The sequence below is a fragment of the Anolis sagrei genome, chromosome 1, assembly GCF_037176765.1.
Source record: "Anolis sagrei isolate rAnoSag1 chromosome 1, rAnoSag1.mat, whole genome shotgun sequence".
In the NCBI taxonomy this organism is placed as follows: domain Eukaryota; kingdom Metazoa; phylum Chordata; class Lepidosauria; order Squamata; family Dactyloidae; genus Anolis; species Anolis sagrei.
The window spans coordinates 79,620,033-79,751,638 of record NC_090021.1 but is presented as its reverse complement, the minus strand read 5'-3'; the positions used below and the strand labels follow the sequence as shown (position 1 = coordinate 79,751,638).

General features: G+C 40.2%; 2 protein-coding genes across 2 annotated transcripts; both read left to right on the top strand.

The window, feature by feature from the left end:
• Nucleotides 1–14,308: 14,308 nt before the first annotated feature.
• On the top strand, nt 14,309–89,074 carry PEX7 (peroxisomal biogenesis factor 7). Its single transcript, XM_060753436.2, has 10 exons — nt 14,309–14,599; nt 17,717–17,774; nt 20,992–21,142; nt 26,423–26,500; nt 27,572–27,680; nt 38,679–38,785; nt 44,051–44,164; nt 46,285–46,340; nt 74,942–75,041; nt 88,382–89,074. Exons 1-10 carry the CDS (start codon nt 14,458–14,460, stop codon nt 88,448–88,450), a joined length of 984 nt encoding a protein of 327 aa, XP_060609419.1. The 5' UTR covers nt 14,309–14,457; the 3' UTR covers nt 88,451–89,074.
• Nucleotides 89,075–104,777: 15,703 nt separating this feature from the next.
• On the top strand, nt 104,778–116,966 carry SLC35D3 (solute carrier family 35 member D3). The gene is made up of 2 exons (XM_060753438.2): nt 104,778–105,577; nt 115,476–116,966. The coding sequence occupies exons 1-2, from the start codon at nt 105,136–105,138 to the stop codon at nt 116,300–116,302; spliced, it is 1,269 nt and encodes a 422-aa protein (XP_060609421.1). The 5' UTR covers nt 104,778–105,135; the 3' UTR covers nt 116,303–116,966.
• Nucleotides 116,967–131,606: the final 14,640 nt, after the last annotated feature.

Below are 131,606 nucleotides of genomic sequence, written 5' to 3'. Positions count from 1 at the left end.
AGCCCACGTAGCTGCTTTGCAAATCTGATCCAAGGGAATTCCCTTGAGGAATGCTTGAGATGTAGACACAGAGCGGGTTGAATGTCCCACGAGGTGGGATGGAGGTTCTTTCCCTGCGAGCTGGTAGGCTAGACGGATGGTTGCAACAATCCAGGAGGCCAGTCCTTGGGAGGACACAGGCTGGCCAAGTACGTCTTTCCTGTATTTCAAAAACAATCTGGGAGACTTCCTATAAACGGAAGTTCTATGTAAGTAAAAGGAGAGTGCTCTTTTAACATCAAGGGAGTGCAGAACTACCTCCAACTGGGTTGGGGAAAAAATTTGGTAGAACAATGTCTTGTGACATATGAAAATGAGAGACCACCTTAGGAAGGAACGTGACATCGGTGCGGAGGACAACCTTGTCAGGGTGGAATCTCACATAAGGAGGGTCTGAACGGAGGGCCGCGAGTTCGCTGGCTCTCCTAGCTGAAGTAATGGCCACAAGAAAGGCCGTCTTCCACGACAGGTGGGAGATATCATTAGAGGCCATAGGTTCAAATGGTGGTTTGGATAATTGGGATAGCACTAGCTCCAGGCTCCACTGGGGGGGAGGGGGGGAGACAGGAGGGTGGATATTTTTGTAGCCCTTAAGAAACAACTGTACCAGATGGTCCTGAAAAAGGGACGGCAGCCCGGACTTCCTTCGGAAAAATGAAATGGCTGACAGGTAGCATTTCACCGAAGAAAGGGAGAAACCTTTGTCGGAAAGGTGGACAAGGAAGTCTAAAACAAAGGGAACTGGGGCAGAGATAGGGTTGTGTCCCAGTGAGTGAGCAAAGGATTTGAAAGAGGCCCATTTATAGTCATATGACTTCTTGGTGGCAGGTTTATGGGCCGCCAAAAGTATACGGGAGACTTCATCAGAAAGGTCTAGTGTGGTTTGATTCTCCACGCCGTTAGGCGTAGAGATTGCAGGTCGGGGTGTAGGACCAGGCCGTTCTCTACTGTGAGAAGGTCCGGGGTTTGGCTGAGGTGGAGGTATTGTTTGTTGGAAATTTGGAGAAGGGGGGCAAACCAATGTTGTCGTGGCCACCAGGGTGTGATTAGAATGCAGTCCGTGTTGTCCTGAATTATTTTGGCTATGACTGGGGATAGGAGGGGGAGCGGTGGGAAGAGGTAGAGGAGGCCGGGCGACCATTGGAATAGGAAGGCGTCCCCGAGACAACCTTGGGATGCGCGAGGGTGGAGCCGTGCGCAGTAGAGTGGGCAGTGGTTGTTTATTGGAGATGCAAATAGGTCTATTCTGGGTTCGCCCCACTTGCGTGTGAGGGCTTTGAACTGTCTGGGGTGGAGATGCCACTCGTGGTTGTTTTTTGAGGATCTGCTTAGAGAGTCCGCCAGGATGTTGTCCTGGCCTGGTAAGTGGATGGCTGTGAGGAGGACATTCTTCAGAATGCACCACTCCCAAATTTGTTGTGAGATGTGGAGGAGTGTGCGTGAGCGTGTTCCTCCCTGTTTGTTGATGTAGTATTTGACAGAGGTGTTGTCTGTTATTATTTGTATGACATGATTGGACACAATGCGTGTGAAGGCCCGAAGAGCCTTCTCCACTGCCATCATTTCTAAGGCATTGATGTGGAGCTTCTGCTCTTGTGGGGACCAGTGGCCACTGATCTGGAATCCCTTGAGATGTGCTCCCCAACCTGAGTTGGAGGCGTCGGTTGTGAGGGACATGGAGGGACGGGGATGGTTGAATGGCATCCCCGAGAGAACATTGTATTGCTTTGTCCACCATGAGAGTGACTGGAGGACAGGGGGTGGTGGTTTTAGGACCCGTGACTGGGGTTCGTGAAGGGGGTCGAACGCTTTGAGAAACCAACTTTGGAGGGGTCTCATTCTTAGACGGGCAAAGGGTGTTACACTTGTGGTAGAAGCCATATGGCCAAGGATAGATTGGATAGCCCAAGCTGATGTTTGGCGGGATTGTTGTAGGGTTAGGATAGCCTGACACAGATTTAGGAAGCGATCTTCTGGGAGGAAGGCCTTCTGAAGTGTGGAGTCTATTATGGCTCCTATAAATTGGATACGTTGTGTTGGGGTCAGGTGAGATTTTTCGTGATTCACAACCAGACCCAGATCCTGTAAAAGAGATAAAGTATAATCAGTATCCTTGCACAGTTGTGATCGAGAGGATGAGCAAAACATCCAGTCATCCAGGTAAGGAAAAACTGTGATGCCTTGCTGGCGGAGGTGTGCGGCTATAACAGACATGCATTTGGTGAATACCCTTGGAGATGTGGAAAGTCCGAACGGGAGAGAATTAAAAGAGAATAGTTTGTTTTGGACCGCAAAGGTAAGGAACCTGCGGTGGGAGTGTCTAATTGAAATATGGAAGTAGGCGTCTCGAAGGTCAATCGTGGCTAACCATGAGTCCTTGGGAATGAAGGGAAGGATTTTGGGGAGTGTCACCATATGAAATTTACGTGGTGTAATGAAAGTGTTGAGTTTACGTAGATCAAGGATGGGGCGTAGACCACCATCTTTCTTGTCCACCAGGAAGTAACGGGAGAAAAAACAGATGTCTGAATCTTGTGAGGGAGTAGGCGAGATGGCGCCCTTTTGGAGGAGAGAGTGAATCTCTTCCCAAATGATTTGGGAAGGTGGTGTTAGCAGTACATTACCCACTGGGGGATAATTGTCAAATTCTATGGCATAACCCCTTTCAACGATGTCCAAGACCCAGGTGTCTGTGGTTATGGACTGCCATGTCGGAAGGAAGGTATGTAGTCTGTCAAGGTATGTAAGCGGTTGGGTGTGGGGTGGTGAGGGAGTGTCGGTAAGTGTAGGTGTGCTAAAAACGGCGTTTGTTGGTATTGGGGGGCCTGGTACCACGGTACTGACCTCTGGAAGGTAGGGGCGGTCGTCTTGATGATGTGGAGGGGTTGTAAGGTCTTTGTCGTCCCCTGTAGAATGAGGTGTTGTAGGGCCTATTGTAGTATTGAGGACGGTAATAATAGGAGCCCCATCGTTGGCGTTGGTAGGAGTATGGTTGATGGTCATACTTGTATACTGTTTGTTTCATTTCATGGGAGTGTTTTAACTGAGAGTCTGTTTCAGGATTGAAAAGGCCTGCCTCATCCATGGGGAGATTTTCAATCAGGGTGCGTTGTGATTGAGAAAGGATAGCTGCTCTTAGCCAGGCGTGGCGACGAAGGGCCACTGATCCTGCAATAAGTTTGCCTGCGGTGTCAGCAATATTTTTGGAGAGGTCTTTTTGTAGGGAGGCCAAAAGGAGAGCTTCTTGTTTAAAAGCTGTGGCTAGAGGTTGTTCAGTTGGTGGTAACAGGTCTAGATAGGGAGCAATTTTGTTCCACAAGGCAGTCTGGTATACACTCATGTATACTCCATAGTGAGCCATGCGTGCAAAGAGGCATGCTGAGGAGTAGAACTTTTTGGCCATAGCATCCAACTTTCTTCCTTCCTTATCAGAAGGAGAGGTTTGGTTAATTTGAGTTGGTTTAGGTTGAGCATCAGTCACAACAGAATTTGCTTTAGGCATTTTAGCAAGCCATGAAGCTGAGGAAAGGTCAATACGGTACAAGTTTTCAGGCCTCTTAGGAGTTGCCGGGACAGAAGCCGGGGCAACTCCATTATTTTTGAGAATTTTTAATAAGTAAGGTAGAGTGGGCAACACAGTGGATGATGGTTGTTGTTGTTCAGTGGAAGTAAAACACGGGTCAGCTACCGTATCGGTAGGTTCCGGAGTGGCTAAGTTTAAGGTTCTAGTTAGTCTTATTAAAAGAGCTGAGAATTTTTTGAATTCCTCCACATTTTTAGGGGAGGGGTCAGCGTCAGGTTGGGTATCCAGGATGGCAGGTGTGTCATCATTGGATTCAAGGTCGATGGTTTCTGAGTCTGGCAGGGGTGGATTGTTGGGATCTTGCTCGGGTGGGTGGGTTTGGGCCTCAGTTTGGTCTTCCTGAGGGCGAGAGAGTGTGGCCGTGGGAGGCGCACAGGGGGGCTGAGGGTATCTAGGGTCCTCCAGATGGGAGGCATCAAAGCCCCTATAGTGATCAGGGTGGGGAGGATAATAGAAAGGGTATGGAGGGAAGGGAGGAGGAGGGGGATAGAGGTGGTAAGGGTACTCTGGGTACCCATATGGTTGAAAGTGCTCAGAGGAGCGAGGACGGGGCCTTTTGAGAGGAGGAGAGGAGGGCGCTGTCGGTTCCGCCTCAGGAGAAGGGGATCGGCGGCGGCGGCGGCGGGAAGATTGCGCAATCGGCGCAGCCGGAACGGGGGAGGGAGTTTCTCTCGGGGCCGGGGCTTGAGGAAGAGGGGATGGGAGGGGGGAGGCTTGGGAGAGAGGAAGCGGAGGAGGAGAAGCCGATCGGCCTGCAGAGGGCTGGGCTTCCAACTCCAGCTGAGGGGCCAGGAGTTCGAGCGGAGGGAGGTGGGAGGGGTCATCCAGTTGGAGCATGGTGGGGAGTGGCTCCTGGAGGTGCAGCACGGATCCGGAGGAATGGGGCATCGGTTCCAGTCTGGGAGGACTCAAGGACTGTGTGTCAGTGAGTTGCCGTCCCTTTTTCTGTTTATTTGCTTTCTCTTTTGTTTTCCCCAGCCTCGTGGGCTGTTTGGGGAGTTTTTGTTTCTTTGCAGGCGGTTCCACAGGGGAAACAGTTGCCTGATCCAACTCATGCCTTTCCCCAATGCGTGGGGAGGGAGGCTGAGGGGGCTCTATCAATGGGGAAGAAAGGGAGGGAGTGGGGAGGGATTGTGGAGCCAGAGCGCGCTCATACAACAGAGCTTTCAAACGGGCATCCCTTCCTTTACGAGCCCTTGTAGTAAAGCTTAAACAAATCTCACAAGATTGGAGATTATGGGATTCTCCCAAACAAAGGAGGCATCTTGAGTGCCTATCAGCTTCGGGGAGGGTGGCCCCGCAAGCTGAGCAATTTTTGAAATAAAGGGAAGACATCTAGCCTGAGGGTGAAGGAAAAGAGTTGTCAGCCGGTCCGAGTCGAGGGTGGAGAAAAGAGGCAACCAAAGTCCAGAAATCAGTCCAAGTCAGTCCAGTTAGTCAGAGGAAATCGAGGAGGAGTTGTTCCGAGATGCTGCTAGTTTAGCGCGGAAAAGGAAACTAGATAATGGCGGCGCCGCTCGGCGCTTATATCCAGGGGGGCGGGGGAATGGGCGGGGCCTAGGTGGCTCAAATAATCATTTTTAATTCTTTAAACTTAGAAATGTTCCGAGTTTCTGCGCATGCGCAAAGAAGAACCCATAGGTGCGCATTTCACGGACGACACGAAGAATAAACCAAAGTGCTCTTCCAGCAGTCACCAGCCAATCTCTCTCCAATGCCAGAAATATTATTATTATTATTATTATTATTTAAAACACTTATATTCCGCGCTTCTCACCCCGAAGGGGACTCAGAGCGCAGCACAACATATACGTAGCAAACATTCAATGCCCGGGTACAATACATAAACATTAAAAACATTTACGGTATCTAAATATTAAAATACACCATTTAAAATAACACAATTTAAAACCATCCTAGCCATCCACATCAAATCCAACTGACCCTGTCATCTTTCCCATTGTCGCTTCATTGCCCTGTGCCGAAAGCTTGGCCCCACAGCCAAGTTTTTACCATCATTCTAAAGAAATACAGCTTAATGGTGCAACATTAGAAAATGTTGACCATTTCCACTACCTTGGCAGCCATCTCTCCACAAAAGTTAACATTGACACTGAAATACAACATCGCCTGAGCTCTGCGAGTGCAGCTTTTTCCCCGAATGAAGCAAAGAGTGTTTGAGGACTGGGACATCCGTAGGGATACCAAGGTGCCTGTTTATAAAACTATTGTCTTCCCAACCCTGCTATATGCCTGCAAAACATGGACTGTCTACAGACATCACATGCAACTCCTAGAACAATTCCAACAATTCCAACAATGCTGCCTCCGAAACAATCCTGTAAGTCTCTAGGGAAGACAAGCGAACAAATGTCAGCATGCTAGAAAAAACAAAGACCACCAGCATTGAAGCGATGGTCCTCCGCCATCAACTCCGCTGGACCAGCCACGTTATCCGGATGCCCGACCACCATCTCCCAAAGCTGTTGCTCTATTCCAAACTCAAGAACGGAAAACAGAATGTTGGAGGACAGGAAAAGAGATTTAAATATGGGCTCAAAGCCAACTTAAAAACTCTTTCATAGACACTGAGACCTGGGAAACCCTGGCCCTGGAGCGCTCCAGCTGGAGGTCAGCTGGGACCAGCAGTGCTGTAGAATTTGAAGAGGCATGAATGGAGGGCGAAAGAAAGAAACGTGCCAAGAGGAAGGCGCGTCAAGCCAACCCTGACCGGGACCGCCTCGTGATAATGCGGCATTAAGAGCCACATCCACCGTTTTAGCGTGGTGAGATGTGTTCCACACTGGGCATGCATACTCAGCAGTAGGGTAGCAAAGCGCAAAGGCAGATGTCTTCACATTATCTGGTTGTGATCCCCAGGTTATGCCAGTCAGCTTTCATATGATATTGTTTCTAGCGCCCACTTTTTGCTTGATATTCGGGCAGTGCTTCTTGTAGGCCAGAGAGTAGTCCAGGGTAACTCCTAGGTATTTGGGTGTGCTGCAGTGCTCCAGTGGGATTCTTTTCCAGAAATGACCAGAAGAAGCGAAATAGCCAAATGCCTTAAATCACTACTGAACGAGAGGTCATGAGTTAGAAGCCAGCCCGGGTCAAAGTGAGCTCCGGACCATTAATAGTCTAGCTTGCTGTTGACCTATGCAGTTTAAATAATGCACCAGTAAGTCCTTCTCGTGGACCACCATGAGAATTTGGGGGGGGGGGTGAAGCCCCTCAAGCCCCCCCCCCCTTGCTACATGCCTGCTGCCTGGGGTCAATGCTATGCAATTATGAGAGCTGGAGTTTCACAGTTTTTATAGCCTTCTCTGCCCAAGAGTGCTGGTCCCTTCCCAAACTGCAAATCCCAGGATTCTGTAACATTGAGCCATAGTAGTTAAAGTGGACTCAAACTGCATTAACACTATGGTGCATCGTGGATGCACCCCAGTCATCCTTTCTCCTTGGCATTTGCTATATACTTCAGCCTATAACAAGAAACACATGAAGGAGAGCCATAGGCCCCTGGGTTCAGGAACTTAAGATATAAGTAGAGATGCTCTTTTTATCTATAATACCAGACGTGCAATAATTAATACATTATTGGATACTGTTTTACCAGAAACTTCTGCATATTATCTTTTTTTGAGCATCTCCTCTCTGAAAAAATATTTCAAAATATTCATAGATGGAACATGTTAGTTATTTTAATAATAACTTAAAACTGCTTCATTGCACCTGGGATCTTTCTCGCATGCTAGAAATAGGGCAGCCAGTGAAGATGGCGGAGCTCTGGAATCATAATATGAGTGTCAATCAACACTGGAGTCCAGGTTGGGAAGTTTCAACACCATTTTCAAAGGAGACTCTATGTTTAATTCATCGTGATACATCTAACAGATGATTACCAGAGCATACATAACTGCTAAAATGTTTTCTCCATGCAAGTGGGATTGTAATTGGTATATTAACCTCAACTGAAAAAGGCACTCGGAGGCACCAACACTAGCAGCTCTGCCTTAGAAACAATTATGTATCTTAGAAAAGCTGTTATCTATCCTGCTCCTTTAGAGGGACTCCCAGGCACAAGGTGGGCATATCTGGATACACAAACCACACTCAGCAACTCAGGGTAATGGTGTATCTATGCAGTAGAATTATAGCTGTTTGATATTATTTTACATGGTATGGCTCCATTCTGTGGATTCCTGGGAAGTGTGTGTATGTGTGCTTTTGTAGATTGTTAGCTTTCTTCCTAGAGAATTTTGGTGTCCTAGCAATCCGCAGAGCATTCTAAATTCCTCAACAAATTACAAATGCTGGATTTTGTAGGTTGGAGCTACAATAATCTGCAAGGTAACATACTGCTATAATCATGCCATGTGGGTACAGGTGGAATATCACTTTATGGTCTTTTCTGCAGTCTACTGTTCTGCTCAAAGACTAATTCTGCATATTGTCATCATACATAGATGTTGCTCTTTGGACAGACCTGATTGTAGAGACCGATTTTGAATTCTGTCTAGAATAGATGCATAAGGAAGACCAAGAAGATTATCAGGTCAATGAAGAAAAGTTTTTTCTTAAAATAAATTGAGTCTAATTCATGCCTGCTATCCCGGGGAATCCTTAATAAGTATGGTTATCCTGAAGAAATTGATCCTCAATTTCTCTTCAGAACTCTCTACAAACATAATCCTGATAGAGAAACTTCCATTTATTAATGGTTCTTAAAATTAAAAGACCCCAGGTTCCTTTTTTAACCTTCTGCTTAATTATGAGGGTTTTCCTAAGTATTGAAGGATAATGTCTTTCTATATTGAACCACATCTTGGAGCAGATGGCAATTTTGGTTGCTTTGGACTTCTAAGTACTATTGATGCTGCTTATTTGCTTGCTTCCCTCTCTTCAAGCCCAGTCCATTCTGCCATACAAAAGGATATGAGAAGATGAATAGAAGCTGATGGTTCTCTTACAATCAACATAGAGGAAACTGGTGAATTTACAATAACAGCAAGCAGAAGAACCAGTGGGTTACAGGGTTCAATGAGCTTCCTGGTGCATTGCTGACCTTGGCATTGCCCAGAAATGCTGAACCACAGCACCTATTTTCATAGGCAAAACATTATGTCCTGTCAAGACTGCATACAGCAGAGTGGGCTAATGACCCCATACGTTCAGCTATCATACTCCCTGACCATTGGCTATGCCAGTCATAATGGTGTCATTATTTCATGCTGTTTGAACCCATGGTTCACTAAATGTAATACAACGTGCACAAACTGTGTTATTCTTATTCCATTGAGGATGTTGTGTATTTTTTCCTTTTTTCATCTATGTAGTCCTATTATTTTCTGTGTGTATGTGTTTTCTGCAAAAATGTTAACAATGCTTCAATTGTTGTCCTTTAAGTTCTTTCAAGTTTTAAAGCGACAGGGAAAAAATTCAGATTTTGAAGGTATTTTGTTTCAATTTATTTTTCTAGCAAAGTCTCTGCCAGTCATTTTCTGTAATAAAATAAAAACTGTTGTTGACAACTCATAAAATATGGTCTCCTGGGATAGCCTTAAAAGATTATGTACGCGAACTGTTAAACTGGTGATAAACAGCTACAGGTGGTACTGGAGATTTTGAGACTGGTTTTATATTTTTACAAACACAAGACTTCTGATGGCAAATCAGTTTGACTCAAAGGTGATTGTGCAAATGTCTCTAGGCATGCCAGCTTTATAACTTGGGCCCAGGAATGTATGTTTACTACAGTTCTACTTAAGATACAAATTGGCAAGATAACATACATTGTAGAAGGGATCTAGAATTAGTAGCTATTAGTGGCTACAGTGTTAATGGGTTCAATATCCTGGTCAAACATGATTATATTGATATGTCTTCACCTAGGTATATGAGAACAAGCATCAAAATAATCTTAAAGAGGACAATAATCACAATCAGCTAAAAGGCTTTTTGGATCCCCCAGATTTATCTGGCAATTCCTTCCCAGCATTGACTTCTGTTGAACAGTACTGCATTTTAAAGCACAAAGTTGCTTTTTAATAGGACAGGCATCATGTGAAAGTGAAAAACAGAAAAAAACTATTTTGTTTTGGCCCCATTCTTTGCCCTTGGCCCAATCTAAGGATAGAGTGTGACCTGCCAGGACCTTTAAAATTGAAACTGGCCCCTTAAGATGAAAAATATTAATTTTTGAGCAACTCCCTCAGTCATTGCTACTAAATGAATTATTTTATTAGAACTGTTCCTTTGGCGGTATCACAGACATAGCTGTCATACAGACAGAGAGATGAATAGAATGTTAGATGTTAGAGAATGTTGGCTCTAGAAAGAAAACATATCAAAAATTAGCCTGTGAAAAACAGTTGTTAAACTTGGATTTGAGAAATTTTTGCTACCACCTACAAATCACTTACTGATTTGAATTAACTTGGAGTAAAAGTGTGTGTGAAAAGGCTTGGGATCGTAGATTTTTTTCCAAGAAAAAAAATATTTACATACAAACCCAACAGCACCCTGATGCTTGTGTAATTTGTTATGCCATTAACTTTTAAAAAATTATGGTGCAATGGATCTTTAAGATTTGATAGAACTTTATTTTTGTATAGAAATACCATAATAAAGACATTTCTTTTGAAGTTTTACATTTTATAAAGCAGATCTTGGCTGCCACCTACTGTTTTCTTCAATAAATATACATTTTCCTTTTATAAATGTATAAAGACCACTTTCTCTACTACCTGTTTGAAACTGCAGTAAATAGTAGGTAGATGGAGAGATGAGTGTCAGTTTGTTGATACCTAAAGATGGTCACATTCTCTCGCAACTTTGTTGTAATGAGGGCCATTTGCCCGATTATGGAGATGGACTATCTCATGGTTCAAGAGCTGTACCATGATGTTGCCTTTTGCTCTTTTATGGATATTGAGATGGCAAGATGGATGTGACAAGTGTGAGTTTGGTACCAACAAGCCATCAACTGGTAGGATTGAATTTTTAAAAAAAGAAACAACCTAATTGATGGGAAAGCAAAGTATTACTTTTTAAAACTGTACCAATCCTGCTCACTACTTCTGGAAGTCAGAAGGTTTGAATTATAGCTATAATCAACTCCTCTTTAAAAAGTAACGTTCCAAGTTCTGATTAGAACTCCTGATCAAGTTTTACAACGTGTGACTCTCCTTTTCCGGCATCAAGGTCGCAAACTGGTTTCCTGATATAGTCTCTTCTCTGGTTTGTGTCTTTTCCTTGATAAAAGGGGGGCGGGGGAGAGACATTGGTACTTCCTTGCTCTTTTGTGTTCATAATTTATTTTATTTATTTTTTATTTATTTCTTGCATTTATTAACCGCCGCTCTCAGCCCTAGGGCGACTCGTGGCGGTGTACAATACAAAAAAGACACTTTACAAAGCAATCAGGACAACAAACTAACATCACTAATACACAACATTTAAATTACACTAAAAATCCGCTGCGTCATATTATGGAATCATAATCAATCTCGTAGTCGTAAATTCATTCCGGTTGTCATTTCCAGTAACATAGCACTCAGTTGAAAGCCTGCTCGAAGAGCCACGTCTTCAGGCCCTTACGAAAGGCCATGAGGTACATTTGATAAAACGGATGCAAAAAAACTGAGTATGTCTAGCTGGAAATTATTGTACTTTTTATACAAATGGCTTATTGGTTATGTAACTCTTTGTCAATATCTCATTATCCACACTTCTTATCTTTCAGCTGCCTACACACTACCGTGAGAAGCTGATTGAACCATTCAGGCTTTCTGATAATATCAGTGATCATTCATTTATGAGGAAAATGCTATAAATATAGCCATGGCCCTTATATGGATACACTTTTAATTCAGGATGCAATGTTGCAAAAGCATATACTGTACAATAAAACAGGGCTTCTGAAGTTGGGACTTCAGAGGATCCATGTGCCAAGAAGAAAGAAACAAATATTTTTCTTTCCTTTATTTTAAGTAATTTTTTTCTGGAGGAGTGGGACAGTCTATAAGCGCTTAGCAGATTTTTAAAGCAGCCCAAAAGCAATCACTTCCTTATAACATTTTAGCTATGTCTGTGATTGGTCCAGACAAATGACTGATAAAGACTGAGTCATCTGATTTATAACATAGACAAATATTCACATGGTAGGACTGTGCAAAAACCAATTTAATAAAGGAAACATAAAAGCTTTTTATTAAAATATGGTTGTGTGCTATGAAGTCTCGTGTTACTTTTGGGCAGTAATTCAGCCATCCACAGTTTGAAAATATTCCCCCTCTCAAAAAAATTAAAATATCAAACCCTGATTTGACCATTTTATATAATGAATAAATGTTACTACATATATAATGGGCCTTGAGCATCTACAGATGAACAAACAAACCCTAGCAGATACCAGGAGCCTACTGTAGAGAAAACAATTTGTGATTTCGTATTCTTTTAATCTTTGATGAGAGCAAGTGAACATAATTATTTCAAAATGAAGTCACTGTCGCACCTCTTGTTGCTGTTATTCATGGTGTGTAATTCTTATGTACTTCTCTACCTACTGAGATATCTGTATCACTAGGAACGGAAAGACTTGAAACAACCACAGATACTATAAATTACAGGTTGGATATTCCTCATCCAGGAATCCAGAATTCCTCTGAAATTGTTCACATGGGTGGCTGAGAGTGACAGCTTCACTTTCAATTGGTACACAAACTTTGTCCCATCCATACACATTATTTAAAATATTGTGTATAGAATTAACTTCAGGTTATGTGTTTAAGATGTGTAGGAAATATAAATGAATTCCAAGTTTAGACTTGAGCCCCATCCCTTAAGATATCTCATTACTCTTTTTTTCTTGTCAGGAGTGACTTGAAAAACTGCAAGCAGCTTCTGGCGTGAGAGAGTATTGGCCACCTGCAAGGACCTTGCCTGGGGAATGCCCAAATGTTTTGATGTTTTACCCTCCTTGTAGGAGGCTTCTCTCATGTCCCCCTCATGGAGAGCTGGACCTGACAGAGGGGGCTCAACCCTCTGCCTCCAGATTTGAACTGCTGATCTGTCAGTCAATAGTCCTGCCGGCACAAGGATTTAACCCATTGCGCCACCAGGAACTCCTATTATATGACCTGATGAGACACCATTATAATTTAGATGGTTTTTAAACGTTTGTTTATGTTTGTTTATGGTTTTTAAATGTTTATTTATGTTTTGGTTATATTTGATTAATGTTTCATATGTTATATTTGTGTTAATTGCCATTGATTTTATACTGTTTCTGATACGTTGGAAGCCACTTTGGGTTCCTTTTTTGGGAGCAAAGTGGGATATAAATAAAGATTTATTATTATTATTATTATATGTATAAACAAATATTCCAAAATAAGAAAAAAAAACGTTGAAGTCCCAAATATGTTGGCTGTCTCTACACTGCTATATAATGCAGTTAAATGGCATCATTGATTTATTATATGAGTTTATTTATTTTATTATATTTATTATATTTATTTATTTAAGCGTTGCTGTGACCCAGTATGTGTATATGTGTTTTGTGTGCATATATATTTGTGTATATGTGTATATATGTGGTTTTGCGCATGCGTTATAATGTATTTTTTTGTTTTTTGGTCTTTTTTAGTCTCTTCTGCTGTGTTTTTCAGTGTTTGTATGAGTAATGGTCACGCGTTGGCCTGATTGGTGTATTGTGTCTAAATTTGATATCAATTCATCCAGTGGTTTTTGAGTTAGGTTAATCCCACAAATGAACATTAAATTTTTATTTATATAGACTAGCCCATCCCCTGCCATGCGTTGCTGTGGCCCACATGGGGGTTCTGTGTGGGAGGCTTGCCCCAATTCTATCGTTGGTGTGGTTCAGAATGCTCTGTGATTGTAGGTGAACTATAAATCCCAGCAACTACAACTCCCGAATGTCAAGATTCTATTTTCCCCAAACTCTACCAGTGTTCACATTTGGGCATATGAGTATTTGTGTAGAGTTTGGTCCAGTTCTGTCATTGTTTGAGTCCACAGTGATCTCTGGATGTAGGTGAACTACAACTCCAAAACCAAAGGACACTGCCCACCAAACCCTTCCAGTATTTTCTGTTGGTCATGGGAGAACTGTGTGCCAAGTTTGGTTCAATTCCATTGTCGGTGGGGTTCAGAATGCTCTTTGATTATAGGTGAACTATAAATCCCAGCAACTACAACTCCCAAATGAGAAAATCATTTTTTTGAGTGAAAGACATACATTAGGTTGTTAGGTGTCTTGTGTCCAAATTTGGTGTCAATTCGTCCAGTGGTTTTTGAGTTATGTTAATCCCACAAACGAACATTACATTTTTATTTATATGGAAGATAGATTATATGAGTCTACCTTTATTTATTTATTATATTCATTACATTTATTTATTTATTTATTATGAGTCTACACTGACCATATAATGCAGTTCTAATCAGCATTATATAGCAGTCAGTATAGCTGGGGCCATCCAAAAAGGGCACTCAACCTATAGCACTTCTCCACCCGCCAGACGGGGTGCCTGTCTGATTTTGCCCAAACTAATGATGGCGGCGGTGGTAACACTTTCCCTCCGCACTTCCCAGTCTGCCAGAGGCGGATCTTCTGCCAGAATCAATGATGGCGGCCGTGGCAACACTTTCCCGTATCAGTCCGCCCTTTGGCCCAAATCAAAGATGGTGGCCGTGGAACCACTTTTCACAGTCCCGTCCTTTCCACAAGGGGCGTGGAGGAACGAGCGGAGGTGGTGGTGAGCGCGCCTCCCCGCCATTAGGTAGAACAGGCGGCGGCCGGCGAGGCCATGAAGCGAGGCGGCGTGCCCGGCGTGCCCCCGAGAGCGCAGGCCTTCCGCCTCCCCGGCCGCCATGGCTACGCGGTGGAGTTCTCGCCCTACCTTCCCGGGCGCCTGGCCTGCGCCGCCTCGCAGTACTACGGCATTGCAGGTGAAGCGGCGGCAGCGGCAGGGGGCGCATGCGCAGTAGAGGCGGAGTCTGCCCCCCCCCCCCCCCCATCTTTCCTTGCTGTCTTTCAGTCGTGGTCGGCTGCTGTGCCAGGGAGGAAAAGAAAGCAATTCTTGCTGTTATTACTGATTTTAACACACTTTAAAATCCCACTTTTATATTATTTATACCAGGTCCTGCTTCCACTTATCCTTAACCATTCTTTAGAAACTAGGCCCACCTGTTTCAAAGGCCTAGGGCTGCATCTACACCAGGCATGGGCCAACTTCGGCCCTCCCTCCAGACCAACCCTTTTGGGATCCCTCCAGGTGCTTTGGACTTCAACTCACAAACAAGGAGGGGAATAGGAAAGGACCCGAGGCTGTTGACCTGTCAGTCAATAGAAATGGGGTTGAAATCCAGAACACCTGTAGGACCCAAGTTTGCTTGTACTTGATCTACACTGTGGAGTTTATACAGTTTGCCACCACTTTAACTCCCAAGGCTCGATGCTATGGAATCCTGGGATTTGTAGTTTGATGAAGCCCCAGCTCTCTTCCATGGGGAAGGCTAAATATCTGCTATCAAGCCAGAGCAGGTAAAGTGGTCTCAAACTGCATTAGTTCTACAGTGTGGACACACCCTTTGCTTCCTATTGTTGCAGGGAATTGCAGGTTTCATTTGCATTTCGTGGTTTGAACAGAAAACTTGTGTTTGGAAATGAGACATGCACTTTGGTCTGTCAGGAAAATTGAATAATATATTCAATGTAACACTTTGTTATTGAACCACCTAGGTCCATTCCTATACATTTGAATAGCTGCCTGTGCTGATCTGGCATGTTTGTTTAATCACCTCTCAACAAAAGTTTGCTCCAGGCACTGTCAGGCCATTATACAGGGTTAGTCAAAATGCATAGGCCAATAAGCCATTCAATTGAATGGCTTATTGGCCTATGCATTTTGACTAACCCTGTATGATAATCAAGGTGATCAGTTGAAACATTCACACCTAGCTCCAGCAGACAAGAGTCCTTTGTCTCACCCTGGTCATTCCACAGATATATAAACCCTTTTTCCTAGTTCCAACAGACCTCACTACCTCTGAGGATGCTTGCCATAGATGCAGGCGAAACTTCAGGCGAGAATGCCTCTAGACCATGGCCATATAGCCCAAAAAAACCTACAACAACCCAGTGATTCCGGGCATGAAAGCCTTCGACAATACTTTGTTTAGGATGCTTTTGATGGTACATGTTCAGGATCCCTTATCTGGAATTTCAAAAACCAGGACACCCCAAAATAGTTCACATAGATATCCGGAGAGTGACACCTTTGCTTGCACATGGTTCAGTGGCCGCAAACTTTGTTTCCGGAACAAAATTGTTTAAAAAAATATTGAGGGTGGAGTTGGGAATTATTCTTTCATTCCCCTGTTGCGGAAAGGAGTAAACTTTGATGAGCTTCCGAGCTCAATTGCTGAATGTAATTCAAGGTTGCCAGCATGGGACCTTGGCCTTAAATTGTGTAGGAAAAGTAGAGAGCACCTTTTAAATAGCAATTGCTTATTTTTAAGACTGCTCTCAAACAGCCTTATACTTGCATTAAATCTGGCAAGGAATCCAAACAATTATCGGAATTTTGAGACGAATTGAACATTCAGCCAAAAAGACTACAACCTAAAACTTCTGCACAAGGATAAGGAGAGTGTAATTACTGTATTTTCTTGAACTTATACCATACAGCAGTCCAATACTGAAATAATAATTTATTGGTATTGCATTTTGCATCTAACAGACCTGAAATTGTGCAGGATAGCGAATGCTATATTTTTACTATACTTTGTCAGGAAGCATACCATGAAACAGCACTGGAGGATCTAGAGAGGCTCACAAACAGTTCCAGGGAGAATGGTTTTTGAAATGTGGATAAGTGAAACCATGAATATTGAACCTATGGACAAGAAGGTCATACTACGATATAATATAACATAAATGTATACACATTACTCAGATGTACAATAAATTATATTAAGAAATTATTATTACTCAAATAAACATGGGTGTCTAGAAAGGTAAAGGTTTCTCCTTGACATTAGGTCTAGTCATATCCAACTCTGGGAGGTGGTGCTCATCTCCATTTCTAAGCTGAAGAACAAGCATTGTCCGTAGACATCTCATGGGTCATGTGGTCAGCATGATTGCATGGATTTCTGTTACCTTCCCATAGAAGCGGTACCAATTGATCTACTCACACTTGCCTGTTAGGTTGGCAGAAGCTGAACCGCCGATCTTTTGGTCAGCAAGATCAGCAGCTCAGCAGTTTAACCCACTGCACCACTGGGGGCTCCAAGTATAAAGCTAAACAAATTAATGTAATCGGAGTATTTAACCTCTAAATCTGCTGGGTTGTTATTTTTTGTTTCTGTTGATTTTCTATATCACTTCCAAAATCTTGATCCACTTTGGCCTCATAATTGTACTCTTGCGCTTCCAGCGATCTAATTTCTAATCCTGAATATGGAATTTGGCATTATTGGGTTAGATTTATTTAGTCATACTCAGAACTGACGTATGGAAATAATAGGGCTTAACATTATCTATGACTTCAGATATAGTTCAGTCCAGATCCACCATCAGGCATTTCAAACTGACTGCTATTGTAATCGTTGTCTGCCAGGTATGAGCTACTGGTGGCCTTCCAGGTGTTGTTGGACTACAATTCAATTTTTTCACAGTATTCTCAATGGCAGGGGTGTTATAAAATTCCATATTTTCTGATCAACTCTGATGCATTCTTTTGTGAGACTGTGCAAATTTTATCTTTGAGATAAATAACTTTTAAGTACGGTATGTTTTTTTAACCTGTGACTTCCTCTTATATACCTGTGTTGTGATTTTATTGTTGTATGCCAATAAAGGCTGTGTGTGGATGTGGACTGCAACTCCCTTGATCTTTCTCCATTGGTTGAGCTGGAGATTTGATGTTCAGTCATACCTGGAGGGCCACAAGTAGACACCAGATCACAGGCAATGAAACGTCTATGATGAATCTCCAAGGAACTATGCCTATATGATAATATGACTTAAAATCATACTAGTTTTATTCTCTCCCATTTTAGGTTGTGGCACTCTGGTAGTACTGGAGCAAAATGAAGTGGGTGTTCATCTCTTCAGGAGGTAGTTTTGCACTATAATTGATTAATTTTAAAAGTTTTTACTGAGAGTGTGGAGTATAATATTTTGATATGAATGTGCCCTGTAAGAGTGGCATGCCTTCAATAGGAGTTACAGTGGAAGGGTATCAAATAATGAGGACAGATGACAGGCAACTATATTATCTATATAAGATTGTAGAATAATGAAAGGGTTCCCACTTTGTTATTTAAAATGACAATAAATGTTACTGAATGAATATGACCTATTCATAATGCTGTGTTCACAGTATACTATAATACTCTAAAATATGAGGTGGTATATAGTAGATGTTGGCTGACTTGTATAGCTATCTTTCTATATCCATGGATTCTATATCCACACGGATTTGGTTTGAAAATATTCCTACTCTTCTCCTCCCGCCCCCAAACCTCTGGTGCCAAAATGCAAACCTTAATTTTGTCATTTTCTATAAGGACACTAAGTTACTACATCACTATGTGTAATGGGACTTGGGCATCCATGAATTTAGGGTTTCATGGTGGGTCCTGGAAGCAAACCCAATGGATTCCAAGGGCTCAATGTATTTATGGTTTGATAGCTCTTAATCTGAAATGAATTACCATCTACTACACTTATTGCTAGAGGTTTTTAAGAATTTTTTTTTAAATTGAGATATCAAAAATACTATTTTACAGTGATGCAATTGCTTTATAATAAGAATAGCATATGCTCTATTTATCATTATTGTTATTATTCTCATAGCATTAATGCTTTAAAATGTTTAATCATTTAATCCTTCTGGCACCAACGACTGCTCTGGCCAGAGGGAAGTCAGAGGGGAGCAGAAGACACTGCCATCTTGTCTTCTGCCTATACCATCACTTCAGAGGCCCCTCCCCCTTCTGGCACCAACGACTGCTCTGGCCAGAGGGAAGACAGAAGGGAGCAGAAGACACTGCCATCTTGTCTTTACTAATAATATAATATAGTATATTGTATATACGTATAATATTTATAATATTATAATGTAATACAATATAATACTAGTAATAATAATTCAATATTATAATTATAATTATATATTTAATTACATGTAATATTACTAATAATATTACAATATAATGGTATAGTGCAATATAGTAATATATACTGATATTGTACTTTGCTAATAATATAATATATTGTATGAAAATATATATTGTAAGCCGCTCTGAGTCCCCTTCGGGGTGAGAAGGGCGGCATATAAGCGCCGTAAATAAATAATAATAAATAAATAAATAATCAAATATTATGTTACATGCAATCAGATCACCAAGCCCTTTTTAATTATTTAAATCTGTGGCACTAGATTGACTGTAGGTAAATGTTTCACGATACAACTTATTTTTCAGTGAAATCACTCTGATGTACATACTGATATCTGTCTTTTTTTGATGTTGTTACTTATTCTCAAGTCTAAAATAAACCCTATTAATCTCACTGAAATTTACTTCCAACCAAACATGTAGGAAATCTGTTTGAGAGGTATGTGTGATAGTTACATTCAAGATCATATATTTTTAATAAGGTAACAATAGCAGAAGCAATTTATTGCAGAAATTGCACATTTACCAACAATAGCTGTGTCACCCAATCCGGTTAAACCCCTGTGCCGGCAGGACTGAAGACCGACAGGTCACAGGTTCGAATCTGGGGAGAGGCGGATGAGCTCCCTCTATTAGCTCCTCATGCGGGGACATGAGAGAAGGCTCCCACAAGGATGATAAAACATCAAATCATCCGGGCGTCCCCTGGGCAACGTCCTTGCAGACGGCCAATTCTCTCACACCAGAAGCAACTTGCAGTTTCTCAAGTCACTCCTGCCACAACAAAACAAAACAAAACAAAACAAAACAAAACAAAAAGGAACAACCAATCCGGTTTGCAAATGCCTGTAATGATCAATATCAGAACAATGAAATAACTGGAGCTGTAATCAACCTCTTGCCTTCAGTTCTCCTGTTTTACTTCCATATCCAAACCAAAATAGGAATTTGAGGAAACAAAAAATCAGAATCTGGTCCCTGAAATATCAGTTTTGAGATATGTGCAGAAGTTTACCATATATATTTACCTTGGCCTTTGTAGTCAAGCCAAATGTGATCGCCACATACAGGATGACATAAGTGCATTTTGAGAGGATTGCTGAGCTAAGCTTGTTATACTTTTCATAGAAGAATACAAGTGTGATAGGCAGATGTGCACATGCAATGAGGTGCTCTTTAAGAAGATAATAAGAATATGATTGTCAAGGTGGATATATCACCCCCTGGGGTTGAATACTCATATCCATCTTGCATTGCCAGTGAACACTTCTACTGACAGTTTTGGGAAACTAAATATATTCAGTGCTTAGTGTGACTATCTCTGGGCTGAGAACATTTAGGTTTGAGAACAACATCAGTTTAAGGCAGCTTAGAATGTGAATTTATAAATCTAAATTTGAATAGGATGACTTGGAGAATCTACTTGTTTTTTAACTGGCCTCTCAAGATCTTCTAGTCTTGAGTCAGATGCAAAATAGTGGCTCTGATGGACAGATGGCAATATCGCTCAAGACTACAGGAAATAAGAACAGTGTCCAGAGCACCCTTAGGCTTGGGAAAGGATATTCTTTACAGCAGAGCTTTCCAAACATTTAACGTTGTTTACATGCTTTTTAGACATGTATCATTTTGTGATATAGTAATTTAGTTTTTTGAGCAAACCTTATAAGAGATACACACACACACATACATTGTAATAACAAAATGTATGGGGACAAACAAATCTCATGAAAACCTTTTATTTATATGTTTTAAAAATATTTGATTTTTACAATAATAACATACATTTCCAAGATTTTTGTCATTTCTCCATACATTCATATGACACAACTACATACTGCATCCAGTTCTGGTTTAGGATATTCTAGGTTGTTTGGTTTTTTTAATTTAGGAGTTTTAGGTGGCATCTCCAGGAGTTTCCACATCTTTTCTTCATGCTCTCTGTGCTAGATTGTTTCTGATAAGGATAGTATAAAGTGATAAGTGACATCTCAAGGCTGATCCGAAATTCAAATCTTGATCTTTTCCCTAGCTGACATTTTTTCTTCTTGGTATTCAAACATTCTGTCTGAAATCTGGTATTACTAAATATGTTGAATGAATGTATTTGCTCCAGTTTTTCATTGATTAACATGTTGTTGCCTTTGGTTTAGTTTTGACTGGAACGACGGACTGTTCGATGTGACATGGAGTGAGAACAACGAACATGTGCTGGTCACTTCCAGTGGAGATGGATCATTACAAATCTGGGACACAGAAAATCCCTCAGGTCCTCTTCAGGTTTATAAAGAGCATAGTCAGGAGGTATAACAAAACATTTTATTGCACATTTTAATGAAGTGAGGCATTTTCCAAAGAGGAACCAAAATTTAGGTTTACTGGCCCATGCTGATTAAAATAGTTATTGATTTTACTCAGAAACTTCCATTAGCTTCATGAACTGAAAGTTTGGTCTGAATTCCTTTAACCTTGTCTGTGCTGTTTTCTTCCCATGGGACGTGTTCTAGTTCCTCCTTCAGAAATTGAAGGAGAAACATTATTAATAGTTCATAATTACTTACTAAAGAATGAACGGACCTCTTACTGAAATATGTAGGCCTTCTTTTGTGGTGACATTGCTCCCATGGCTATTGAGGGGAATGAGGGGCATTGTTTGATTAATTTCTTTGAGTAGTTTTTTTAGTGGAGGGTGTCTGAGTCACAATTTTTCCAACTCTGATTTGAACATTGTAATATGTAATATAATACAGTAATTCTGTTAGTCCACTGGGAAAGAAATAGGAAAGTTCACCCCCGAATCAGTTTATCATTCAAAGTGTTAAAGTAACTATTAAAAGTTCCTGTTTGTAGAATCTATAAACTAAACTCAAAAGTTTTTTTCTGGAATGCAGCAGTCATTAGACTGTCGTTCTATATCATATGGACTTCTACCTTATAAAATGCCTTCTTACTTCTTGGCACTCATTAAGATGGGTCACTTCATTTTTCTGCAGACTTTGCAGCTCTGTGGGTTTCATAGAAGTGCACTGACTCATAATGTTCTGAGAGTCCCCTAATGTCTGGAAAAGTCTCCCAAGAATTATAGCTAATAGTACTGTGGCTGCTGTCGACCATGGCTAGTATTGATCATATAATTTATTTACCCAGTGAAAAAGAATTACTAACTGTTAACTGTTGGAGGTTAGATAGAATAATGTGCATCTTTGTGAAGACTTGTTAAAGTCTTTAAAGTGTAGCAGTGTTATGAGGAAATTGTATTTTTTAAATGTGTCCCACATAGGTCTTCCGCTAAGGGATGTAGTTGTGTTCTTGCCAAGAATTGGATACCACTTTAGTTGTTGCAGAATGGTTGAAGCAGCAGTGTAAATTCAAGCTGCTGAAAAAGCCCTTTCTAATCCTAAGGGTGTAGTGAGCCAATGTTTCATAGTGGTTTTAAGTGTTGGACTACAATCCTTGCTCAGCCATAATGACATTCTCAACCTCAAAAATTTGTCTGATCACTTTCCCTTAAGTCATCAAGATATCTTGATGATGATGTCTTAGATCACCTTAAGTCGGAAATGACTTGAAGGCACACAACAACAACAGCAACAACAATGCTAAAATTTACTCTTTATAATAGAAAGTAGGAAGACAATTGACTACCAACCAGTTCATCCATGTGAATCTGTAGTGAAAGAGCATTAAAGTATTGTCCCTCCCTTCATCAACATATGCTACCCTACATTTTATATCTATCCACAAAGTTCATTCATACCCATCCACTTTAATATACATTAAATATATACTTTATTCTAGAACTCAATAACAGCAAATAAAAAGGGAGATGAAGAATGGTGAGAGGAGTAGTCAAATGGGTGGAAGAATGAGTGCTGGGTTGAAATGCTCCATTGAGACAAAACATGGGGAACCTTTCCTGGGAAGTAATCCAGCAGCTGTGATGGTGGTTCTCCATGTCATCTTGTTCAGGTGGCTAATGACTTCTTGCATGATCCTATGTTGTGCTGTATTGAGACACAATACTGGTTAATGTAAAAATAATGCAAACAAGTACTGCCTGTGAAGCTTATTTATATCAGAGGAGACTACATGGCCATAGTGGAAAAATGTTTATATGCATTTTGCTTGCATGCAATTAGATTCACAATGCATGATAATATAAGAAGTGTTCAGTTTGTCTCCTTAGAGAACTATAGTTCCATCGAAAAAAGATAGATGATTACATAATTTAAGTCTCTAGTGTAAAATAAATAAATTTGGAGTCTGCTGAACCTTTAGTTCTTTAGGCAGAGATATATAGATTTTGGCTTGGTCCATTTGCCAGTCATAATTTTGGTCAACGTTGAGCTCTCTCCATTCCTGTGCTATTTTTGTGTCAGGATAGGGATGTCTCTTCTTTTGTTTTGAGTTCTTGACAAGACAGAAGCCAGTGAACTCCTTTCACCACTCCAGTGCTCACCGAGATGAAAAATATTTGAAGCAAGCCGATGTTTCAAACCTCAGCATAATATCCCCCTTCCCTCCCAGCCATTAAAATGACAAACTATCATTATACAAAATGATCTAGCTTTGGAGCAAGCTTTAAGTCTTTCATGTCCCAAACTCACAGCACATAAACCCTGGCTTCTACATTTTGATTTTTTGTTTTGAGTTTTTTCTTCTCATAATTCATAGATGTCTGTCGGTAGTCATATGAGACATGGTCCTTGTACTAAAGTCCAGTTGTTTTATTTTATAATCTATAATGATCTTGTGGCCACAGTGTCATTTGGCTTAAGCAGCCAAAATGTTGACAGGAGAAAGGTACCACCAGACTTTGGGGGAAAGGTGAAGTTTGCAGAAGTGTAGGAAATCAAGGGAAAAGGAAATTGAAGATGAAGAAGGAAGCTTTTCAAAGCATTAATAACCAAGTGTGTATAGTGTTAGAAGAGGAATACTAAATGGACAAAGAAACAGAAAATCAGATAGGAGAGAAATAGAAATGAGATTCTGAAAAAACAGACAGAGAACGCTATTTAGAGATATAAGAAATTGAATCCTATTAGTACCAAGATAGCTTCTTTCCTAGCTCACACTCCAAAGATAGGTTTAAATCTCTCAAAGGCTAGACCTAAGAGCTGCCTATGAAATCAAAGAAAGCATTCAGGATTTTAGTATATCTGGACAGAGTTCACACACATGCATCCAAAAAATCAAAGCTGTGAAGTTAATTCACAAAATTGCCCAATAAGGGATTGGAAATGCCTCATGGAGATGGCATGTGGAGTGACATTCGTTGTGGTGAAGTTGGGATAGAGTGATTGGAATTCTGAAAAGAAATACTTAACTCCACAACTTTTTATTTCAAGGACTCTCTTGTTAATTTGTTCTCTGTGCTGGTCATGGACCGTAATAAAGTCTTGTATTGTTAATTTGTTGTTTAATCAGAGTTTAGAGGTATTTGTCCCTTTTGTCTCCAGAAAATAAAAGGGCAGAAGGCATCAGCCATGGTTTGGAGGCCTTTGTAGCAGAATCTGTAGCAGAAGATAACAGAAAAGAGTCTTTCAGTTCATCTAAAACATTGTAACAATGATTCCAGACTGCCTCAGAGATGTAACAGCCTTTTTGTAAAAGCTATCAGGCAATGCTTATGGATAATGTCTTTAATGTTTAATCATTTTCTGATTACTTTCGCATTGATGTTTATAATATATCCATAATAACTGCAAAAGACTTAATATGGTTTTGCTTTGAGGGTAAATCCTAATCCTACTAACACCAACAGTGTATACAATCATAATAAAAATACCCTATTTTTATTATCAGAGGAATGGTTAGTTAGCCAGCCTTAGTAAATTGTTCTTTGAGCAGTATGCAGATATAAACAGTTATTTTAAAAAAATGAGGCCACAAATGTCATTTTATTTCTAGAGTATCTTTCTCTTTGTGATTGACACATTTTTGCTAAACATAGAAACATCCAAATTAAAGTCAGACTTATAAGTAAGTAGTCACTTGCCTGGTTACTTCTGAGAAGTAAGAATTGTCTCCAGAAAAAATGTTGGTCTTTTCTTTGGTTATGAGTAGTTAGTGTGTGTGTGGGCAACTGATTGGGAAATGTTCTGCAAACTGGGAATTTCTCTAGGCTTATTTGCAAGGTTAATTTTAAAAAGCAGTAGTCAGCTCATATAGAACCAGTGAGATAGAATGGTTAAAATGTTTGATTGGAACGTCAGAGATCACTCTCCTTGTGGTCCTGAATCTCAGTGAGTGACCTTGGACCTATTACATTTTCTTTGACTTTCTCCATAACACTACTGTGGGGTTGGGGAGCTGTGTCTGTCATTTCAAATTCACTAAAGGAAAGGTGTGATACAACAAGAATAGGAAATGCCTAAATCCAGTTGCTAATCACAACTAGAGTAAACATACTGAGCCACCTGCTCAATGGTAAATCAATCCTTGTGTAAATCCTAGTGATTCATTGTGTTTAGATGGGATTAGAAATTGGATTCGGATCTATGATTTTAAGAAATGGTAATGATAAATTCTGGAATTTAATAATAGTAGCCCCAGGTGTTCATTGAATAAAAAAGTGAAAATGTGGCTTTTTGAGCAAGCCTTTGGAAACCTAGTGCCATAGACAAACACGGAATTATGTGAAATTGAATATTGGAATGGCTCAGAAAATGACTTTGAACAACAAGTCTAACAGTAAAGGTATTGTTTTATATGTTTTTAAAAAGTCTTAAGGTATTTATTTTATATTTCTGTTTTAAATGTGGTTTTAGTTGTATATTGTTAAGGCACTGAATAGCTGCTTAGCTGTAAGCCACCTTGAGTCACCTTCAGGTTTGAGAAAGGCTGGGTAGAAATATCATAAATATATAAATAAATACTGAACAACAATATATTTAAAAAAGAAATAGGTAACATCAATAAAAACTTAAAATTAAATAATTAACCAAAATAATTAAAATTGCTAAAATCTCATTATACACATTTACATAGTAAATATCTACAGTAAATAATTAAAATGTGATGAAAAGTATAAAATGATGATGAATGATGTAATGTAAAACATACCATGATAATGATATGTGACAGCCAAACAGTGCCAAAATGCATTTCTAGTGTCCAACGGAATTATATATTAAGAATTATATAATAATTATATATTATCTCCATAAGATAAGGTGCAAAGGTGGATCTTTAAAAGCTTTTTAAAAAAGAGGAGAGTAGGGCCTTGAATACACTGTGAAGAGCAGGCCTCAGCTTTCTGCTTTAGATGAGAAAGTATATTACTGGTGTGTGCCCTCAAGCAATTTTGATTTATGGTGACCCTAAAGCAAACCTATCATGGCAAGGTATATTTGGGAGGGAGGTTCCCTTGTTTTTCTCTGAGGCTGAGAGAGTGTGACACTCTCAAAGTCACCCAGTGGGTCTCCATGGCCAAGCAGGGATTTGAACCTTCATCTCTCCAAATCGCAACACCAAGCTGTCTGCTATATATCCTGGAAGATACTCGTTATGTAAATATTTTATAAAGTTTGCTAAGTAATGTCTTACCAAACTTATAAACTAATGTTCATTCAACATTTATAGGTTTACAGTGTTGATTGGAGCCAGACTCGAGGAGAGCAGCTAATTGTGTCTGGCTCATGGGATCAGACAGTGAAGTTGGTATGTTTGTATTTACCATTATTTAATTTGTAAATGTAAGTTTCAGTAGTAGGATCTTCTTTTAAGTTTGACCCATTCTTTATAAGAAGATGAGATAGAATTTTCAATTCATTTGTGAGTTGTCTATTTCCTTTTCCTCTTCCGAAGGGAATAGATTAAGTGAACATGCTGTGATATATCCCATTGAAACAGCATGCAACACCTAAAATCAGCCATTTTAGGTGTTGGCAAGGTTTCTGGTTTTTTTTTTGGTTTTTTTGCAACACAAATACACTAAATTGGCAACAAGTTTGGCATTGTATGTGAGGAGCTAGGAATATTCATGGCCTCGTTTTTATAGCATTCTTTACCCAGAAAGTTAGAAAAAAAACCTAATTTTCAGATAGCCCTGTTTTATTGGTGCACATTTTTAGCAAGTTTTATTTGCACACTCCTACACCTCAAAGGTGTTCCAATGGAAGATGACACCTTTTGATTATGTTTTATTTTCAGGGAGAAACATGACAACAACTTTCTATACTTACTTTTTTTTGCAGTGCCATTTGACCCCTATTTTAAAAAGAGGCATTACTTAGGTTGTGTTTGTTTTCTAACAGCCAATCTGTTTCATATAAAACTTGACACTTTGAAACTCAAAAGTAAGTTTCAAATAAAACTTGACACTTTGAGACTTGAAACAAAGTTTCAGTTATCCCAACATAAATTATTCCCAAGTAAACACATCAGTTACTCTAGGTTTTAAAGATCTGGGGATGTCAGAACTTTGTTTACAATAAATGTTGAACTGCAGTCAAGCTCAGATAGTGAAATACTTTTCTTCTAATTAACACCGTTAGTGCGATACTCAAAATGTTTTGAGTATAATACTCAGAAGTACCCTATAATGCTCAAAAATATTTTGCCCTGTCTAAACATACCTGGTTACTAACTTGCTGTAATAGCTGTAGCGTGTATTGTTCAGTGCACATATCTCCCAGAGCACATCTTTTTTTAATACGAGTAAATAAAATTCAGTCTATTGCCTTCAGCTGTTACAGTATACAAACAGCTGTCTGTTTACGTTTTATCTAGTGGGATCCTGCAGCAGCACAGTCACTGTGTACTTTTAAAGGTCACGAAGGTGTAATTTATAGCACAATATGGTCTCCACACATCCCGAGCTGCTTTGCATCTGCCTCAGGTAAATATTACAGCATTGTGGGGAAACCCTTCCATGGCATTTTATCGCTTTACAGTTGTGTCCAGCAGGTGGCGGTATACATGTATACAAAGGGAGGAAGAAATGATAAATGTATAGCTATAATTGAAGTGGAGGTTCAGTTATCTTTTATAACTCCACTGACTTGGTCTCTGTCTATGGATCAGCAGTTGTCTCCCCTGAGTGCGCTGGTAGCAGTTTTTCATATTGGCATTTCATCACTCGACATTCACCTCCCTCTTGCAAACCCCTTTTCCTTTCTGGCCTCTATTGCAGTGCAAGTGTTTAGCTATAAATTCTTGCTTTATATTGTTTCCCCATGCATCTTTGTAAGCCAAATCTGAATGACACCCTATACAGCATAAACTGTGAACAGTATAATTTCAAATGTAGCAGCAAGTGATTCTTCTGCACAGTAATCAACAATTATGCACAGCTTGGAAAGGTTACTTGATTGAACTGTATCACCTAGAATAACTATGGCCTCTAAAAGTACCCCTTCCATGTTCTTCATTTGGGTATTTTATATTGAATATTCTGCTGATTGCACAGGTTTGTTTTCAATGTATGGCTTTCTTTGGTAAAATGAAAAAGTTTGAATCATTGGGAAGGGATTTGGGTCCACAGTGTCAGGTTGAAGAGGAGGAAACAGCAGCTGCAGCAAACCTATTTGTCCTTAAAGTGGGGTGATTACCAGCCCCTCCTTCCTACTTTTTATTTATTTAAAGCTTTTAAGGAAGAATAGTTTGTACTGGAAAAGAACACCAACCATTACACCCAGCCCATTAGTATTGCCATGGCATATAGGGTTACGGAACAACAGTAGGTTTTACAGAGTAGAGCGGGGCTAATTGAGAAAGCAGTTCAAAATATCCCTTATAGATAGCTGTGCAGACTAAACCTTATGAGAGTTGGCCTCCTACAATATCTGGAGTTGCCTACCCCTGATTTAGAGCTTTGAATGTTCAAAGACCTCATTTGTTTTCTCTTCTCACACTCTGCAATATCTCTAAAAGATAATATAATATTATTTGCTTGAAGGCCCCTATAAGCCAGAATGCCTAAACTTGAGGTTATCATGTTTGAACTTACTCAACCACTGGACAAGGTAATAATCTGGAATAAATGGTAGACAGCAGAGAAAAGAGGATGACTACATTTTAGATAGATTGACTTGATAAAAGAAGCCACAGCCCTGAGTTTGCAATACATAAGCAGAACTGTTAATGGCGGGGCCTTTTGAGGTTGTCATTCATAAGGCTGCCATAAGTTAGAACATAATTGTATTCTAGTTACTTCTTTGCAGGCAGTGGAGAAGAAGAGAAAGCCCATTGCCCCAAGATTGAACTGAGTTGAATTGCTTCTTGCAATTCAGGATATCTAGGGTTTAGCTTTAAAGTAGATCAATGATAGAATAATATTTACAAGAAGATACCAATGTGTATGTATATGTTTTGCTTTATTTTTAAAGTTCAATATGTTATGTCACTTCTTTACTGGCTGAAGCAGAACAGCGAATCTGTCTGTTTGATTAGTAGCAGCATTTCTCTTCTTTGGACCAAACAGATAGGTCAGCTGGGTTTTTCCTTTCAAGGGAAATGCCATTTGCCCCTTTGGAAGAATAAATCTTCCTTTCTCCTCCTGAGCATACTTATTGGGAAGGAAGTGTCACTGACAATTTTCAGTGAAAAGGCTACTAATCATGCTTTGAGCCAGAGCTCTATGCAGCTACTTAATTTTTTGTATGTAAATGTATTTTGAAGTGCAATATTATTGCAGTTCACTACATTCTGTAGTATCCACCCTCATATAGTACAGTCAGGAGTCTTCAGAGACAAGGTCCTTGCAAATGTAAAATAGATGCTGAACCAGAGCCTATTCTTTCTCCCAGCATTATGTAGCTAGGTGCTTTCTAGACATGTTGGACTACATCTACCATCTTTCCCGGCCTGCATAATAGGAACTATAATCCAACACATCAGTTCTGGTAACACTTCAATGAAGCCTAGGCTAGACAGTAGTGCTGGATTTAAAAGACTGGGGTAAATGTTATACTATGATCAGTGAGTTGTGTGTGGCGTTGCCTCCCTCCTATGTGCTTAGATCCCCTTTATCTGTCTCTCCCTCTTTGCCCTGATTATTGGATCATTGAAAGATGATAGAGTGATGCATTGCTTCCTTCAATTCCCTCTCCAAGCACCAGTCTGCCCCCATTCTGAAAACTGAAACCGGAGGTGGCTTCCGGAAATCAGGTAGTTTCCAATTAATTTGAGGGGGACTACAACTTGCTGGAAGGGCACACAGTGGTCAAACTGTTACCCATTCCGTTTAGATCAGTCCAAATTTTGATTGAATTAAACTTTTCATTCTTTTCAATGGTCCTGTGAAGGAATACTTAACAAGGGATTTTCTATTTGATTAATGAAACACATTAAGAAAGAACAAGATTCAGCACATAAAGGCAGAACGTTGGCATATCATGCATAGTGCTTTTAAAGGGTTTTGTCCTCTTCTGACCTTGGTAGTCCAGGCCAGCATTTGCTGCAGTTACTGTAGAAGGAAGTGCTTTTAAGTTTTGCTAAGATGCAAGGGCTCTTAGCTTTTGCTATACTATTACAGTATGGGCTGGGATGGCAGCTGAACTATGATCACTACAAACCATCCTTTGAAAAATGCTATCTTCTGCCTTGACGCATAGGCCTGCAATGGGGGGAAATTCCCAGAAGATTTATGATGCTGCAGTAGGAAAAGAAATTCAACCAATAAATAATCATTTAACCTTATGCTGTGACCCATCTGTATGATTAATTTCCTGGATGTATAAAACAGACCAGAAAGAAGTTTGGAATAACTTCTTCAGAACACTGTGCTATTGAGTAGTGATTATTGAAAAAACACAAAACATATTTTATGTGTGTTATCTTCTCTTTTAAGAACATAATTCCTAGGTCAGAACATCAGGATATCAAACTCAAATCATACATGGTTACTGATATTGATAGTGGTTGGTAACTAACCAAAGTACTTCTTAGGGCATGTCATGTATTAATTTATCCGTCAAAGAAACATACTGTAGTACTTTTTCTATATCTTAAACAGTTTATTAAATTCTGTTCAGTTTCCAGAGGATTGTACTATGTGGCATGGGACATCGCTGATTGCAGTTCATAAACTTAGTTTGGGATCATAGCCCAGTGGTTCAAAACAGTATTCATTTCCTTTAAAAATATTACAATATATACACATTATGCAATTTTGGCATATTTATGTATATTCCTAAAAGTATATAAATTATTCCACTTTGCTAGTCATTGTTAAGCATAATTTGCGTTTCATGTCTCAAACATGTTCTCAGAGTTGTTCACAATTGTAATAAAATCTAAATTGTCAAATTAAATGTTTAAATTAAAAAAGTAAAAAACCAGTACAAACAATGTTGTATCAATGACTAAAGCACACTGGGATGAATCTGGCTATTAATTACAACTGTGTAAACCCATTGATTGATCAAAACTTAGTTAACCTTTAGGTTGAGTTCCACTAATTCAACGACTTTAAAGCTAGAGCAAATATGCTGCAGTAAAACAGTCAAGTTAACACTTTAAACATTTTAACAAATAATTCAATAATCTCTGTTGAGTGAAGACACCAACACATTAGAAGTCTTAGAAATTACACATTTTTGCCTGCTGGGAAAAGGTTTATTTACTTATTTATTTACTTACTGCATCTCTGTGCTGCCTTTCTTAGCCCGAAGGCGACTCAAGGCGGCTTACACTGGCACGATTCGATCCCACAATGAACATAAACAAAATCAAAACAATATTAAAAACAATTAACACACATTATAAAAACTCTGTGAAAAGCATTAAAAGCATAAAACACCAGTAACTTTCTATTCGCTCATTTTCAAAAGACATTGTCAGGCTGTTCCATGTTCCTTCTTTCCTGGGTTCCATATTCATCCATTACACTGCGTTTTCAAAGGCTTGTTCAAAAAGCCAGTTTTTAATTTTTTTCGGATTGTTGGTAGGGAGGGGGCTGATCTAATATCCCTAGGGAGGGAGTAATTCATAAATATTAAGTGTGTCTTGTGGAATATTCATTAATGGTGGCCTTAAGGCCAACTCTTCCAAAGACACCCACAGCATTTCTAACTGAAGGGTCACTTGGAAAGAAAACCTTGTTTATAATCTTAAGGCACAGGACTATGTGATCATTCTGGAATTAGTATCCTGTGTTGTGCATAGCTTGACAGGTCAAAATCAATACCTTGGATTGGGTCCAGAAACAGATCAGAAGCTAATGTAGGCTCGTTCAAAGTTCTGTACTATATGTCCAAAATGTCTGATCCCAACCAGTGCTCTTGTTGCCGTAGTCTATATCAGCAGTTCTCAAAGCGTTTTCCGTGGAGCCCTTGGGGCTCCATGAAGCATGCTGAGGGGCTCTGTGGTTCCCTCCTTCCCCTCCAAGCTTTCTCTCCTCTTTCCTGTTCCTCCCTCTCCCTCACCCCCAAAAACCATTTATCTTCCCCTCCCTCGCTGTCCAGATCTTTTCCTCTTGACTTCCTTGCTTCCTGAAATCTATTTCCCTCCCATTACTCAATGGGTTCTGTAATTGTGCTTTTCCTACATGGTAGAAGGGAATTGAACTAGATAGACCCTGGGGTTTCTGTCGTTGTTGTTGTTAAGTCTGGATGGCCATCTTTTCCTGCATGGCAGAAGGGGGTTGGACTGGATGACCCCTAGATTGCTTCTATTACTACTATTGAAAAGGCTGGATGGCCATCTGTTGGGGGTGCTTTGATTGTGTTTTTCATGCATGGCAAAGGAGGTTGGACAGGATGGCCCCTGAGGTTTTCCACTGAAATACTATTAAGTTTATTCTAGTTAAAATTGTTCTTCATTTAAAAATTGTATTGTTCTCCCCCCCCCCCCTCTTTTTTTTGCACTACAAAAGAGATACATGCAGTATGCATAGGAATTTGTTCATTTTTTTCAATTAGTTCACACAAGCACTCTCCATCCATCTTCCACTGGCCCAGCCTGTCATTCAAATTTTAAAATACAATTCATCAAACAGTTTGCCCATATCTGATATATTTACATTAGATACAATGTAATATATAATATATACACATTTATTGGGATTCCACAAGAAGCATCTGCTTCAAAAAGAGCTCCACAGCTGAAAAAAGTTTGAGAATCCCTTGCCGATATTAACTGAAGTTTCAGTTGGAATCTCACATATATCATATCTGGAATGAGCATCAGTTTTTTTAGTCATTCTTCAGTCCATATTGCAGCCAGTTTTTTTCTCTAGCATACTCTCTGCTTTGCCTGGTTTAGATGGAAAGGAGAAATAGCCTGTCATCCGCATGTCTCTAAATGAGCTTATTTGTGGACTTAATGTAAATGAAGCATGGAAAATAAAATGGATTGCACAGTGTAAATGCCACAGGATGCCTCTAGGTTGTTATACCAAACGTATTGATATAAAACAGTTAGGTATTTTATTTGTTGGCATATTTGCCTGTTTTAAGTATAAAAAAAATGAAGACATATGTCTAGCCTGTAATTATAACTACAGCTATTAAAGAAGGCTCAATTAACACTGCCATATAAAATCCAGATTATCTGCTTTGAACTTTGTAGACTCATCTAATCCAGTACAAAGCAGAGAATGTGGATTAAGCAGATAATGTGGATTATCTGTGTTGACAATCTGGATTATATGGCAGTGTAGATCCAGTTTAACTGTGATTATATTGTATCTTTCTATCTCTTGCTTTCCAAAGCTTTAACATATATGCTTGTGTGTATGTGTGTTTACAAGTACTTCAATAAAATGTGAATTGACAATTTTATGTAGTTTGCAGAACAGAACCTAGTTTGTGCAGCTCAAACATGAATGAAATCTGAGCTCTGTAATGGCTGTTTGATATTAAAAAATGTGCGGCAATAGCTTTATTTTTTCTTTTAGTTGTATATGATGCTTAATCAAATTGTGAATAAATGTGTGTGTGTATCTATGATCTCTGTATTTATGATCTTAAAGAAAGAGGAATGAATAAAATGATTAAAACTTTAAGGATCTGCAATTGTGCAAATTATACTCATAAGCACTGATGTGAAGCAAAAATAGATTACAGTGCAGAAAACAAATGGCTTTGCCCAAATGGCGTTTCAATTAATGCGTATTCAGCATGAAATACATTTCCCATTTGGAAAGGTGCAAAGCACTTTGCAAAACGGTTAATATGCCATTCAATCATTTATTCTCCAGTGAGTCCTTGCCCAGCTACTTCAGCCCTTGTGGAGAGTTGTTTAGAGATCAGGATAGCAACTCGAGGTGTTAAGTCTGTATAGTCTATTCTGTTCTGTCATGATATTGATATCCTTTTTTGTGCTGATAAAATGGACTGAGAGATCAGGTGGAAGGGATTGCTCTGGCTCAGGGGCCTGATAAATGTCTGGCTGACAACAAAAGGCTAGCCATGTGGAAAATGTGATTAAAGAATTGATATAAATAACAAAACTGCCTGATGGCTAAAAGCGCTTAATGAGTCATTGTGCCATTTGTCCAGAAGGTTTCCTCCCTCTCTTTCTCGTTTTCTCTGCCTGGGAAACAAAATTGAAAACAGGTAAAGAAGGGTCAAACTATGGAAAAGCCAAGCTCACCACTAGCCAAGCTGGCTAAAAGGATCTGAGAGCTGTAGTTCCCCAAAGTTCTCTGGGAAGTTTTAAATGTGCCCAATATTCATAGGAATCAAATTATGATCAGCATTGCAGAGCTGAAATTCATGTTTAGGTCTTCCATTTTCCTATGACAGCATCCTATATTTATTGCGTCTTACATTTACTAGCAAGAAGCTATTAACAAATCAGATCCTTACTAGTAAGAAGCACTCTGACAACTAACTATACAGTGTACCTGACTTTCTTTTATGATGGCAAAGATCTGTGAAGCTTAATATGACAGGCTGCTATTACCTGAACTACCGAGGCTTTGTTTGTATTGCTGTAGTCGCTTATCTCTTTAATCAGGTTGTTACAATTATTTATTAGTGTAAATACAAACTGGATTTGTTCCAACATTGTTCCAATATTTTCAAGCATTGTTGTGGAATTTAGTCAAACTGATATTTTCTATAATTAACCTTGGTTTCTTTTTCAACACAGCAATTTTTGTACACTTTTCCCACAACTGCAGTGCCCCCCCCCCCTTTTGACTTTGTTCTTGGGGATATCAGCACAGCGAGAAAGAAGTTGTAGGCTATCGAGCTCTTGAATAAATTAAATTCATTTCCCACATTCAGCACTTAGCATTTTATGTTTAAAGGTTTGACAGCAATGTTAATGACCTCAGTGCATTATGGGAAAATAATTTACACTTAAGAAATCTGGAGCCACAGATAATACGAGACACCGGCTGTTTTGCAAACATCCTGGGAACTGAATTTGTTAGAAAAATGTCAGCATAGTTTTCCTTGAACTTCTTGGGGAATGGTTCTCAGGTGCTATCTGTGTGTCAGTTTTAGGTTAGCACTGAATATGCATTTTTATTTTTGGACAAAAATGCCAACCTTTGAAAATGGGAAGTGTTGAGAATGCCAAGTTTGAGCATTGAGAATTAAATATCTATAGAAATGTTGTTCTCTCTTTATATAAGTAGGCCTCCAAAGCGCCAAGAATGAATGTATGTTTTAATATAGCTAATGTAAGATTTGCAGCAGTTAAGTTGGGGCACGCTGTTTTGCCAGCACATCATAAAATGTGGCACAATGCCATCATTGCAGTTTTTGAATTCTGAGTTGCAGGTGGGTGCATCATTATATTCATTTAAGGACTGATTCTTCAGATTTTCATGTGACCCTTGGATTTAAGAATTGACTTAAAGGCCACATAGATATTTCATGGTTTTCCTAATAAAAAGAACTCGAAGAGGATGACTGTTCTAGAAAACTTATCCCAGAGTAATGACTGCAGTTTATCATCTATGTGGCATGCCGAGAAAGCTTCAGGAAAAAATACGGTTAACTGGAACAGGTGTGACAGGAAGAGAGCCCACTGTATACCTGTTGAATTTCCATTTATGCATCAACTTCCCATTCTGAAATATAGTGCTTTAATTGTTATATCTGGGTAGGAACAGAAGAAATGAACACAGTATTAAAAAAAAAAAAAACCTTTACTGTGTCATAGCTATGAAAGTAGTTTTGTCTGTCAGGCAGCCACAATGTGTAGATGGGATGAAGACCTATTGATTGGCTAAGACTCTGAGAAACACAAATTTTCTTGGGGACATTAAATTAGTTGTATAGGCTTTGGGTCTTAGCTAATCAATAGGGCTGCTGTAATAATTTCTCTGATTTGTTAAGCATTGGTTATGCCTGGACCCATGCCATGATACAAGGTATTGTTATATCCTTCCCACATTTACAAGCACTTTCTGGAAGCAGGGATAGACTTTAGTATCGAACTGAAAAACAAGTATTCTTGACTGGAAAACCCACAAGTAGAAATCCTGGAAGCAGCAGTGATTTTCTTCAGAAGCACATACGCAAATCCTAAGACACAGGATCTGAAGCATCCCAGAGCAAGGAGTTGCATCTGTGCCTCTTTATCAAGACTCTTTCTCCAAGGAATAAAGAACTGCTGGCCCAAGTTGCCTCCTGGCTCTAAATAATCAGTACAAATGTTGCTTCTGCACCAATCTTCTTTGCCATCATTAACTGCAGATTTTTTTTAGTTCAATCTATTGGGACAGGTCTTGGTTTAGGGATGTTCTGAGCAAGATATATCTCGAAATACTCCTATTCTTCTTCTACAGTATATTAAATGAGAGGGGGCAGAGCAAAGGGGAGGGGTGAGCAGTGAAAAGTGGGCTGTCCAGTTTGGGGATAGTGAACATTGGTATAAAACTGTTATCTGATATAAAATAATGTTTGCACGGTATTGAGGTTAGTGCTGCTTGTAGACTTCAAAAGACCATCTTGCTAAGAGGAAACAAATAAGGGTATTTTTATATGTATCTCACTTGTTTTGATTTGTTTTATAAGCTCTCTATTTTCTAACTTTGTTTCTCACATTGTCAGTCCAGATATGCTCAGCAGTGATTGTTGCCTTCTTTCAGTTTCCATCTCTTGCCTGTCAGGCTTTGGCTGTGCTACTCCTTATGCCTGAAACATCCTCCCACTTCCATCTGCCAGCCTCACTTCTCTGAACCTTTCCGAACCCTCATCTGCAAAGTCTTTTCTCTGCCTTTTTCTAACTGTTCTGCTTCCAGTTTAATTATCATCTTAACCCGCCCCTCCCCTTTTTCTCATTGTTGCATGCTTTTAATGTCATACCTGATGTATATAATGTAGCTGTAACTGATATGAACACCAATCCAAAGGAATCTAGTAATAAATGGAATAAACAAGTTATTAAAAAAAAAAAAACCATGATGGATACCAATCTGGAGAATACTGGGATTACATCACTGGTTTCAGGTGAATGTACAAGAAAATACAAATCATTTTTGGATAAAGACTAGCAGGAACCCAAAGGCTGCCATGGAGCCTAAAGTAGAGTGGGGCCACTTCTACAACGTGATGTGAAATCCAGATCACCAGCTGATTGAGAAAAATGTTGACCATCTAAGTAGGTATTTGCTTTGTATTGTTCACCAAGATGCAACAGTAAAGTTAATAGGTGGAAGTTAGAATCGTAAGAGTTGGAAGAGACCACATGGGCCACCCAGTCCAACTCTCCATCATGCAGGAAAAGCACAATCAAAGTACCTCTGACAAATGGACACCCTCCCTCTGTTTAAAAGTCTTCAAAGAAGAAGTCTCCATCACACTCCAAGGCAGAGACTTCCACTGTTGAATAGCTCATTAGGTCAGGAAGTTCTTTCTAATGTTCAGGTGGAATCTCTTTTCCTGTAATTTGAACCCATTGCTCCGAGTTCTAGTCTCCAGGGCAGCAGAAACAACCTGTTCCTCTTTCTTATTAGCACCCCAATCTTTCATATGTGATCCTGTGTGTATATATAAAGTAGTGGAAAAACCTTTTCCAAGCTTCTTCAAAGTCTTCTAATTTTGGCAGATAGGAAAAAGCTTTGTGCTCATGAGTCTGCATGCATATTAAGGCAGCATCTGATGGTGAACAGAACTGAAATGGGTGATCCCACCTCTCACTTAGTTTAATCCAACTCTATGTGACCTATAAATGGCTCAGGGGGATGTTGGGAAACATTTTGAGTTGGTTTTATGATGGGAAAGAGGATTATGTTAGGAAAGCAGAAAAATAAACTTCTGATGCAGCCCTCAGTGCAGTGTTGACTTGTAGCTGAGATAGATTTAGATCAGGTTGGTCATTGTTAAATGGTGATAGATTTAAAAAAAAAAACCCTCAAACATTTGTAAAGCCTTTTGAGTAGCCCAGTTTTATTTTAATGCCAATTAATCCATGAGTTGCTGATTACTGACGTCTGTTTAAAATTGGCTTGTGTGTTGTTATCTTTATTTTGCTGATTTTGTGGTATCTTACTATTTATTATATATCATTTTGAGGTTAATGGTTGGTCCAGATGAAATTAGACTTGTTTTTTAGAAACTATATAGACGAACCTCAGCATATTAGGCAGGTGGTCAGTATTTACTAAATCAAATAGTCTTTACAATGTGCATGCATGCACAGGTACATAGATAAAACAGTAAGAACAGGAAGATAAAAAAGGAGAAAGGGAATGGAATCTTTGCATGTGGGGTTTCTGTACTGAGAATCACAGTCAATAGTTCTTATCTTTCAACTTTCCTATGATTTTATTTTACTTTTTATTATGCTTGTACTATTTGAATGATAAAATTTCCCAGACATGAACCTGTTAGCTTTTTCTCTCTATATAGAGAATGTACAAGCATATATATTCTCTACATAAAATAAGACTAGATTCTTGTAAAGCTTGAGTTAATTAGTACCTCTGTTTCAGGTGATCAAACTTTAAGAATTTGGGATGCAAAGTCACCAAGACTCCCAGTGATAATTCCTGCTCACCAGGCTGAGATTTTGACTTGTGACTGGTGCAAGTACGATCAGGTACAGTGGACTGAAATAGTTTATTCTCCAACACTGGAAAATTTACCCAATAAAAAGTAGTGGTATTTTATTATGAAATTAAATATGTGCAGATAATAACGTAGAACCTGATCAGCCAAAATTAAGTTTTTAGACATATTTCAGGAGAGGGAGAGGGGCAGATGTGTCTATTTCACATACTTTGCTTTAGCTGAATTATTTTCATTGTTGTTTCTTATGGCATTTAAACATTTTCGTGTTCTTTACAAAACTACTTAGTTTATTTTCCATTTTTTTCGCTTATTACATGCTTAACAGTTTTATGTACCATTGTCTAACATTATGATCCTTTCAGTGGATAAGGAGAAGTGTGTTCATTTGGATTTTCAAATTGATATATTTGCTAACCTTTTTATCAGAATGGTAGTGTCAATGCATGCAATTAACATTTTTATTACTTTTAACTATATTCTAATGTTACTTGTCATGAAGATTGTCATTTATGTGACTGTGAGCTTACCCTATCCTTAGTATTTAAGGGATGATTCTTTTCTTTAAATACCCAAATACAAAATGTCGTCATTGGACTTCTGGGAGAAGGTGAGGTTTCTAGGTAAGGAAGAAGCAGCAGTTTTTTACCAGTTGGAGATAAACTCCAGCTGGGCAATATCTTCCTAGATTAAAGGAAACATCTAAGGAGCAAGCAGAATTAGGTATCGTGGGATTATATAACCTCGACACTGGATCAAATGTTCAACAAGCAGATGAATGGAGGCCAGATTCTGAAGATGTGATAGATTAGGGAAAATATTGACAAGTTACTAGTAAAGGAAGGAAGATTAAGAAGAGAGGAGATTGTGAAAAAACATTATTAAAGTATGAGCTGTGCCCACTTCAATCTATATTTTGTTAATATTTGGAGAAAAAACTGCATGTTAAGATTAGAATAAATTAGGTTAAAGAGGATTTAAAGGCTTTAACTGAAAGGTTTTGGTGTAGGATGGTTTCTTTTTTTTTTTAACCTGAGCTTTGAGGATGATTATTAAACATAATTTATTACTAGAATTAGAAGGAGAAATTAACTTTGAAATAGATGAAGTATATAATTTTTTATGTTGACGATATATAACGGGGAAGACTGGAATGATATAATAGATAGAAAAATATAATTGTTATAGAAAAATTATTAAGGCAGTAGAATTAGAATAATAGATAATAGGTGTGTGGAATTGTTAAGTCTAATGCCTAAACACTGAATTTTAGGTAGATAAGAATAACAGAATCATATAGTTGGAAGAGACCTCGTGGGCTATCCAACTCCCCTGCCAAGAAGCAGGAAAATCACATTCAAAGCACCCCAAACAGAATGGCCATCCAGCCTCTGTTTAAAAGCCTCCAAAGAAGGAGTCTCCACCACACTCCTGGGCAGAAAGTTCTACTTCTGAACAGCTCTCACAGTTAGGAAGTTCTTCCTAATGCTCAGATGGAATCTCCTATAGTTTGAAGCCATTGTTCTGCATCCTGGTCTCCAGGGCAGCAGTAAACAAACCTGCTCCCTCCTCCATATGACTTCCTCTTACATACTTATACATGGCTATCATGTCTCTTCTCAGCCTTCTCTTCTGCAGGCTCAACATGTCCAGCTCTTTAAGCCACCCCTCATAGGGCTTGTTCTCCAGACCCTTAATTATTTTAGTCACCCTCCTGTATTAGATGTATTAGAGTGGAAGATAGGTACTGGTCAAATCAAAATAATTTATTGTTAATTAATGTTATTTGATGTTATTGGAACTAAACATGTATTAACTTTCTCCAGAACAAGTAGTTAATATGGTACGTTATAGTTTATAAGTGTATTCACAGCATGTATAGATTATAGAAAGAAGTATATTTTTACAAGTTAATTTTATTGGTGTATAAACAGTTTTGATGAATGTTTAAAAATGCTGGAGAGGGCTTGATTAGGATTTAGCATAGTGGTTCTCAGCCTGTGGATCCACAGATGTTTTGGCCTTCAACTCCCAGAAATACTAACACTTGGTAAACTGGCTGGGATTTCTGGGAGTTTTAGGCCAAAACACCTGGGGATCCACAGGTTGAGAACCACTGTAGTTGTGGAAAAGACTGGAATTTGCTTTTCCTTCAGTTTGTTGTTCCCCCCCCCTCTCTTTCTCTCGCCCTCAATCTTTGTTGTTGTTCATTCGTTCAGTCGTCTCCGACTCTTCGTGACCTCGTGGACCAGCCCACGCCAGAGCTCCCTGTCGGCCGTCACCACCCCCAGCTCCTTCAAGGTCAGTTCAGTCACTTCAAGGATGCCATCCATCCATCTTGCCCTAGGTCGGCCCCTCTTCCTTTTGCCTTCCACTTTCCCCAGCATAATTGTTTTCTCTAGGCTTTGCTGTCTCCTCATGATGTGGCCAAAGTACTTCAACTTTGTCTCTAGTATCCTTCCTTCCAGTGAGCAGACGGGTTTTATTTCCTGGAGGATGGACTGGTTGGATCTTCTCGCAGTCCAAGGCACTCTCAGCACTTTCCTCCAGCACCACAGCTCAAAAGCATCGATCTTCCTTCGCTCAGCCTTCCCTATGGTCCAGCTCTCACATCCGTAGGTTACTACAGGGAATACCATGGCTTTGACTAGGCGGATCTTTGTTGCCAGTCTGATGTCTCTACTCTTTACTATTTTATCGAGACTGGACATTGCTCTCCTCCCAAGAAGTAAGCGTCTTCTGATTTCCTGGCCACAGTCTGCATCTGCTGTAATCTTTGCACCTAGAAATACAAAGTCTGTCACGGCCTCCACATTTTCTCCCTCTATTTTCCAGTTGTCAATCATTCTTGTTGCCATAATCTTGGTTTTTTTGACGTTCAGCTGCAACCCGGCTTTTGCGCTTTCTTCTTTCACCTTGATTAGAAGGCTCCTCGGCTCCTCCTCGCTTTCGGCCATCAGAGTGGTGTCATCTGCATATCTGAGGTTGTTAATGTTTCTTCCAGCAATTTTCACCCCAGCTTTGCATTCATCAAGCCCCGCACATCGCATGATGTGTTCTGCATACAAGTTAAAAAGGTTGGGTGAGAGTATGCAGCCTTGCCGTACGCCTTTCCCAATCTTGAACCAGTCTGTTGTTCCGTGGTCAGTTCTTACTGTTGCGACTTGCTCCTTGTACAGATTCCTCAGGAGAGAGACAAGGTGGCTTGGTATGCCCATCCCACCAAGAACTTGCCACAATTTATTATGATCCACACAGTCAAAGACTTTAGAATAGTCAATGAAGCAGAAGTAGATGTTTTTCTGAAACTCCCTGCCTTTCTCCATTATCCAGCGGATATTGGCAATCTGGTCTCTCGTTCCTCTGCCTTTTCTAAACCCAGCTTGAACATCTGGCAACTCTCGCTCCATGTATTGCTGGAGTCTTCCTTGCAGGATCTTGAGCATTACCTTACTGGCATGAGAAATAAGGGCCACTGTACGGAAGTTGGAGCAGTCTTTCGCATTTCCCTTTTTTGGTATGGGGATGTAAGTTGATTTTTTCCAGTCTGATGGCCATTCTTGTGTTTTCCATATTTGCTGGCATATGGCATGCATCACCTTGACAGCATCATCTTTTAAGATTTTAAACAGTTCAGCTGGGATCCCGTCGTCTCCTGCTGCCTTGTTGTTAGCAATGCTTCTTAAGGCCCATTCAACCTCACTCCTCAGGATGTCTGGTTCTAATTCATTCACCACACCGTCAAAGCTGTCCTCGATATTGTTATCCTTCCTATACAGATCTTCTGTATAATCTCGCCACCTTCTCTTGATCTCTTCAGCTTCTGTTAGGTCCCTGCCATCTATGTTTCTTATCATACCAATTTTTGCCTGAAATTTACCTCCAATGTTTCTAATTTTCTGGAAGAGGTCTCTTGTCCTTCCTATTCTGTTGTCTTCTTCCACTTCCATGCATTGCTTGTTTAAAAATAGTTCCTTGTCTCTTCTGGCTAACCTCTGGAATTGCGCATTTAACTGGGCATATCTCCCCTTATCCCTGTTTCCTTTTGCTTTTCTCCTTTCTTGGGCTACTTCCAGTGTCTCAGCAGACAACCATTTTGCCTTCTTGGTTTTCTTTTTCTTTGGGACGTACTTTGTTGCCGCCTCCTGAACAATGTCGTGGACTTCTGTCCATAGTTCTTCTGGGACTCTGTTTACTAAATCTAGCCCTTCAAATCTGTTCTTCACTTCCACTGTATATTCACTAGGAATGTTAGTGAGATCATATCTAACTGGTCTGTGTATTTTCCCTGATCTCTTGAGTTTTATTCTAAATTGAGCAATAAGAAGTTCGTGATCTGAGCTACAGTCAGCCCCAGGTCTTGTTTTCACCGACTGGATGGATGTCCGCCACCTTTGGCTGCAAAGGATGTAGTCAATCTGATTTCGGTGCTGACCATCTGATGAAGTCCATGTATAAAGCCGTCTTTTAGGTTGTTGGAAGAGAGTGTTTGTTATACACAGCGAGTTTTCCTGGCAAAATTCTATCAGCCTGCGTCCCGCTTCATTTTGTTCTCCCAGGCCATGCTTGCCTGTGATCCCAGTTGTCATTTGACTTCCCACCTTGGCATTCCAGTCTCCTGTAATGAAAATAATGTCTCTTTTTGGTGTATTATCCAGTAAGTCCTGCAGATCCTCATAGAACTGATCTACTTCTGCTTCTTCAGCAGCTGTGGTTGGGGCATATATTTGGATCACTGTAATGTTGAAAGGCTTTCCTTGCACTCGAATTGAGATCATTCTGTCATTTTTTGGGTTGTATCCAAGCACCGCTTTAGCGAATTTCTTATTAATTATGAAGGCTACTCCATTTCTTCTATGTTCCTCTTGTCCACAGTAGTAGATCTGGTGGTCATCTGATGTGAAGTGGCCCATTCCAGTCCATTTCAGTTCGCTGACCCCCAGAATGTCTATCTTTAGTCTTGACATCTCACCAATAACAACATCCAATTTGCCCTGGCTCATAGATCTTACATTCCAGGCTCCTATGGTGTGTTGATCTTTAGAGCATCGGATTCGTCGTTCACCTCCAGTACCGTCGGCCGCTAGCCTTCCTTTCGGCTTTGAGCTAGCTGCGTCATCACATCTGGGGCTAGTTGAACTTATCCTCTGCTCCTCCTAAAGTTTAAACTTTAGTTCTGGCTGTCTAGTATTGTTTGTTTTATTCTTCCAATCTGTTCTGTAACTCCAGAGTGTTAGTGATCTTTCTCTTATCTACTATACTTCAAATAACTTTGTACTTTTTATTGCATTATCAGAACTTGCTTGTAACGGGTGCTGTTGACTGCAGTTTGAAAGGCTGGGATTTGAGAAACATCCGACAGCCTGTTTTCAACCTTTCTGGACATACTTATGCTATAAGGAGAGTAAAAGTAAGTGTAATTTTTTTTCATATTTGATTTTTAAATTCGATTTGTAGTTGCTGTTGTGTGCCTTCAAGTCATTTTTTACTTACAGCAAGTTTTTTTTTTTGGCAAGCTTTGTTCATAAATGGTTCTATGAGGTTGAGAGAACTAGGATTTGCTCAAGATAACCCAATGGGTTTCATGGCTGAATAGGGATTCAAATCCTGGTCTCTAGAGGCATGGCCCATTGCTCATGCCAATGCTGGCTCCCATAATTTTTAAAGAACTTAATAATATGGACAACCTACTTGCTCCACACTAAATTCTATGGATTCTATGGATTTTGGTGGGACCGAGGCCCTTCTGCACAGCTGTATAAAACTCACATTGAACTGGATTATAAAGCAATGTGGACTCAGATAATCCAGTTCAAAGCAGTTATTGTGGATTATCTACCTTGATATTCTGGGGGCCCTTCCACACAGACCTTTATCCCAGAATATCAAGGCAGAAAATCCCACAGTATCAGCTTTGAACTGGGTTATCTGAGTCCACACTCAGGTAATGTGTGATTTTCTGCCTTGATATTCTGGGATATAGGGCTGTAAAGGGCCCTGGGTTATAGGGCTGTGTGGAAGGGTCCTGATTTTGCATCTAGCTTCTGATATCTAAAAAGAAATAATGTTGACAGAGGTGGGCTTCAGTGAGGCAGGACAACCCTTAGGTAGAACACCTTAGCCAGAAAGACATTTCTTTGACTCTGTTGTACAAAAAGGAGATGTGATTAGGTTTTACTTTAAGACAGAAATTGATACAAACAACTAAACATCAGAAATAGTTCACATGTATTGATATAATTTCAGCAGTCCCAATAATAATCGATGAAACATTTAAAAAATCTAACCTAGTATGCTCATATATATTAAAATAAATTATAGCAAAATGCCATCTAGAGTAGTCCCATGAACAATTACCATGTGGTATTTGACAACCAATATATTTCTCATCCTATGACAACCAGAATGGCAACCTTGTGTGATCCCATAACTGCTTTTACATTACTTCTAGGTGGAATCCTGCATGACCAAGCATTAGTAGATTCCTAAGTAACACCAAGGAGTTCCTTAGCAGATAGCATATAGGCCAGCTGTCAAAAAAAGTAGATTGGGATTAACATCTATTTTTAAACATGCTTATTTTAAAAAAGCACTAGATGGCTTGTTTTCATTCTTTCATCAAATCCAATGGCAGAAATAGACCCACTGAGTCAGTGGGATATAACTAAATATTGGTTTGCAATTCAGCAATTGATTCATGGATTAGACTTTAGTTGGGACTTGAAATTGGATTTTTCCCTGTAGCCATTTTCTTAATTTTTACAGATGATGAAATGAAATGAAATGGCCACCATGATAAAAAAAATCAGGACAGTTCATTTATATATTGTAAGTCCATCTGCTTTAAAGGGGTTATTCAGGACTGTGATTTCTTTTGTAGAAGAGAGTTGTTGTTTTTCAGTACTGAGCTGCTTGGAAGTGAGTTATAGTGTAATTTTGCTGGTGGCAAAAATGAAGTTGGGAAAGTTTGGCACAGGGTTCCTATCTTTGCTGCAGCCTTTGTTCATCATTATACTGTATGCCAAGGAGTACAGCAATATATCTACTCTCTGTTATGGGTGACATTTTAAGAAATTGTGCTGTTGCCAGCTTTTAGGCTTGGAGCTGGTTACCTCAATAATCGTAATTAAAAGAGACTCTTTGGAAAAAGGATGGCCTTGTTGTTAGCAGTGTAGCATCTCTGTCTCTTTTTCTTAAACTTTTTGTCAAATGCTACAGATTCAGGGGACGTGTTCCTGCAGATGAATTGAGTCAGAGCTTTAATACTTCATCAAGAGGGTTTTTTAAAAAGTACAAATTTCTTTATAGATTGAAATTCATGTTCTGTCTGCAAGCCAAAGACAAATGTAATAACTATTGTCATGTAAGGAACTGAATTGAAAAGTTAGAGCAGAACTGCCAGATGCTGCTTTTAATGAAAAGAAAATGGAACCATTATGTACTGTAGTATTTCCTTCTGGATGCTTTCTAATGTTACTTACCAAAATCCAACTCTTAATTTTGTTTGTATTTTCTTCTATTTCTTTGCAGTTTTCACCGTTTCATGGCACTATATTGGCTTCTTGTTCCTACGATTTTACTGTGAGGTACAGTAATTATTTTTACTGCATGCATATCACTTAAAACCTCATCACACTAGAGAATGAATCCACTGTAAATCCGGATGCTGCCTGCGGCAGAATTCTGGGGTTTGCACTTTAGTGAGGCTGTTAAAGGCTTCTCCCTAAATTACAAACTCCAGAATTCTGCAAGGGGCAGAAACCATATTTAAAGTGGATTTATTCTCTAGTGTGACGAGGTCGTTCGTCCTGCACTTTATGAAGCATATGCCAATTTTTGCTCTCAGTCTGTGGAAAAAGTATTTCCAAGGGCTGGTGTTTTGTGGTAGAAGGTGATTTCTGTTGGCAAACACAACCTTTTCAAGCCTTCTCTATTTGATGTTTGTCTGTTTTAAAATTTGTCAGTTTATAACTTGAAGTGTATGTCTATTGTAGTTTGCAGTTACCTTGTCTCTTTATACTAAAGCAGTGGGAGGGGCTGTGATCATGTGACCGACTCAGTGATGGTTTAGAATGATTAGTTTTAACAACTGACAGAGAGGTCAGTTGAGCTTTGAGTCAGTTTGAGTGTAGAAGTCTTTTTGTGTTCAGAAGCTAATGTTAAAAAGCTAGTAAATTGTTGAGGCTTGTGTTTTCTTTTAAAGTGAACTCTTATTGAGGAGAGCTGTGTGAATCAACATAGTTCATGAAGAAACAATTAAAGTTTATAAGTTTAAGATACAAACTCTCCAAACGTTTTTGAAGTTTTTAAGCCTCAAAAGAAATGTGCCTGTATCATTGAATACATGAAATGATAAGTAAACAAACATTATTATTCTAAAAGAAGTCTGCTTGAGCCTTTGCCTGCCTAAAGCATCAAATAAACCCAAGGAATACTCCTCTCAAACTCCACTACCCCTGATGAGTTGTGATCCTAACACGTTGTGATCCATCCATTATCCTCAATAATTTGAACCTGTTACAAGGCTTGGAGAGGGATCTAGGTTTTGTCCCAGAGAAACAGTATTGCGTATGTGAAAAGATCTGCTTGTCTTGTAGAAACTAGAAATTGGATTTTAAATCTGGTTACTTTAGGGCACCCTGATGGCACAGCGGCTTAAACCGCTGAACTCCTGACCTAGCTGAACGAAAGGTTTGTGGTTCAAATTTGGGGAGCAAGGTGAGCTTCTGCTGTTAGGCCCAGTTTCTGCCAATCTAGCAGTTTGAAAACATGCAAAATGTGAGTAGATCAATAGGTCTGGCCTTGGCGGGAAGCAAACAGTGCTTCATGCAGTCATGCCGGCCACATGTCCTTTGAGGTGTTTACAGACAACACTGGCTTTTTGGCTTAGAAATGTAGATGAGCACCACCCCCGAGAGTCGGACACAACTAGACTTAATGTCAGGGGAAACCTTTACTTGTACCTTACCTTATGGCCCTTTCACGCAGCCATATAACCCAAAATATTAAGGCACATAATCCACAATAGCTGCTTTGAATTGGATTATTTGAGTCCACACTGCCATATAATCTAGTTCAATGTGAATTGAACTGGATTATATCACAGTGTGGACTCAAATAACCCAGTTCAAAGCAGGTGCCTTAGTGGCACAATGGTGTAGCTAGTGCAGTGATCTCAGATTCTTCCTTAACTCCCTTGAATCAGCTTGATACCTTTTGGCTTGACAGATTGTTTTCTAGATCTTGGTATCTTTATGCCTTTGTATTTGAAAGTTTGCAAAGAGCATATGTTATGTGCAAATAATGGAACAGTAAAGGGTATATACAAATGCAAATATTGGGAATCAATAGGCTTATGTACAGAAGAGTATGGGGAGTATGAGATGAACCTACTGTTGCAGATATTATTTATACAGGGTGCTTCTGAGGGGAGGCTTTTGTGACAGCCATGTTGAATCAGTGCACCTGGCACTTAGACTTCACCCAGGAACTATGCCAATGACCCTGCTGTTGCTTTCAGCTCAAGATGGTTAATGTAAATTGATACGAAACCCAGCCACAGTAGTTTTAAATCAGTGAAAATGTTGGCGCCTTTTCTTCACAGAATATTTACTCACTTATTTTGTATCCCTCCTTCTGAGACTTACAGTGGCTTTCCAAATTAAAAGAAATGTTATATACATGAAATCATACAAAATATAATGACTAAGTTGTAATTAAACTGGATATGATGTTTTTTTAAAAAATTGAATATATTCATTAAAAAGTTGGAGAATTGTTTTATTTAGAAGTTTCTAGAACAGATATTACCTTTTAAATAGATTGCAGTCACTCCCTACTCCATTATTAAGATTAAAAAATAAACGTTTTTCAAAACCAGAAGTGGACTTTCTTATGCTCATTTCTTGGTATTTTTGGAAGCCTGTGAAGCTCTCAAAAGGATCCTAGGGCAGAAAACTGGCCATATATATGCTTTTAAATACCCAACACACATTCTTAAAAGCATTTTCTTTAAACCAAGGTCTCACACACACCCTATGACTATGGGAGTTAGGGGCCCTGGATCCTATGAAAGCGGAAACACAAATATTGTAAGCACCCCAAATGTGTATGCTGTTGGTGCCAATACCAGCAACAACTCCAACCCATCACTCATACCTTTCTAACATGAAGCCTCAGGCAGATTTTATACCCCTTTCTCATTAATCCACTTCCTTGCCTCACCCTTTCTCCTGTCCCTCTATTTCAGTCGTTCTCAACCTGTCTCCAGGCATTTTGGCCTTCAACTCCCAGAAATCTTACCAGATGATAAACTGGCTGGAATTCTGGGAGTTGTAGGCCAAAACACTTGGGGCCCACAGGTTGAGAATCACTGCTCTACTTCCATGTCCAGCAACAGCACCAGCCGCTCACTCCATTTACCAACTTCCATCATAAAGACTCACCCAAATTTTAAATCCCTTTCCCAATGATCAATTTACTTGTCTCCTTCTTTCTGCGGCTAGATTTCAAATCCCTTTCCCAATGATCCATGCCTCACCTTTCTCCTTTTTCTGTCTCTCTACCTGTCCTTCCACAATGTGTGAACAGCACCAGTTCCTCACTCCATTTACTTCCTTCCCACCATGAAAGTTTTAAACCTCTTTCCCAATTATTCCATTCCTCACATCATTCCACCTTCTGTGCCTCATCCTATTCTTTGATCTTCTGCAGACAGCACTAGCTCCTCACGTCACTTACTAACTTCCCATCATGAAGACTGAGTCAGAATTAAAATCATATTCCCAGTGATGCACCTCCTTCCTTCTTCTGCTGAAAATTGCAGAAAATGTATTTAAAATTGTGCAAGAGTTGATGAGGTAGATCATTGGGAAAGAGGCTTAAAATCTCTCTGCAGAAGGAAAGGCAGAAGGAAGTGGCTTGTTGGAAAGTGGTTCAAAATCAGGTTGTGTTCTTCTGATGGGAGGTGATAAATGGTGTGACGGGCTGGCACTTTTGGCAGGGCAAGTGGCAGGGTAGCAGAAGCTTTAGCTAAACAGCAGCTACATGCTAGTTCATGTTAGCCCAGTTACCATCAGTGGCCACACAACCAATCCCACATAACTTTGTGAATGATAGTTGGCTTCTGTAAATCAATGTGGATATTTTAAGTTCAGATTTTATGTCATTATATAATTTTTGTTTGATTATTTTTGGTTTAATTTATTGATGTTAGGTTCTAATGTTGTTTTCATATGTGGGGTTTTTTTTTGGTATTATTATGTCGGTACTTGTTTGTTCTATTGAGGCATTGAATGTTTGCTGTTGTATGTTGGAATCGACCCTGAGTTCCCCTGGGGAGATAGGGTAGAATATACATAAAGTATTATTATTATTATTATTATTATTATTATTATTATTATTGTCGAAGGCTTTCATGGCTGAAATCACTCGGTTCTTGTGGGTTTTTTCAGGCTATAGCTCCTGCTGGAGCTAGGTGTGAATGTTTCAACTGACCACCTTCATTAGCATTTGAAGGCCTGGCTGAGCCTGGGAAAATCTCAACAAAAGATTTTCCTAGGCTCAGCCAGGCCTTCAAATGCTAATGAAGGTGGTCAGTTGAAACATTCACACTTAGCTCCAGCAGAGAAGAGCTCTTTGCCCCACCCCAGCCATTCCACAGATATATAAACCCATTGTCCTAATTCCAACAGACCTCACTACCTCTGAGGATGCTTGCCATAGATGCAGGCGAAACGTCAGGAGAAATGCCTCTAGAACATGGCCCTATAGCCCGAAAAAAACCCACAAGAACCGGATTATTATTATTATTATTATTATTATTATTATTATTATTTTACTGACACAAAACCACAGTATGTCACAGCAAACATACTAGATTCTGTATCACAAAATCACAAGTTGAACACTTCCCAAGCTGTGTGATGTATTTTCGAATGATGCGTGCAGATCCAAGTAAGGTGGCCTTTTGCAGTTGACAGACTGTGATATTGTCAATGTTTATTGTTTCCAAATACTGGCTGAAATCTTTTGGCATGGCACCCAGTGTGCCGATGACCTCTGGGACCACCTGTACTGGTTTATGCCAGAGCCTTTGCAGTTTCATTATTATTATTATTATTATTATTATTATTATTATTATTAACACATTGATAATTAAATCCACAGAAGTGAAACCTGCAAATGTGTGGGGGGAGGGGAGGGGTGGGAGCTGTAGTTCCTATTCAAATAAAAGTCTTTTCCTTCCTCTGTAGAGTCAACAAGGGGGTTAGTCTACCCTTTCTGTGAAGGTAGTTTCAGAGCTTGAGTGAAGCCTCTGCGAAGGCTCACTCTTACATCCCCATTAGCCATGTGGATGGAGGTTTTAGGATGTAACTCCTTTGAAAATCTTGGAATCAAGACAGAGTTGTAATGAAGAATATACTCTTGCAGATAGACTGGATCTAAAGCATATAGGAGTTTGTAAGTTACAACCAGCCTTTCTCCAAGGTTGCTGATTTAAAAAAAACAAAACAAAAAAAGAAAAAGAAAGGCAGAACAAGTGTAACTTTTATAACTATGCAGAAGAGGGAATTTCAGCAGGAATATCTTGCTGCGCAAACATAAATTCTCATTTCTCCACAACTGTTGAGGGTACAAGAGTCCTGTTTTCTTCAGCTTGTGGCCACCTTGACCTCTTCCCTCTCTCCTTCCTTCTGAATGCTATTTCTCCATCTGAAAATATCTCAGGCCTGTTTCACAATATTTCACAAATAACAAGTAAGCTGATAAGCATGCTTTTTCCAGAGTGAACTCAACTTACCTTTACTACATAGCTAGTTCTTTTCTTCCTTAAAAGTAAATTTGAAGAACTGATATAGAGCAAGACTCTAGGGGAAGGGGTCCTCAAACTAAGGCCCGGGGGCTGGATACGGCCCTCCAAGGTCATTTACCCAGCCCTCGCTTAGGGTCAATCTAAGTCTGAAATGACTTGAACGCACACAATAACAACAACAATCCTATCTCATCAGCCAAAAGCAGGTCCACACTTCCCATTGAAATACTAATAAGTTTATATTTGTTAAAATTGTTCTTCATTTCAATTAATGTATTGTTTTGAAGTGGTTTTTTGCACTACAAATAGTATATGTGCAGTATGCATATGAATGCACTCATTTTTTTTCCAAATTATAATCCGGCCCTCCAACAGTTTGGGGGACTGTGACCCGGCCCTCTGTTTAAAAAGTTTGTGGACCCCTGCTCTAGGGTACAGTGTAAGGGAGTTTTAACTCAATGTCTTCAACTGTGGACACTACTTACACAACTCCATTTTCAAATTGTATATCAATCTTCCTTTGAAGCCAATGTGGGCATTTGCAGGCATGGTGGATCTGATCTGTATTTGGACCACAAAAAAAAGGGGGGGGGCAGGTTTATAGTCCTAAGTGGTTCATGTCCTCTGTACTTACTTTTGAGTAAGGAGTGGTATGAAGAGGCAGACAGATATGGTATGGGGAAGCAATCTTTTGTTCTGACACACCTCTCCCAATATACTGTATTCCACTGTGTAATAGTCACACACTCCCATGGTATTTCAGCTATGGGGCTTCATTCAGTTGCCAGCCGAGTGAATATCCATAGCTGGATTTTCCCTCCACTACGTAATAGTCACCCCACTCTTTTTTTGGCTCAAAAAAATGATAAAAATACTGTGTGTTTCACACACACACACAAATGAAATGAAATGAAATGAAGAGGGGTCAGAGATTCACTTTTGAGTTTAAATTGTATTTCTTTGATAGTGGAAAGGTGTGTATGTCATATTTAAATGGTGAGTAGCTGAAAATTCACCCATTTTCAGCCAGAAAATAGGTACTGGGGTGGGTGGATTGGTAGCTATAGATCCAGGGCCACACTCCGCCGTTGCCTAGCTTTGCAGGGCAAAAAAACCCAAAAACAAACAAACAAAAAAAACAAAAACAAAACCCCAGTGCTATAGTTGCATACATGTTAAAAATAACAAAAAACAGTTGGCCTTGTATTAATTTAACTTGCCAGGGGTTATAGTGAAGGGTTTTAGGCTTGCCTCATTCCTGACTAATAAGCCTTTGGAATACATATATTTTGCAGAGATGCCATTACCATTATCTGGTATAGCTGAGACATTGATTCACCACCTTTGGTCCATTAATGACTGCAAGGCCTAAAGAGGAGAGATACATTTGTTATACTTGTATAAAGTGTTTTCTAATTGAGAAACACAAGGGCTTTATTCCTGCAAATTTGCTTTTTCAAGTACCAACTAAAAATATGTGGCTCCTTGCTGTTAAAAGACTAATTGGGAGGTGGATATTGGCCATCTGCCATGACAGATGCTCCTGATATAATAGCTGCTCAGTTAACCAGTATCCTGCAGTCAATATGAGAGCTTTTTTCATAAGTGGAATCTACCAGAAATAACTTTGTTAGAACTTCTTAAATGATATCAAACCATTTATTGTTTAATGGTTTGGGAGAAAGAACTTTAATCTATTTCTTCTCATTTTGGAAGGTCAGCCTCGTGAGTATTGTGTGTTTCTGTGTACTAATAATATCAAGTCATTGTTTCTTTGTAGTTGGCATCCAATATATTTCAGACCTAAAATATTTCTTTGCTTCTAGATTATTATTAGTAATAGAATTGCTATAATGATAATGAAAAATCTGTTCCATATGAAATCCAAGCTGGGAACCATGTGGCCTTCCAAAAGTTGTCCAATTACAATTCTCAACAAGCCTGACCTTTTTGCTTTGCTGACTACGGCTGCTGGGACTTACAGTCGCACAATGCAAGGAATTATTTATTTAGGGTACAGCTTTGAGGGAAAATTTCAGGCAGAGTGCTGGCTGGAAGATTCAGAAATTGTAATGTAAACTAATTTATCAAGCTATATCGTTTTCCCATTTCCCTTTCTTGGTTGTCCTTTCTCTTATGTGGCCTGATTTGCTTTTAAAAGATGTTTCATGTGTAGAAATTAAGTGGGTAAGACTTGCCCCATAACTTGCCTTTCTTTCTACATGCCAGGATAGTAAGGGAACAGAGAAAAGCCAATACAGAAAACTGTAAATAGTAAGAATTGTAGTATATGTATTCCTTATATAAATCTGTCTTTTGTTTACCTATATATATTTAAACAACAAAACATCTTGTTCCACTTTGAAGGAGCAATAGATTTTATTTTTCCAACATTTTCATTGGTTATGGGCCACTTCATCAAAGTGTTACCGCAGTTTAGGTTGCTATGCATTTGCGTGGGTCCATGGCTAAGAGGTATTATAATAATCAGGAGCTCCCAGTGGCGCAATGGGTTAAACCTTTGTGCCGGCAGGACTGAAGGCTGACAGGTTTGAGATTCGAATCCAGGGAGAACACAGATGAGCTCCCTCTGTCAATTCCAGCTCCCCATGCAGGGACATGAGAGAAGCCCCCCACAAGGATGGTAAAACATCAAAACATCTGGGTGTCCCCTGGGCAATGCCCTTGCAGATGGCGAATTCTCTCACACCAGAAGTGACTTGCAGTTTCTCAAGTCACTCCTGACACAAAAAAAATAATATAATAAACAGTGAAGCAGAAGAAATTGAAATGCAAAGTATACTTCTTGCATTTTAATTCCTTCTGATCAGAGGGATAGCACCCCCCCCCCCCCGCTTTTCCATATTTCTATGAAAACTTGCCGACTTACATAGTACTCCATGCATCTTATGAAAACAAATTTCTGTCTTCTTATATCTGTTCATTAGTACAACATGTGGAAACAGTTTGAGCATTTTCATTATTTGTGCACGAGATACTTTGGAGAGATTAATATATAAGCAAAATTCACTCAAAGGGAGGCCGGGGACCTCACAATTACATTTCAGTTCATGAAATATACAGTGGTAAATCATTTAAAAAATAGGAAGAGTTGAATTTAAATAAATCACCTTCCTGAGAGCTTTTGAGCAAACCATAGGAATGGTATTATCAGTATGTCCGTTCGTTACTGTATCACATATCATTAGTAGAATGGAGTTTCCCAAAACTTGGAGGGGATGCTTGGGATGGTCTGACTATCTACTCTACGTGGCAGAAAACAATTACTTAGGGAATGCTTGATAGACATCCATATTATTTGTTTTGAATCATACAGAGTAGTATGTTTGGTCACTAACCAGGAAAGACATACTGTTTCGAGGGCAGATGAAACTGATATGCAATGTAAGAAATATTTGAACACCTAAAGAGAGAGGCATTCATCCTGAAAGATCATTTATGATGGTTAATGACTTCTCCCAAGCTACACTGGGTATTACAGCTAGTGTCAAATAAAATTTGTTTGCCTTTAAAGTAGCACAGAGATTTATTGCAATAAATCAGATCCACCCCCAGAAGTCAAATCATTTGAGAATCTTGTTGTTTAGAGGAGAAAATATGAATATCAAGGAAGAAAAGATGGTATCTTGGTATCACCAATTCTGCATATTTATAGCAACAAAAATGTTGCTATTTTGTGTGTTAATGTTTGGTCAGATAAGTCGGACAATAGGCAATTCCTTCTGTGACGTGTGTGTTTGCCTCAGAAAACACTCTTGCCAGACTTAGAAGGGAAGACTGTGCATCATTTGTTTCCTTGGTCCATGGGCCTTTATTCAGCTCTGCATTTGCCAACTCATTCTAGCAGCATTTTTTTGCATGTTTGTCAAGAATTAACTCCTCCAAGAGCATAGTTAGCCAAGTGAGCAAATATAAAATCAGATAGTTAAGGCCATTGACTGAAATGAGTTAGTGATGTTTGCCTAATGGACACATACTCATCTCAGTTGAAACCAGATAGCACGTCAAGTTTCTTTAAAAAGGAGTGGTTAAACACTTAGTTCAAAAAATTGCAGAATAGGTGCTGGGATATCATCAAGAGATATGGATGCATATCACACCCATACTATGACTTCCTTGCCATTTTGCAATCTTCCTTTCAGCTTAATGACGCTGCTGCTTTTCCTTTTTTTTGTACTCTAGAGTTTACTGACTTCTACTATAGTAGCTCTTATGCTGAACAGTTTTACTTTCAGATTGTTTTGTGATTTCCAAAATACCCTACAGACACTCAATACAAGGTTCTGTAATACATGCAATTTAGAATAAAATAAATGTTACACAATAGAAGGAAAATGCCAGATTGCAGCTCTTGTAGAATCTGGCAGATGGCAGAACCTGCAATAATGTAATTGCTATGCAGAGAATCTTGAAGACATTTGGTGCATCAAGCAGATCATTTAACACAATATCATTTAATACATGATAATCAAACAATATATACTCTCCACAAACTCACAACTTGATTAGGAAAAATTAGCAGAAAGAAGTTTGTTTTTAAGGCTTCATTACAGAATTTTGCTAAAGCTTGGATGATTCCATAAGATGTTTTCTTGAAAGATGTGAGGCAGCGAGTTTGTAGGAATCTTAAAACATCCTAATCTCTGTTCACAATCTGAAAGAGCCTTCCACAGTTGAGCACTCTCTAGAACAGTGGTTCTTAACCTGTGGACTGCGGACCACCAGTTGGATGCGAGGACAAAACTCTGGTCCACAAGCCTCCTTCCTCTTTATGTTATTTTATTTTATTTTATTTCCGCTACTTTTGCACCACCTGCCACACCTTCCCTGTCTCTGTCCATGGCATATGTTTTGTATCAGAAACTAGAGCTGATGTGGTCTATCCAGTGCAATTTTCTATTAAAAGAGGCCAGATGTGATAGCATGGCGGAGAGAGTAGAGGGGGCATTATGTTTTTTTAAGTTCTACTGGGATGGACTAAGTACTTGCCTTTGCCAGTCTACTGTATTTACCTTGATCCATAAATAAGTCAACCCAGATTTTGGGGGTTCATTTTTTGACTAAAATGTTTAGACTTATATTTGAGTACATATAGTAAAGTGTATCTCAACACAGCTAGCATTTGTGTAAAATAAAACCTGAGTCTAACACTGCATCCTTATGTCTTCAGACAAATGTAATGCCAACCAACATAGGTTTAATTTCTGTGTCCTGATCTACCCTTCCACTGAACAGGAGCATCTCCACCATGTCCAAATTAAAATTCAATTTATTCACCCTCGTTCATAACCAATGCCAAATTGTGATTTAGAAACAGCTTACTTGGAGTTTGGTAAAAAGGTGTACTGGAGTCAGGGGTCATTGGTATACTGGTAGCATTGAACCCAACTCTGGAGAATCTAGAATCATGGACTCATTTGAGCTAGAAGAGACCACATGGGCCATCCAGTCCAACCCCTGTCGTGCAGGAAAAGCACAATAACAGCATCCCCAACAGATGGCATTCCAGTCTCTGTTTAAAAGCCTACAAAGAAAGAGCCTCCATCACACTCTAAGGCAAAGAGTCCCACTGTTGAACAGTTCTTATGGTCAATATGTTCTTCCTAATGTTCAGAGGGAATCTCCTTTCCTGTATTTTGAACCCACTGCTCTGAGTTCTAGTCTCCAGGGCAGTAGAAAACAAGCCTGCTCCATGTTCCTTATGGCATCCTTTCAAATATTTAAACATGACGATGAGGTCTCCTGCCAATCTTCTCTAATGCAGGCTAGACATGCCCAGCTCTTTAATTCGCATCTCATAGGGAGTGGTTTCCATATCTTTGGTCATTTTAGTCGCCTTCCTCTGGATACATTCCACCATGTCAATATCCTTCTTGAATTGTGGTGCCCAGAATCTGACACAGTATCCAGTCGAGGTCTGACCAAAGAATGATTTCCCTTGATAGTCCTTTTGATGCAGCTCAAAATCCCATTAGCGTTTTAAGCTGCTGCACCACATTGTTGGCTCGGGCTCAACCTGTGGTCTACTATGAATCCAAGATCATACTCACATGTACTATTGTTGAGCCAGGTGTCATCCATCCTTTATCTTTGGATTTAATTTTTTCCTGCCTAAGTGTAGTATCCTACATTTATCCTTGTTGAAGTCAGTTTTGTTAGTTTTGACCCAACTCTCTAATTGTTATGGCCGTTTTGAATTCTGATCCTGTATTCTGAGAATTAGTTATCCCTCCCAATTTAGTGTCATCTGCAAACTTGATACCATAAGCATGCCCTCAAAACTGTCATCCAAATCATTAATAAAGATGTTGAACAGCCCTGGGCCCAGGACAGAATTTTGTGACACCCTACTAGTCATTTATTTCCACTAGTTACTTCTTTTCACCTCTCCTAGTAGTTTCATGTAGAGGTTGAGGGGCAGTGAGACACACAAAGTCTTAAATTGCTCCACAGGCCAGAAGCCAAGATATTACAGGAATTCCCTTGAACCACCATCTGCTTTCCTCCAGGAAGGAACAGAGCTACTGTGAAACAGTATCCCACTGACTTGAAAGCAAATCTTGATTGATGGCATCTAAGCTGCTAACAAGTTCAACAGAACAAGCCATCCTTGTCCAGTTCCCAGTGAAGGTCATAATCCAAGACAAGCAAAGCCATCTAACCAAGCTGAAATCAAATTGAAATTGATCTAGATAATCCAAGAACCTGCAGAGCCAAGAGCTACCCTACATTCATACTCATGCTTCAAAGGTGTAATATTTATGCCTTATTACATAAATGTAACTTTTCTTCACTCAATAGAGATATGCAAACTATAGACGTAAATTGTTTTTGTTATTCCCAGTTATAGTAGATTCGTTGAATTAGTGGGACTTGCACAAGTGGTTCTTTTCTAGTTTACTAGCAATTCAGTTTAATCCTGGAGTCTTACCTTACTTTTTGGAGCAAAGATCCTTACAGCAACTTATGATAAAACAGAAATATATGACATCAATAGATGAAATAAGAAAAACAATATATTAAAACCATTTCCAAGTAATACAATCCATGATTCCATAATTTGATTTAATAATTATACATTTTATTTTAAAATTATAAATGCTTATAACTATGTCTTGCAAAGAAATTAGAAACAAACCACTTTTGAAAATAAAGTTTCAGGTGAGAAATGTTATCTTTTGCCTCTATCTTTCAAATGCAGAAGGAGCACACCAATGCTTTGTCTAATTCTTATGAGCTTCCATTCTTTTGTTTTGGTATGCCTTCTAGCTGAACACTTGAGTGTGTATTTAGTTTGGCCTCAACATTAAAGCCTTTGAGGATATTCTTCTTTGCTGAGTTATGAATTTTATCCAACAACTATAGCCAAGGATAATTGATTGTAATCAGTTAATTAAAACAGTTTATAGACAATAGAAGGTAGATTTATTTCTAATACAGTGATAAGATTTGTAAGATTTTTACACGAGAGACTGATTTGGCATGATGAAAGTTCATCCACTTTGGATGATTGAAAACCTGTACTGCTGATAGTGAACTTGCACAACACACTTTTAGGTCATGACTTTCAGAAGAAGTATGGTATATTGTTAACTTTTGCCATCAAGAGCCACTGATTCATTCTGAATAGTATTTGTAATTACTGCATCTTTTAGCTCACAAACTTCTTCAGTTCCATTGTAACTATAACTTTATAGGTAACTTTTCTATTTAGAAGTAAGTGGAGTAGATGCTTCAAGACGGGTGCAGAAAACGTTACTGCAGAGACGTTATTTGGGCTGTGACGCCTTATGCTTCACAATGCACCCCTACAATCAATCTGATGACAGGAGGTTCTTGGCCGGCGTTCAACTGCAGTTTCACAGCTGGAGAAAAAAAAGGAAACAGGCCTCATTATTCTCCACACTGAGTGGAGAAACACATTCACTGACATGGTGACCCCTGCTTCCTCCAGCTATTGATTGGCTGTGGAAACGTGCTCCAGCGCCTTCATGCAGCATTGTACGGCTAGCACTGTAGAAACCTTGCATTAGTACATTGAGGGAGATTTACACTCTGCTAGCACTCAAACAAGGCATTAGCCAGAGAGTGCTAATTTAGAAGTAGGAGTCCCAAATTGTGTCTGGGCAGTTATTATCACATTCTTAAAACCTGTTCATGGGTTAATATTTACATTTGCTCCTTTGCCTCTTCTTTGTAAAATTCATCCTACTTAGTCCTTATCAAATCAACCAGAGAATTTTGTCAATGTTTTTATAAGTAGACCTTCAGCAGTGTTTGATTTGATGAAGCTGTACGGTTAACTCCTGAAGTGCTTAACTTTTCCCATGTTCTCTACCTAGCTGAAATTCCTTTGCTTTGATACACTCAGAGAAGTAAATTGCTGCCAGTAATCTGTCTCTTTGATATGTGTGCCAAGAATGAAGGGGGCATGTAAGACTGACACTCTGCTGTTTAAGTATGCAGAGTCAAGTGCCTGCTTCATATGCACTATTTGATTTTTACTGGATCTTAAATATGTTTCTTACATAATGTTGCTCAGAACGTAAGGAATTTTATGTATTCCTATTTAGAGTATAATACCAGTTAATAATACTCAGACCTTGGATATTTAGCTTTTCTTAATGCATGTAGAAATTTATTCCTGCATCCAGAAATTGTCCAATGAGTAGCATTTCGTGACTGGAGAGAAAAAAAGAATAAGTAATTCTTTCAATTTCACTTATCCCCATGTTCATTTTTTAAAAACTTGAATTCTTTCTATCCCATTTAAAAAGAGTTAATTTAGGTAATTAAATATTTTAAAAAACAGAAGTAAATTATAACTCATTTGTCCTGATAAAATTTACTATATATTGTGATTTTCATTATAGAGAAAATAATGTTGCACCTGCAAACCATAGAGCTGTTAAAAATAGAAGTGTTTATAACGGACAAGAGAAGGCATCTTTCCATCCACTCCTTTATTTATGCCTCAGTCTTTCCCCAAACTGGAACTCAGAGCAGTTTATAAAACAGAGTTACAATAAATTCAGTTATGGTTAAAATATAAATACAGTTGTGATTGAAAATGTATTAAACTATTATTTTATTTATTCCCTGCTTTTAGCTCTTGATTGAGACCAGTTAAACTACTAATGATTTAAAACTAATATTGAACGATAAAGGCCCCTTTATTTCAAAACAATCCATTCCAAAAAGACCTTTACCTGCTGCCCAAAGAATAGCAGAGCCATCCCAGCCCTACTTGCAAGAGAGTTCTGGAGTCTGGCAGCAGGCTCTCCTGTATTTCTCCCAAGTTTGCTTATGTAGATGGATGGAGAAAAGTGCCTTCTCCCACAATCTTAGTACTTGGGCAGGCTCATGTGGGAAGAGATGGGCCTTCAAGAGTCTAGACAGGAGCCATCCTGGGCTTTATAGGTCATAACCAGAATTTTAAATTGCGTTTGGAAACAAACTGGTGACCAGTAGAGCCTGAAACCAGCCACAGTTAACAATCCCTAAAGCAGCATTACGAACAGGAATTCAAATCAAGAAGTGCTCAAGATCTTTTGGCTATATGGATGAAACTGATAGTTTTGCCTTCTCCTACATTCACATTTTGATCTCAGTTTCTTTCTATCCAATTTATGAAAAATGTATACATCCTGGAAAAGTGTAATAAAAAACTAAACAAAGTGAAAATGCACACAACAGTTCATTTTATACATGTTTATGCAGAACTAAGTCCCATTGGGTTTATTGGAATTTATTCCAAGGTGAACAAGTGTGAGGTTGATGCTTCAGTTGTTTTAAAATGTAATTTAATTATGTCATTAATATTCATCTTTATTTTTTAAAGTTAACAGTACTTTTTCAGTTCCCTTTGTATTCATAGGACAGAACAAACATTGGTAGGTTGGAATCATTTTGCTGAGAAATTAAATAAAATACTGCACACTTTCCTTTTTATTTGCACAAATAAAGGGATAGGAACTTTTTAATGAAAGCTGAAATTGCAGAGAGTAAGCCTAGATATCCCTGAGGGGATATATCCTCACATATCCCTGGTAGCTACAGTCTGAGGAAGTATGACTGGTTGGGTCAAATGGAATTAGCAGAACAATAAGATAAATCTTGGCAACAACTCTAGTGTAGTTGTTAAAAATATTCTCCTGATGATTTCTTTGTTTTGATACTGACTTGATTTTCAGTCTGGGTCAACTTTATTGTATTTTGCTTCCTAGATGCTCTGTGTATTTTCTCCTGACATTTTATTGTTGAACCTATCCTGCTGTTAAATATGAGGAGAATCATATGCCACCTACCTGGGAATAAGACCTTTGCATTGAATTCTGTGTTTTGCCATAAGCACTTTATGTCAGACAAAAGTCTTGCCAAGGCTAATACATGAGGACTGAAGGGGTGAATCCTAGTGTAATCGCATAGAGGTAACTTAAAAAAAAATTGGAACAGGTGACTTCAGCATTTATGTTAAAAATAAATCAAAGTAGGATCAAAGAGCTTTATGATTCATATTTCTGCATGTAGGCTTTTGAGAAGGAAATGTTTTTGTAGATTGTAAAGCTTCTAAATAGAACATATTCAACCCGATCTTATTCGTAGGGAAGCATTCACATCCCAAGATATTTCATGAATGGGCAATTCAAGTATAGTTATGAAGTTCTGTTCTCAGGAACATTTATTTAAATAGATAGAGGAGATCTGAGAAAATATTTGCATATCCCCAACTGCAATGCATACAGTTTCTTAATCTATGAGTACAACTAACACAGGCTTGCTTTCAAATAGGGTGGGACCTCCCTTGCAGTGCCAATTTTCTGGGTTTCTTCATAGGCCCGTTCTTGTAGCTTTTGGTTGAGTTGCATAGCCTTCTCCATTTGAAATGAACCCTAATAATGGAAAGCCATGGTCACATCCATCTCCTTTTACCCTTCATTTCAAATTCCTACTTCTTCTTACAGGTTTCTCTGTAGAAGGGGAAATCTCTAATAAAATGTGAAGAAATAGGAACCATAGTCTCAAGATGTAAGGGAGAAAGGGGGTGGGGATAAAAAAATAATACTTGCAATGATTATGGAGGAAAGCTGAAGAAGAAAGAGCCAAAGTAAATTTTTCAGATGAATACTGAGAAAACAGAAACAATTATCATAGGTGGTTTACAGAACTTTAAAGTACATGATGAAACACCAAAATAGTTAAACTTTTCCTATATTTTGGTTCTCCAATCTAACTGATACAGTAATCAAGAATCAGAACACTAAGACATGAAAGAGCAGCTATGAAAGGACTAAATTCTTCAAGTGTAAATTAATTAATTACTAAAGTAGTAATCATCTAGGCCACAACATTTCTGATTTATGTTGTGGATGTCTCATTGTGAAAGCTAGGCTGTGAGAAAGCTGATGGGGTGGTTGGGGGGATTCAACAGGTTCTTAAAATTAGCCCTCATAAATATAATTAAAAATGTCAGAAGAGATGAACAATTCTGACAGCTATATGAAAGAGTAAAAATGTTAAGAAAATACTGAATTTCTCTCGCTCTTTTGCATTGGGATATTTGTGCAGAGCCAGATATATCAAAATTATTCAGTATATCCTAACCTCCTAGACAAATACTCTCTCTCACAAGATACCATAAGCCATAAGGAGGTAAAGTCGCAAGGCCGAACAGGGTATAGGGTTACAGCCTGTGTTGGATGGGGTCGCACTCCCCCTGAAGACGCAGGTTCGCAGTTTGGGTGTGATCCTGGACTCATCGCTGAGCCTGGAACCCCAGGTTTCGGCGGTGACCAGGGGAGCATTCGCACAGTTAAAACTCGTGCGCCAACGGCGCCCGTACCTTGGGAAGTCTGACTTGGCCACAGTAGTCCACGCTCTGGTTACATCCCGTTTAGACTACTGCAACGCTCTCTACGTGGGGTTGCCTTTGAAGACGGCCCGGAAGCTCCAATTAGTCCAACGCTCGGCAGCCATGATACTAACAGGAGCGGAGCGCAGAGAGCATACAACTCCTCTGCTGCACCAGCTCCACTGGCTGCCGATCTGCTACCGGGCTCAATTCAAAGTGCTGGCGTTGGCCTTTAAAGCCCTAAACGGTTCTGGCCCAACTTACCTATCCGAACGTATCTTGGCCTATCAGCCCACCAGGACCCTAAGATCTTCTGGGGGGGCCCTGCTCTCTATCCCGCCTGCTTCACAGGTGCGGCTGGCGGGGACGAGAGACAGGGCCTTTTCTGTGGTGGCCCCGCGGCTTTGGAACGCCCTTCCCATGGAGGTAAGATCAGCCCCCTCATTGATGGTATTCCGGAAAAGACTAAAAACCTGGATGTTCGAGCAGGCGTTCGGTTAACCCAGTGCAATAAGTGTAATGATTGAAGGACTGGCAATTTGGACGACGAAACTGGATCACGTTTTTAGTCAAGAGATGTATTGGATTGTTTATTGATATATGTATTGTGGATTATGTTTTTATGCTTTTTAAACTGTATACTGTTGTTTGTTATAAGTTGTTGTAAACCGCGTTGAGTCGCCGGCTAGGCTGAGAAACGGCGGTATACAAGTATAGCAAATAAATAAATAAACAAATAAATAAAGGCTAATATGCACATTTTAATTTATGTTCCTGAGGCTGACTCAGGGTGGGTTGAGAGAGAACTTCCATGATTCATACTGAGCTATATTTGATGGTAGTGTTTTCCTCTTTTGGAAAAAGAAATATTTTGTTGTTCTGCATATTCTGATACCTCCTTATTATTTCTCAGTGGCAACATTTTGACTCCAGCCTTGTCAGAACTTACCTGAACTTGCTTTTCAAAAGAAATGAGAATAGATTGATTGTGATGGTTGTGAGAATTTATTTCCTGAGGATTTTGAGGAAGGGGGGGGGGGGACTTGCCATAATAATTTAATCATCTGCTCATGCAAATATCAAATATGCAGATCTTTTAATATACTGAGGAATGCAACTAGAACTTGTAGACTTTTTAATTAGCTGGAAATACTGATGTATTCTGGGGGGATAGTGCATGCAACAAAAGCAATAATTTGTTTATATTAATTTAAAAATATGACATAAGCATACATCCATAAATAATGAATTTATTGCTGACTGAATACTAGCTTGATAGTTTTCTTTCATTTATCTATCTATCCACAAGGTTAGCCTACTAATATGTCCTTTGTTGTCAGCTGCTGTTGTATGTCAGCCTGTTCAGCCTGTGATTTGTCTAAATGTCAGCCTATGATTGTGTCTAATGATCAGGTTGCTTTGGATGATGGGAATGACAGTGTTGTTCATGTTCAAGTTGATTCCTCTCATGTGAATGGGAATGCTGTCCATGAAGATGTTCCTGAAGGGAATGGAGATGATTGTCTGTTTCCTGGGCCTGGTTTTAGAGATGTGGGGCCTGAATGCAGTTTGGTTGATGGGTCAGAGAGGCCTGTGTTGCTGCAAGACGATTCTCAAGGTCTTGAGCCTGGGAAAGGCTCTGTGCCACAGTCCTGGTCAGTTATTGCCAGGTGCAGATTTGAACAGAAGCCTTGAACAGAAGTGTTTTTAGCCAGCAAAGACAAACAAACCAGCAATTACAAATGTTGTACACCGCCGTGAGTCGCCCTAGGGCTGAGAACGGCGGTCTACAAGTGCAGTAAATAAAATAAATAAATAAATAAATAAATAAATAAATAAATAAATTACAGTGCTCAGCCAGATTACAGCAGATGTTAGAAGTGAAACCAAAGTTAAGGAAAAATCTGTTCTTAGGTGTTTGGGAAATAGGATAGTGATATAAGTGCCAAGTTATCTAGCTTCAGACGAAGCAACATTGGATTCACGTTAAGTTCTTCATGCCAAGTTCCTGGACTCTTGTCTTTGTTTGATTCCTGTTTTAAGTGCCTTTGCTGTTATTTGCCTTTGAAATCAAGCATCTAGTTTCATTGACTTCTTTGGACTATTTCTCTTTGGACTAATTGCTCCTTTTCCTTCCTAATCAATTGGATTTACCTTTTACTGTGGGTTACTTTTTATTGCTTTGGCTTTTATTACCTTCAATACACTGCTTGCTATTTTAACTCAACCATTTGGTGTTTAAAGTCAGATGGGATCCTGCTTTGGAGTGCAACAACTGCCTTCAGTTATACCTCCACTTGTGGCTCATACTTGAATAGGAATCCTCCAAGTTTTCCTTTTTCCAACAGCTCTCTCAGGTCTTCAGGGTCAGGCCATGGCTTCCCTGGTTAAATCTATCAATCTGGAATGCAGTTTTACTCCTTTCCTATTGCCCTCTACCTTACCCATGCTTTTTCAAATGAATCATCTATTCTGACATGGCCAAAGTGCAACAGCTTCACTTTAGCCATTCTGGCTTCTAGGGAGACTGATTTCCTCTAGAATCCATTTATTTCTCTCTTTAGTTGTCTATGGGCCCTTCCACACAGCCAAATAATTCAAAATATCAAGGCAGATAATCCACAATATCTGCTTTGACCTGGATTATCTGAGTCCACACTGTGATATAATCCAGTTCAATGTGGATTTTATACAACTGTGTGGAAGGGACCTAAGTTATCTGCAAAACTCTTCTAAAGCATCACATCTCAGATGGGTTAATTTTCATCCTATTAGCTTTTTTCACTGTACAGCTTTCACGCTCATACATACAAATGGGAAACATGATGGCTTGAACCATCCCAACTTTATAGTCAGTGATACATTTCATAATCTTACCTTCATAGCTATCTTTTCAAGTCCCAGTCTTCTTCTGATTTCATGACTACAATCTCCTATTGAGTTCTTTCTTAAATTTAAGCCATGTCAAACTCCACATGATTGTATTTCCGGTTAAAACTGTAGTTTCAATGTTTTACAAGAATCCAGATTGAAACAAGAATTAATATTATCATGTTGATTCTTATAAAATGCTTTCCCTTTTATGCACAAAGCTTTCTTCTCTGCACACATTGCATCTGCAGATTCACATCCGCATGAGCTGTTCAGAGGTGTGAGAAGATTTATACAGGTGCCCTCCCCTCTGAACCCATTGCTAGAACCTTCAGTAGCTTGCTGTGATGTTTTTAACAACTATTTTATAGATAAAATCTCTCACATAAGACCTGACTTAGATGCTGTAATTCGAGCAGAGGCCAACAATGAGGTGTCCAGCAACTCTATAAACAGGATCCTAACCTGGGAATGGAGGTGTGTCAACCAGTTATGGATGGGGTTATACCCCCCCCCCCCCGAAAGACTGTGTTCAGAGCTTGGGAGTACTCCTGGATCCGCCTATCCAAATATCAGCCCAGGTATATGCGACGGCCAGGAGTGCTTCCAATCAGCTTTGGCTTTGGTATATACGCCAGCTGCGCCCTTTCCTTGATTTTGAGGATTTTAAGATGGTAGTGCATGCACTGGAAACCTCAAGGTTGGATTTCTGCAGTGCGCTTTACATTGGACTACCTTTGTACCAAGTTCAGAAACTCCGGTTGGTTCAAAATATGGCAGCCGGACTGGTTACAGGAACATATAGGAGTGAGTGTATTACACCTATCCTAAAGTCAATCCACTGGCTGCCAATTAGTTTCTGGGCAAAGTACAAGGTTCTGGTTTTGACCTTTAAAGCCCTACATGATTTGGGTCCGGGTTACCTTCAGGATCACCTTCTCCCATACAGTCTGCCTCAAACACTTAGGTCCTCTGGGGAGTGTCTGCTCTAGCCTCCCAGAACCCGACTGGCAACCACCACCCAGAAGACCTTTTCATTGACCACCTCACAACTGTGGAATGACCTGCCAGAAGAGCTCTGACAGCTAAATGAGCTGTCGGAATTTAAAAACCATCTAAAGACCTATTTATTCTGGCAGGCCTACTTAGACAGTTTTTAAACATGTGATTACTTCTATGTTTTGTGTATTTTAATATGTATTTTATAGAAATACATTTTAATATGTGTAGTTGTGGTATTTTTACAATATTTATGTGTTTTAATTGTTCTATAATCCACCTTGAGCCACAAGGAAAGGCGGGTAAGAAATATTATTATTATTATTATTATTATTATTATTATTATTGATCTGTAAATATCAGACTTGAAATTTCCATAGGTTTGTCTTTTATAATAACTCTGTAGTCTCTTTATCAGAAGTGCTGTAGGGTATAATGTGCTACAGTTGTTTGTCTGACTAAATCCCTCGAATGAAATCTAGATAACATCAGGGGTTGCTATTGATTTGGCATATCACTGTGCCCTTGCTTTCTTGAGAACACAAATATGGAATTATACTGATATGCTGTCCTCTTTTTTACCACAGTTGTCAGGCACTGTACTTCCCACATATAGCACACAAAAAACAATATTTACAATATGTATTTAAAACTTACTACATATCTTAGTTATGCAGAGGTGGTAAATCAGGTTCAGCTTCTTGTTAAGCATTGATTAATCCTGAAACTGGATTAGCTTTATCCTTGGGTTGATATACTAATCTGATATCAGTGTTGAATATATCTCAAGAAAGCTATGCCAATGAAATAGTTCATTGAAGTTTTTAAAGCATAATACAATTTAAAGATTAAAATAATAATCATTGTGGCTTTAGTGAGATCATCCCATTTCTAGTAAAGTGGATTCTGCCTTTCTCAGCAAAACAGTGTACTTGCACATTAGTCACTGAGGTAAATAATCCCCCACAATATAAGCTCCAAAATATTACATTATGACAGTCCAGCTGAACTCACCCCCAGCCTGACCTATGCCAACAGATTGTTATGAGATTAAAGTAAGAGGAGGAGAACCATTTGTCCCATGCAGTGTAAATTGAAGGAAAGGTAGGCTGCAAATGTAATAAAACAGCATATGATATAGTAATGGCTAAACAAGTGTAACATTGCAGCAGTAGTTTTTTATAACAATAAAAAGAAATCTCAGAAACCCTATCAGTAGTACTTCCCTTGATCTAGAAAATATACTCCCATCGATGCAGTTTAGAATTGCATTGGCTTTTTAAGCTGCCACATCACATTGTTGACTTACATTCAGCTTGTGGTCTACTAAAACTCCAAGACTCCTTTCTCATGTACTGTTTTCACACTATTTGCAACCCATCCTATATCTCTGCATTTAATATTTTCTACTTAAGTGTAATATGTTATATTTTCCCTGCTGAAATTAATTTTGTTATTTTTGACTCAGCTCTCTAATCTGTCATTTTCATTTTGAGTTCTGATCCTCTCATCTTGGATATTAGCTACCCTTCCTAATTTGATGTCATCTGAAAAATGGATAAGTATGTCCTCTAGTCCAATTCATTTATAAAGATATTTAAAGTACAGGGCCCAGTGGAAAACCTGTGGTATCTTACTAGTTATTTCTCCCCTTTGGGTTCATTCTGACAATGAATTCTAAATCTACCTAACTGTAGCATTGTCTAGCCCATGTTTTATTAGCTTGTTTGTGAGAATATCACGGGAGACATTGTTGAAGGTCTTACTGAAATCAAGATATGCTACTCCATAGCATCCCTATCATCTACCAAGCTTGCAACTCTAAAATAAAAAAGACATGAGATTAGTCTGGCAATGATGTGTTTTTGAGAAACCCATGTTGGCTTGTAGTGATCTTGATATTTTCTAAGTGCTTACAGACTGTGTTTAATGATCTGCTCTATAATCTTTCTTGGTATTGATGTCAGTCTGATTGGATGATAATTGTTTGGCTCCTCTCCACCTCACTTGATAACATAAACGTTTGAAGATGGGTGACAATATTTACCTTTTTCCAGTCTGCTGGGACTCCTCCTGTTCTCCAAGAATTCTCAAAAAATATTGTCACTGTATTGTTGAAGGCTTTCACAGCCGAAATCATCCCATTATTGCTACTGCTTCTGAGATTACTTCTGCAAGTTCTCTTAATGCACTTGGATGTATTTCATCTGCTCATAGAGACTTGCATTCATTTAGAGTAGCCATGTAGCCACTACTTCTTTACCTATTCTGTATTTGATCTGTATATTCTTCTGTGCTTTGGAAACAAGCTTGTTCCTGTATTAGTAGGAGAATCTAAAGACGGCTGTTGCCATAGCACACCCATTGTGTAGCCACCATTCTGGTCAGGTAATTTGCTGAGTAATTAATGAAGACAGCTTAAACAAACACATTCTGTAGCTTCTAGTGTTTACTGTGTGCCTGAACTGTTCCTGAATTGAATTTTGCATAGATCAGTGTCTCTCTGAACCCAATGTCTTTTGCTCACCACTCCAGTGGGAAAACCAGCTGTGTACATTATGTACAGAGTGCTCAGGGAGGAGAGAAAATGCATAATAATATAAATCTGTTGGGTGTGAACCTGGTGTATCAAATATAGTATGTAATTGGATATTCACAAGTGAAAGATTTTATTTCAGTTAAAATAGCAGAGTATTATATTCATTGCATGGCCTTTTTTTAAGGAGTCTGGTATGTGTGTGTTTCCATTATATGCACTAAGGTATAGAATGAGGTGATTTGTTCTTTTAAGTAAAAACTCTTGCAGTGGTGGAGCAGCCACATAAGGAGGATATAAAACCGCATTGAGTCGCCTGTTAAGGGCTGAAAAATGCGGTATAAAAGTGAAGCAAATAAATAATAAATATAAGTGGTAACTGGCAAAAGGTGAGCGAGTAGACAGATCTTACCATTAGAAAAAGCCCCTTTAGATGATGACAGAACCAGTAGTAGCAGCTCATTTATTTATTTTATTATTTACTGTATTTGTGTTCCGCCTTTCTCAGCCCATAGGCAACTCAAGGTGGTTAACGGGGTAAAATTCAATGTTTACAGTATCATAAATATAATTAAAAACATAACATATAATAAAAACTAAACAAATCAATAAATAAAAATTCATAGTGTCACCTTGTTAAAAATGTTGTCCGGTCTCATTGTCGTCATTCCATTTTTCTATGTCAGTTACTCTGCATTTGGAAACACTTGTTCAAAAAGCCACATCTTGACTTTTTTCCGGAATGTGAAAAGGGAGGTGGCCGATCTAATATCTATAGGGAGGGCATTCCATAGCTTAGGGGCCACCGCCGAGAAGACTCTGTCTCTTGTCTCCACCAAACATACTTGTGACGAAGGCGGTAACAAGAACAGGGCCCTCCCAGATGATCTTAAGGTCCTAGATGGTTCATAAGGGGAAATGCGTTTGGTCATTTAAATTGGGGCAGAACTGTTTGGGGCTTTATAGACTAAAGCCAGCACTTTGAATTGTGCCTGGTAGCAAACTGGCAGCCAGTGGAGTTGGCGCAACAGAGGAGTTGTACACTCCCTGAGCGCTGCTCATGTTAGCAATCTGGCTGCCATTCGTTGGACCATTTGTAGCTTCTGGACAGTCTTCAAAGGCAACCCCACATATAGCGTGTTGCAGTAGTCTATATGGGATGTAACCAGAGCATTCCCCCTACCACAGCATTCCCCCTTAAAGTTAAAATATATTAGAAGACATTGTGTACCACTGAGGTCTGGATTACACTCATAGGCTAGTCTGATGCCCTTAGATGTGCTGAATGAGTCTGTCCCAATTTCCATGGTGAGGTATAATTTAATTACCAGATCACTTGACTACTGTATGTGGAGTGGGGAAGGGCTGTTCCAGCAGTGAAGTATCTAGGAGTTCCTGAACGAACACTCTGATCATTGAAAAGGGAATTGTGCTTCAGTTTATTTATGTATAACCTTTTAATCTTGCTTTTCATCCGAAAAAAGCCTTCCATTGTGATTTCCTTAAGACATTAAGAGATAGACAATTTTTCCTTGCAGCCTTGCAATCTAGCCACTGGTTGTCCATTCATTCATCTAAGGTAGTGATCACCTTCACTATATTTTGTGGCAGTGAATGAGATAAGTTAGGGTACATCTGCACTGTAGAATTAAGGCAGTTTGATACCAGTTTTACTACCATGATTCAGTGTTATGGAATCATGGGAACTTGTATGCTAATGTACGATCACTCTTTGGCAGAGAACACTAAAAACCTTGTAAAACCACAGCTCCCATGATTCCATAGCATTGAACAAAAGCAGTAGTGTCAAACTGCATTGTATTGTCAAAGGCTTTCATGACCGGAATCACTGGGTTGTTGTAGATTTTTTCAGGCTATATGGCCATGTTCTAGAGGCATTCTCTCCTGATGTTTTGACTGCATCTATGGCAAGCATCCTCAGAGGTAGTGAGGTCTTTTGGAACTAGGAAAATGGGTTTATATATCTGTGGAATGACCAGGGTGGGACAAAGAACTCTTGTCTGTTGGAGCTAGGTGTGAATGCTTCAACTGACCACCTTGATTAGCATTTGATGGCCTGGCAGTGCCTGGGGCAATCTTTTGTTGAGAGGTGATTAGATGTCCTTGATTGTTTCCTCTCTGTTGTTTTGCTGTTGTAATTTTAGAGTTTTGTAATACTGGTAGCCAGATTTTGTTCATTTTCATGATTTCCTCTTTTATGTTGAAATTGTCCACATGCTTATGGATTTCAGTGGCTTCTTTGTGTAGTCTGACATGGTGGTTGTTGGAGTGGTCCAGCATTTCTGTGTTCTCAAATAAAATGCTGTGTCCAGATTGGTTCATCAGGTGCTCTGCTATGGCTGACTTCTCTGGCTGAAGTAGTCTGCAGTGCCTTTCATGTTCCTTGTTTCGTGTTTGGGCGCTACATTTGGTGGTCGCTATGTAGACTTGTCCACAGCTGCATGGTATACAGTAGACTCCTGCAGAAGTGAGAGGATCCCTCTTGTCCTTTGCTGGAGTAGCATTTGTTCAGCAGAAAAGCTGCAAGACCAAGAACAAGCCACGAGAGTCAAGACAAAGATCCACCCAGAGGAAAATGTTCTTGTCATACATCAAGGGAATCACTGACTGCATAGGGAAGCTGATGAGGAAACACAACATATAAACTATCTACAGACCCACCAAGAAAATCCAACAAGGGCCATTAGTCTAACACAGAAGTTCCTAAGCTCTACTCCTCCACGGGTTTGGGACTTTAATTCCCAGAAGCCTTGGTTGCTTTGGTCAATAATCAGAGATTGAAGTTTAAAACACCTGGAAGACCAGAGTTTGGGAAATGCTGGTCTAACACAATCAAAACCCTCCTGATAGATGGCCACCCAGCCTCTGCATAAAGAGCTCTAGGGTAGGAGGTAGATACCAAAGGATGCATATTCCATTATTGAACAGCTCTTGCTATCAGGAAATTCTTCCTGATGTTTAGGTAGAATCTCTTTTCCTGCAATTTGAATCTATATCTTTGTCTCTGGAGCAGCAGAAAACAAGCTTTTGCCTTTGCAAAGTTGGCTAAAAAGGCAGTCTGATCTTCTGCTCCCGACCAGCCAAAGGATGTCTGTAGGTCCAGAAGGTACTTTTGTCATGGAGGAGGGGAGGGTGGCGCCCAACTGAAACTTTGTACACACCTCATGGAGATCTGGGCTCATTACTTGGTCAGGGTCAAGAGAGAGAGATGGGGCTGGAAGACAAGGCCCCCTTGGCTGGCTGGCTGTCTAGCTTCTTGGGCTTTGTTTGCCTATATCTGGGTCTCCTTCATAGAAGGAAAAGGGGCAGCAGTGGGGATAAATGACAGGGTGGAGGGCGGGAGGCACCGACCACAACCCCCCCCCCCCCGATTTATTTACAGGACCCCAAATGGGGTTGTGAGCCCAGGTTTAAAAAGCTTTGCTCTGTAGTTCATAGAAACTTGATGAAATAAAAGCAAAGCAACAGCTTACAATCAGCTGCGTTTCTAATTCATGCACTGATTTCTGTTTTCCCAATCAGAGATAATGTTCAGGTTGCAATATCCAAAGTGCATCCAGCAAATTGGGAAATTGTTGACAATTGGCTTTATCATTGTGCAAAATCTTATCTGGAGGTAACTTCTTTTCTCCCAGGAATGATGATATCCGGTCCTCAGAATCTGAATGGTTTCTCAATTGGATCATCCTAAGAATCCTTGAAAACATCCTTTTTCTAGAAGAAAGTCCACAATTCGGGTTGTCTAAAACCTCAGTTAAAATATATATCGAGGCTAGTATGATCAAGTGGTAAAACACCTCAAATGAAACTTTGAAGAAGATCCAGTTGTTAGGAAGTCCAACCTCAATCCTGAAGTTTCATTTATGGGAATCAACCGTTGGAATAAGGAGTTGCAGTGCAATTACACCTGGAATGCCATATGGCCCTATTTTTTGCTATAGAACAGTGTTTCCCCACCTGGGGGTCAGGATCCCTGGGGGGGTTGCAAGGGGATTTTATGGGTCACCAAAGACCATAAGAAAACACAGTATTTTCTCTTGATTATGGGGGCTCCATGTGCGAAGTTTGGCCCAATTCTATCATTGGTGGGGTTCAGCATGTTCTTTGATTGTAGGTGAATAAGCCCTAGCAACTACAATTACCAAAGGTCAAAGTCTATTTTCCCCAAACTCCACCAGTGTTCACATTTGGGCATATTAAGTATTCATGCCAAGTTTGGTCCAGATCCATCATTGCTTGAGTCCACAGTGCTTTCTGGATGTGGTGAACTACAACAATGTCCACAGCTCAATGCCCACAAATCCTTCCAGTATTTTCTGTTGGTCACGGGAGTTCTGCGTGCCAAGTGTGGCTCAATTCCATCGTTGGTGGGGTTCAGAATGCTCTTTGATTGTACTATACAATCAAAGTGAACTATAAATCCCAGAAACTACAACTCCCAAATGACAAAATCAATCCCCCCAACCCCACTAGTATTCAATTTCGAGTATCGAATATTTGTGTCAACTTTCATCCAATGAATGAAAATACATCCTCTAAAACATTCACTTTGATACCATAATTGAAGCAAGAGAAGTAAAGATATAAAAGCCCCTGAGTTGAATCATTGGCATCTCTACTTTAAAAAGTTCTTGAGTTGTTCAGTGACCAGCCTTTATCTCTGAGCAATTGGGACATTGCTTTCAATTGGAACAGGCTGTGCTAGTCTAGGTGAACCAGCGTTCTGACAGTAGAAGGCAGTTTTTTACAGGTTCATGTACTGTAAAGCTGCACTTATTTAATAAAGAAGCTCCAGATTACTGTTTTGCAGACTGTCCCAATGGGAGATCATCATGCCAGCTCTTTTGATCAAAATTTCCATACTGGGCTGAAGGAGAAATTTTCTTAATGAAGTACTTATTTATGCAGATGAGCCAAGAGACTGGTGGCAATAGGATTAATTGCATTTCTAAAGTGGATGAGTTTGGTTTTTTAAAAGCGTCTGGCAGCTTCAAGCATATCAGCAGTCCAGCATTACATTTTTTTAAAAATGGCCTTTCAATTACCATAATTGTATTCTCGTTTCCATCTATAGATTCTGGGATTTCTCCAAGCCTGATCCTCTGCTAGAGACTGTGGAGCATCACACAGAGTTTACTTGTGGTTTGGATTTAAGCTTACATCATTTGGGTCAGGTAAGAGAAAAGAAAACACTTTTTTTTTCTTTTGTTGATATATAAATGACTAGATTTTGATTATATCATTCATAGTACTCTTGAGCTGGAAATCTTGACAAGGAGAAAAAGAGTTCTGAAATCTTCTGATTTCTATAGTTTGATTATTTGTTTTAGAAAATGAATACATCTGTAGAATCAAGTGTTGCTAGATGTGACTTTCTCAAAAACAATCAGAATCTGAAGTTTTATTACAATTAATTTTATATATTAAATATGGTTTTTAAAAATTAATTGAGGCAATGAAAAACAAACAATAAACTAATGCAAAAGGCTCAAATACAACAATCAGTTAAATCACAACCTTTAAAAAATATTAACCAGCAGAAATAAACTTACATTTGTGGAGAGCAACCCAGTCTATTGTATACAGCCATATCATCATTCTAAATGCTTGTCTGAAAGGAAAGAACTTTCTCATTCAAGGCAAAGGTTGCTAGTGATGGCTTCCCCTCTTATAACTTTCAGGTGGGATATAATTATTTCAGTGTATTTAAAAGGGTTGTGTTTGTGACAGATGCCTTCTTTTCCCAGTGGTCTGTTGCAGTGTACCTTCAAGTCATTTCCAACTTTTGGCGACCTTGTCATGGGGTTTCTGGGGTTGGCAATATGTGATTTGCCAAAGCTCTCCCAGTGCGTTTACTTGGGGGGGGGGGGGGGGGAGAGAAGCTTTGCAAAAGCCAGAAATGTCAGCAGTTAGGCCGTGAAACCTTTTTGAAAAACAGGCATGTCCATAGTCCATTGTGAAATTAATGGTCTGCATTGAATATGTTTATAGTTAAATAAATACACCTCACTATGAGCGCTTTTTAAACATATATAAATATAAAATGATTCCTGTTCCATCACACATTTCTGCAAATACATATGTCACTGTATTTAGGATTGAGAGCTTGTAGTTACTTTCTTGAGAGCTATAACACTAAGCTTTAGAAATGTTTAGTTTCAAGCAGTGAACTCCTTGTACCAAGGCTAGTAGAATCTTGTTTGTCTGCCATCTCTTATGTAAATAGCCTGGTATGGTACTGGGGTCAGATTGTCTTGCCAATGGTGTGGAAGAATCCCAATATATTGAGCAGTATTGACCTCCATGGGCAGAGACCATTCACTATAACTCTACACCATCTACACAACTCTTGGAGAAGACTTTTGGGTGCCCACCAGGAATGGGAAGTAGCATCAAGACAAGCTTCTACTATGGCTGTTCTAAGTATGTTTATCTGAATCTAATCCAGTGTTAAATATTTCTAACACTCATTTCTGTGTAAATAAGATGGCACAAGCTAGCAGTGCTACTCAACGCGGTGGTCTGTGAATTGGTTCTGGCCCATAAGCCAATAGCTTCTGGTTTGCAGGGAATTTGTGGGAAAGAAAACAACAATTGTAGCTAGTGGGCACAAATAAAGTGGCAGGTCTTGCTACAACGTACAACATTCAGTAAAAAATCAACCAAGTAAAAACATTATTTCTATTGAATTAACGTTTTAAGGAATTGCAGTTCTGTTCGCTATTTTTTTGTGAGCATTGGAGACATCATTTTCAGTTTTGTATAGCATAAATAGTTCCCATTTAAATTTGATGGTTGAACAGTCCAGCTCTTGCTTCAGCGGCCAAATTCATCTTTTCTTGGCTAAATATGTTACTCTGAAGATATAAAGAAATGAGGGGCTGTTTCTTTTCTTATCTTGAAGAGTTTGAGATGATGGCATTTCAGGACGGCTCTAGTAAAAAAAAACCTGCACAGCTTTCAATACAAATATAAGGAAAGGAAAATGTCTTGGGAACCCTTTCTATAATTCTTTGTACTTTGTTATCATCAAACCTGCTCTTATGCTACAGAGAGCACTGGCTACCATATGTAAATGAGCAAAGGTTGTTTTTTCCTCTATAGCTGTTGTCATCTTGAAAGTGGGATTAGGTGCTTTGAATAAAGGGGAGTGAGAAATTTCTGTTGTGGAAGTTCTGTGAAGTATGAGCCATGAATCAACTTTCTCAATGGCAATTTTTGAATTTCTTTGAAATGAAGTTCTAGCAAGAAGGTAAATTGGTTTCAAAGCACGGAAGAATATGAAAACATGCAAGTGTTCAAATTTTCAAAGTATATTGTTAAAAACATTTCTAAGATTAAAACTGAAATCCAGGTTAGATGCCCTAAAATGTAATTTCATTTTGTGTCAATTGCTGGTTTTAATGGTGCAGGTTCATAGCCCTAGCTGGGAGGTAATTCCAGATCTTTCTCAATATCTGGGCCTTGCCTACATGATCATTTGAGATGTAAATGAAGAGGAGGAGAAGGTTCTCAATGCTTGCCCCATAAAGTAGCTTATCACCACAGCCAGGTCTTCTCCAGCAACTGCATTGGATTCCTTAGAAGATCAGCTAGACAGCTATGAAGTTATGGCAAACAATGATTATTGAATATAATGATGTATCTGAAACAGATGGATGAATTTAGCCTTTGTCTCTGAGAATTGTAACTGAGATAACTGTTATGCAAAATATACAACTATAAATTTTGTATATTATGCTATAACCTGCTGATGAAAATAAAAGCAAAATACCTTTAAGTGAACTATTGTCACTAATCTTGACAGCCACTGTGGATGTGTTTTGAACTCAAAACTTCCCAATTTTCCCCCAAAATCATAGCATGTGTTACTTAATGGTAAAGCATAACAGATTTTTTCCATTGTATTTTTTATCTTCAAGATAACTTAAAATATCTTTTTATTTTTTTAAATGTTCATCTTCTTTTCCACAACACCCCTGTGAAAGAAAAGGAATTGTATTATATCAACAGTTCCTTAAAAGACATTCGCATTAATATTAGACAAAATAGAGAGTAGAAGTAACTAATTTGTTGTTGTTAATTACTGTTAAATTGGCTTTGACTTATGGCCACCCTGTGAATGAGAGACCTCCAGGCCACTCTGTCATCAACAACCTTGCTCAGCCTCAAGGTTATGTCTTCTTTGATTGAGTCTATCCATTTGAAGTGCAGTCTTCCTATTTTCTTCCTTCCTTCTACAGTACGTTACCAAGCAATTTCATTTTTTTCTAGTGAGTCATGTCTTCTCAAGATATGTCCCAAGTATAACAGCCTCAGTGTCGACACCCTGGCTTCAAGAAAGGGTTCGAGCTTGATTTGCTTTAGCATTCATTTATTTGTCTTTTTTATCAATCCATAGTATCAACAGAACTCTTAAATAATTATAATATAATGTAATATAGAATATCCATAGAAGTCTTCTGCAGTACTACATTTTGAATTCTTCCTATCAACTTGCTTCACTATTCAACTTTCACATCTATACATAGAAATAGAAAACATAACAGCATGGACAATCCTAACATTACTATTCAATGTTATATCTTTGTACTTCAGGATCTTGTTTAGTTGCGTCATGTATGTCCTTCAAGTTTGGTTCTGGTTCTTGATATTTGAATCTCTTGCCAAAAGTCTCTCTCTCCCCCCCCCCCCCCTTACCGGGGTTATTTCTTTTCCCTTTTAGCCGGGAGACTACCACCCCCTTTCCAATACCCCTTTTCTGTTACTTACTTTCTTCATTTCTTTTTCTTTTGATCGAAAAAGGTGCGTCTAGTCGGAGATTATAGGATCAGGTCCTATAGGCTTTGCCGCAGCCTGCTGTACCTTGGGGTCATTGCCAGATCCTTTTGGGAATCTCCTCTTGAGTAGGGTACCCTTTTTGGACCATCAGCTGGCTCCTTGGTTTTTATGGTTTCCTTGCCTCAGTCTAGAGGTGGGAAGGGAACTCTCACTCTACCCAGCTGCTTGGCAATGCTGGCACTCTTTAGGAGCTTCTGAAGTGCCTGTCTCTCCGCCATGTTGTGCACCCGGAAGTCCCTTCTTTTGATTTCTTGAACCATTTCAATGTCTTCACCAACTACTTTAAAGTTATGTTAAACCACTATGGTAATTCTTTTTGTTTTCTCAATGTTCTCTGGATCGTGTTCAGAAAAGAACAACCTATCCAAAATGATTTTAAAAAGCCAAGACTTATGAGGAGCTGCTTACGGAACTAGGTATGTTTAGCTTGGAAAAAGGAAGGCTAAGTGGGGACGTAATATTTGAAAGCATGTCTTGTTGAGGAGGGGGCAAGCTTGCTCTAGAGAGTAGTACACAGAGAAATGGATTCAAAATGCAGGAAAATTTATTCTATCTAAACATTGTGAAGGAATTCCCGATGGTAAGAGCTATTTGATAGTGGAATATGCTGCCTCAGAGCATGGTGGGGTGGTCTCTGTAGTTCATTCCAGCTTCATGGTTTTGATAGTCATGTATGACAAAATTCATAGTTCCATTCTATACTATTACTTCTTCTCCCACCATCTCACCTTACTGCCTTGTTACCTTGCTTCCATTTCATGCTGCCATTCCTTCAGTTTGTCTCATTGTGTAGATGGAATATTTCATATTCCAAAATACCTTTAGTCCAAATATTTTGAATAAGACATGCCCAAGTATTTCTTTGTTCATTTGAATTGGACTGCAAAACAAATACCATTAAATCAGAGAACCAGATTAATTAAAACAAAAGACCAATTTGGAAAACAACTACATTTATCAATAAAGGCGATAAACATCACACCCATCCAATTAAAATGTTCTTTTGCAGCATCCTAGCTTACTTCCTAAAGGCCTGGAAGACATCCCCCCCCCCCCCCCCCGCCTTTACCTTGAACGTTCAGAAGGTAATATGTCATTCAGGTAATTTTCAAAGACTGAACAGATTACCCTCGGGTATTATGAAAGGTCTGGACAGTAAAACAAGACTGTAATGATAAACAGCTAATTTGGGCCTGTCAGAAAAATAAATCAGCTGTCAGATCAGTAAAAACAAGTCTTAATTAATGACTGGCTCTTTGCTTTAATTCTATTAGTGGGAAATAACATTATAAATATAGAAAAATAGAAATGTTTTAATAGCAAAAGTGGGATTTCCCCTTTAATGAAAACTAATGAAATTTCATTTGAATTATTAGCTGTGCAAGTCTACATACTTCCAGAAGATATCTATTTTACCTTTGGGGAATCCCTGAAGCTGATTTGCTGCTACATTCTCAAGCATTGTGTGCCAAACTAGAAAACTGAAAAATAATAAGAAATTGTGTGTCATGGTAGAATCCAGAAAAGACATCTTTAATAAAAGATTTATAATACCCCTTCCCTTAATGCTATGTGGAAAGTTGAGGAAAGGAGTATGGAATGAAGTAATAGAGAAGATACCAGCTGGCTCAAGCAAAGCTTAAACTATGGGTCATGGCCCCATATAGAGTCGCTATAAGGGAATGTGGGGGGAATGAAAAATTTGCCAACAGTGAAATGTTTCTGAATGTTACCTAGTGGCTATTTTAGACATTTACATGAATCTTTGAGCAACAGTGTGCAGTGTTTACAGTGGACTCTGCAGCAGAAATACTTCAGCTGTACTTCATAAAAAAGGGAAAATCAGCCTGCCTTGTTCAACAAGCCATGAAAATGCTGGGTTTGCTTGATGGCTATCTTTTCAGTTTCAGAAATACTTTCCTTCAAATATTGATTCTAAAAAACTAAGTTGCATTCATAACCCATACTCAATTGAAATTGAACACATCAGTCATCTGCCATTAAAAGTTCAAGAATTTGCAAAGTTATCAATTGACACAGGTTTAAAACTTGAGTTTTCATTAAAAATCCAGAAGGACAGAATTTCCAACAATTCTGGACAGAATTTCCAGAATTTCCAACAATTTCTTAAGTGGCCCTAAACATACTAATGTCGTTTTGTACTACACATTTATGCAAAGTAGTGGTTCCAGCCTGACAATTTAAAAAATAGTGATCAAAATAGTGATCAACTCTAAAAAACGTTGAAGATACTCTATATTCTGCAGTATCAAATATTCCACCAAGATTTAATTCTTATTGTGAAAATAAACAAGCAGCCATCTCAATTGTGTGAATTTACAAATGACCACTTGAAGAAACAGTTACAGGTGAGCAACCTGTCTGCATCCATCTCATTAGTATGAAAACTTGCTTTCATCCTTAATAAATGATAAATTATATGTATACCAAATAATTGTTTTAAATACATTTATTTATGATTTATTATCAATAAATAATGTATTTACTTATTTTATATATATTTAGGGTCTTGAAAGGGGTCACACATGGAAAAAGTATCAGAAGCCCTGCACTAAAGAACCTGGAGAGAAAAAACCCAGATTGCAAATTCTGTTGCAGGTCCCAAATATTCATTTCTTGGCCTGGTACATAAAAGCATCCACCCAGAAAAGACTCAACCTCAAGTGTTATACATGACAACCCCATTATCCACAGATTCACTTACCCACACTCCCAAATATATTTCTCCCTGGAGGTTTTTGTCAGTCTCTAGGTCCTCCAGTACAATTCTATGGTATGTTTCTAACCCAGGTATAATTCAAATACAGCTCTCACTATCATCCATTTTTCAGGTATCCACTGGAGGTTTTGGAACATACCCCCCAGAGACATGGGTATTACTGTATTTTCTAGCAATCTCGATCATCTCAGTGCCATTCACAGTTGACGTGAAAAGTATGGTTTTATTACTTCCATATGAGTGCAGAAACTTTTAAGAAGTACTCCTGAAAGAAAGCGAAATATAAATGGGTTATGTAGCAGCCTTTCTTCATGTTTGTCTCAGAGGAATAGTAACAAACAAGGATATAAGGACTCACAGCCTAAAAGAGGATTTCTGGATAAAGGTTCTGAAGAAGTCAACTTAGTGTGCAGTCTAATTTCTTTCTGTTGTATTTTCTAGTGCTTAAAAAGTCTTAATCCAGATTTAAAAAATTAATTATACAAAAAATAGATATGCTACAATTACCCTGTTTATAGTATTGTAATCAGTTTAGAAATTCTTTAATAAGTCTATAACAAGACGTTAGCTAATTTATGATAATAAATTAAGCAAACAAAGAGCAATTAATAATGAAAATAATTTCCCATGTCATTCATTCTAATCCTCAAGTAATTTGTACCTTTACTATTGCATTTATAATTATAAGCATTTAATACTGTGGCATTTATGAGGTTATAACTATAAATACAGTATAAATTTAAAATTATAATAGAAATATAACATTTATAAAATATTTGTAAACTGATAATATTAACAGTGTATTAATTATAATCGAGTCCTAGACTTTTCCCTGGAAATCTTCCTCCTTATTCCAGTTGTAATAGTAATAATAATAATAATAATGACTTTATTTGTATTCTGTCCTATCTTCCCAAGGGGACTTGGGCGGATTCAACAGCAAACATTCAATCCCTTCGTAAAACAAACAAACACTGATATAAAATCCCAGAAAAACCCCACATATGAAAAGAACATTAAAACCTAACATCAAATTAAAACCTAACAACAGTAAATTAAACCTAACATTAATGAATTAAACTACATGTAATCAGACAAAATTCTATAATAGCATAAACTCTAAACAAAACATCAACATTAATTTACAACACTCTTTAATCAGTTCCTTTATACATCTCATGAAGGTATTCCTCCATTCTCTCATTCTCAGATAAAACTGTTTTGAGGAATTTAACCAAATCCAGTTAAATAAAGCTGGTGATGTGGAAGAATAATTGGAACTAATTCATTTAAAGTCTGTTGCGTTTAGCAGGACTTAAATCAAATTGAGGAATGTTAATCTTATTTATTTAATTCTTGTACATGAGACCGTAAATGAATGGATAGATAGGTAAGAGTTCTTCTTACTAGACAAGGCTATGAGAGAGCAGATATAGTTCTCATTTCAATACTGTTGTGAAAATTTCATTTGTGCAAAAAACAAAACAAAACATGACTACATTACCTCAGAAGTCTGAATACTGGTGATAAGTTATCTTCTAAACTATCTTGACCTATATATCTAAAAATGCAAATACTGATAAAAATGCAATGAATTGTATTCATACTCCTTCTTGGAAAATTTCAGATGTATACATAGGTCTTTCTGGAAATTCCTAATGACGCATGACATTCGGTGTTCTGAGGATTGGTTATAGTCTCTCAGGCTTCACAAATATTCCTCAGAATGATTTCCTAATGATGTTTATTCTTTGCTGTGTTTGCTGTGATACACGTTGGTTTTTCCATATACTATCAGAAACAGAAACAAAGGTGGATTGAATTATGCAAACTAGTTCTCAAAAGTCTACACTTTGTAGAAACCTTGTTTGCTTTCCCTTTGATTTTGTGAAATGCTTATATTTGTGTTCAAAAGCTTCTGCGTGGCGCTAATTAAATTGATCACAGGTGGGAATTCCCCAGGGATTTTGCAGATGGTGTCTTACGTGTCGTTTCCTCTTGATATCCGAGTGTCCTAGAAGAGAGGTAGTTGCCTTTGCACTCCTGAATATGATAGGTAAAATAGAAAAAGACCCAGGGAAAAAAATAAGCCATACATGGCAGAGTGAATGTGTTGCCAGGGGTCTTGTGTTTCACTATACAGAGAAAAAAAATTGTTCAGCAGAATAATTCACCAAACAGTTATAAACCTTAATCACAATATCTATCTATATCTATATCTATCTATGTATATAATCAAAGTCAAAACTTGTATGTGGAGGACAAAAGTGTGGCGGGAGGAGTATGTGCCAGTGTTCTGATTGGCTGCCGCTGTGGTGCTATTTGCATATGGTCTCTGATTGGCCAGCTTCAATAGGAGCCCTTGGTGGAGAAAAGAGTTCATGACAGAAACGGGGACATGAGAAGGAAATTTGCATATGGTCTCTGATTGGCCAGCCTCAATTCCAAGATTCCGAGATGACAAAGAGATGAAAGGAAAAGGCCAGAGGGGGCTGGGACAGAAAATTACCAATACAGACCAGACTTGGCACACAGAGCCCCCATCACCCACTCTACATCCTATTGCAGTTTGGAGGATGAACCATGGATGTTGGGACTTGCAGTACCATCACTCACATTCTGAGACCACTGTTAATTAACCTTATCTAATGACTGATCAGGACCAAACTTCGCACATAGACCTCTCATGACCCACTTTACGTCCTGGTGTGGTTTGGCCGGGGATGGACCGTGGATTATGGGACTTGCAGTGCCATTGCTCAGTTCTTCAGACCACTGCAACCCTCATCCAATTTCCAATAAATACCAAACTTGGCACACTGAGACACCATGACGCACTCTACATCCAGGTGCAGTTTGAAGGAGGATGCACCATGGACAATGGGACTTGCAATACCTGCACTCCCTTCCTAAGACCATTACAACTGCCAACAATGATGGATCAGGACCACAATTTACACAGAGACCCAGCATGACCCACTCTACATCCTGGTGCGGTTTGGAAGAATTTGACAATGGATGATGGGACTTGCAGTCACTTCACTCACTTCCTGAGACCACTGAGACCCTCGCCAATGACCAATCAAGACTGAACTTGGCACATGGAGCTCCAGTGACCCACTCTTCATCCTGGTGCACTTTGGAGAAGGACTGATCATGGATGATGGGACTTCAAGTACCTCCACTCCCCAAGACTGTTGCAATCTCATCTAATGACCAATCAAGACCAAAGTTGGCACACAGAGCCCCCATGACCCACTCTACATCCTGCTGCAGTTTTGGAGGAGGGTTGACCATGGAAGATGGAACTTCCAGTACCTTCACTCACATTCTGAGACCTCTGCAAACCTCATCCAATGACAGATCAAGACCAAACTTGGCACATAGACCTATCATGACCCACTTTACGTCCTGGTGTTGTTTGGAAAAATTTGGAGATGGATGATGGGACTTGAAGTACCTTTGCTCACTTCCTGAGACCACTGAGACCCTCGCCAATGACTAATCAAGACTAAACTTGGCACATGGAACTCCAATGACCCACTCTACATCCTGGTGCAGTTTGAAAGAGGATAGACTTTGGATGATGGGACTTGCAGTACCTTCACTCACTTACTGACACCACTGACACCCTCATGTAATGACTGATAAAGACCAAACTTGGCACACAGAGCCCCCATGACCAACTCTATATCCTGCTGCTGTTTGGAGGAGGGTGGACCATAGATGATGGGACTTCAAGTACCTTCACTCACTTCCTGAAAACAATGCAGCCGTTATCCAATGACCAACAAAGACCAAACTTGGCATACAGAACCGCCATTACCCACTTTCTCTAATAACCCGGGCAGCGCCGGGTCCCCAAGCTAGTATATAATAAAAGTCAAAACTTGTATGCGGCGGATGTGTGGCGGTGTGTGTGCCGGCTTTCGGATTGGCCAGCCTGAAAGTTCCAAGATTCTGATTGGCTGCCGCTGTGGTGCTATTTGCATATGGTCCCTGATTGGCCTGCTTCAACAGGAGCCCCTGGTGGAGAAAAGGATTCATGACAGAAACGGGGACATAACAGATGGAAATTTGCATATGGTCTCTGATTGGCCAGCCCCAATTTCAAGATTCCGAGATGGCAAAGAGAGGAAAGGAAAAGACCAGAGGGGGCTGCGTCAGAAAATTACCAATACAGACCACACTTGGCACACAGAGCCCCCATGACCCACTCGACATCCTACTGCAACCATGGATGATGGGACTTGCAGTGCCATCAGTCACATTCTGAGACCGCTGTTAACCTCATCCAATGACTGATCGGGACCAAACTTGGCACATAGACCTCTCATGACCCACTTTATGTCCTGGTGTGTTTTGGCCGGGGATGGACCATCGATTATGGGACTTGCAGTATCTTTGCTCAATTCCTGAGACCACTGCAACCCTCATCCAATCATCGATAAAGACCAAACTTGACACACTTGAGTCTCTATGATGCACTCTACATCCTGGTGCGGTTTGGGGGAGGATGCACCATGGACGATGGGACTTGCAATACCTGCACTCCCTTGCTGAGACCATTACAACTGCCAACAGTGATGGATCAGGATCACAATTCGCACAGAGAGCCCGCATGACCCACTCTACATCCTGGTGCAGTTTGGAAAAATTTGGAAATGGATGATGGGACTTGCAGTCACTTCACTCACTTCCTGAGACCACTGAGACCCTCGCCAATGACTGATCAAGGCCAAACTTGGCACACAGAGTCCCCATGACCCACTCTACATCCTGGTACACTTTCGAGGAGGACAGACCATGGATGATGGGACTTCAAGTACCTCCACTCCCTTCCAAAGACTGCTGCAACCCTCATCTAATGTCTGATCAAGACCAAACTTGGCACACAGAGCCCCCATGAACAACTCTACATCCCGATGCTGTTTGGAGGAGGACGGACGATGGATGATGGGACTTCCAGTACCTTCACTCACTTCCTGAAAGCACAGTGACACTTATCCAAATACCAAGAAAGACCAAACTTGGTACAGAGACCCCTCTTGGCCAACTCAACATTCTGGTGAGGTTTGGGACTTCAAGTACCTCCACTCACATCCCAAGACTTCTGGAACAGTCATCCAATGACCAATCAAGACCTAGCACACAGAGCCTCCATGACCCACTCTGCATCCTGCTGCAGTTTGAAGGAGGATGGACTTTGGATGATGGGACTTGCAGTACCTTCACTCACTTACTGAAACCACTGCCACCCTCATCCAATGACTGATAAAGACCAAACTTGGCACACAGAGCCTCCATGACCCACTCTATATACTGCTGCTGTTTGGAGGAGGGTTGACCATGGATGATGGGACTTCAAGTACCTTGACTCACTTCTTGAAAACAATGCAACCATCATCCAATGACCAATAAAGACCAAACTTGGCATAGAGAACCGCCATTACCCACTTTCTCTAATAACCCGGGCAACGCCGGGTCCCCAAGCTAGTATTAACTAAATGTTAGTCTGGATTTAAAGTTCCAGTCTTACCTTTGATTCTCCCTTCAAATGATCATGACCTTTCCAGTATAGTTTTAATAACTCCCCTTCCCACCATACAGTGTGATTTGTAGTCATCTTTAGTTTATTTTGTAGTTGTAATTTAATAAGCTGCTTTGAGTCTCCTTGTGGAGAGAAAAAGTGAGCTATAAATAATAATAAGAATTATTATTATTATTATTATGCTCTTTTCAGTCATGTCATTTTCCATTTTATTATTTATCTATCAAGGGTAGTGGGTGGACACATAACTCCAGGGGTGTTGAGTCCATTCTTAATTTTACTACTCCTCTAGTAGCAGCTTCAAGCTGAATGGTAACATTATTGGTACTCGACCTCTGCTCCAGGATCAGATGAACTCCTGTTCAACTTGGAACAGCTATGGGAGCAGTTGCAGTAAAATCAATCATGGATTTACTCCTCCTACAATGGTGGATTTATATGGTGCCAGACCTACAGGTCATTCTTACTAGCTATCATTCTTGATCCTGGCGACACAATCTTATCTACATTATGAAAATGAATACATTTTGTAATCTTATGTCCCCCAAAAACATATTGCTATTTTCTGAAACAGTTTCTAATTTATTTTGAGGTAAGTAAATATTTAATATAAATCTGAGAATACAATAAATGGAGTAGTTATTGGGGGCCCCTATAACTTCATGAAACAATGTATAGCTAACAACCCTATGTGAAACACATTGTGGTTGTTTTTGCTGTGCCTTCAAATTGAACCTAGTGTTGCGAGGTTTTCTTGGCGAGCATAAATCAGAGGAGGCTTGCCTTTGCTTTCCAATCAGTCTTGAAGTGTGTGCCTTCTCCAGGATCACCCAGGAAATTTCCATTGCTGAACCCTTGTCTCCCAATCCAGCACTCAAACCACTACATAACACATCAGTGGTAGCAGCTGGCCCGTACCATGTACTTTTGTCCCGTGAAAATAATGAAATGCCAATTGTAAGCACAACTTTGCCAAACATTCTGGATTCTTCTTTGCTGTTGAGTGCCCTGCCTAAATGTTCCTAAACCAAAAAGATCCATTTTCTTGCACATTTCTATTTCTATAAAAGACAAGGAACAGTTTAAGATAGTTAAAATGCTTCCATTTTTCTTTTAAATTTGCTTAAAATTCTTGCCTTGAATACATATTTTTAAATTTAATCTGTTTTCATATATGTTGCCTTGTGTTAGCATTGGAGGATATTTCACTTAAAAGTTTGTAGAGAGACTTGCCTCTGAAGCTATGGGAATGTGTGAGCTCAACTGTCAAAATATTATATACAGGTTTCTCTTTCAGTTCATGCTCCTGTGATTTTTTGTATTTAGTTTTCCACTCAAACCACCACCGGTCACTTTAAAGTGAATTGTGTTTCCTTCCTTAGGTGGCAGACTGTGCTTGGGATGAAACAGTGAAGATATATAGTCCTCCTTCACTGACAGCGGGTGCATAAAAGATGTGTCTATGGAAGACAGATGACGTGGAAGGACTCCTAGGGAAGAGAAAAATAGGATATTCAAGTCTTGATGACTGCCTTGTGTCTTGTAATAAAATGGGATGGGATATTTCAGTTAAGACTACAACTATGGGACAAAATCCGTAATACCTTTCACAAAAACTGTGTTGGGCCAGTAGAATAATTTAAAAAATGAAGATGGCAGAAACAATTCTGGATCTCTATAGAGTAAGCAACCTTCCTCAACTTTCTGCTCCCCAACACATCTGCATGGCATCAAGTTGGAGAAGACGGTACTATAAGATACACGGCAAGCAGGTGTTTTAAGTATTGGGTGGCAGGAACTGTGTCCAATATCTAGAAAATGGAAAAAATGTAAATTGCATTTTAATTTGATAATCTGCCATTGTTCAAATGTAGAATATATTATATAAGAAAGTAGCATCACAATGATGTGTATAACAGTCAATTGATTTCATTATATTTCTATTTAATGATGCATTGTAATATGGTGTATATTATAAGTGGGCTGCAGATGATATACAGTTGCCGAATAGTTTTGTCAGACCCTTTTTTCTACATTTCTTTCTTCAATTGGAAAAATAAAAGCTCCCACCAAGATTTTCATTTTTCTTCCTGCAAAACACCTAAGGATTCCCATCATGGTGCATTGGATGGATGAAATGAAAATCCCTCACATTTAGCTTCTGTGTGTGTTCTCTGTAGATATGTACTTGAAGACCTTATCAGATACATGTGTATAAGGAGTCTTGTAGCCCTAACAGAAAATGCATATTCACCAAGTTAGTTTTTAAAGTATTTTGACAGACATAAGAAAATAATATTTATTTATTTAATACCTTCCTCCCAATATTGCATTCAAGGCTTGAAAGAAAATTTTATACACAATGATCAGAAAGCAAAATATATGCAGCAAAGTTACAGGAGCAGTAGAACCCATATCAGTGGTTTCACTTACCCACATCTGAGAAAAACATGTCTTTCTGGGAATTTGTTTGGTGCATCAGGCAATTCTGTAATATGCCGGGACCAGAGATCACGTAATTTAATGCTTTATGTGATATCTGCAGTTTGAGGTAACTGCAGTACAGCTGGGAAACTATTCCTTGCAGATACAGGGTGCCCCAAATAGCTATATATATATATACACACACACAATTATCAGTGTTGGTATTAGCATACTTAACTATACACATTCTAATGCAGAATTAATTATCTTATGTGCAGCTGCAAATCCTATGCATAGCAGAGACATAATTAAAAGAATGTCATAGAAGTCCATACATTTCAGATTTCAGTATGGGGAAATTAACAGAGAACAAGCAGTGCCTGGCAAACTGATTATGCATGGTAAAAATGAACTGGAATGGGCTTAGTTTCAATTCCAAGAGAACTTCTGGAGAGAAAGATAGGGTAATCAAGGTTCTAAGGCTTGAGGAAGTGGGAGAAGAGGATACAGGTAGAGAAATTCAATAAGAGCAACTATGCAGCAATTCTCTGAGCTATAGCAGTTGTTTTTTTGATTAGTTTTTTTGTTTTTTGAAATCAATGCTGAAGCATCCAGGACAACTCAGGAAATAAGTAGAACAAAAACTCACACAAGCATTCTGATAAAAATGGTATAATGTGAAGTTGTGTGCAAAAAAAGCACAAACCTCTTTTCCTTGGATATCTTTAGATCTTTCCTGAAAATCCACCTTAAGTGGAATTAGAATATCTATAAAACAAGGAAGAAGACAAAGATTTACCAAGAAGCAAAGAAATGCCACTGGTTTCTGTGGAAGAACAAGCTGGCAAGGTTGTATATCTAAGCCCCAAGTTCTGCAGTACAGTGATTTCAGCGTATTTGCAGCAGACATAGAAGGATAAGGGTATCGGGATAGAATGGCAGCAGCAAGGCACAAAAGCTGGAGGTGTGTGTTGCAGAACTGGCACCTGCAGTGTGGGGATTTTACAGTTTTTGTAAATTTAAATGAAGTCAAGACCATTAAAAAAATCATGTACACACAGGAAATGGGAGAACACTGCTATCTGTATACAAGACAAACTAAAAAAAGACCCAGGAGAGGAATATTGTACCCATCCAGATTGAACCACTCTCAAATACAGATAAGAATACCACTCATTTAAGCATTTACCAAAATTATACAAAGTGGTAAAGATACATGGTGTCAAAGGAAATTCTCATTTTGCCAGATAATGATCAGGGTGCTTACTCACAACCTGTCTTTATACAAACAGCATTTATTTTATTCGAAGACACTATTGATTATAAGATGCACACCAGTTTCAGTACCAACAACAGAAAAAAAACCCATATATATATATATATATATATATATATATATATATATCACCTGCAATCTTAAGACACACCCCGTTTTTAGAGATGTTTATATCGGGGAAAAGTGTGTCTTAGAATTATAAAAATATAGTATGTATCTGCATATGTGCACAAACATAGCCTCTGTTTCTACAACCAGGAGCAGGGAAGTACCCATCTCTGCTCCAGCCCTGTTGCTTTTCTTGCTTGATAAACTATGAAGAAAAGAGATTCTCATTTGCATGGACAGACTCCATGAAGAAGGTCTGATTTTCCAAGATTTGTGCACGTATGTTGAGCTTTCACAAGATAGCAACCTTTCTCTTATAGTTATGTGGCATCCGTATTGGGAGAGACTGAGAGATTAGGACACAGCTAGGCAGTTTTCTGTTCCTTTGTTGAAGAAACCAGGGCCCATGGACTTCTCTCACACATGGAATTTTCCCATCATCTATATAATTGAATGCCTTCACTACTGCAGATCGTGCTCAGAGATAGAATAAGAAATAGAGTATTCAAACAACATGGCCAGCAAAGTGCTTTTGAACTCAAAATGAGGAATAGGCCCAAACCAAACATGAAGCATGGTGAATTTCTCCATCTAGAGTTCAAAACAGACATGTACAATCTCAAATTCCCATCTGCCCAGGTCCAGTTCGGGTTCTATATACAGGAACACTTGGTAGATGGGAAAGAATGATAAGACAGTAATACTCCCATATCCACGGGTTCACTTACCTGCACTTATTAATTTACTAGGTCCTCCAGGAGATTCAATGGCATACTTTCCCCCGGAAGTTACCATAAAGTTTTATATGGCATGCTAGGGCAGAGAGTGAGGTAGTTCAATGTTATTTGGTCATCTACAGTTCACATAACCATAGTCTGTCTGGGAACATCTCTCCCACAGATACATGGTTCTTGCAATGTTGTCAGGAAGAACATGATCCTGTAGAGAAAGCAATCTTGGATCATAGATTATGGTATTATTAAAGCATTTCATGCTTCGGGGAGAAATACTTGGGAACTTAGGGAATTGGGTATGTTTTGCTTGGAGACAAGACTTTTGAGAGGGGACATGATAGTTATTTTGAAGTATTTGAAAGGATGTCATATCGAGGGGCGAGCTTGTTTTGTGTTGTTCTAGATACTAGCACATGGGGCAATGGATTCAAATTTTAGGAAAAGCGATTCTACCTAGACATTAGAAACACTTTCCTGACAGTAAGAGCTATTTGACAGTCAAATACACTGTCTTGGAGTTTGGTGGAATCTGGTATTCAGTTGAACCTATGGTCTCAGGTAACTGCTCCAACAGGGACTGTATCCCCCATGGATATGGAGGTCTTACTGCCTTTCCCCTTTTCTTTAATATACAGTATTATTTTATGTTTTAAACAGTTTCATAGTATGTTAATATTTTGTCATTTTCCTCATTGTAGTCAAATTGTTAACTGCTTTAGTTATTGGTTATATCATCATTATTATTCACTGTCTTCATGCTTTTACTGTTACTAAAACACACATGCAAACACCCAAAATTCAGAATGATTTGCCTGCTGGTTTTGAGCCCCACTCCCTTAAAAACTTTTCCAAGGTACCTGTATACACACACAGACACAGACACAGACACAGACACGTGACCATACAGATCCATTTCCCCCCACTGAAATAAATGGAGAAGCTGTACTGACGTGTGGAGCTGCACTCAAATTTCATTTCTTTAAAATTGGAACAAGTTTCTGAGCTTGTTTCCTATAAGAAGCCCATTTATTAAACACTAAAGTTCCAATTTCTGTTTTTCTCAGAAGAAGATTGAAGTGTCACAAACACTTGTAAATTTGTCAACCAAGAAATTGCACATAACCATAAAACTACTGCTTACAGCGTATGGTAATACTCAAAGTAATAAATGCTAAAATGTATCATTCATTTGAGCACTGTCTTTCTGCTGATCATCTCCTGCTTCTAGTATTTGAGCACGCAACATGGGAGAATTGAATGGTTGGTAATATTTCTGCATAAGAGAAATATGATAGTCACATTTTATGTTATTAAATAATAGTCGGGTAGGTTGACAGAAATCTCACTTTATCAGCTTGAAGACAATTGTACATTAATTTCACATCCGCTTATGTAGTCAGTTCTGTAATTTAGGATTGTCATGACTATACTCCCTCAACAAATAATATCCAATAATGGAAATGATTGCATTGATCCCAAGTCAACAAGTTCAGTTCTACTAGTTTTCATCTCAATCAGAATGGGTCTTTTTATTGCCCATCCAAGATCAACCCATCCCATAAATATATATTGTAGGTGGGGGGAAACTCTTCTCCAGTTACAGTGAGATTTGTGGTTAAACTTAGGTGGATCAGGGAACCGGGCCGAGGGAAGGCAAAGGAGATGTCAGATGATATTATCTGTGGTAAATCGGAAAGTCTAGTATTTGGACCCTCCAAACCCTGGTTTCACTACACCAATATAAAGTTCCTCTAATTTTATCATCCTCCCCATATACTGATGTCTGTAGCTAGCCAATATCCTTTTTGAAAAATAAATAAATCTGGCATCAGATGTGTCATACACTTAAATATATGGGGTATAGTTTTTAACCTTAACAAATAATTTCTAAAGCAGGAAGGGCATAAACATCTTGCAACAGAGAATGAAAAAGGTTTCATCAGCAGTAATTGAAAGCCAACTTTGAATTCTCGAAGCATAATGATTTATTTTAAAGTAGTGGCTTTTAAGGTTCACAGCAGTATCTTGGGGTCCTTCAGTCACTGCATTCAGAAGTGGCCTTTTAAGTAGAAATGTCATTAGTGCTTAATCCTTATTTTAAAGGGCACATTCAAGTTCTCTCATATTCTTCTCTTTTGCCTGGCTTTGCGCTTGCCATGAAAATGTAAGAATTCTATGGAAGTGTTCTGAGTGCTTTATCACAGTGTGCTTTTAAATTATTGGAATTCTGCTTTAAAATTAGTATTCTTAGGGAGCAATCCTAAGGTTGAAGAGGCGGATAGACAGAGCACTCCGATCTCAGAGGCTGTTTTCTAGCCAGAGTCCTGCCAGGCTTTTGCTGGCAGGGTGGAAGTAAAAATGGAACTGATTTTGGCTTATTTCCCCCTTCATGCTGGACGCGTTCCTCACTTTTACTGGAATAAAGCTTGATGACATCTGAGCCATGTCTACTTTCATTACAGACTGGGCAAGAATTGCAATCTATGAGACCTTCTGAACCTATCCTTTCCCTCCTTCCATTACACCTCCCCACACACCCCTGTTTAATAGAAATTAAATCATTCTTCTTATCTGTACCTGTCTCTCTATTTGTCTAAGTCTCTATCTGGTGGGCACCAATTTGCAGACAGCTATTCTGCATTGACTAAGACTATAAACACAGTCCTTGGAGCTATCAAATCATCAGTGCACATTAATCTTGGAGAACACTTAGAATTAATTTATTTCTCACCTTTCCTTCCAGATGGGAATTGGCTTTTCCAAAACATGGTATATCTTCATTGCCACAGCAGCCAGTTCTCTGGACTGCTGGTTTTGAAAAAAAAATGCATTCCCATTCAATACAACGCAAGTACCTGCAGAGATGGCTGGAAGCATGATTCTGTGGATGGTCTTGCTACCAGAATTTTCATTCCTACTGTCTTCACTGTATGGTCTTCAGTGAAATATATGTCCCTAATCAGGGGACATATATGGAGGAAATATATGTTCCTCCAAATAGTTTCCTAGAGAACTATTTGGAGAAAGGGAGAGATGGAGGGAGGGTGAGAGGGAAGGAACCATGTTGCAGAAACAATTTTCACATATCATTATAATTTGCAGCCTAACATCAGGATTATACTCCCCAAAAGAACCCCCTCCCAAAGCTACCAATCTTTACTTTTTTTCATTTTTATTACACAGACATAGACATACATACACATTTAGACTAAAATTGGGTATTCCAAAGGCCAAAGAATAGCACATTGCATTTAATTGGTTCCTCAAGTGTGGGATGAACCATTGAGTGATTGGGAAATGCAATATATTTGTAAAGGGGCATGGATGACATGCCAGAATATGAGCATTCCACCATGCAACACAGGGCAGGGGGGGGGGTGGTGGTGAAAAAACCAGCCCTGCTGAGAATCCCTTCCAGCAGGTGGAAAGGGAGAAGAAATGGGAAGCTGAGTCATTCCACCACTCTGATAAAAACTTACTTTTTCCTATTCTTGCCTCTATTTTGATGTTATAGTTTTCAGATTGTATGTGCAGGTACTGTTTTGTTTTTATTGACTCTATGTAACCCACATAAATTAAAAGTTGCTACATTTATACTGTAAACTTTACTGTTTTGTTAAGTCTGATGAAATGGTAAAGTTTGAAAAAGAATAAGAATCCATTACAAAGCAAAAATGATTCAAATGTCAGAGCCAATCCTCACTCCCTTTTTTGTTTACTTGTCTACATCTCTTTCCTCCAAGATCCTCATGAACAGATTTCAGGGGGAAAGAAATTATCAACCCTTTTGTCAGGCTCCTTAATGCAATTTAATGGCAGCAATTTCACTAGCAGCAGTATGGCCTGTTTCGATTCAAGATCTTATCTAGTGTTGTTGTGGCAAGGCTCTCCATTCTATTCTGCAGTCAGCACACTCCTAATGTGCAGCATGGACAGAGAACCAGACTTAATAGGTAATTCACAACATGTATTAGGAAAATTAGTTTGGAGAGAAAAGCAGTGTGGTGCAGTGGATGGAATGTTGGACTTTGAGCAGGAAGGAATGTCCTACCATTTTCCTCCAGGTGCAAAGATCACAAGAGTCAGTGTAATCTAGTGGTCCAAGTGTTAAATTAGGATGCTGGAAGGCCAGGGTTTGAATCCTCACTTGGCCACAGAGTGATTTTGCGCAAGATCTATTCTCTTAGCCTTGGAGGGATCTTCCTCAGAATAAATCTTGCCGTGAAACCCCTATAATAGAGTCACCATAATTCATAGTTGATTTGGAGATGCATAACAGCACCAATAACAACAATGTGGAAATCATAGAGTGATTGTCAGCCAAATTGCTGCTTCTGAAACAAATTTATAGGGATATAGCCCTGATAATCTGCTGCAGCAAAAAAACAATGAAGTCTCTGCATTTGGTAAAATAAACTGCAAGCCGGAGGAGCATTCACTAGTCTTTAAAGTGCTTCAAGTCTCTGTCTTGATTTTGCTGTGATACACCTCATGATCACAAAACTTTTATGTGATTTATTTGGCTTTCTACAGCCTATTTCATCAAGAAGAACGAAATGCAAAGATACAAAATGGGGGACGCCTGGCTCAAGAGCAGTACATGTGAAAAAGATCTTGGAGTCCTCGTGGACAACAGGTTAAACATGAGCCAACAATGTGATGTGGTGGCAAAAAAAACCAATGGGATTTTGGCCTGCATCAATAGGAGCATAGTGTCTAGATCTAGGGAAGTAATGCTACCCCTCTATTCCGCTTTGGTTAGACCACACCTGGAATATTGTGTCCAATTCTGGGCACCACAATTCAAGAGAGATATTGACAAGCTGGAATGTGTCCAGAGGAGGGCGACTAAAATGATCAAGGGTCTGGAGAACAAGCCCTATGAGGAGTGGCTTAAGGAGCTGGGCGTGTTTAGCCTGAAGAAGAGAAGGCTGAGAGGAGATATGATAGCCATGTATAAATATGTGAGAGGAAACCACAGGAAGGAGGGAGCAAGCTTGTTTTCTGCTTCCTTGGAGACTAGGACGCGGAACAATGGCTTCAAACTACAAGAAGGAGATTCCATCTGAACACGAGGAAGAACTTCCTGACTGTGAGAGCCATTCAGCAGTGGAACTTTCTGCCCCGGAGTGTGGTGGAGGCTCCTTGTTTGGAAGCTTTTAAACAGAGGCTGGATGGCCATCTGTCAGTGGTGATTTGAATGCAATATTCCTGCTTCTTGGCAGAGGGTTGGACTGGATGGCCCATGAGGTCTCTTCCAACTCTTTGATTCTATGATTCTATGAAATACACAAAGTGTTTCTCCATTGGGTTGCTGTGAGTTTTATGGTCTGTATGGCCATGTTCCAGAAGTATTCTCTCCTGACGTTTTGCCCACATCTATAGCAGACATCCTCAGAGGTTGTGAGGGCTGTTGAGATTTATATATCTGTGGAGTCTCCAGGGTTGGAGAAAGAACTCTTGTCTGTTTCTCCATTATTCAGTGGGGTGATCATAATCAATGTTACACACCTTGCTTTGCAAGCCTAGGTCAGCCTACTCTATTCAGGTGCAATGAAGGATGGTTGTCCCATTGCTGGTGCTGAATGAGTATTTGTCAGATCATGGAAGATGTTACCCTCTTGTTCTTTACAGTGAAATGTCTTGGGTGCCAGTAAACTGTTAACTATTCAGCCACGACCACAGCTTATACATTATTCACATCAACTTATGAGGAAATGTCATGTTTCACATGCTAACAAGGAGACTAATGTAGCTACAGATCCAAAATTAAAATAACAGAAAGTTGTATTGGACCATTATAGTTTTTTTTTTAGTCAGATATGTCATAGAATCATAGAATCAAAGAGTTGGAAAAGACCTTTTGGGTCGACCAATCCAACCCACTGCCAAGAAGCAGGGAAATTGCATTCAAAGCACTCTTGACAGATGGCCGTCCAGCCTCTGTTTAAAAACCTCCAAAGAAGGAGCCTCCACCACACTTTGGGGCAGCGAGTTCCACTGCTGAACAGCTCTCACAGTTAGGAAGTTCTTCCTCATGTTCAGGTGGAATCTCCTTTCTTGTAGTTTGAAGCCATTGTTCCGTATCCTAGTCTCCAGGGCAGCAGAAAACAAGCTTTCTCCCTTCCTAGCAATGTAGAATCTGGTCCTTTGGATATCTGGGACTTCAACTAGTCCAATACCATTTTAGCTAGGACTTCTGGGAGCTGACTAGATGACAACAGTTTGTGGCCCAGTATTATACCTTGCACAGATTATAGTCCACATCACTGTATGTGGAATGTAGCCCACCAAAGATCATAGGATGCATTTTAAAGTTTGCTGAATGATTCTCAGTTGCTGCTTGCTGCAACAGGTTAACATGGCTGTCACTTTGAAAACTGGATCACAAGTATTGCTGCAGCAGCAAAACTGATTACAAACCTTTCTAAAGCACAAGGTGGAGTTCCACATTTATCTTGCGTAAACCTCCGTTTAAATGAAGGTGTGCTTTACTACCACTTAAACTAACCCTGGTTCATAATGTCGCCAACTGAGACCAGGAAATGACACAAGTGAGGCCAAGACATACATGAGTGTCTACAATCCACAGTTACATCAGTTTTGTGCCACTTTTAATTATTAGGGCTTCATTTTAAGGAATCATGTGATACTTAGTTTACCAAAGGACTTGGAATTCTCTGCTACAGAGATCTGGACTACTTTAGATCTGGGCTGAATTATAGTTTAGAGACCCTGAATGGTTGTCTATCCTACAAAATAAAATGAGTCGTACTCCCCCTGAAGACGCAGGTTCGCAGCTTGGGTGTGACCTTGGACTCATCGCTGAGCCTGGAACCCCAGGTTTCAGCGGTGACCAGGGGAGCATTTGCACAGCTAAAATTTGTGCGCCAGCTGTGCCCATACCTTGGGAAGTCTGACTTGGCTACGGTAGTCCACGCTCTGGTTACATCCCGATTAGACTACTGCAATGCTCTCTATGTGGGGTTGCCTTTGAAGATGGTTCGGAAGCTTCAATTAGTCCAACGTTCGGCAGCCATGATACTAACAGGAGTGGCACGCAGGGAGCATACAACTCCTCTGTTGCGCCAGCTCCACTGGCTGCCAATTTGCTACCAGGCACAATTCAAAGTGCTGTGTTGGCCTATAAAGCCCTAAACGGTTCCGGCCCAAGTTACCTATCCGATTGCATCTCTGCCTATGAACCCACTAGAACTTTGAGATCTTCCGGGGAGGCCCTGCTCTCGGTCCCGCCTGCAACACAGGCACGGCTGGCGGGGACGAGAGACAGGGCCTTCTCGGTGGTGGTCCCTCGGCTGTGGAACGCCCTTCCCACGGACATCAGATCAGCTCGACTACTGCAACGCTCTCTACGTGGGGCTGCCCTTGAAGACGGCCCGGAAGCTCCAGCTAGTCCAGCGCGCGGTAGCCATGTTGTTAACCGGAGCGGGACGCAGGGAGCGCACAACGCCCTTGCTGTCCCAGCTCCACTGGCTGCCGATTAGCTACCGGGCCCAATTCAAGGTGCTGGTGCTAACCTACAAAGCCCTAAACGGTTCCGGCCCAAAATACCTTGAGTACCGCATCTCGGCCTACGAGCCCACGAGGACCTTGAGATCATCCGGGGAGGCCCTTCTCTCGGTCCCGCCTGCCTCACAGGCACGCTTGGCGGGGACGAGAGAGCGGGCCTTCTCGGTGGTGGCCCCCCGGCTCTGGAACTCCCTCCCCGCTGAAATTAGACAGGCGCCTTCCCTCCTGGCCTTCCGCAAGGGCCTGAAAACCTGGCTCTTTGAAAAGGCCTTCAATTAAATGCTATGCTTTGGAACGACCACTGGAATGGACTATGACTACGAGACTGATTGTGACCCAAACAAGACGAAGCGGATGTTTAGCTTAATTAGCTGTGTGTTAGTTAGATGTGTGTTATGACCCTGAATTTATTGTAATTGTTGTCTTTATGTTCTATGTTTTGTACACCGCCACGAGTCGCCTTCGGGCTGAGAGTGGCGGTTAATAAATGCAAATAATAAATAAATAAATAAATAAATAAATAAATAAATAAATAATGGTATTTCGGAGAAAAGTGAAAACCTGGCTATTTGAACAGGCGTTTAAATAGGCAGTGCAATGAGTATAGGAACGGAACAATGGATGACGAGTTTGGATCATGTTTTCAGTTATGAGACGCCAGTGAATTGTTATTGTGTTAATTGCTTAATCTGTTATTGTGTTAATTGTTTTTACATATCCTGTTGTTGTTAGCATTGAATTTTTGCTCCGCTATGAGTCGCCTACGGGCTGAGAACAGCGGTATACAAATAAAGTAAATAAATAACTAAATAAATAAATCCTCAATCCTGCTCTTCTTGGGGTCCTTTGGAAATTGTAGTCCAGAGGAGCAGACTAGAACTTCTTAGCAGAGAAGCCAGCAAATTACAGATCTCAGAAAGCCATGGAACAGACCTCACAACCTCTGAGGATGCTTGAAGTAGAAACATCAGGAGAGAATGCTTCTAGAACATGGCCATATAGCCCAAAAAATCTACAACAACCCAATGATTCCAGCCAGGAAAGCCTTCAACAATACATAGAACCACAGCAGTTTCAGAGGCTGCAACTGATACAACTGTGTGTAGTGCAGCAGATATAACCTCAGCCTCAGTCAAAGTATACATTGTAGGGGGGGGGGGGGTGGAGAGGGAGAACCCGCTGCCCCTTCGTTTAGGTGTTTCCCCTCTTGTTGAGGGGGAAGGCAGGTAGCAGGAAGAGGGATCAGCAAAGGGAACACACAGAGACCACGCCACCCTTCCCAGGTCAAAGTGCAGCCTTCCCCAAGGTAGACTGTTTGGACACCTAAGGCGAAAGCAAACAACTCAAAATTACACAAACACCTCTCCTTCTCCTTGGCAGTTAACATTCTGGAACAACAAATGAAACATTTTGGAACAAGAAACGAAATAAGGAACACTTCTGCTGCCCAGATCTGCTGCTCAGGGCCCTCTTCTAATGCAAGCATGGGCCAGCTTGGGTCCTCCAGGTGTTTTGGACTTCAACTCCCACCATTTCTAACAGTCTCGGGCCCCTAAAGGTGGGAGTTGAAGTCCAAAACACCTGGAGGGTCCAAGTTGGCCCATGTCTGTTCTAATGGAGTCTACTGCCTTCTGAAGAAGACTCCATTGCCCTTTCCTCCCGGGTTTTCGATGACGACCGGCAGCCTTTCATAAAGGCCGAGGACCCAAATGACTCTGGGGGCAAGCCATGTAGTCGTCTGCTCTCCTGATCTGGGCAAAGGCCACCGAGGAGAGCGTGAGGCTCCTGAAGGAAAAGACGACTTCCCTTCACAAAGTTTGATGGAGCCCGACACTTGAGTGGAACCATCGCCATGTTTACTATCTGCCAATTCTACCCTTTAGCCACCTTTATGACTGTGGTGAAGGGCGAGGAAGTCGCTGCTCCTCCACAATCCCCGCCTTGTGAGGGGAGAAGCATGGGCGACCCTGAGGGAACTTCAAGCGTTGCAATTGTGAGGGAGGGGAAACACCACCATCATAATTCTCGCTCATAACGCCTTGAGGGAGGAATCTCCTCTTCCTCTGTTCATATTCTTCCTGGCACGGAAAAAGGACATGTGTCCTATCTATCTACCTACCTAATCTACCAACCACCTATCTAATCTATCTACCTTCCTTCCTACCTACCTATCTATCTATCTACCTTCCTTCCTATCTAATCTACCTACCTACCTTATCTATTTATCTATCTATCTATCTACCTTCCTTCCTACCTACCTACCTGATCTATCTACCTACCTTCCTTCCTTCCTTCAGTCCTACCTACCTATCTAATCTACCTACCTACCTTCCTATCTATCTATCTATCTACCTATCTACTTATCTACCTACCTAACCCTAACCTATATAATCTATATATCTAGAATCATAGAATCAAAGAGTTGGAAGAGACCTCATGGGCCATCCAGTCCAACCCCCTGCCAAGAAGCAGGAAAATTGCATTCAAAGCACCCCGGAGAGATGGCCATCCAGCCTCTGTTTAAAAGCCTCCAAAGAAAGAGCCTCCACCACGCTCCGGGGCAGAGAGTTCCACTGCTGAACTGCTCTCACAGTCACGAAGTTCTTCTTCATGTTCAGATGGAATCTCCTTTACTGTAGTTTGAAGCCATTGTTCCCGCCTTGTCTGTCTGTCTGTCAAATCTACCTCCCTTCCTACTTACCAACCTACCTACCTATCTAATTTATCTACCTACCTATCTAATCTACCTATCTATCTAATCGACCTACCTACCCTATCTCTCTCTCTCTCTCTCTTTCTCTCTACCTACCTTCCTTCCTGCCTGCCTGCCTGCCTTCCTACCCATTCATCCAGCCATCCACCCATCCACCCATCCATTTGCCTATCAATCAATCTCTCCTGCACACAAATATGACGGCGTTCCTTTCATGAGAGGATTTCAAGGCTTGAGCGCGAAGGAAGCCCTTCCGCCTTGTTTTGAGGCGCTTGACTTTGAGGAAGTTTATGGATCGGAGCTTCTCCAAGCTTTCGCTGAACTCTCTTGAGGGGAAGGAATTCGAGACCTCTATCGATCCGGCCTCTCTGGCCTGGCGGGTCTTCGGCAAGCGCCAGAGAGAGCTGCCTCGAAAGCGGCCATTCGGCCCCTGTTTCTGGTGCTTGCCCAAGACCCGCCAGGCCAGAGGCCGGATCAGTGCGTTTCTCTAATTCCTTAGAAAACAGCCCCTCAGCCCGCATCCATGTAATGAGGAGGAATGGCTCCTCCATTACGGAATACGGAATGGTGCCCAGGACGGGTCCATCGCCCCCTTCCAGCTTTGCTCGCCTCACTCTGGCAGTGTAGCCTCTCTGGGTTTTTTCTCTGAGGGCAAACAACTCGGAAGTTGCAGTGTCTGTATTTGTGTACGTGTGTCGCCCTCGGCCGCTTTCGGGCACAACCCCTCTCTCCCTTTCTCCATCCTAGTTTTGTGTTTGGGTGGAAACCTAAGTCTTGGGTTTGAGAAGTAGTGTTCTCTCGTTCGGCCCTTCCTTCTCCATCCTTCAGCCTCGGCTTAAGAGAGAAACAACAGAGAGAGAGAGAGAGAGAGAGAGAGAGAGCAAATTATTCGAAGTGGTGTGTGTTTGTGTGATCTTCAAGCCTTCCTTTCCCATCCTTCAATCTCGGTTTGAGGGGGAAGCAAGAGAGAGAGAGCAAATAATTCCAAGTGGTGTGTATTTGTGTCATCTTCAGCCCCTCCTTCTCCAGCCTTAGGTCTTGGTTTGAGGGGGAGAAACAAGAGAGAGAGAGAGCAAGAGTGTGTGCATGTGTGTGGGTTGCCCTGAAAGTCAACTCTTTCTTCTCCATCCTTAAGTCTGGGTTTGGGGGGAAACAAGAGAGGGCGAGCAAATCATTCCATGTGGAGTGTCTTGGTATGATCTTCAAGCCTTCCTTCTCAATCCTTAAGCCTCGGTTTGGGGGAAAACGAGAGAGGGCAAATCATTCCAAATGGTGTATATTTGTGTGATCTTCAAGCTTTCCTTCTCCACCCTTAAGTATTGGTTTGAGGGGGAGAAACATGTGAGAGCAAGGGTGTGTGTATGTGTGTGGGTTGCCCTGATCGTCAACCCTTCCTTCTCCATCCTGAACCTCATCACACCAGAGCACTCATCATAGTAAAGCATGGATCCACTTTTAATCCGGTTGCTTTAAATCACACAAATACACACCACTTGGGATAATTTGCTCTCTCCCCCTTGTTTCCCCCTCAAGCCGAGTAAGTCTTGGCTTCAGGGGGAAACAAGAGAGACAGAGCAAATTATCCCAAGTAGTGTGTATTTGTGTGGTCTTTAAGTCTTCTTCCTCCGTCCTTAAGTCTTGGTTTGGGGGGGGGGGGGAGAGGAACAAGAGAGAGAAAGACAACAAGACTGTGGGTATTTGGGTGCATTGCCCTGATAGTCAACCCTTCCTTCTTCATCCTGAAGTCCTGATTTGAAGGCGAAACAAGAGAGAGAGCAAATTATTCGAGGTGGTATTTGTGTGATCTTCAAGACTTCCTTCTCCATCCTTAAGTCTTGGTTTAGGGGGAGAAACAAGAGAGAGAGAGAGAGAGAGAGAGAGAGAGCAAATAATTTGAAGTAGAGTTTATTTGTGTGATCTTCAACCCTTCTTCATCCTTAAATCTTGATTTGTGGGGGAAACAAGATAGAGAGCAAATAAGTGGTGTGTATTTGTGAGATCTCCAACCTTTCCTTCTCCATCCTTAAGTCCGGGTTTGAGGAGGCGAAACAAGAGAGAGAGCAAGAGAGTGTGTATGTGTATGGCTTGCCCTGATCTCTACCCTTAAGTCTGGGTTTGGGGGAAGCAAGAGAGCGAGCGAGCAAATAATTCCAAATGGTGTGTACTTGTGTAATCTTCAAGCTTTCCTTCTCCATCCCGAAATCTTGGTTGTGATGGGGGGGTGGGGGTGAGGGGAGAAACAAGAGAGAGTGTGTATGTGTCTGGGTTGCCCTGATAGCCAACTCTTCCTTCTCCATCCTTAAATTTTGAATTGAGGGGGAAACAAGAGAGAGAGAGAGAGCGCGAGCGCAAACCAGTCCAAGTGGTGTGTATTTGTGTGATTTCCAAGCCTTCCTTCTCCATCCTTATAAATCTCAGTTTCGGGGGGAAACATGAGAACGAAACTCATCCCAAACGGTGTGTTTTGGTGTGATCTTCAACCCATCCTTCTCCTCCTTAAGTCTCGGTTTGGGGGAAACAAGAGAGAGGGCAAATTATTCCAAGTGGTGTGTATTTGTGTGATCTTCAAGCCTTCCTTCTACATCCTTATAAGCCTCGGTTTCGGAGTGGGGGGAGGGACAAGAGAGAGTTCAAATCATCACAAGTGTTGTGTATTTGTGTGATCTTCAAGCCTTCCTCCTCCGCCCTTAAGTCTTGGTTTGGGGGGGGGGGGAAACAAGAGAGAGAGAGAGAGAGAGAGAGAGAGAGCATTGCCCTGATAGTCACCCCTTCCTTCTCCATCCTTATAAGTCTCCGTTTGGGGGGAGAGAAGAGAGAACACAAATTATTCCAAGGGTTGTGTATTTGTGTGACCCCCAAGCCTTCCTTCTCCACCCTGAAGTCTCGGTTTTGGAGGTGGTGAGGACACAAGAGGGAAAGCGGGCCAATCCTTGGAAGCGGTGCGCCTTCCTCCTGTGCTCCCCCCTCCCTCCCTCCCTCCCTCCCTCCCTTCTTCCAGGAACAAAGGCTCTGGACGCGGGTTCCTCCTCGGATGGTTCCCGCTTGTTAATTAAACTAATGGGAAGCTCCTCGTCCTGCGGGTCCGCCTGCTGCGTCAGCATCGCCGTCGTCGCCGTCGTCGTCTCTCGTGGCATCTCCGCGCCGTCCCCTCTTGCTCGGGCCCTCCTCCTCCTCCTCCTCCCGCCGATGAGTCCCTGAGTGGGAGTGGATGGGAGGCGGGGGGATCGCGGGGGAGAAGGCTTTGCCTCTCCCTGGGCTCCGGGCTGCCGGCGAAGTTGCCTCTGCGGGACCGAGGCGGACGGAGGCGGCGGCGGGTGCGGCGGCGGGTGCGGGGCGGACGGCGGGGGCGCCATGCAGGGTCTGTGCCGGGGCCGGCGGGCGCTGGGCGTGTGGGTGGCGGTGGCGCACGGGGTCTTCTCGGGCTCGCTGAACATCCTGCTGAAGTTCCTGCTGAGCCGCTACCACTTCGCCTTCCTGACGCTGCTGCAGTGCCTGACCAGCTCCACGGCGGCGCTGAGCCTGGAGCTGCTGCGGCGGAGGGGCGCCCTGGACGTGCCGCCCTTCGGCCCCAGCCTGGCGCGCCTCTTCGCCGGCGTCACCCTCCTCTCCACGCTCCAGTCCAGCCTCACCCTCTGGTCCCTCCGCGGGCTCAGCCTCCCCATGTACGTGGTCTTCAAGCGCTGCCTGCCCCTCGTCACCCTCCTCGTCGGCGTCCTCGTCCTCAAGAACGGCGTGCCTTCCCTCGGCGTCTCCATCGCCGTCCTCATCACCACCTGCGGAGCCGCCCTCGCCGGTGAGTCCCCAGCCGGGCCGGGAAGGAGAGGAGGCGGGCCAGGGGGCAGGGGAAGCCCCCTCCCCGGGACCCTTGCCGTCCAAGTGGAGCCAGGGGAGCCTCAAAGGCCCAAGCCCCCCCCCTTCTGCATCGCAGAATTAAGGCTCCCACTTGGATCAAGGAGCCCCCGGTGGCGCAGTGGGTTAAACCGCTGAGCTGCTAAGCTTGTGGCCGAAAGGTCGCAGGTTCGAATCCGGGGAGCGGCGTGAGTTTCCGCTGTCAGCCCCAGCTTCTGCCAACCTAACAGTTCGAAAACATGCAAATTGTGAGTACATCAATAGGTACCGCTCCCGCGAGAAGGTAAGGGCGCTCCATGCAGTCATGCTGGCCACATGACCTTGGAGGTGTCTACGGACAACGCCGGCTCTTCTTCGGCTTAGAAATGGGAGGTGAGCACCCAGAGTCAGCCAGGACTGGACTTAATTTCAGGGGAAAACATTTACCTTTACTTGATTTCCATAGGGAACTGAAAGGCACCCATCCCGACAAGAGACAGACCCCTCGACCGACTCTCAATCCAACCCCCCACCCCAAATCCCCCATCCCATTCCACACCAACTTCATTTCCACGTTCTTCATAGATCTGGCCACTTCATCACACTAGAGGGGGAAAAACCCCAAATAAGGCCCCACTTGGATTTCCATAGGGAGCTCAAAGGCACCCGTCCTGACAAGAGACAGATTCCTTCCCCCCCCCCCCGACCCTCAATCCAACCTTCCAACCCCCATCCCCATCCCATCCCACACCATTAACTTCCTTTCCCCGCTCTTCATAGATTTGGGTTGCTGTGAGTTTTCCGAGCTGTGTGGCCATGTTCCAGAAGCTAGAATAATTGAGTTGGAAGAGACCTCGTGGGCTATCCAGTCCAACCCAGTCCAAGAACCAGGAAAATCTTATTCAAAGCACCCCAAACAGATGGCCATCCAGCCTCTGTTTAAAAGCCTCCAAGAAGGAGCCTCCATCACACTGGGGGGCAGAGAGTTCCACTTCTGGACTAGCTCTCACAGTCAGGAAGTTCTTCCTAATGTTCAGGTAGAATCTCCTTTATTGTAGTTTGAAGCCATTGTTCCTCGTCCTAGTCTCCAGGCCAGCAGAAAACAAGCTTGCTCCCTCCTCCCTATGACTTCCCCTCACATATTACACTGCCCTCATGATGTCTCCTCTCAGCCTTCTCTTCTTCTCTTCCCTTGATCATTTTAGTCACCCTCCTCTGGACACATTCCAGCTTATCAACATTTCCATTCAATTGTGGTTCCCAGAATTGGACACAGTATTCCTGGTGTGTTCTGACCAAAACAGAATAGAGGAGTAGCATGACTTCCCTGGATCTAGACTCTAGACTCCTATTTATGCAGCCCAAAATCCCATTGGCTTTTTTTGCACTACTCTCCTGAGGTTTCCCACACATCAGTGGCAGGCATCCTCAGAGGTCGTGAGGTATATTGGAAACTAAGCAAGGGAGGTTTCTATATCAGTGCCAGCTAACACCTCCCAGCAAAGGATTCCCCCAGGCAGGAATCAGCCAGGCCTTGGAGCTGCAAGACTTTGCAATGCCAACCAAGGTGATTAATTGCAACATTCACACTTTCTTCCAGCAGGCAAGAGTTCTTTCTCCCACCCTGGACCTTCCATAGATATAGATAGATAGATATAAACCTTACTTGCATGCAATAGATGTAGGTGAAAGTTCAGGAGATAATGCTTCCGGAACATGACCATACAGCCCGGAAAACTCACAGCAACCCAGTGATTTTGGCCATGAAAACCTTCAATAACACATCTTCATAGATCATTCCATCCCAATGCTCTTTCCTCTGGCACAGTGTCACCTTTCCATCCTTGCAGTCTAATAATCCTTTCATTATACACCCCCCTCCCAGCCCAATATTATCCTGTACCTTCCTGCAAATGCCCATTCAATTGTCTCCATGTCACCCACACACACACACACACATAATAGAGAATGTAGGCAGTTTGGCACCACTTTGATGATTTCCATGGGGAGCCGGGTTACAACATCACTAAAAACACATAATCATCTAAAACATTCTATCAAGTACATATATTAAAACATAGTTCTGCAAAATACATATTAAAATACACAAATACACTGAAGAATGAATGCAGCTTGGCACCACTTCTCAATGGCTCAATGCTATGGAATCCCAGAAGTTGTAGTTTTACAAGGATCTTAGCCTTTTCTATCAAAGAGGGAAGAGCCACAGCACCCATCATTCTGCAGCAATGAGCCATGGTAGTTCAACATTCATGCTAAACTGTAGATGCCTCCCAAAAAGGTGGTGGCCAGGAGGGGCGGTGGCAGTGAATTGCTGATGCATCTCCCCTGCAGATTTGATACACTTTGAGACCACTTTAACTGCTCTGGCACAATGCGATGAAATCCTTAACCTTCTCTGGCAAAGAGTGCTAGTGCCCTACCAAACTACAGCTCCCATCATACATGGCAGTACAAGTGGTCCCAAACTGTACCCATTCTATAGTGTAGGAGCACTCATGCATTGCATTCGCATAGGATGATAGAAACTGTTGGATTCATAGAGGGGTTTTTTTTTTGTGTCAGGAGTGACTTGAGAAACTGCAAGTCGCTTCCGGTGTGAGAGAGTTGGCAGTCTGCAAGGACATTGCCCAGTGGATGTTTTGATGTTTTACCATCCTTATAGGAGGCTTCTCTCATGTCCCCGCATGGGGAGCTGGAGCTGACAGAGGGAGCTCATCTGCATTCTCCCTGGATTCGAACCTGTGACCTGTCAGTCTTCAGTCCTGCCAGTACAAGGGTTTAACCCATTGTGCCATCGCATAGAGTCATAAAGTAGGAATAGAGTCCAAGGGCCATCCAGTCAGACCCTGACACCTTGCAGGAACCCATAATCAAAGCACTCCCGACAGATGGCCGTCCAACCTCAGTTTACAAATGTCTTCCTCCCCTTTCTCTTCTACTTCAACAGCCCACCCTCCTCTGGTCAGCCACCGGCCAGCCCAGCATCCCCATCTCTCTCCTATCCAGCTTCTCCTGGCATTTCCCGCAGCTCCCTTCCCCTTTGGACTCTGACACTGTTCCTGTTTCAGATCCTCCAGTCTCCCTCACCTCCTCCTTATTGCATCTCGGATGACCTCTAGAGTTGGAATTAACACATATGATTTCTCACCACCCTCGACACCTTGCCATTTTTTCCAGACCATCAACTTCTTTTCCCCGCTTTTTACGCTATGCTCTTCCCCGTGACAGTGTCACCTTTCAATCCTTGCAGTCAATCCTTTCATTATACTTTTCTGCACAGTGTTCTGTACCTTCCTGTAAATGTCAAATTCCACTTCCTCAGCCACAGTCACCATGTTGCTCACTTCACAGCTTACCTTCCCTCAAAAGATTAATGGTTTCTCTCCAGGTCTAGTATTTCTTATCCAGAATTCCAAAATTTGAAATACTCTAAATACAAAATTGTGCACCTGGGTGACCGAGATAAGGGCATCTTTGATGGTTCAAGGTCCACAAACTTAGTTTCATGCACACAATTATTAAAAATATTGCTTACAGTTACCTTCAGGCTATCATGATAAGGCAGGCTTGGGAAAACTCTGGCCCACCCGGTGTTTTGGACTTCAACTCCCACCATTCCTAACAGCCTCGGGCCCCTTCCTTTCCCTCCTGAGCTGCTTAAGCTTAAGCGGCTGGGGGGGGGGGGAGGAAGGGGCCCGAGGCTGTTGGGAATGGTGGGAGTTGAAGTCCAAAACACTTGGAGGGGTGGAGTTTGCCCAAGCCTGATCTAACCTCACTGACTTATTATCTTGCCTCTATTTCCTACCAATCTTCCTTCAAGATGCAGACATATATTTAGAAATATTACCTGCTCTGACCAGTAGTTGTGTCAGGGATAAATAGACGTCTTTATATCAATGTACAGATCTTTTGTGTGCCTTCTCTGCAAGTTATCTTGGTGTGTAAATTGTCTCTTTATAAGTAAAAAAGGGATATTCTTAATCCCAATACAGCCTCTCTCTCTTTTACTAAAATGCATATCAATTCATTGCAGTCTATTTAGGCGGAACTGAAATGGAAAAAGATTCTAAATTCTCCCCAGTGTTCGTATTCTGCGCAGAAACCATCATTCAGCATTTGAAACACATATAATCATACTTTCCCTGCTCCTAATCAAATAGATGGCCCCTTGGGGAACAGGAGCATTTATACACACAAGTATCTTTTAAAAGTGCATCTGCAGAGCAATATATCTATACATTCCCATGCGTTCACGATGCGACAGTATATATGGATTGTGAATAGATGTGATTTCTCTCTCTCTCGGAGGTTATCACTGTGTTGAAAAAACTGCTTTGCCTGAAGTGGCCCAGCTGGTTATTCCCAATTCCCCTTTTCCCTCCAACCCTATGCAGCTGCCTGGCTTCTCAGTCACATATTAGCTGTTGCCAAGAATAAGAAAAACTCCTGTGAAAATCCACATTATGGATCTACCAGGCAGTGTCGCTGTCTCTATAATTAAAGTCTATTATAAGCATTTTAATAGTTGAGGAATAAAAAAAAAAGTGGATTGCCAAAGTTTATCCATCCATTCATGGTTGTATGTTTTGGAATAAAAACTAAGTTTGGATGATCATGTTCATTCCTTATTTACATCTATGTAGATCTAGGTAGTTAGGTTGGGATGGATCTGGCTGAGTAAAGTGACCGAATTATCTCAAGAATTGGGACAAAGACAAAACAATTAACCAGCACTTACTTTTCTATTCAGTTATTTTTGTACAAAGGTGCAAAAGGAGACGATATATTTTCTAGTGGGAATACTTAGGTTGGAAGATGCTTCCTGCTGCAGTCATTGCTAAAAGAAATATATATTTGAAAGCAATGGGGAGCTTGGGTTTTGTATCAATCCTCCCCTCTTATCTATATTGTGGCACTGTTGTTTTTCTCTCTTTTTATGAGCGAGTACTCTCATAAAAGGTGGACTTTTCACTAATGTTTGTTTTCATGGAAGTGTCTATTTTTGACAGCTATCACAGTTAAGTCACTCATCTGTTTTGACTGATCTGTTTGTATCATTTCGATCACCTAGGCTGTGTTGAGGTGAAACAGTAAGAACCTTTTTCCTTTCTGCCATATTGGTGCTGGCCCTGATTCACCAATAGCATAAAGAATTGTACAAAGTAAGGATTGAGTGTTCTTACCACAGGAGCAAAATCCCCTCTCTCATCTTTGTATCAGCCTAAGAGGAGCCATGGCCTGTTTAGTCCATACTCAACCGAGGTCCTTGAGAAACCCAATAAGTGAAGCATTAGAACGGTGGTTCACAACCCGTGGTCGGTGGACCACCAGTGGTCTTCAAGAACAAAAATATGGTCCACGGCCTCATCATTACTACAACATTGCCTCAAAACCACCCAGCAACAAGAGTGATTGGTCTCATAAAACCTTCTTATAGTGCTGAGGCAACAGGGATGTCATGAGGGGAGAGGCTGATTACCCACAAAAGATTAGTATTGTTATATCAGCTCTAGAATGTTAAATATGTTTTTTTTTGTGGGTGAGCATGGTGACTACTGGACGGCATATGTTCAGTATCAGAAACTAGAACTGATGTGGTCTATCCAATGCCATTTTCTGAATCAACCTATCTGAATCAACCAATCTGAATCTAAAATTGACCAAAAATTGATTCGTAACCCTTTTGGTACTAATGTTGGAGAGTGGTCCCTGGTCAAAGTGGTCCCTGGTCAAAAAAGGTTGGGAACCACTGCATTAAAACAACCATGTCCTACCATTCATGTCACCATCAACTGATCTAGTACACTGTCTTTGATGCTGCCTTCAATGTGTAATGATTTTGTGTAGCATTCATCAATAGCCTTATGCTCAATGAATCTGATCCCTTTTTAAAGCTGGCAGCACTAAATCTTTTGGCACTGAATTCTATGGTGTAACTGTGTAGTTCTGCCTTTTATCTCTCTTCTGCCCCCCCCCCCCCCACTCACCTCTTCAGCTTCAGTGGATTATGACTGGTTCCAGTATGATGAGACAGGGAGACAGACTTCTTTCTATTCATTTGCCCCATAATATGCACACATTTGCTTATGTCAAGTCAACAGAGTGTACGATTCATTAGAAGAGATCCAGAACATCTTCTGGTGTGTGGACAATTTCATTATTAAGGGAAGTTTTGTCTACATGAGTGCACTTAACATTTTCTTGTCTTCTGTTTCTCATTTTTTTTTAAAAAAAATGGTTGCAAACATGCTCAGGGCACTGGGAACAGTGAAATGTATGGCTCATCACATGCGTCTATTATAATGCTACAAGATACACATTTATCTGCCACAGTCGCATTAGGAAAATGTCTACAGACCTTTCACAAGGCTGCTGCAAACATTGGAAAAACTCTTTTGCCCATTATGAAATAAAACAAATACATGTAAAGCATGCAAAACTCATTCTGTCATGGTGCCTCAAAGTAAACTATTGTCAATCCAAACACAGTTAGTCCTTTTGTCTCTGCTCCTACTATCCCCTGTAAAAGCTAGCTGATCTTTTCCCTGCACAATGAACTGTCCAGCTGTGTGGATTCATGCTCTTACTATTTAAAATAGTGCAGGTATCAGTGTAACATGAAACAGACAATAAGTGGTCTGCAGGTGCTTGCTGGCTATAAAATAATGTGACTGAAGACAGACTAGGAAAAGATTCCTATGAAATTTTGTATTCAAGACAGATGTATTCAAGATAGATGGACCCAGTTCAAAGTGTTATTTCTTGATATTGCTCCAGTTGTTTTGCACTTATATTGATAGCTGTGGGGGAAGTAAAAGAGAGCCAGTGTGATGTAGTGGTTTGAGTGCTGCATGTAGGACCTCATCATACTTCCAAATACAAGTGTCTTAGGACGCATTGAGCCTTCTTCAGGAATGCAGCTCCATGTCTGTCACATGACATCGTCTGACTTCCAGCAGAGGCCCCACCCCCAACCAGGCTGGAAGCATCCTTGGACACTTCTACCCAAACATGGGAGCCCTCCCATGTTGTGCTGGCTCCAGTGGAACCAGTAAGTTTCTGCTCTGTTTGGGCAACATTTCCCGTGTGATGGGGAAGGCATCGCGTACTGGAGCAGCACATTGGCTGAAGGAATTGTCCCATGTGCCTGCTGTTTTGCCACACTTGCTGGTGAAATGGCACTGGGGTGAGGGCTTTCCTGTGTGATAAGGTCATACGAGATAGTACAAATGCTCACTCAGCTGAGGAAATCCACACCCTTTCTTTTTAAGAAGAGGGAATGACAAACCTTATCTGAACAATTTTGCCAAGAAAACCCCAGGACAGGGTCACCATAAATCAGTGTCAGTTTGAAAGAACATGGAAACAACAGGAACAATTATCTTTCAGAACTCAACTCGCATTGCCTCTGAAATGCCTTCCTTGGAGAGGGTTCCTGTGTCCTTTTCTTCTCAAATCGATGACACCGTTCAGGTCACTTGGTTCCATTATTTTGATTCTATTCTCCAGTCAATGGACGAAGTTTACCTACCTGTCTACTTCCTTCTTTCCCTATGCAGAAGTTCAAGGCTATGCAGTTATGTAGAAGCCATCTGTGTTCTTTATTTTGATTTATAGCTCGCCCCTCAAATCCATTAAATTTGAGGGTTTAAAAAAGCAGTGTGTTTTCTGTACTATCTTAAAGCATAAGCAAGGTGAAAATGTTATAATTTGTTTTAAACCGACAATCCTCTTTTTTCCAGACCTCGATACCTGCTGCAGTGATGGTTAAAGGTTTCAGTACAAATTACTGAATGGGATTCAAACTGAGAACCCTTAAAATTTCACAAATCTATTCAACAAATAAAGGATATTCTAATTTAATTTACTTGCGACAAGTATGGTTTAGATTATAAACTAGATTCTGAAAAACTACAGGATTCATGCTGGGGTCTTAAATCAGCAAAATTGCATGAACTCTTTAATTCTAGTCAATTTGTTCAGTATAACATATAAAAGATAATTTGGTATAAAAAAGACTGGCAGATGAAGTTCCAATATAATTTAATACATTTTTGGGAATGATGCATCTAAGGAAGGATACCATAAAGACTAATATAGACTGCCACTGAATGCAGTCGTTTCAACTGCACACACACACACATACACACACCCCTATATCCACAGTCAGTGGTACAGTTCAGTACAGATTATTTGAATTGAATCCAATCCATTGTGCTTTGGGGGTGTATAGAATGCTAGCTTATTACAGAAATCCCACTACAATTGTTCGTTTTGCTTTCTTCTTTAGCATGGAATTACTTGCATTTATTACCATATGCATTCCCAGTTCATTAAGTGATCAGCACTACTTAACTGAGACTGCCCTGAATTTGGATGCAGAGTCAAGACCAATATTGTTTGGATTGTTGGCAATACCAATTGACAAGGATGATCCAAACCATCCTGCTTTGTGAACCACAGTCAAGGTGTACTCGCAACCAACCAAATGATTTCAGCCTATGAGGTGTAAGATACAACATATAGTATGACCCCTTTATCAACTGATTTGATAATCCAGTTTCACTTACTCATACTCCAAACATATTTCCCCCCAAAATGGTTGTGGGCCTCTCTAGGTCTTCCAGTGCAATTCTATGGTATGTTTCTGGCTCAAGTATAGTCAAAATTTAGGTTTCAGTATTATCCACAATTTCAGGTATTCGTGGAAGGGTGGGTGGGTCTTAGAACTTATCCACCAGGGATACATTCCCTCTCATAACATCTAAAGCCTGGTGCCTGAAGTGGACACTGACTAATGGTAGGCCAAGTAGTGGCCAAACTTGTTTTATTTGAAGATGTTCATACAGAGCATCAGACTGAAGGGTGCCAGAGAGGGGCACTCACTCCAAGCCATATTGAAATGACATAGAGTTTTCCATCACTTTTGAACATGCCTTTTGCATTAGAGGTTAGGTCAGTAGTTCCCAATCGGTTTTTGAGCAGAGGCCACTTGATCAGGGACCACTTAAACAGGGACCACTTGGACAGAGACCACTTTGACCACAGACCACTCTTCAGTATTAATATCAAAAGGGTTACAAATCAGTTTTTGGTCAACTTTAGATTCAGTTTTGTTATTTGAGGTGCTGATTCAGAAAATTGCATTGGATAAACCACATCAGCTCTAGTTTCTGATACAAAACATATGCCATCCAGTAGTTGCCATCTGCATGGCCACAAAAACACATTTAACAATCTAGAGCTGATGTGGTAGTAGTAATCTTTAGTAAGTAATCATCCTCTCCCCTCCTGACATCTTCGTTACCTTGGCAATATAAGAGGGTTTCATGATACCAGTTGCTTGCATTGCTGTGTGGTTTCAAGGCAATGGTGTAGTAATGGTGAAGCCATGGAACATATTTTCGTTCTTAAAGACCACTGGTGGTTCATAGACCATAGGTTGGGAACCACTGGTTCAGGCACAGGAGTATAAATGTGGATGGATCAATATATCTAATTCAGAATCCTCTTGAACAAGAGACAGGCCATATGTCTCTGGATTTGGATATACACAAACAAAGCAAATTGGTGTGAATTATGACTGTTCATTGTTGTTTGTCCCAATTTCCCTTTAGCTGATAGCAGATCTTGTGTATATATAAAAATCTTTTTCAATAGAGAATGCTGGCTGAGGGAGTCTGGGAATTGTAGTGTAAAAAAAGCAATTTTCCAGGCTCTGCCTGACAACCCTGATAAACCTGTCCTCTGTGAATTTAGCTTAATTGTGTTTGTGTGATCTCAAAACATAGAACAGTGTGTAAGTGCTTGTTTCTTTCTCTTTCTTTCCCAATTGGCAGGTGCAGGTGACCTGACTGGGGATCCACTTGGGTACGTGACTGGAGTGCTGGCCGTGTTGGTGCATGCAGCATATTTGGTACTCATCCAAAAGACGAGTGCAGACAGTGACTATGGACCTTTGACAGCCCAGTATGTCATCGCTGTGTCAGCCACCCCTTTCCTCATCATCTTCTCCTTTGCCAGCATGGATGCCATCAACGTTTGGTCCTTCCCAGGATGGAAAGATCCTCTCATGACATGTATCTTCATTGCATGTGTTTTTATTGGCTGTGCCATGAATTTCACTACACTTCACTGCACTTATATCAACTCAGCAGTCACTACTAGTTTTGTTGGGGTAGTGAAGAGCATTGCGACCATTACCGTTGGGATGGTGGCCTTCAATGATGTTGAGCCCACAAAACTGTTCATAGCAGGGGTGGTGGTAAATACTGTGGGGTCTGTCATTTATTGTGTGGTCAAGTATATTGAAACAAGAAAGCAAAGTAATTATGAAGATCTGGAGAAGGAAATTAGGCAGGAGGAAAAGAAAGAATGTGATGGAGATCAGCCACCCTTCATAATGGAGGAGATATCCAATGAGACAGAGCCAGGAGATACAATGATAGAGGAGGCAGTAGGTGAAAGCAACCAGCAAAGCACAGAAGAGGTGGACAGCATTATGAGAGAAGCAAATACACCCAAGATCTCTGAAGAGGGAAGCTCTGAAGGACTTAGCAAAAGCTCATTAAAAGATGCTTACCTTGGAGTATGGAGGCTGGTCCGAGGAGCAAATTATATGAAGAAAGATTATTTAGTAGAGAATGAAGAATTACCAAGTCCTTGAAGAATAATTTCTTTGTAAATCATAATCAAGGATACATATATATATATATTTTATTCCTTGTGGTGGGAGTACAAATGGACAGATGCTCTCATATGTTCACAGACACATTGTAATTGTTTATTAAGGATATTTTACCTCATTCTGATGGGACAAAAGCATTATGTTCATGCTTAGTTTCTGTGCAAGTCTGTTTTCCCTCCGAGTGGACTTACGGTACCTCTGACTTTCAGATCAAGATTAGGCCTGGATCAGCAAAATAGGCACATCAAACACTAAAAGGCTTGTGTTTTGTATTCACAGTCAACAGGATTAACCTAATTCATTTCTTCAGTAAGTACTCTTTGAAGTACTAGTTTAATGGCACCTGTGAGCAGAAGGTGAGAATATTTGTTCCTAATAGAATAAAAAGGGAAATAGCACTAAATTCAGTGCTGCCTGGTGCCTTTCATGTCAGTTGGGCAGTGAATCCTCACTGGCTTTTAGTCCAAAATGTGAAGACGCTATCCAGAGTGCAGATACCACCCCCTAAATAGGTCCACTCCCTTTAAAATTTGGGCCAAAACACGGAGCTCATTTTACCACTCATGTGGAACTCACAAGCTGCCACTTATTGGATTCCCTGTGGACAAGAACATTAAACAAATCAGAAAAGCAAAAAGTGTAAGTCAGCTCTCTTGTGGTTCTTACGTCTAATCTTGTGTGTGCTGTACAAGTTTCACCCATTCATGGAACAGTTGTAATAGTCAATGAGCAAAAGTTATATAAGACCCTGCTGATAATTCTGTATCATTTCAATTTCTCTGTTTGTCTTTTCTGGCAAAGATATATGTGTGTGTGTGTGTGTGTATGAGAGAGAGGGGTGGGAGTCAGTTGTATATTCTCAAGATTGCCTCAGAACATTTTCAGCTTGTAAGTGTGTTTGTGTACATGGGTATGGTAACTCATACCCATATGTATGCATACTCCTGAATTCACTATTTTCTGTAGAATTCAGGAGACATGCATTGTTATTTTTGAAAACACAAAGATACATAAGGCAGGTAGGATTATCGTAACAACAGAAGAACATAGAAAAAATCCTGCAGGATGAGACAATGGTAATCTTCTACCTTCTCACAAGGTCTGTCCTGATATGTCTGGTGACTCCATGAGCACATCCAGGAGACAACATCTCTGTTTCTGACATGAGTATCCAGTCTATGATATTTAGTGATACACAGCTTCTGAACATGAAGATTTCATACAGAACTATCTTCTATAAAGGATTGCTTCTATAAAGGATTTGTCATCTCATTGATTACCAGGGTTGATTCAACTGATCTGGCTGGCTAGGTGGGTGTCCCTTTCTCTGTTTTCCCTCCATTTGTATTCATCCTGAAGCTATGTGTTTGGTGGAAGAAGACAACAATTCCAGATAGAAGGAGTGTACCATTCTTTGGTAAAGGGTATACGATGGCTGTGCTCTCTTGCTAGAATCTTCAAACATCCACAATAAATATTTAAGTATTTAATATGCAACCTTCCCACTGCCAGTGCCACTCAAGATAACTAACTATAATTAAATACAGTTTAAAAGCAAAATATCAGTTTAAAAGGTATTTGAAACTTGATTGACAAACAACACAACAATGGCAGATAAAGTCACTAAAACCAAACCAAATAGGTACCCTTTGACAGTCTTTATGCCAAAGATTTGCTTGGAAAAGTTAAATTTTTTGGATGGCAACTCTTCAAACTCCCAAAGAAGTTGGTTTCTGGTCATGCTGGTTTGAAGATTCAGCTAGCTGAACTCTTTAAAAAAGGGCCCCTATCCCCCAGTTATGGCTCTCTAATAGATACCACTCCCTTATCCTTACCTAAATAAATAGGGGAAGGTAACTTTTGGTATGTAAAATATACATATTGTGTATTGAATGGTACTACATTTCAAATCATTGCTTTTCCTCAGGGGCTCTCTTAAGTAACCCTTTTCTCCTTGCATGCTTTCATACAGTCACCTTGCCACATTCACACAGCTTTCCAACAATTGTCTTATCACATTCATAGAACTTTAGGTGTGTGTCCCCATTTTGATATGATCAAGTTCCAACTTTTACTATCCTAAACTTTCCCACACAAATTACCAAAGTGTGTAGAAACAAGTGAGGACTATAGTTCCAGTGTGCTCCCAAGCAAGAAAAACTGTTAAAATGTGTTGGGCTTTAAAGAAATACCCTTGTTCCTGTCTCATGACCCTGCAATTAAGGAGCTTATCACATTCCCACCCCTGTGCCGTGTGGCGATCCTTCCCCCATCACACAGTGGAAGTGTTGCCCAACATGGGAGTCTTCCCATGTTGATGAGGAAACATCCTAGGATGCTTCCATGCTAGTTGTGGGTGGGGCCTCCTTCGGAAGCTGAGAGATGTTGTGTGATGGGCTGTGTGTCCATCCATCCCTAAACTGGCTGGCAAGCATCCTAGGATGCTTAAATTGGTAAGCGTGATGAGGTCCTATGTTCTGTGTGCTCTCGCATTGCTTTTCCTGTGACTATTATCTTCCTCATGTTCTTCCATCCACCATCAAACTTTTTGTGTTTTGACATTAAGCTGCTGTTATTCTTAAATTTCTTTTACACAAGTATTTTGGGGGCACTAAAAATGAAAAGCAAAATGTCTTCCTCCAAGAGCAGTTTTGCTGCTAGGAACTACAGAAATGCTTTTTCTACACAGGAGGTCCAAAAGTTGTATTTTTATTCTAACATCTCTAGGCATGACTAGAAAGAATAGTGGTTGAGTGGATTTTGTGAGCTATGTACTCCCAGGGCCAAATCAAGACATTTTGTTGTCTTGAGGCAAGGTACAAAATAGTACTCCCTCCCCATCCTATAGACAGAGGGCAGCTGAACTAGCAGTTGAAATTTATTTCAGCACTTGTAATGGCAGAGCTATCTTTCACTGAGCTCAGACTGGTCAAGTGGACAGACTGTGTGGCATGTTCAGCTCTGTGTGTCAACAGCTAAAAACAGTTAGGTGCTCAAGAGGACAGCTGGGAGACTTCCTTAGCTCTTGACACATCATTTACCTGTTGACAAAATCAGCCCTAATATCTAAGTAGTCAATCTTGCTTTGAGAAAATTTCCTTGAGATCGAAGTCTGTTGAGATGAATGAAAGATACCTCTACATAACAATTGAAACTGACTTCCAATGTGCAAATTATTAGAATTTGCCAGTGCACAAGATGTCTAAAAAAAACCCAACATAACTTAAGCGAAAAATCTGGAAAATTTACTTTTAAAGTAATTAATTCTATCGTTCCCCTGCCAGTATGGTCACTGAAAGTAATTGTAGTTTTTTTTTTAAAGAGGGGGGAATAATGCTGCTAGGGTTTGATCCAGAGTAGAAACTTCCATTCATAGGGCCATTTGCCATGTGAGATCTTGAATACCGTTTGAGTGTACTTGATGTAGTGTTCTTGATGTAGAATAGAAAGGTGAAAAAGAAAAAGAAAGGTGAAAAAGAAACACCTGTAATCCAGATGATTTTTTTTCATTGGCATGAATTTGAGAACAATCTTTTAAACTTCAGACATGAAAAGAAGATAAGGTTTCTTTTTGTGAAGTGAATTGGATGAAAACACAAGAGTTAGAGATTGTAGGCACAATCCACCACCGACCATTGAATATTGTGTCTTTCTTATTTATCTCAGTGGAATGTGTACTACATACCATTAATATACGACTGAAATGGTGTGAATGGAGGATAGAACATTTGTCCTTTGTGGGCTTGCATCACTGTAAACTGGCTTTAGAACTGTTGAACCGTGGATCATTGTGGTTGATTGTAAAAATGAATAGCCATCAAAAGGGCTTTGGGTTGTGATCTGAATACTCCTAGCCTGGTATCTTCAAGTGATTTGGGACAGTAACTCCCAAAATTCTTGCAGTGGTCTATGTTTCCTGGAATTGAAGGAAGCTGACATTGAAATAATCTGTAGGGCATCAGTTTGGTGGAGGTTTTTGTACATCATAAGTAGGTAGTACATATTTTTACACAGTTCTACCATTATGTGGATGGAAATGGTCAATGCATATAGTGGATTATGAGAGGGATTTCTTTTTGAAGTTCGAGATGTTAAATACCATGCATCCTGGTCTGTATCAACTAAATTACTCTGCTGTCTTCAGGTATGGTGGAGGATGCTGACCCATCTGCATCTTGAAAGAAGGTTTGACTACTAGTCAAATCAGTCTGGGTACATGCAATGAAAAAGGTCCATTTTGCCTTTGCCACAATAACAAAATTTCTTAAACTGGCCCTAAATCTATAGCACTTCTAGTTGAAGGAAATGCCTCCACCTTTGGTGAGTTTCTGGTAGTCACAGTAGATCAATGCCTTTCATATTCTGTTTCAAGGAACCTTGTTCTTCAAACTATCTGTTAGATCCTCATTTAGACTGATCAGTGCAATGGAAGGAGAACTTAACGATCTCATCATATGGGGCTTTTGCCCCATTCTATGATGCTTCCAGGATGGAGCCAGAATGGAGTCTGCCAGAACCCATCACATGATTCAGGGCTGCTTCCAGTGGGGCTCCATCATGACTCCATCCTGGAAGAGTTGTAGGATGGAGATCTGAGAACATGAGTGGCTACCCATGTTCTTATTACCTAAGCAGAGGACAGCATGTGAGGAAGCCGGGCAGCAATGGTTTCTCCTGTGTGATGGGGAAGGGGGCGATACGGGGTGCTTAAGGATAGTTTCCCCCACTACCCGACAGATTCCCCTGCTCTCCCCCAGCTTAAGGATCTCCATGTGATGGAAGTCATTTGAGGACAGGCCAGTCAAGAAAAAAAACCCATGTATGTCTGAGGGCCCATCCAGACAGACCCAAAAACCTGGACCTGTCTTGGTTTTTACTGAAGGTGTCCAAATGATGCCTCTGGTAAAAATGAATTTATTCTGAACAAACCAAGTTTCCCTTGAGTTCTCTTGGTGTGGAAAATGATGCACAAGAAGACAGAAGGAGAGGGTGGTGGAGGGATTTTCCTCCTCACCCCACCTATCTCTTCCTTGCACCAGAAGGACTCAAGGGCAAACTTTATGGAGGCTGTGAGTTTTAGGGGCTAAATTGAGGGCTTGGGAAGGAATGTAGCCATACCCCACAGAAAGCCCGGATTTGGGTGGGTAGGTATGGACTGGAATCAGTGGCTAAGTAGGTTATTTAAACCCACTTCAGTGCAGGTTTTAGTCCTGTATAGAAGAGCCCTCAGAGCAGATGCAAGGAATCCATGAACTCTGCTCAGAAATAACTTAAGCCCTCTTCCACTTAGTGAACAACTAAATTGTAAACAGATATTGGCCACACCATCAGTAATTGGTGAACTAACTTTCTAAGAAGATGGCTTGCACATCACTCTCAGTCTTTCCTACTCTGGACCAAATAAGCATGTTGGATGTGGTGCTGGTGAAGTGACATGAATCCCACAGGCCCAGATAGCACACAAGATGAACTCAGTATGTATCCAAGACTGTTTCCCAGAATTCTTTTCAACATGCAAGAGTTGATTAGCAAATAGCTCCGCAGAAAATCAAATTGATGTTGAAAAGATTCACTGAAGCTAGAAGGCTTGAATGGCTGGCATAACGTATCCTGTGTTAGATCATGAATCAATGATCTGACTTGATACGCTGCAGAATCATATGTACAAATGTTGGCATTGTTTTAATATGAGCTGTCTGTTTAAATACATATTTATTTTAATGAATCACAGCCCTGGAATATTAAAATAGACTCGTATATTCAATGCAGTTCAGTCAAATGGACAGCTTTCCATTGCTTTGTAATCTCTATAGGCCAATGCACATAACAGTAATTCCAAGTCACTTTTTAACCATGTTTAGTCTGCCATGGAGGGGTTTCTTGTACTAACTTGAGTTTTGACTATACAGCTCTGTTGTCTGGATGGCATACTATAATGTGCCATGGATTGCTAGCTATTTGCCTATACATTATGGTGCCTTTTTCATGTGCTTTGCAGAAAAGTCCTGGTTTGCTGCTTTTTAAAGTGGTAGTAGAAACACACAGAAATGCAAACAATGTTGGGCTTTTCAAATATGTGCTGCATAGCCATTCAAAGCTTAAAATGGTGTTTAAGATTCTCATCTTAAAAATGGGGATTTGGAAAACACCCTCCATGTTTTTGTTATTTGTTTTTAATGAAGGAGATTGTTGTAAAAAATTTTTAAAAATGCCTTGCACTGAGGCAATTTTAATTGCATAAATATAAGACTTTAATTAATCTGGAGAATGAGACATGGTAATAAAATGCATTACTTTACAGGAGTCTTATGTTTTTATTGCTACTGGGAGTGAGGAAGCGGTTGAAAATCTACCTTTACTTGTGATGCATAAGGAAGAGTGTATGTGTTTTCTGCACATGAATCATGTGCTTTTTGTAAATTTATACATCTGTGTATTTTTAAGGATGATATCCCACCCCTTGGATCCAGCAAATAAACTAGTATGTCAAGATGTAGTATGCCTTTCCATTGACTTTGTGATGTTCTAGCTCAGTGCTCAGAAGTAACTAGTTACCCACTATGAGTTAGGGTGCATCTATGCTGTAGAATTACTACAATTTGACATCAGCTTAACTACCGTGACTCAGTGCAATGGAATCATGGGAGTTGTAGTTTGACGAATCACCAGAAAAAATTAAGACCTTGTAAAACTAGCAAGAGAGGGAAAGCAGGAAGGTATGGTCACATTCCAGAATCATTCTCTCCTGATGTTTCACCCACATCTATGGCAGGCATACCATTGCATTTAATGGCCTTATAGCTTCAAAGTCTGGCTGATTGCTAAAGCTACAAGGCCATTAAATGCTAATCAAGGTGGCCACTTGCAACATTCACACTTGCCTCAAGCAGACATGAGTTCTTTCTCTCACTCTGGACATTCCACAGATATATTAAACCTTACTTGCCTAGTTTCCAACAGACCCCTCAACCTCTGAGGATCCGTCTGCCATAGATGTGGGCAAAACATCAGGAGAGAATGCTTCTGGAACATGGCCATAGACTCTGGGAAACTCACAGCAACCCAGTGATTCTGGCCATGAAAACCCTTGACAACACAATATGAGGTGTGTCGCAAAAGGGAGAGAGAGAGTTGAAGAGAGGGAGAAGAGACAGTTGTCAGTGTACAAAATTATTATTAATACATCTATTTCTTCATACCAATTACAATTTCAAGAATTACTTAAAATATCAAAAACTTCATGTATGGTAGAGGATGAATAATATGGTTCAAATGTTGGTTTATACAATTTCTTGCATTGCTGTCTTGTGTTCAGTTTTTGCTGTTGACGAAGCAAGAAAATAAATGAAGGAGAGTGTGTCTTTTTTTCACCACTGCCAGTAACACTCTAGCATTATAACCAAAAGGATATTTATTTTGGGGGAACAGAAAAGTGAAATTAAGTTATTCTTCAATAACAGCAATTGTGACTGGCGTCCTGGTGGTGAGTTGTGAAGACATGTGTTTAGTGCTTTTCACCATTAGGAAAAGAAAGGAGGGAAAGAGAAGGAAAATAAAACCCAGAATCTTACGGCACCTTCTATTTCAACATGACTTTGGTCATTGCAGAGGTCAGAATGTTCTGCCTTCCTCATGCAACAACCCAATCCCAAATGAACTCAAAGTTTGCTTGATGGCTACTCATAAACTTAGCCAAACTTAGTGACCAGTGGAGAGCAGGAGATATCTGGAAGCATCTGGCTGTGTCTTTAGTCAGATGCATGGCAATGATATTCCCTAGAGAGCCTCTGGAAAACTCCTGGAAGACCCCAGAAAACACCCTCACCATTGTGCCTCTGTCTAGGAGGACATATAGTGAGGTATTTCTCAGCCTTTACCTACTCCCCATTGCCACTACAGGCAGTCCCCTAGTTACAAACATTTGATTTACCAATGACTCACAGTTAAGAACAGAGTGAGGCAACAGGAAGTGAGAGAAATCTACTAGGGCTGGGCGGTTTCGTTTTGTTAATTCGTAATTCGTTAAAAATTCATTATTTTTTTTATAACGAAGCGATAACGAACCATTCTGGAGCAACTTAAAAACGAAACGAATTTTTTAAATTCGTTTCGTAAATGCTTCGGATTCGTTATGTATTCGTTTCGTTATTGGTTTGAGGTCGTTTCGTTATTATTTCCGCATGTCTGGGGCAAGTTTTATAGTTGTTTTTTGTTTAATTACTGGAAAAAAATTATAATATCAACAACAACAGTCAACAACAGAGGGAGAGGGAAACTTCAGAAGTTCCCCCTGTCCCATTTGGAGGTTTTTTAGCATATTGCGCAATTGCGTCCGCCATTAACGAATCGATTCGTTATTGTTTCGTATTTGTTTCGTTAATGTTTCGTAATTTTTTTAACATTTACGAAATTTCGTAAATATTGAATTTTTAAAAGAAAAATTTCGGAATTCTTTTAAATATCGAAACGCAAAAACCCCCAAAAAACGAATCGATTTTAGAAACAAATTTTTCCATTGTTACCCAGGCCTAAAATCTACCCATAGGAAGGGAAATTCATTCCTGAAAGAGTTATCATGGGCAAAAGGTATCTCCACCGAAGCTTTATCACCAAACCTTGTTTCTACAAAAACCAAATATTTCAAAATCCAATTATCACAGGGACGGAAAGTGAAGTCAAATCTCCTGAACAGGGGCATAGACAATGAAACAAACACCACAGGGATGTTAAACCCATGCTATACATATTCTTAAGCTGAATTTGTATGCAAGTTGGAACAGGCACATTTTTAAGTGTAACTCCAGACATATATCTTTATCTATAGCATCTATATCTATATTCATGTGTGTGTGTGTGTGGCTGGAGCTACACTTGAAATGTACCTGTTCCTATTTACGTACAAATTCAACTTAAGAACAAACCTACAGAACCTATCTTGTTTGTAACTTGGGGACTACCTATATATAACAGCATCAAAGAGTGGAAATGATGGGTTTGCACTGCAGTCTTTATGGGAGAAAATGGAGCGTGATTCTGTCCTTGGAAGTGTTATACTTGCTCTCTGTGACTCAGGATCTTGTGGTCCTTAGTCATAACTATTTTCTGGATTCTTGGAATTGTAGCTTGAACTTATTATTTTTTTGAAAAGTGACTTTCCGACCTCTGTTTCAGCCTATTTAGCTTGCTGGATGCATTCTTTTGGATAAGACTGGTGAGAACGTGGGTGGTTGTGCACAGCTTGTTGCACATGAATTGGAAGTGGGTGAAACGCTACTTCTTTAAATATTTAACATAATTAGTGAGGTAGCAATCAGAGGAATAAAAAACATCCCAATACCAGGAGCCATGGAAGCTTAAGAGTGTTTCCACAGGACAAAACTCTGGCATAGAGAATTTCGCGCTTCTGGGTCAATTCATGTATTCAGCAATTACCTGGCAAACACAAGTCAAGATGCCAAGCAGCAGGTGGCAGGGAGCAGATGATCTCTCTCTCTCTCTCTCTCTCTGTGTGTGTGTGTTTGAGCCTAGATGCAACTTCTTCTATCAGTCTCCTATTTCTTGCTCCTGATTTCCTTTTGCATTTGCTGTGGGATTACTGAATGCTCTTGGCATGAGACTGGCCTCAAAGCTGGCTGATCTCAACCATGTCAAAACACGCTGCTTTGTTTTTACTCTAGGCAGTAGTTTCTTGGAATAATGTTGCCCAGTTCTTTTGGCAGACAAACTGTCAATCAGGCACCATTGAGACCTTCATTTCTGTTAATAACAATGACTATAGAGCACAGTGCTTTAATGATGCGTTTCTCTCTTTAATATGTATCAAATAGTTCACATTCCCCTCTGTGAAACAAATAAGGGTTGGCCAGGCCTTCGGCAATTTAACATGTGAATATGAGATGCACGCACCGTATTCAGTGTAGTAGTTATTAGAAGAGATTGAGTGTTCCTCTAAATTCTCAATGGCTGCAGAAATGGGAAAGTGAAGAGAGAGAAATTCTTCTTTTTCCTGTCATAATAAATGAGTGGTTATGGCACACAATGGCATTTTTCAAAAATAAACATTCATTTTTGCGTCAATATGCTATTGAGCAGCACCTGCTGTAGCTCCACAAAGCTGGGCACCCAGGCACAAGAACCAGCCTTCTCATATGGCTTTGTGTTTTCAAAGGCATTTCACAAAAGGCTTATGGATGTCCATGTGTTTCTGGCTAAGTATCCTGACATTATTGGATGGGCATAATTTTGGAGAAAGATAAATGGAACAACTACAATACTTTCTCAGAGGGTGGAAAAACGGGGGCCAATCCCTCACTGGATTATGTTGGATGGTGGCTTTGGGGAGCAAAGTCTAAAAACCCTAACATTTCCAAACCCTCTCTTTTCTTGTTGTTGTTTTTAAAATATATCCCAATTGCATAGTCGGGGCATCATTCATGTCCGAATAAAGCATTCCTGTGTCCACTGAAATAATATTCTTTCTTGAAATGTGTTCAAGATCTAATTTCCTTACTCCACTCTCCCATGTTGACTCCCAGGAAACCATGTACATAAATATATTAAATGAATATAAAATGTATAAACATACTTAATATTATCATTTCACTGAAGTTTCTCTATGTTTCTATTCACTAATGGGCCTTTTTGCCCTGGCAAAGTGTGTGGAAAGCTTTCTTTAAAGGACTACAGCTCTCACAATCCCCCCACTAACATAATAATTTACATCCTGAAAATTATAGTCCAAATACAATCAGTCCCCGAGATACAATCACCTGATTTACAAATGACTCATAGTTAAGAATTGATTTTTAAAATTGTGTCAGAAGTGACTTGAGAATATACTGCAAGTTGCTTCTGGTGTGAGAGAATTGGCTATCTGCAAGGATGTTGCCCAGGGGACGCCCGGATGTGTTACCATCCTGTAGGTGGCTTATATCCCCACACAGGAAGCTGGGGCTCACAGACGGGAGCTCACCCCATCTCATGGATTTGAACCACTAACCTTCAGGTCTTCAGGTCAGCAGTTCAGCCAGCACAAGGGTTTAACCCATTGCGCCACCACAGCTCCTCAATAAGAATGGGGTGAGACAACAGGAAGTGGGAGAAATCTACCCTCAGGAAGGGAAATTCACTCCTGAAAGAGTTATGGGGAAAAGGTGTCTGCACTGAAGTTTTATCGCCAATAGTTGTTTCCATAACAAGCCAAATTTTTCAAAATTCAATTATCACAGGAACCGAAAGTGTGGTGAAATCTTCTGAACAGAAGCACAGACAGCAAAACAAATACCACAGGGGTATTAACCCTTCCCTATGCTATACAAAGCTCTATCTATCCATCCATCTGTCTGTCTATCTGGAGTTAAACTTAAAAAATGTACCTGTTCTGACTTACAAACAAATCCAATTTAAGAACAGACCTACAGAATCTATCTGTTTCTTAACTTGGGGACTGTCTGTAAAGGTACAGTTCAATTAATAAAACAGCTTTACTTCCATAACAGAAAATTTGGTACCAGAAGCAGAAATAATCTAGAAAGAATAGAGATTGGTTCTTACGCCACAAGAGCTGTCCAACATATTTCAGCCAATTCTTAATTCAAAATTAACAATATTTACATCATGCTGCTCAGATATGTATTGCATAAGTAAGTAAAACTATGTTAACTACATTATTTTTCCCCCAAAATACATCCAAGGATGTTTTGTTTCTATCAGTGGCCTTTATTTTTTAATCCTTTTAAATATATTCTTCATGACGGGCACATTTTTATACCTTTTCTATATTTTAACATGCTGGGAGATGCTGATGAGGCAGGGTTATCTACTGTTCCTATTTCCCTGTTATGCTTTTCACACATGATCAGTAAGGAACTCTGGAGACAGCTGCTGTTTACCTTGCCTCTTGCAGGAAATCACAGAGAGCTTCAGGGCAACTGGCTAGCATAAAATGAGTTTGTTTCTACCTCAAATTTTCTTTTATTGTTTACTGTAGACATACTGCTACAACTTTACAGCAAAAGTATGTGTTTTTAAACCCTTCTCCATCTTTCGAGGGCCAATGCTGCTAACCCCCCCCCCCCAAAAAAAGAAACCCATCAACAAACATCCAGCTAAACAGAAGATAATGGGTGAATGTAAAAAAAGGTAAAGGCTTTGTAAACTAACATATACCTTTACTAATTTTTCCAAGTTCCACTCTACTTGTCATTTTTTTCTGAGCCATCCAGCTTTTTTCTCTTTCTCACCTCCTTTGTTACAAGTGAAAAAGCATTTACTACAGGTGTCTGCTTATGAATAGACATTTAGAAATCTGAGTGGCTTGTAGTCAAACGGGACCAAATTACGGCATTTAATGGACAAGAGGATAGTTTGATAGGATCTGAGGCAAAAGGAGGTTAAAGCCTCCATGATTAGTGCTACTTTCTGAGGGTAAGGAGAAACAGTGAGCTTTACCTTCAGAGCCACATCTCAATTCTGAAAAGCTGAGAACAGTCAACCTTCAAGTGAAAAGCTGGAGTGGAGGTGGGTTCACCACATGAGAACAAAGATCTTGAGTAAAATGGTCTGCTTCTCCATCTATGCTTTGTGCATATGTTGCTTGGGACTGATGGGAGACCCAGTGCAGGATCAACACATCTGGAAAGCCCTGTGTTAGGGAGAGCTAGAATAAATAGGATGCCTGGCATACCCTTTAGATTTAGGTTTTGGTGCTGTCCCATTAAATATTTCACACCATTGTAATGTTCCTTCTGATGTTCTACATAGCAACTCAGATAGATGGCTGTGCTTTTGAAGTCACTGCCTCTGGTTCTTAAGCATGAGTCTTTAAAAAGCAAGGCAGGGGGGAAAGCAATAAACACTCCCCATCAATTAGCCAGTGTGTTTATGCTTGGTGAGTTTGCTGGAGGTCATCTGAAGGCTGTTTATTCAGGGCTGCAATCAATGCATTGCTCTTATTTCCCTTCCTCTCTCTGCAAGGATGTTAGCAAGGAGAATGTACGTATGTAATGAATGAATGTTAGTTATTCACATAAATACAGCATATATATACACAGACATGTGAAGGGAATATATTGAGATAGTTTACAAATATCTAAGCTAATCTCACGGCTTAATCTTCCTTGCCGTCTAGGCAAAAGGACCCTCTGGAGGCATTCGTCTTTTAAACAAATGTCTGCAGCATCTTTGAGACAGCGCACACACTCAGTTCTGCTGGCTTATTGATCTCCATTCAGAGAAGAATAGACATATATTCTATGTGGCTTTGTTCCAATTACAGGAACATATCAGCTTTATAAAGTAGAAAGCTTTCATAGCCTCTTCACTAGGGTTGGCTGCTGCTAGTATGTCATGAAACCCAGTAGTCACAAAATGAAAGCCTTTCTTGTAAGATAAGACTATTTATGTTGTGAGCACCTTGCCCATTATTTTATTATGACTAAACACTTGTTATATGCTTTTAAGAAGATTCTGAGTCCAAGCAGCCTTTGATTCCCATTGGATTCTCTTGGCAAGATTTATTTGGAGGAGTTTGTTATTTTTTTTTCTTAGGCTCAGAGAATTCAACTTAGTGTGTTTCGGGGCTTAGCCTTCTATCCTCACTGCAGAGTTATAGCAGTTTGACATCACTTTAACTGCCACAGCATCATCCCATAGAATCCAGGAATTTGACATTTGTTGCAGCACCAAACCTTTTTCAAAAAAATTACAAATCTCAGCATCCAGTAGTCCTGAACTATGGCAGCTAATGTGGTGTGAAACTGTTATAATTTTGTAGTGTGGATACAGCTTAAGTAACTTAAAGTCCTCATCCACCCTTCAAACCACACTGGCTCTTACCCAAAATTATGTATGGCATATTCTCGTGCTGTTCCTTGGAAAGGCCTGTTAATGATATAGATTGTGAGATAATGGATGATGGGCGAAATGTCCTCTCCTTAGAGAACTTTCTGATCACAGTGGCTGAAAACATGGTTGTTCCAGTGTGCCTTCCCAGAATAAGGAAACTCCCAGCAACATGTACCTAAATGCATTTTATTAGTGATCTAGGATTGTCTGCACGCCCTATCCCTCTCTGAAAATTCTATCCTAGTTATATTTCACCTGGTCATGCTCAGCATTATTTTTTAAATTTTAATTATTACATTGGCCCAGCCATAGTTTTTAAATGTCGTTGTGTTATTGTTAATATTTATTGCTTATTTTCTGTTTATGAGTTTATTGTTTTGTATTACTGTTGTTATTGTTTTTACTGTTGTATTGTGGGCTCGGCCTCATGTAAGCCGCACCGAGTCCCTTGGGGAGATGGTAGCGGGTTACAAATAAAGTATTATTATTATGATTATTATTATTATTTTCTGACGGAATACATTTCACCATTCCCCTCATCCTAGAGGAAATATTAACACACATGATGGGAAGCCAACAATCCACAACCATCACAATTTTTTTGAATGTTTTTATTTAAAAACTACTGCAATTGAAGAACAATCCAAATGCTTTTCCGCCATGTTACTGGGAAATAATTTTTGACTGATTTCATGTAGGCTTTGTACACCTCTTCATTATTTTAGGTAGCATTGAAGGTATTATTTTCTCCCCCTAGGCGTGAGAAAAGCGGTATAGAAACACTTATTTACAGAAATACTGTAAATAAATAAATAAATAATTTCTCTCTCTTGAGTGAATAGCACATGACATTATAGATGGACTGTTGTGTTCAAATTCTTCAGAGGCCAGCAACAAGAAAATGCACACTTTCTATTGCAACCAAGAGGTACTGCCTCTGTTTTTAAAATGGGGGTGGGCAAGCTCTGGTGGTCCAAGGAACAATCATCAGCCCGCAAATTCCACTTTGGGCAACATTAGACTTAACCCCTCAACCAAAAAACTGGAATGGGTTTTGTGAATGCAGAACAAGGTACAGGAGAGCACTGCACCTTGTTTTGCCTTTCTATTTTTGATTATTTTTTCCAGTGGAGAAAGGTCCAGGAGCAGGTTTAGTCCTGCAAAAAAACAAAAAACAAAAAACAAAAAAACCCTTGGAGGCCACATGCTGACCATCAAACATATTAAATAACCCTTTGTTTTTAAAGTTCTGAGTAACAAGCACTCATCTAATGGGCTGAGGATTACAAAAGAATGCAAGGCACAGACCTGATTTTATAAAAACACATTGTTTCAAAAGATTCAGTGTTGGAAAGGGTCTTTAGAGTACTATTCCATAATGGATATTATGCCTACCTTACTTGGATCACTTGCTGCATTTGTGCTGAAATCAGAAACA

Coding starts and splice junctions, on each gene's coding strand:
- PEX7 (XM_060753436.2), top strand. CDS start 14,458: ATGAAGCGAGGCGGCGTGCCCGGCGTGCCCCCGAGAGCGCAGGCCTTC. Junction 21,143..26,422: donor ATAAAGAGCATAGTCAGGAG/GTATAACAAAAC, acceptor CAACATTTATAG/GTTTACAGTGTTGATTGGAG. Junction 26,501..27,571: donor GGGATCAGACAGTGAAGTTG/GTATGTTTGTAT, acceptor CGTTTTATCTAG/TGGGATCCTGCAGCAGCACA.
- SLC35D3 (XM_060753438.2), top strand. CDS start 105,136: ATGCAGGGTCTGTGCCGGGGCCGGCGGGCGCTGGGCGTGTGGGTGGCG. Junction 105,578..115,475: donor CTGCGGAGCCGCCCTCGCCG/GTGAGTCCCCAG, acceptor CCCAATTGGCAG/GTGCAGGTGACCTGACTGGG.